Here is a 144179-nt window from a genome sequence, read left to right as displayed (position 1 = left end):
AAGGAGGAGGAGAAAGAAACTCCAGAATTTAAAAACTGAATTTAAAAACTCTGATGAATTAGATGATTGGGAAGCACTGTAGTCCCGCCTCTAGAATCACAGCAAGTCTCCCAGTTTTAAAGCCAATTGATCTAAAATCGCTACCCCTTTTCTAGAATCCCAAAAAGCTTAGGAAGTAGACTTCTAGAAGTCAAAATGTTATGAACCAGGTTCAACTCACAGAGATACAGTGCATCATTTTCAAGAGAGACATAACTTACAAGGCTAGGGCTGCAAGCTGGGCAGTCAGTATTCCCTGACTCATGGACTGCGTGCCTGTAACAGTAGGAGACTCCTGGGTGGGTCAGAAGACTGACATCACCAGCAGCTGAGCTGCTTGGAGATGTGATAATTACCATTGCACCAGGTCAGCTGGTCACAGAAAGGTCTGCTAGTCAGACAGAGAATAAGAGGGTTTACAATCAAAATGGAATTTATTGCACACAGAATACAGCAATGCCTTGTTTTGTATTGAAGTTTCTGAGAAGTTACTGTAGTTTTGTCTTTTAACTTTTCTGTGATACCAGCCTCAGTTTTAAAGCTTCTTAAACCTTTGATTTGCCCCCCCTGGGCTGATGTAATTATTGGCCCATTTAGTTCTTGACAGAAAAGTTCTTGGGCTAATAATTGAGCAAGGATTATTGTGTGTTTTCCATCGCCTCTGAGGGGTTCAAATTAAAACACATGATTTTCCCAATTCTCAAAATTCAATTTAGAGGTGTAATTGTCACTGACCCAGGTGAAGGGGAAATCTGAGAGACTTCTGAGCAGTTCCTTACACGTACCCAAGGTCACACAATTAATGAGTGCCTTTGGGAGCAGTCCTTTCTAAACAGGATGGTTTAAAGGGTTAAACACAACAATACAGACAGGCTCTTGTAGAAAGTGCAATGACTCTAGACGCTTAACGCTAGCATGCATTCCCACACGCTGACATGCCCCAGGCTCTCTCACTCATAGTTGTGCCTCTTGGTTACATCATGCCCAGGGTCTGTATGGGTGAGCAGCACAATCTCTCAGATATGTCTCCCTAAACAGACCACCACTTAGGCTGTGAAGAATCAAGACAGTGTTTGCATTATTCATAGCTTGAAGCATGTAGTCATAAATCACTGTCGCAGACTTTTGTTCAAACGCACAGCCACAGGGCAAGATGCAGTGTTACAGGAGCTTGTTTCTGCACACAGGGAGGTAACATGGAGGACGGCCACAGACATTGCCTGGGTAACCCCATTCATAAACTAGATAACCGAGGTCAAATGTCTTGTGATGAGTACCTGAGTACAAACTTTATTGAAACATAGATAAAAAGAAAAGAATAATAATAGATTTCTGTATTGCAGGAAAGCTCTTGTGTAATGACAACATTTCCATGCAAATATTTCCACTAAAAACCTGCTTAGCAATTATGTGGTTTTAATAATGGTAGGGTGCTTTAATCCTTTAGTAAAGTACATTTTGCTGCCAAGACAATATCCAGCTACTTAAACTACACATGTGTAAAATATTTGCTGGAGTAATTTGCTCGCTTTGCGACTTTATTAGAGCCAGTTGAAACTTGTGCCTTGCTAGACCCCTTTCACTGAAGACTCCTCACTAGAGAAATACTGGGGTTAACTGGATTACAGAGAGATCATTTTGAATAATATTTATTTGTCTGTTCTTTCTATTGGTCTGACAAAAACTGTATGACATACAAATGCGTTTTTTTTTTCTAAATGGTAACACAGTATATACATATTGAATGGAATTCAGGCTTAAAGAGGAAAATGTACTAATTTATTATCTTATTTATTAAAATTATTCACCCAGAGAAATCAGTGATGCGATGGCTGGCCATGTGACCCTGCATTAGCCAATTGGGTTGCACGCTTCAATCTAGGGGTTTAATAATAAAGCACTATCATTTCTGTAAAGAGTATCTTCCCACAGCCTGTCTGCCCCAGAGATGCACGTGTTAATTAGCTCTGATTTCCCCAGCACTGTGCGCTGTCCAGGTACTATACAGGCACATTATCTGTGACTGCATGTTGGAGTTTGTTCTCAGGGGTTCCATCGTCTGTCACAATGAATGGGCCTCATCTTCTTCAGTCTGGTTGAAGTCAGGCAGCTCTTGGCACACACAGTGACACAGGAATGTGAATGTATTCTTCGGGACCCATCTTGCGCATACTTTGCAAACGCCCAGCTGTTCACGGTTGACTGTTTTCTGCTGGACTCCCTGCTGCCCCCCTGGGCTGTGAGGGCCCCACAGAGTATTGTGGCTCCTACACACACTGTATGTCTCAGCTGTGATGTGGGTGGTTACTAACTCTTGATCAGCCATGGGAAAAGTGACAACAGTGTTTAAACACAGGTGCATGTGTCAAGCACTGATCACATAATACTGCAGGTAAATGGAAATAAATATATGGGCACATTCCTGAATCAAAAATAAGAGTGCACCCCAAGCTGGTGTATTCATATTTCAATTGATAATCCATTGAGTATTTACTGTAAGTCAAGCCCCTTTTAATTTCTAATTAAACAATTCAAAATGAAATGTACTGTCTAGAATATTTTATTCATAATCCAAAAGCTTTCTTGGTTCCTCTGTCTTGTCTTGACTACAAATAAGAAAGACAAGACAAGCTTTCTAGAATCCCAGCCATTGATTAATATGAATTGCCAGTTTTGGATGTGTTTTAAAAACACAAATGTTAGCTGGCTTGAATAAGACCTCGTGCCACTGCGTCACAAGGACTTTACCTTTCAGTACAGCTGTTCAAATTCTACTATACTTTAGATTTTAGTATTGAGACCGTAAACAATTGTTAAATATTGAACTATAGAATATTAATAAAAAGTTACCGCTAACAACAACTCAGAAATGTCTTGGGGACAAGCTTGCCTTGCTGATTGAAAAAGCAGTTTTGTGGATATTAACTTTAATACCCTGTCAAGTATTAAACACTGTAATCCATCTTAAATGCAACTGATTATATGTGAAAGTAATAAAAAGAAACAATGGCACTTTCATGGTTTGGTTTAATAGTTAGGAACAAAACCCACGCCTAGAATGCATTACTTCATTGACGGGGGTACAATGGTAGAACCAGTAATACCCTCATTATAATAATTCACTTTAATACCAAGCCTTTTAACTGGATTCATATCCAGAGCTGGATGATTCAAGTGTACTGTTTCCATGGCGACTCAGTATGTCAGCCAGTAACTGTTGTTTTAACATCTCCACTGGATTTACTGGGAAATGTCTCAGTGCCAATTAAAAAGTAGGCTGATTCAATTTCACTTCACAGGCACCAAATGGACTAATAAAACTGTCCCAGCCTGCTACTAAAGTTAAAAATACACACTAAAATGCAGTGTGTGCCTATGCTATTTAAATATATATAGCACCCAAACCAGACTTGAAAAAAGAATTCCTGCCATTTCGAATGTTCACTCAATGGTCATGTTGATGCTTTTCCTCTGTGTTCTGAGTGCAGGACTAATTATTGTTTTGTCAGTAAGTAGGATGGTACAAAAGATAAGAGGATAGAACTACAGTGACAGTACCATACACAACTTCTCTATTTTTTAAATATATATTTTTTTCAATTTTACAGGGGAACCTAATAAACTAACAGAAATAAAAGAAGAGAAATTAGTGATTAAAAGAAATAAGGGAGGAAGGTCACGTGCCACCATTCGACAGAGAATTTTACAACAGTTTCTGTGAACTCTATGGAGTTCGAGAAGTTGCCCTGTTAAAACTTTGAAAAAAAAACTTACTCTATGGAGTTCGAGAAGTTGCCCTGTTAAAACTTTGAAAAAAAAACTTAACGTGGTACAATTAAACACGGAGTGACTGGAGGTGATATATTCTTGTGATTTACAGACTATTTCATAAGGTTTGTCATCATTTCCGATCCGGAAGGGTTAGATACTGTATAAAAAGTCATTCTAATCATACTCATGTCTATGTAGAGACATGGGTGCCAAACACCAATGGTAGTTAAACATTTGCTTCTTCAGCTGTTTTTGTAGTTTTGAATTACACACATCAGTAATCATAAAATACTATATATAATTTTGGAAAACATTACTGCATGCAGGTCGCCACTGAATTACCAGGCTCATGAACTCACAGCCAATAAGACAGCTGAGTAACCACAGAAGAGAATAGACTCATGAGAAATTGAAGAGTAAATTCCATAGCAGTAATCACACCTCACGGTATCTGTGAATGAATAAATAAACTAATGAATGAATAAGAAGCTGTTGTCAGGAGCGAAGTGGCTCACTGGATTGGCAATCTTCCACTACTAGGTCACTCTTACCATATTTATCTGGTGTTCGTTGGGGCCCTAATGACAAACGAGTTGTAGGGGTTTCAGTCCGGTTACAAACAGACTAGACTGCTGCTCTGAAGTAAAGAATCTACAGACAATAACGCTTGTTGAATCCAGCAAGGGCAGGTGTGGCACAGTGTAGTGGGGAATCTGAGTTTTAGAGTCAGTCACACTTAAAGTATGTCTCGACCTTCTGTTCAACATTCCAGCACTTCAAGTTGATGTGACCTGCGTTTATTTTATTAATTTTAAAAGCAGTTCAAATTCTTCATGTGGCAGGTTCCATGGCCGCCACTTCCAGCTTTGATTCCTGTCTGCTTGCAGTGATGTAGACACTATTATGATTGGCTGTAGATGGAAGCATGAGAAAGATGCAGCCTTACATATGCACCTGGAAACTGTATTGTGATTGGGCTGGACTCATGAGTTTTACCCAGTTATTTTTTTATTATTATTATTATTTAGCAGACGCTTTTATCCAAGGTGACTTACAGAGACTCGGGTGTGTGAACTATGCATCAGCTGCAGAGTCACTTACAACTACGTCTCACCCGAAAGACGGAGCACAAGGAGGTTAAGTGACTTGCTCAGGGTCACACAATAGGTCAGTGGCAGAGGTGGTATTTGAACCGGGGACCTCCTCGTTACAAGCCCTTTTCTTTAACTACTGGACCACACAGCCTCCTATTATAAAACAGCAAAGCACATGGTTATAGTAAAATTGTAATTCCTGTTTTAGTAAACCTCTTAGCTTAATAAAGCATTTGTAGACATGTATCTCATCACAAAAATTGACATGACAATGTTGGCCCTAATGGGCCAAGAACTTGATGGGCATGGAGACTGAACTGTCACCTCACTCCCTAGGAGGGCATCAGTGCTACCAATCAAAAAGTACTTGAAAAGTGTCATGAACCAGTACAATCTTTTGTAAACCAGCCTCACATATTTCACTACTTGAAACTGAGCAGATTTTACAAGGACCAATTTCATGCTGAACCCCCCCTTTAAATGGAACAGATGGAACTGGCTTCCATTGACTATTCTGCCCTGGGCTGTAATTGAACTGGCAGTCCGGGGGTGAAATAGTTCCAATCACATTGCAGTTCAACTCTCAGCTTCCCAGCAGCTGGGCTCAGCTGCATGCCTGACAATCAGCTGCTTGGCTTCGAGGTTTGAGTGGCAAGGTTGGAGGAAATGGGGAGCTCCCCCATCTGTCACTCCAGTGTTACTTTCTGAGATGTATAGATTTACTAGAAATCTTTGTACTGCAGATGATGGACACCAGTGTTTACTGGAACGATGTATAGTGGTGCAATATTTACACTGCATAAACCGTGCAGTATCTCTTATGTATTCCCACAGTACATTTGCAAAGTCATTTGCAGTTTTCCCAAGCTTTTCCCATGGTATAATATGCCTTTACCAGTTTACCGTGGTTTGCCATGGTATATGCATTTACCAGCTTACCGTGTTTGCCATGTTTGTTTTTTTTTAACCATGCCCCTCTATGCTTTACGATGCTTTCCTATGCTTTACCATGTTTTCACTATGCTTCATTGTACTTTGCTAAGCTTTTACTATAGGCAACTTTTAAAAAGGAAACTGTACCATCTTTGAATTTTTTTTTAATGTTCTTTTCCTTTCATTGTTTATCCCCTCACCTGCATCTAGAACCAGTGGAAGATATAGGCCATGGAATGACTAATAGACCACCTGCTTGACAAATCAAATCTATCAGTATAGACAGCTCTTAATTAGAGTTCTCCGCCACAAGGCAGGACTACCCCTGGGGTCAGAAGAAAGGGTTTTGAACTCTGAACTGTAACTGACATGTGCCTGACATATAGACCTATAGGTCCTAGACAGGGATTAAGACCATGGGCAGCTCATTTAGCTGTTGTTAATTGACCAATGGGCACCCGAAAATCAGCTCCTCTGAGTATTGGATTCAGTAGCTCCATTGATGTAAACATGCCCAGGGGTGCGCATTTTAAGAGCTTCATCCATAACTTGAAACACTCAAGCACAAGATAAACAGTAATGGTTCTTATAAAATGAGGCAAATGTTTTGTTCAGTACCTGGATGGACAGTGTTACAGAATTTTAATTTCCTGCCTCAAGGCTGCAGGTGGGAGAGAGGGAAAGGGAATTAGGTCTAAACGCTCTAAATAAAAATGTGTTCATGTTTAATTAAATCCTTTCCCCCCCTCAGAAGTTGTTGTAATTAAAACATAGTAATTAGCTGCTCATCTGCTTCTCTGAGAGTCTGCCAACTAAAGCAGTGGTACCAGTCTGTGTTTCTGTAATGTGGTCACCTGTCTACTAAGAACAGGCTTTTTTAATATGAAATAAAACCCCCGGAAGTGAACTGGGGCCTAGTGGTAAACAAGTTATTATTATTATTATTATTATTATTATTTATTTCTTAGCAGACGCCCTTATCCAGGGCGACTTACAATTGTTACAAGGTATCACATTATACATTATTTCACATTATAAAGATATCACATTATTTTTACATACAATTACCCATTTATACAGTTGGGTTTTTACTGGAGCAATCTAGGTAAAATACCTTGCTCAAGGGTACAACAGCAGTGTCCCCCCACTGGGGATTGAACCCACGACCCTCCGGTCAAGAGTCCAGAGCCCTAACCACTACTCCACACTGCTGCCAGTCCACTTAGCCACCAGAACTTGTCAAATGAGTTGAATAGTATGAGTGGGATGGGAATAACATGTAACACTCTCATATGGTTTTCTTGAATTAATTGTTTTTAATCAACATGTCAAATCACAAGGTAAAAATAAAATCATTATTAAATTATCAATGTACATTGAATAATAAATAAACAATATCTGCATACTTCTGTGTTACTATGCAATTAAGCATTAATAAACAATTAAGCATTAATAAACTTCACAATTTGAACCCTCAATATGCAGAATTTCACCAGGATATTAGTTTGCTCCCACACTGATTGCCATATATCATTTGAATACTTTGTGGGTGCCACTGTACTGTTTGTTACACACACTGGATATATTGCTAGATTGAGCAGGTCCAACACATGTCCCTGTGTGTGTATGATCTATTCTGGGCTTTTTTATGAATGTCTTGACATTGAAATTCTTTCATTTTCTTCTTTATAGGCAAGCAGTGCTCAGTAACAACCAGATGAATGTAACTATACATAAAGCATATCGCAGCACAAGGCAAGAAACACAGCTTGTGTCCCTTACAAGAGCATTGTAAACCCTCGGGTCTCTGCTCTCATTGGGGTCTTCAAATACTATAGCCACACAAGGGGAGCTGGTTTTATTGTGTTCAAGTGGATAATTATACTCTGTATATTCCAGTTAGCAACCAACAATCTGTAGCATCCAGATACAGACTTTTTTATTTGAAGTACAATGGCGTTCTTTGCCAACATCAGCAAAGTTCAGTGAACAAAGTTTAAAACTGTAAAAAAAAAAAAAAAGATTGACACATTAAGAGTACATTGTAACTATACATAATAACATTGTAATGATGTGTAAGTATGTATTTACTAAGTAACTACTATGTAAACACAGTAATTAGAGACACTTCATGTAAAGTGTTACCCAATATTTTTATAGATTGATTCCAGCTCTGCATCAGCTTGGATAAAACATTGTGCATTCATTATTACTCTAGTAAAATCCTCGATACAGACGACATGTAATGCTCCTTATCCTGAAGTAGGAGGCATCATGTTAAGGGGGGTGTTCGTGCCGACCCCAGAACAAATCTCAGGCCCATTTGGAATGAAGAATACGAGAGCAAGTTAATCCACAGCTGCTATCCCGTTCTACTTGAATTGCCTTAAACCTCACCACAGACACACTTTTAATAGGATGAAATGTTCTCACCCTCCCATGACTAGGACTGATGTCATTTCCTTCAGAAAATCTCCTTGAAACTGAGACAACCCAATTATAAACAAGAAGAAAGCTGTTTATCTGCACACTGCACTGCTAAAGTAATACATTATTTATCCTGACAAATAGCTGGTTTTGTTATGGTTATGCCAACTCTGTTTGTTTGAGAATGAGAATGTAAAAGCATGTTTGCAAGTATGTAGTGCATTGGTACTGAAATCTGGCCCTCGCGGTCCATTCCAGTCCAGGTCTATTTTATAATTGTACCATGTTGAGTTTCCTATCTATCTATTTTATTATGCATAATGTTTTGTTTTTTTAAGTTTTGGTAGGGCAACTTCTCGAACTCCATAGAGTTCACACAAAAATGTCGTGACCGAAGAGGATATAGGTGATGAGAGATCTCTGCAAATATTCAACAGCATCACAAGTATCACTGTTAGGGACGTGAGTGGCGGGCAATCCAGCCTACTCGTCTGTTAACTCAGTGGCTGCATTGATCAGCATCTCTACCAAGACTCCTGGCCATTCCTGGACTGGTGCGTTCACAAAACCAGCATGCTCAAGTGGGTTGAAGCGGGTCATAGGGTTTGAGTCTGCACACTTTGCAATGTATTGTGACAAGCAACAGACTTGCTGCAGTTGCCCAGTTCACAGAAACCTTCAGCACTCGACTGGAGCACCTGTGCAAGAGCAATGCATTGTGGGCTTTGTAGAAAGTCACTAGAATATTTTTGGTCAACATTTTGTGGGTCTATTTGTAGATCTGGTGTAATTACCAAAACCTTTGATATGTGCGTCCCCAGTGCAAGCTTGATTCACACTCACACAAGTGGCAGATCTTCCACCGATGCAGTTTTCCTAGTTTGTGGCCTCCTATGTCCTTGTGTTGAAGTATATCTCACTCTGAAGCAAACTCAACTGACTAGAAAACAGCAGAATAGCGTTCAAAACACTCAATGAGAATTGTAAGATGAATCTAGAAGTGGTGAAGTAAAACAATGGAGAAGGCACTAGCCTAAACATGTATCTACTTAGTTTTTAATAGTTTTTCCTTGTTCTATTTGAACCTTCTAGGTTTATTCGACCGTGTTACGTACAGTAAAGATTGATTGCTTGAAGCATCTGAATGAACTAATATTCCCCCAGACAAGATTAACTAAATAGTCTTCTTCGTATGCTTCTTGTACAGGCCTAACAGAGTGGAAAATTGCTCCCAATACTGAAGCATTCATTCATTCAGTGCTTCTGGAGGGGGAGCAGACTTTAATTAGATTAACCAGAGAGAGAACTTGGTAAAGGAGTCACCTAAATGTGACTGATTAAAAAAAGAGAGAGAACATTTGCTAAAGACATTTGTCAACAGTCATTTTAAAGATGATCTCCCTTATAAATTGTTTATCTTCAATAGAAAAAAAAAACCTTTTGCATTACTGTTGAAATCCTGCTTTCAAAGAGTTTAAAGGTGCTGATTAAAATATAGGGTACGATCATCAATGTTTATCTTTTAAATGCTCTTGTCTGCACTGTTGATAAAGTTTGTTTGGGAGACAAAAAAAATACTTCTTCACTGCCCTGCTCTGACTTTGATTGGCTTAATGTCACACACTGTAGCAACTACAGTCACCATAGCAACATGTTCCAGACACAGCCTCAGATGATACTGAAGTGTCAAACAAATGGCATCCTATCAGATCAAATTGCTAAGAAAAGGAAGAGTTCAAAAAAACGTTTTTCTCGGCAAGCTGTAGCAATAGCAATGTTGATAGCAAAGTAAACAGCATTTACCTAAACACATTTTTTTACGCTTAAGCGATATAAAAGGCTTTTAAAATCTAGTTTATTTTTAGCAATGCTTATTTAAAAAGAGTATTTTTTGCCATGCATAGGCAAGTCCTTTATTGCAGAAACTATTTATACATGGCTGGATTGTTAAGCCGCTTTTGTAGATTTGATGTACATGACTTTTTAATTATTTATCAACTGTGTTGGGAACTGTAACAGATGAAGCGTGGGCTGGAACACAAGATTACAGAAAACAAGTGAGCTTCATGCTCTGAAGTGCATATTATATAAACAAAAAGCAAAAATAGCACAAAACAATGTGCTATCCACCTAATGTGGGTCCCACAAGAGGAACATGAACTCTGTTTCCTATACAAATTTACTGAATGCTAATCCCAAAGTACTTTCCCAGTGATACTGCAGGGAGATTCTGTTCATACACCCTTCTGCTCCAGAGTTCTGCCAAGCACTGAGCATTTCAGTGTGAATCTGGCAAGGTGTATATACTCACACAAATATATAACTCATATGTTTTCCGTCAGTGTGGAGATTTGTGATAGCCTGCAGTAAATAGATTTCTAACACTATCATCAGTTTGACAAGAGTGTCTAGTGTAGTTATGTCTTTCTAACTGCATTATAACTATGCTGTAACTGCTAAATGACTGTAACCCCAAGAAACATTATTAGAACTGCATGCTAAACTGTGATCTCTGTGTTACAGTGGGTATAATATGCAATCCAGTTGTACTGCAGTGTGGCGTAGTGGTTAGGGCTCTGGACTCTTGACCGGAGGGTTGTGGGTTCAATCCCTGGTAGGGGACACTGCTGCTGTACCCTTGAGCAAGGTACTTTACCTCAATTGCTCCAGTAAAAACCCAGCTGTATAAATGGGTAATTGTATGTAAAAATAATGTGATATCTTGTAACAATTGTAAGTCGCTCTGGATAAGGGCGTCTGCTAAGAAATAAATAATAATAATACTGTGTGGTTATTTGTACCAATGTAAGGTAATTTGCTCTATTTCTTGGTGTAAAGATCTTGATAAATATGACCTTAAGGGTCTTCCATTGGGCTAAATAACCACACAGCACAGCTGGATCGCAGATTATACCCAGTGAAAGAAATATGGAAGTGGTAATGGTACAATATATAACTCATAACAAACAGAGGTAGAAACCCTTTTGAGTCTTTCGTTTGTTACTTGTTTTATAACAGTAACAGCTCTATTGTAGCCTCGGTGTAAGACTGGCCCTTCTCTGCCAGTCTCTCGGAGGAGGTAATGGAGAGCTGATCTGTCATCTGTCCAGACCCACGTGGGGATCAATTTGACTCAATTGAAGGCAGTTGAGTCCCTCCCTCACGATCCTCTGTAACCCCATTCCTGTTTATGCTCTCACCTCGACACCTCTCTGGATTTATAACCCTCTGAAGAGCATTACAATGGAGCACATTTAATGCTGTTGCTGTAAATGTAGGCTTTCTACTTAGAAACCACTGCTGCTGGAAATTTGAATGGATTATCAACAACTGAATTATACTTTGGAGTCTATTTTAATTATTATTTATTTATTTTTTTACCTACTGCTGCCATTTTATTATCAGTGTATGTTTACTATATTTGTACTTTAAAGGGGGTAGTTATTAAAAATAACTACTGGAATTTAATATACTGTTAAAGGGCAGTTGGGTTTAGATTTTACCCCATTGAGCAAAGACGGGAAACTAAATTGAAGGGTAAATGGGTTCTTTTTTTAACTCTATGCCATACACTACAGTAATAAAAACCTTAAATAGGCAATACAAATACATGATCATGACATCACTTTTCATTGTAAGCCTGTCCATCTTGTGCCTTTGGGCAACAAAACACATTCGACAGTGTTGTGTGAGTGTGTTTTGTGACACCTTATATTAATCACATTCTTCTGAGCCCTGATTTGTGACGTGGTGAGCAACGTTGCTGCTTGTTCGGGACTATCAGTGTCTATATACAGGCATATGGTGACATGGAACAGCACCTGCTGCTCCTCATCACTCTTCATGCAGGTGTTTGGTGGTCTATGTCCTCCGATTTGTTGCAAGTTCATCTTGTACAGTGAACACATCCCATAGAGTGGTGCTGTATACAGTGAACACATCCCAGAGAGTGGTGCTGTATACCAATTACTGAATTCAATCCATAAACTGTGACCATATCTCCAAATTGTACAGGGTCCAACCCTAGCATCTGATTGAATTACATCACACCTCCCGTTCCACAGCACATCCTAAACCCATGTTGGATATAGGTGGGGCTCTGCTCTCAGAGTACTGGCTGCTTGTATTATTATTTATTTCTTAGCAGACGCCTTTATCCAGGGCGACTTACAATTGTAACAAGATATCACATTATTTTTACATACAATTACCCATTTATACAGTTGGGTTTTTGCTGGAGCAATCTAGGTAAAGTACCTTGCTCAAGGGTACAGCACGACCTACGGTCATGTGTTCAATCCCCGGTGGGGGACACTGTGTACGTTCCCTTTAAGAAATAGTGTTTTTTTGTAAACATGTACATACTGAGATTGTTGGCAGATCTCATGAAGCAACAGCACAACATTTGATTAAACACGCTGCAAAGCAGCAATTATCTTAAGCAACTCTCAAACAAGCCTGGCTGATGTGCCCTAAATCTTTTATAATCCCTGGCTGGTGTGGACAGCATCAGGGCAGAGAAATCACTATGACTTGTACAGTCTTGTTCGCTGCTGTTATTACAGTTCATGGCTGGTTTGCAATAATGATACAGTGTTGACAAGCACCTTTACCAATGACTGGGAACATTGTCAAAACAGATCCACTTGACTAGCATGGAAATGTGGGGGACTTGAAGAGTCACCTCTATGAGACACCCCCAATGATAAAATAAATCCTAATTACGCAAAGCTGTCTTTCTGCACTAGCCACTCTCAGCATGTGGTATGTAAGTTATATTATTTTCACTGTCGACTAGATTAGAGTGTTGAGATTACGACCTTCTGAAGACAGCAGTATGTAAAGTAGGTGAGTTATTTGTGAATTGGTAAGTGTTGCTTTACATTTTATCTATGACATAAACATTTGTCGCACTGTATTCGCTCTCAGTTAGTTGTATCAGGTTATTGACGATGGTATTTAAAATAAAGTGAAATGAAGCTTTTTAAAAATGAATGACCTTTGTTTATCTAAATGAATGTTCTGAAAAAGAGCCCCCCCCCCCTTTTAATTGCATACTGAGCTATTTCATAGTTATCAGGTCATATAACCTTCTACAGGGAGGGGTTAACCTGTACTAGTAGATGTACAGTAATGCACAGTGCAAGTAATGACGAGGTGGAACACAAAGTGCCTTTAATGATCCTGTGTTCACCTGGGGCATCTCGGGTAGATTCCTGCCCGTCAGCGCTGCACAGAAGCTACAGCTGAGCTACGCACCTCCAGTGATTGCCAAAATACAGGCCAGGGTGCTTGAAAGTCACTAATGGAAAAGGCATTAACCACAGAGGAATGATGGGCTGCAGGATTACATTATTAGCGCCATCACCATTCAGCAGAAATTGTCAAGTATCTGACACCTACTGTACAGGTGCTTTAAGTTGAGCATTAAACTTAAGAGAAGTGATTAAGAAAAGTTTTACATACAAACTGTAAACAATTGCCTTCTGGATGAATGTATTGCTAATTACATACATCTATGCCCAAATGTTTTGCATCACCTAGAATCTTACGATTGAGACATAATCAAAAAAAAATTATATATATGAACGTCATTTAGATATTTTATTTAACATCATGCAATCAAAGAAACTACCAAATGATGTACAGTATTTCAAAATATCAATTTTTGGTTAGATTTTAAATGTCACATTTTTCAATTGTCTGTTTTTTGTTATATGGAAAACTACAAAGCAGTATGTAATCCAATATATTATGTAACATTATTCAACAGGTTTCATTCGAATTTATGAAGTAAAATGAGTCAATTCTATAGGGTGATGTTAAACATGTCAATTCTACAGAGTGATGTTAAACTTACAGTATCTTATCAAATACATACATTATTCTCTTCATCAGACCCTTCAACACGTCTCAGAGACGTTGAACAGGGTTGCACTGGGGAAAGTGTTATTCTCCTTATCAGACCCTTCAACACATCTCAGAGATGTTGAACAGGGTTGCATTGGGGAACGTTACTCCCAGCACTTTTGATGGCTTTACTAATGAATAACAAACTTCATTGGGCTTTGGAGTCCTGGTGTAGCGCGGGATTGTTCTGACCAGTGTAAAGGTTCCCTCGGGATGCATGGAAAAGGGAACTTCCTCAATGTTATGACAAGTGAAACAAAACAGCAGTAAGTGGGAGTCGTGTCAACGATTACCCCTTGTTATCAATGACAGAGTCAGTGTGGTCGAATGGATAGAGCAAAGTAGCCAAAGGATCCTTGGTTTAAATCCCAGCTGCGCTGCTGCATTGTTTATGTAACCTTGGGCAATTCACTTCCTTGTGTTAATCCCAGCCACATGTACAATTGGGTGCCACTACAGTTTGGACTTTCCTAGAAAATTAGGTTGCATTTTAAGTGGGATTGTTCTTAAACTAAAAAGAAACCAGTGCATGGTATTCAGTCTGCCTCAAGCTTTACCCTGCAGTCAAATTATTTAAAAGGTTATAGTTTCCAGCTATGGTTTTTGTTGTGACTATGAAAATGACCTTGCCTGATTTTAACTAGCTTTCAAGTCCTCTCCATGCATTTCACACCAAAATGGATGATCCCATTAATGGCACCAGCCTAATGAAGAGTAGGAACATACAGCAGTTGTAAACTTAACTGTGCAACTAGGAGCAATACGGCTTCAAGGAGTTCCCACCAGGCATGTTTAAAAAATACCCTCAGGCTTTAAATGTTTCTGGCTTTTGTTTACTGTATTTCTAATCTCAAGCTGCCACAGTTCAAAGGCGGCGGGGGATTGTAAATATATCTGTGGTCTTAAATCTTATTTATATCTTAACCCAGATGTGTAGCCAGTCAAAGTCTGAATGTTAAAAATAAGTCAAAAACATGCCATCCACGGCATTAACTCCAACCCATTTTGACCCAACATCATTTCAGATATTTCAATGGCTCATTACTGTCAATGTCCCCAAATGTTTACCAAAGTGGCAGTCATTGACAAGATTGATCAGATAAACAGGTTAAAAGGTGTTAATGAGGTGTTGATGGAGACTGATGAAATGTAATACAGACACTTTCAAAGAGGCAGTAAAACAACTTATTTAAATACCATTAACAATAGGAACAACAATACATAACTATATTAAAAAGCCAACAAGTTAGGTTGGATTAGATGGTAGACAGGCACCAGCTCTGGTCTCCATCTCCCAGCATTCACTGCAGCATGAAGTTCCCTGGACTCCCTGAAACAAGGTTTCGCTGTACAAAAGGTTACTCTCAGTGAAAGAACATTTCAGTTAAGAAAAAATAACCTTGCCAGTGTATCGAGAAAGTGTTTATTTGCTTTCCTGTTGAAGCGTTCAGAGCCGTCTCATGTGAGGGGCAGCCTCTATATTGACAGGTCATGCGTAATGTGTTGCTGTGAATGCTGCACTATGTACAGGAGCATTCCACAGGATCCATAAAGGTCAGCAGGAGAGACTTGAAGTAATGGCATCCTTACAGGCATCAATGTGTCCTCAATAAAACACGCCTTCACACCCACCTGTTTCATCAGGAGCCAGAGCCAACTATCTGAGTTTAACCCTTCATGGGATCAGATTTCAACTGCTTGTACTTCCCTCTTCGAAGTAACCATACTGCAGTGCACTGAAGGAGCAACAATGTGTAAGACACGGGCTACTAGGGAAGTAAAGAAGAGAAAACCACTTCGGGTTTAACAAGCCTATTCCAGCCATTATGTCACACTAAAAACTGAGAAGCTGTAAACCATGTATAAAATAGATTTTTTTTTTTTTGGCAAACTTTTTATTTGATAATTGTTGCATCCCAGCAACAAAGAGGAGAGGTATAATGATAAAGGGTAGAGAGGGGGTGGAAGGGAACTCCCACTTCTACCACCACTCATTTCAGTGCACACTGTCCTACTGAGCTAGGAGCAGGGACATCTCAGCTGAGCCGTCACCCTGCACTGGAGACCAGCGCACGCTGTCCTGCTGAGCTAGGAGCAGGGACATCTCAGCTGAGCCGTCACCCTGCACTGGAGACCAGCGCACGCTGTCCTGCTGAGCTAGGAGCAGGGACGTCTCAGCTGAGCCGTCACCCTGCACTGGAGACCAGCGCACGCTGTCCTGCTGAGCTAGGAGCAGGGATGTCTCAGCGGAGCCATCACCCTGCACTGGAGACCAGCGCACGCTGTCCTGCTGAGCTAGGAGCAGGGACATCTCAGCTGAGCCGTCAGCCTGCACTGGAGACCAGCGCACGCTGTCCTGCTGAGCTAGGAGCAGGGACGTCTCAGCTGAGCCGTCACCCTGCACTGGAGACCAGCGCACGCTGTCCTGCTGAGCTAGGAGCAGGGACGTCTCAGCGGAGCCATCACCCTGCACTGGAGACCAGCGCACGCCATCCTGCTGAGCTAGGAGCAGGGACGTCTCAGCTGAGCCGTCACCCTGCACTGGAGACCAGCGCACGCTGTCCTGCTGAGCTAGGAGCAGGGACATTTCAGCTGCTACTCCCCAACAGGTGTGGATATGAAGAAGCTCCACTAAGGAGCTATTATAGGATAGGTGCCAAACTTTCTATACAGTATATGTATAAATATAAAATACAACATAAATATCATATGTTTACATATAACGTTAATGCAAATAAAATTAATCTTTGCATAAACTTAGCATTCTTAAATTTAAACGTGAATTTTACAGAGGATGAATATTATTGTGAGTGCTCAGTCATAACAAATGTAAGCTTATTGAACCCAGTTCACAGTATTTAAAAACCTGTTCAACAATAAATGAAAACAATACAAAATAAAGCTTTAGATACCATGGTATTAGAATCTGAATCAAGATTTATTCAAGATACAAAAATATATTTCAATGAAAAAAAAACTAAATTAATAAAATTACAATAACCGACTCTATAAAATTACAAATATATTTCTATAAAAAGCTATTTAAATTATATTCAAGCTCCAAGTTTTCAGTAAAACTATAGCACAGCCCCATTAGAACTTGTAGGTCGTGTCAGCTGTAAAATACATGTTGCAGAGTCTTTATTATCACACACAGGAGCACTACTTTTCATATTCACAGAAGAAAAGCATTAGATAAGCATGCGTGCAACACATGCATATCCTCAAGTCCAAAGAGCCTGTATTTCCACCCTTGTCCCTCTTGGATTCTGTGCTTCCTCCTCCCCACTCCCCCTTTCATTCCGTGAACTGGTGCCGACCATCTTCCCTTCACATATCTGTGAACAAATGTGAGAAATGCAACACGATCAGCGTGCAGTTCAGTTCCCAAGGTGTCAATGCTATACTTAGAGGGGATTACATTTTATTAACATCTCATTGACCGGCCATATACAGTATACACCAGCATGTGACCAACAAGGCAGCCGCCAAAAGATTCCTTAGTTCATGCAGGGGTGAGCACTGAAGGGTCAGAGGAATGAAAACAACTAGAGGCCCAGGCCAGCTCGCTGAACCGCTGTCTTCATGAGAGGGACGTTTAACAGTATTTGTAACATTTTAAAAAATAAATAAATAAATCAATCACTGGGCTCCCGAGTGGCACATCCTGTAAAGGCACTCCGGGTGGAGTGCAGGATGCGCTCTATAGCCTGGACATCACCAGTTCGAGTCCAAGCTATTCCACAGCAGACCATGGACAGGAGCTCCCAGGGGGCGGCGCACAACTGGCCGAGCGTCGCCTGGGGGGAGGGAGGGTTAGGTCAGCCAGGGTGTCCTCTGCTCACCGCGCACCAGCGACCCCTGTAGTCTGGCTGGGCACCTGCGGGCTTGCCTGTAAGCTGCCCGAGAGCTGCGTTGTCCTCCGACGCTGTAGCTCTTGGGTGGCTGCATGGTGAGTCCGCAGTGTAAAAAAAAAGCGGTCGGCTGACGGCACACGCTTCGGAGGACAGCATGTGTTCGTCTTCGCCCTCCCGAGTCAGCGCAGGGGTGGTAGCGGTGAGCTGAGCCTAAAAAATAAATTGGCCATTCCAAATTGGGAAAAAATAAATAAATTGGCAATGACTAAAATTTATAAAAAAAAAAAAAGAGAAGAAAAATCACAAAACATAATAATGGACTAGAACACAGACACAGTTATTTTAGTATTGGCCCCAAGATGATGATAACCAGCATTTGCTTAAAGAAAATGAATCAGTAAGTCTGCTGTTTTCTTGGCAGTGTTTCTCCTTTTAAGCAACGGGCCCATTGATAATGGTTGTATTAACTGCCACAAAAATCTACATATATCTGCTTTAGTTGTCGATTAATGATGACTTGAAACATCATGTGTGGCAGGAAGGGAAGGGGTGTTGGGTTTTGTCAGAAGCAGGGCTTTTGCAGCCACCTTTAACCCTCTGTTGACATAGCAGACTGTCCAGACCCAAGAACAACGATCAATCTGCAAAGCTTCTGCTGAAGGGATCAGAAAACTGTTGACAACTCATGAGTAAGGGTGTGTGTCTGTGTCTTACACTGGACTAAATATGAGGTAAAAGAGAACAAAGGCCAACAGGAGAGTTAAGAATGAGTGTATAATACTTCCCCGGACACCAGAGACAAGTGAAACAGTCCGACAGCGTGACTTCAGTGGCAGAATGCAGTGAACAAGTCCGTGGACAGTGCCTGTCACTTACCTGCTAACGTTCTGTCAAGATCGGCAATAAAGTCTTCTAGTTCTTTTGTATCTCCAAGCTTTGCTGAAAGCACATTAGAAAGCAGTTATTACTTCCCATTTGCTAACAGACCTTCCTATTGCAAGTACCGACTGTCACACACAGTTCAAACACTGAAACATAATGACATGCGATCATCAGGGGCACATTAAAGCCGCATGTGCAAATGTTGTAGAAAGGTTGCATTCATTTTGTTTGCATGGAAACATTGTCATCCCCCCCCCCCCCCCATCAAAAAACTAAATCTTTCATTTTAAATGATTTATGTTATTAAAATCCCATCTGAAAACTGTTTTAAAAATGCTTCTTTAATCCCCTTTAGTAAAGTCGAACGCTCAGGGTGCGATTCTATTAATGTGTCAATAATAATCATCTATGTGCAACAAGCAGCCATATAAGAGGATGTTTGTTTCTTAAAATTAATGGCATCTTTATAAGACCAGCGGAGCATAGTAAAGACCTGGCCAAGCACGGACAACCATGGCAAACCACCAAAAAGTAATTAGCAACAGATCAGACACTGTGACTGCATGTGTACAGTAAATGCTGATCATGCTAGTTTAATATGTACCTCTGGGGGATGCGGAGGAGGAGGATGAGGAGGCCAGCGTGGGTGGAAACACAGTCGAGGAGTTCAGCTTTTCATCACTGAAGCTGAAGCTGTTTCTATAAAGGGAGTCTGCACCTGTTGGAAAGCACACAACAGAAAGCTAGCATGTTCTTAACATCTAAAAGGTGTCAATGTAGAGACAACGATTAGAGAGAGCAAGAAGCTTTGTGCCTTAATCTGGGATTCCCAAACGCGAGATGGACAAGATGCCTAGAAGCGGCTTTGAATTCCAAAAGCCAAACACAAACACACACACACACACACACACACACACACACACACTTTGGAAACATGTTCTGTGTTTTCCAGAATAGTTTTTAATCTATGCCAGTGCTGCAGCTGTGTAATCAGTGCATACTCTAATAATGACGTGTTTTTTCCTTACCATGGCATACAACAACCTTTTGCTGTCAACATTGTATCACAAAGTACAGAACCATTTCTGTGTGGTTATTAAAATGGCAGCATCCACTATAACGCGGAATCGAAGTGGCGAGGCAAATATAACACAATGCTGGTTTTACTAACTAAGCAAAATGAGTTAACAGGAGGCAAGGCACAAGATTGACATTTCATGCAGTGTATCCCAATAAGCAGAACATTTAAATGTTGGTTCTGGTTGTCTTTACCAGATATTAACATTTAGCTTGCTTTTCTCCTTCTATTTTTGCTTTTTGAATAACACTGAGTTTTCTATGCCTGACCTGTTACTGCTGAAATAGCACAAACGTAGGATTATCCTTTTTTAAAGTTTGAAATGCTATGAAGAGGAGAGAAAGCCTTTTAAACCAGGTACAGCTGGTGAAGGTGTATCAGGATTGTGAGGTGGAGAAACGTTTCTGTCAGCACAGTACAGCTATTGAGCCGAGGGTGCGAATTATGCCATGTGCTAGTTATGTGGTCAGGACAGGAGTGTACTTTGGCATTGAACTACTAGATCGATAACTGATTTAATTTCCTCTAGCATTTAAAAAAAACGTCTATGAAGTCCCCCCTAAACTTTCCTTCTTTTAGGCTAAACAGATCCAGTCACTCAATCTCCCTTGATTTGTAAACGTTTGGCTCTATGTCCAAGCATCCCCGAAGCCGTTTCATTGCCTCCCCACACCGCCTGGGTGCACTCGGCAACCCCCACGCCGCCTGGGTGCACTCGGCACCCCCCACGCCGCCTGGGTGCACTCGGCACCCCCCACGCCGCCTGGGTGCACTCGGCACCCCCCACGCCGCCTGGGTGCACTCGGCACCCCCCACGCCGCCTGGGTGCACTCGGCACCCCCCACGCCGCCTGGGTGCACTCGGCACCCCCCACGCCGCCTGGGTGCACTCGGCACCCCCCACGCCGCCTGGGTGCACTCGGCACCCACCACGCCGCCTGGGTGCACTCGGCACCCCCCACACTGCCTGGGTGCACTCGGCAGGCAGTGTGTTTTCTACAACCCCAGAATCTTTCTCTTTGCTGCTGTGTTCTGTTTCAGTTCCACCAGGGGGGGCACATTTGGAGTTATGGCGCAGTAGACACGTTTAACTTATTTATTTTTGTTTGTATTCCTAGCAACTGTAGATTATGATAGTTTCTCTTTGGGTCTGGACTACACACATGACCCACCCACACTCATCCACATACACGGAGAGAAGGTTTGGGTTCTGCGGGATGTTCTGAGAGGGGGTTGATTAGGGCAGGGTTTGATCATTTAGCACCAGTAGGATCTCTGTTTAGCATCAGTTTAGCACCAATTTTCAAAACGATTTGCACCCCTGACCGCCCACGACTTGCTGTTTGATCCCTACATGTTTGCGACCGTCATTCAACACTTTACTTTTATCAACATAAAATGTCATTAGAAACGTAGGGATCTAAAACACTGGGAACATTAAAAATGACTAGATTCTGTGTTTTTAAATTAGATCCCCCCAGTAGGGGAGACTGACCTTTTCTCGTTCCCAAACTTTTTTTATGAAAGGTCTGTATGCAGTGTAAATACCTTTGGATTTCCTTCAAACACTGTGATAGCTGCTTCCCCAAGCTCTCTGTCATCTGCAAATGTGACTCATTTGTTAAGAATAATTGGAACATGCAAGGGGACACAATCTTCTTTGTTGTACTCTTCCATCCCTTTGTACCGACTCTGTATGTTGCTCTTGTTTTTCACAACTTCAACTGCAGTCCAGTAAAATGTATGTTTTGCATATTATGTGCATGTTGACAGTACAATAAAAACTGCCCTGAGATTATCCCGTTCCTGCGGGCAGTACGATGGCTGAAAACTAAAGGGCTTAGACTAGAGATGGGTGTGTCTTGGTTTGGTAAACACAGTCTAATCTGTGGTTTGCATTGCAGTCTGCTATTTCAGGGTGGGAAACAACTGCCCAAATCATCATAAACACGACCTCTCATGGATGGTTGAGACCTTCAACACAAGTGAATACAAAGCTGCACGGGATTAGAGACCGAGTTCATTTTTATAAGGCAGCTAAACGCAACCACGTTATTTGCACGCTGAAACATTTGGAAAGAAACTAAATATTATTACTTTAAAAGTACATTTAATAAATACAATTTTTCACAATAATTAAGGTTAAGATTGTTTTTTTTCTATACAGTACCTATCGTGGTGTTTTAAAAACAGATGCGGGACAGCTATTGTACCTGTACCTTTCTTACACGTTGAAGCTGTCAAAGCCTACACTGGGGCATGCCTGATTGCCTCAGAGATACTCTGCATGGAGGTGGCAAGCAGATTTCAAAGTGGGAAGTTTTACACTCCTAAAGCTGGATGTAAACAACCCCAAATGATGTGCTTTCTATTACACTAACCAGCACCAAAGTTTCAAACCACTGGAGTATTTCTTAATCTCTTGTGAAAATCGAAACGGTTTCCTCTCTGGATAGTGTCCCGTGGAACTGTACTGAAGGCAATGCCATCGTACTCTGACTGACTTCCACTGAACACTCAAACAATAGCTTGAACCTACATCTTTATGCTTTGGTCTGTGCTTTGTCTGTGTGTCCCCTGTTTACTGTACCTGTACCTCCTGTTAAAAGCCCTTAGATTCCCACTTTCCAGACTTCTGGTAAATGTTGCTACCACTGTGACCATGAAACTCCTCAGTGTCACCAGTGTGTGTTGTTGAACACAGTCTGGCTCTTGTGCCATAGAGTACCAAGCATGGCCTGGCAATGGTTAACCATGATGGTCTCTCATTTTGACATCCAGCCCCTCACCCCTTATGAAAGTATAAGCAAGGGGGTGCTTGGATTGGAGTAGTTAATACTGTTTATAACTCAATGAAACACAATCTGTTCTCTGCAATCCAGTGGTGTTTCGCCTGCTACACAGTGACTTACTCTCTGAATCGCTGATGCCGCTGTCACTGACGCTGGCGCTACTCCTTCTCTTCATGGTTTTTAAATGTTCATCGTATCTGAAGTGCCTCTTGTGTACAGGGGATGAGAAATCTTCAATAACTGCATCGAACTCGCAAAGAACGGCGCTCAAGTCGTCGTCATCCTCCGGAAAATGTGCTGGAACAACCACAATACAATTTCATTCGTGTTACACGCTAGTGCTTTTCACCGAATACGTTGAATAAGTACACTACTTCATGCGCAAGTGCGCGCAGATTTCACTGATAATTTACCACAACAAACCAGTAATGCGGTACTTTTAACCTAGCTGTAAAATATTGGTTACTGGTTATTTTGCAGTGCAGCTTCTGTGCCCTAACTAAAATTACAGTAATACTGCAGAAAAAAAATATTGACAAATGTTGCAAATGGTAGCTCTTCATTTCAGCCTTAGAAAACTAAAGTGATGAAGTCAAATATTTCTGTAGTAATTTAACAATACAGCAACGTGGTTAAACTGGATACACAAATTGTATCCGTATTGTTGTCAACTGGCACACAACCAAGTCTTCACAATTTTCATAACACGAATCATTCATTTATAATAATAATAATAATAATAATAATAATAATAATAATAATAATCTGCACAAAACCAAAGACCAGCCACACTCCCACAGCCAACATGTACAAATATTACATTCTAAAAAAAGGATTTAGTACTCCGTGCATCTATCCACAACCAAATTCCAAGCAATGCATACAACTAATGTAACTTACATTTCTTCTGCGCGTTCACTTTGGGAGATTTCATTTCGACCCTGTTTCGCTCTTCTTATGCAGTATCCAACACGTACTCAATAAACACGCGTTTCCACCCAATGCAGAACACAATAGTTCCAAAGGTCTCTGTCTGCAGGTTCTTTCCTCTGCGCTTATCTGTTATCCGGAGCAATCCACACTGCTGTGATCGTGCGCGCCGGGCTCTTATACGGACCTCTTTGTATCGCTGAAGGGGGCGTTGACGTCGCTCATTCAAGGGCGGGGGTGCGGGCTGGGGCAACAAGATTGCGTTAGAAAGTGATGAAGGTTCAGGGGGTTACTTACGGGCAAAAAGTAACATATAACTGATCAGCCAGTTACGAATCATCTTGGTAATGTCATTTAAATAGCTGGAAAACATTTGACACACATTTCTTTATCTAGATGTCCTGTTAATACGAGCGAGAGCCTCAGCGCAATAATTGAACCCTGCTTTTATATAACATTACATATTAGATAATATAACATTAGATAGCATAACATTAGATAAGATCTTTCCAGGCAAACTAATTGCTTTATCAAGTTTACTTCGTCCCTCAAATCAAGAGCAGGAGGTTATATACTTTGAATCAGTCATACTCAGGTGTATCTAACCATTATAGATAATTATGATTGAAAAAAGGCACAGCTATATTTGAGGTAAATGTCACCGGGCTATTATTGAAAAAATAGTATATTACTTTGTAAATGTCGTGTAATATTTTGCTTTATGACAAAATAGTAATAATAGTAATAGAATACTACAGTAGTCATAATATGATATTCCATAGGAAACACACGTTCAGGTCTACTGTTTTTCCTAAAATAAAATAGGCGATAAAACCTGAATAGAGCTTATAACTGTAAAACCAAAAAAAAAAAAAAAATCTTAGTGAACTGTTTGCTTACTAAAGTGTTGACAACTGTCTGCGTGTATTTGTTAGTGGTTAGTTAATATTGGTAATTTTCAGGTAAATATTCTCTTTAACTGTATTGTTATGACACCTTACTATAATTTTGTTAACCAAAAAAGTTAAGTCTAAACGTAATGTATCAAATTACATAAATACAGCTTGTGTTCTGATTTTTTTCAAAGAAAAAAAATAATTTGGTTCTTAATTGGTCAACAGTTGTATGCTTACTCCAATCTGAACTCTTGAAAAGCTTAAAGCGCCATCTCGTCCTGCCAATGAAATGTGTTTATACATTTTGTTCATATTTCTCAACACGCAGGACACTTTATACACTGCGTGTGCCTGATTCCAGGCTAAAGAAGGTGGTTTGCTTTCCTCAAGCGGTCTCAATTAGGCCACTCTTTCCCAGCTCAAGGCTGGAATCCTCAACAGCTCCGAACACGACTTCTTTGAGCAGCGGCGTGCAAGACGGATTGGTGCTGCGTGCTCTATTCGTAGTCCGAATGAAATGCATGACGTTACACGTTGCTATTAATGTATAGGTCATAAAGTCCTGGTGTCATAGTTTAAATTATTGAGCAATACAGCGTGAAGCTGTTCACTGATCCCCCTTCCTTTTCCTACCGTATAAGTAACGACTGATTTATGAGTAAAGAGGCACCGAAGTTCTTTATCCCTTTTTAGGATTTGCTGTGCGATGTACAAACAAGAAGTATAGCCCTCATATATAATGGAATTAATGTCAATCTGTCAAACATTTTGACGTACAGAGCTTAAATAACCCTAACCCCATAGAGAAATGATGACACTGTACACAGCACCAGTGTTTGGGATATGTAGTTAGTGTCTTTTTTAAAATTAATTTTATCCATCAGGTTTTCTGGAATAAAGTGATATTCTTTGCACATATAAACTGTAGGCCTATAACATTCTATTCAGGGGGCAATAGTTTATTTGAAAATGTATACAGCTTTATCAATTCAGAAACAATATTCCAAATCTATATATTTTACATATAGATATTTGTTCTATATAACTATGATGTAACCTTCATTCGTTATAAATAGTTAAAGCGTCACCAATACGAGCAATGAGTCTATATTCATTCAAAAGGTATACTTCTATTTTATAGTTACATGTAATTTACCGACTTCTTATACTGACACACACATACACACACACACACACACATACTGTATATATATATATATATATATATATATATATATATATATATATATATATATATATATATATATATATATAGTATAAATCAATTATGTATGATGGCATCTTACATCTATTACATATTTAGTATGTTACAAGACCATTTATTACACAAATGAAGATGACTTACACACCTGTGGCAAAGAGGTTTTTTTTTTTTTACATATTGTAAACATACATGTATCATGCATAGGGTTACGATGTGTTAAATCTGTTTGTAAATACATTGCTGAATTGGCCAGTATTTTTTTAATCTGAGTGCTCCATACAGCCAATAGCAGGTGTGCATGTTACACCGCTCACTTTATTTGAGCTTGAATGGTTGAAATAGCTGCTCTTCAAGTCTTCCAGGGCGAGGAGTGTAATGAAATGCACCCAGCTTTGTTTACAAGCAGTGCTGTCAGCTGCCTCGTGATCCAGGCTGCATGTTCACAATTTCAGATGTTGGGCAGGCCGACTGTACTTTACATCTCCTGGCGACACCCCAGACAATATTTCATTAAACACCGACTGTATGAAGCGTTCAAGAGATGATGACAACCTTCAGTATATCACAGTATATAACAGAATAGAAGACACCCTTAACACATTCAACTTCAATTATAACATAGGTCATGTTTTAACACAGTATATAACAGAAAAGAAGACACCCTTAACACATTCAACTTCAATTAGAACATAGGTCATGTTTTAACACAGTATATAACAGAATAGAAGACACCCTTAACACATTCAACTTCAATTATAACATAGGTCATGTTTTTTTAAGACATCGAAATGCATTCTTACAATGCCTTAAATGTAGGCACATTGGAACATATTGCTGCGCAAAGCAAAATTAATGTATGTGCACACATAAAGCACACAGTGTGCAAAGCCCTCTAGCGGGTCTTTAACGAAGTGCAGGGTGTCGCAGAGTGTATTGTAACTGTTACGCTTAACACCAGCTGCTGTACCTAATACAGCAATAACGTTACCTGACAAAATGAAGCTTTCCACCAATAGAGAAGTGCAGATAAAATGATGCATGTGTGGCACTGTATTTTGATGTACGACTCATAATCATACAACAAAATTGCACAGTAAATATGTATGTTTACTCTGTAATGTAATTATTCTATGCCTTTACTTTTACGAGAAATATGTTTTACTACACGAAATACTTTCTATAACGTATTTTTGTAAGAACAACTCTGGAAATTGCAGTACTCTGTTATCATCTGACAAATCCACTCGCACAGTGGAAGGCATTTTCAAAAGTTATACAGTATATAGCAAATAAACCACATCAACTCCGTCAGTTTAAGTACGGTAACAGCAATACTCTCCTTAGCAGACAAGTATGCTGCAAAAATGCAGAACATAATGATATACGATATATATATGTGTGTGTGTGTGTGTGTGTGTGTGTGTGTGTGTGTGTGTGTGTGTGTGTGTGTGTGTGTGTGTGTTTCAGATAAAAGCCACTAATAGTCTAAGCCCTTGAGCTGCCACGGCAGGGGTGGATAGTTACGGTACCCTCTAGACTGCTCCCAAGACAAACCTGCACAAGCACGCTGTAAGTATCTGCAACAGTGGCGTAAGTAACACCTTGTTTAATACCTTGAATGTTTACCAATCAGCATAGCAGATGGAAAGAACAAGAAATGTGTTTACAGCTGCACGTTTCTGTTTACTTTTGTAACTGCCGCGTTACATTTTAACACGCAGGGTTTCTAGCGAGTGCCAAAAGCAGCACCTTGAAATGGAGAGACTGAGTCCTGCTCTCAGTTCACATGCCCGCTGTATTTGAACATGTGTTTTATGGATATATCTAGTTTACTCTTGCCATGCCAGTGTTTACATTGCAAGATATTCTAGTGGGAAGCATTCGGATAGACACACGTTTTTCTCTTTGTTTTTTTCTTGTAAACAGACAGCTAATCGGTTATACTATACTGCCTGCGGGTCTTTAATTCTCTGTAAATCGCATTACATAAACCGCCCTTTAGTGGGGGTGGAGAACTTGAACAATAAAAAGAGCATATCAAATGTACATAAATGGGTCAGCTACAGCAGTCAATATCATAAACTCATCATGTGTGTTTGTTTTGCTTACTTAACAAGAATAAGAATAGGAATAAAGTGAAAAAATGTAATTTTCATGGCAGTACCCAAACGTTTCTCCCCTACAAACTTTATTCACAGTTGAAACTAAACATCTAAAATCATTTGCTTAATTGGTTTACATGTAGTGTACTCAGTATACACAATACTGAGTATACCACAGTGAGATAATTGTGCGTGCAGTGCTAATTCATTCATATATCTATCTATCTATCTATCTATCTATATAGTAAAGCTGTAACCAGTGCAGGACAGTGAAAGAACAACATGCTTGGTATTGCTTGTATTGAGCTGGTCTCTGTCACTGTGGTTTAGTGCTTGAAGACACTAGTGAAAGGACACTCCATGGTTTGCATATTCTGGAGAACATCCTTCTATTCCAGCACATTGCAACTATGTGTTCATTTGCTTTTGCTTTGTCTGTCAAGATGATCTAATACTATGTTCTAAAGGTCTCATGTCTGGTCTCTATAGACCAGGGCAGTCTCTGTATGGTATTAACTCTGACACTATGTTCTAAAGATCTCATGTCTGGTCTCTACAGTCTCTGTGTGGTATTAACTCTGACACTATGTTCTAAAGGTCTCATGTCTGGTCTCTACAGACCAGGGCAGTCTCTGTATGGTATTAACTCTGACACTATGTTCTAAAGATCTCATGTCTGGTCTCTACAGTCTCTGTATGGTATTAACTCTTTCACTATGTTCTAAAGGTCTCATGTCTGGTCTCTACAGTCTCTGTATGGTATTAACTCTGACACTATGTTCTAAAGGTCTCATGTCTGGTTTCTACAGACCAGGGCAGTCTCTGTATGGTATTAACTCTGACACTGTGTTCTAAGGGTCTCATGTCTGGTCTCTACAGTCTCTGTATGGTATTAACTCTGACACTATGTTCTAAAGGTCTCATGTCTGGTCTCTACAGTCTCTGTATGGTATCAACTCTGATACTATGTTCTAAAGATCTCATGTCTGGTCTCTGCAGTCTCTGGCATGCTTTCAATATGTATATTCTTACTAGCAACATGCTTTCTATAATAACCGATACCCAGATGTGAGGATGGAAACATCCTGATCATATCAATCCTTGCATTTCAGGTGTACTGAATTACTGTTGAAAGGTCATGGTTTTGTACCTGGTCCAAAAACAGTTCATTATTAAACCAAATATTGCAATATAATCCTTTTGATTCTGATGTATGCCACACATCTCTGTATGCTTTCCTTCAATACACATATCCATATACTGTACAGTTCAATTTATTAAACAAATACATACATGTACCTGAATCCTGCAGGATATTTGCCTAATGTGAAAATGATCCTTAGTAAAAACTTAGATCACCCCTCCCCTTCAAAACAATACTACTAACTTAGCATACAAAATATACTAATATATTCATTTAAATAAATAATAACATGCTTTTAAAATGATTGTAACAACATAAGATGTAAGGTACTGATATCTTAAGACTGACTGACTGATTATCTTGAATTTTCTGTAGCAGCACAGAACTCAAACCTCCTCTTGCCAATAGAAGAGAAAGCCAGAGGTTTCAAATCTCCAGGTCTAAGACTATGCCCTTTACACACATCTGCAATAGAAACAATGTGAATCTCTGGATTGAATGTCATTGTATAGCAGGGCAAGAACATGAGTCAGCACTGGATTCTGAGACTGGATTGACCCTCAAGTCAAAACACAGTGCATGACAGTGCTATCACAAGTGTGCAGGAAATGAAAACCTTAGCACAGACAAGGGTTCTGGGCATCTTCTTCCTGAGAAAGATGTACCATACTGCTCTCCCGAGGTAGCTGTTTCAGTCTTAAGGGTTTGTGGTTCTTCAGCTTGTAAGCCAGGGTCATAAAAATGGCATCAACATGCTCTTTTTCAGAGGGGTCCTTTGCAGAAGTCTCAAACAAGGGCAGGTTATAGTTATCTGCCAGCCTCTGGGCACAGGAAGTAGAGATCTGACATGTGTCCGTTAGGTCACACTTGTTGCCAACCATGATCCGTGGCACGGAAGGAGAGACGGAATGTCTGGCACATTCCTCAATCCAGTCTGGCAAGCTCTCAAAGGTAGAGAGCTTTGTGATGTCATACACAAAGACGATGGCGTGAACATTCCTGTAGTAGTGTTCCACCATGCTTTTGCGGAATCTTTCCTGCCCAGCAGTGTCCCATATCTGTATCTGAGAGAAGAACAGAAATGTATCAGAAAGCACTACTGCTTTGTGCTCATTTATATTTTGTATTAGTAGTCGTAGTATTGCTGTTGTTCAACAAGACAGAATAATTATTTGTTATGTGGCATGAGATGTACAATATCAAGTGCTATATTGATTCAATAAGGATAAGTCCTGTACAGTCATCCACATGCACTGTTAGAAAACAGAGCACTGATATTTAATGTAACTGCACTGTTTGGTTTTACATAAACGGGGCTTCAGTAACAGTTAGTAACTGTGGCGCATAACAAAACAAAAAGTACGTTTTGTGCACATTAATGTAGTAACGTACACACATGTAAAACCGTACAATACACATCCAATACAATCAATATTAACGAGAAACAATACAATCTATACGCAATCATGACTGTAATGACTCTCTTTACACAGATGTATACTCCTCTACAAAAACACTGTGTTACACATCTCATATTAACCGAAAACTCAACACTACTGTATTGCTTTGTAGATTATTTAATTTGTATTTATGCTACATATTTTGAATGACTACAGCATCCTTGCATCAGGTAATCGTTATATTGTGCTGTATGATGAGGACCAGGCCAGTAGGTTTCTGATGTAATGCAAATAGCGTCATGTTCTCTCTTGCCTTGTGTCGAAAACAAAATACGTGCTTCTGACATTTTTTATTAGACGGACACTTCATTTTCATCAATAACGGGACTAGTCTACAATTCAATTTACCTTGATCTTCTCTCCATCTATTTCCACAGTGCGTTCCCGAAAATCCACCCCGATAGTGGCTTCTGGATTTTGTAGGAACTTCCCACCACAAAACCGATAACTCAAGCAGGTTTTTCCCACGTTTGAGTCACCAATAACAATTATTTTAAATATTCGCGTTTGCAAGCAGTCATAATCGGGATGCAGTTGTGTGCTGACCCGTGTATGGTATCTTGCTGGAGAGCCGTACACATTTCTGTTGTCATTATGAGCCATTGTAGCGAGAGAGCAAATCCCAGAAAACACCGCGAGAAAAAGATGAAAAACATTTTGCAGCCTGGAAAGCAGAGTGTGATTTTCCAGGCTCCGTATTGGCTGGAATTACAGATAGTCGTAAAAAACAAATAGACCAAAACGATTAAGCATGAACATTGAAAAGACTTCATCAAGTACTACAGGCTAGCATAATGCTTTTGCATGACGCTTATGTTTTTAAAAAACTAAATACATTAAAAAGCTACAAATAATAATAACGAACATTGATAATAACAATAAACATTTTACACCGTACGAAGACATTGATAAAAACGTCTGAACATGTTTGAGTTTCTGTTTAGTACAGAACTTCTATATATTTTGTGATTGAGCGAGTTACGGATAACCCTTTTTACAACAGTTTAAACCTCATGTGGAGAACAAAACAAACCCAATACAGTAGTATTACTACTTGAACTTGTAATTCATCGTTTAAAAAAACAATGATAAAGTATTTAAAAATAATGAAATAACAGCGGCCAATTATTTTACTTTTAAATCTGAACTATATTCGGCGGATGCAGTTCAACGACATCCCCATTCTACTGCTATTCCTGGGTATGATATATTTCATTGGATAGTACACCATGGGTACTGGATGCACTGTTCTTTGCTGCAGTGCTCTGGTCAGTCTCATTAGAAGATGACATGAAGATGGAAGCGAGAGGAAAGAGGTGGTGGCACTTCATCCTGTACTCCTCAGTCTGAGCATTGCAGCTTCCAAAACTCCCAGCATGCAGTGCTTCAAGGACTTCAGTACAAGTCTGCAAAACAAAGCACCCACCGGCTCATTGGAACAACATATTCCCTGAAACAGACCTTCAAGTTCTGCGAAGAGGGCCCTTAATCCTTAAAAAGAAAGGCATGAAAATATTGGATTGTGGAGTCACAAAAGTAACTTATCAAGCTTCTGAATACAGAGCCCTTTCGGTTAGTTAGTCTGCTTGTGTAAACATGTTTTTATTGATTTATTGTAATTGCTCTAGTGCCATTAAAGTGGGTTTTATTAAGTAAAATGAGGAACAAAAAAAAAACTGTCTAGAGAAGTGAATATCTTAATAACAGGCTTTGAAAAAACAACATTCTTTAAACAACCTCATGTTAAAACACAACATGGTAAAGTGGTTTCTCTCTCTCTCGACAGCAGAAACGCCAACATAACTTCAATATCAAGTTCCTGGCAGTGTTTGCATTATCCTGAAGCCAAAACCTCAAGTGATCTCTGTGAGAGGAGTTTTTGGAATAGTGTCGAAGCAGCTGTGTAAAATTAATGCCATAATGGGTTAACTTCCCCCAACATCAAACTTAATCAATAAAACAACTCTCTCAGTAACCCCCCCCCCCCTCATTCAACATTAGAGCCATCAGTATGCTGAAAAACTTAATGACCATGACCTATATCAGCAGCATGTACAGACTAGCATAGAAAATGTGTATTTCCAATGCCTAACACAATTATGAGCAGTTGAATAATTAACATGTATGACCAGTTTTACCTTTACATTTCTGTCTGTCAAGGCACCGTCCAGTCTTGTGGCTATCGCGATTGCTTTCTCTTGTTTTGAATTGTCCAGGAAATACATCATCTTTGCACCTAAAATGTAAATGTTTTCTTGACCAGGAACTAATTCATTGTTGCACAGCAAAACTCCAGACAAGAAAAGGTAAAGTGTAAAAATATCATTCATTAACCAATTCATAACCTTTAAGAAACCTACAATTAGCAGATGAAACGTGCATGCCCTTGAAGAAGTGGTCATGTAAGCTTTCTTACCCTTTACTAGTTAGTTCCATTCCAATGGGCTCCTGCCTCCTCCATGCACATGCTTGTCAGTATTCTGCTTGCTCTATGGAAATTCTGGAGGATTTGCATTGTTTTAACTATTGATTGAATCTCACCTGACAGCAGATGTGTGATTGAATTGCATCTGCTCTTCAAAAGTTCATTATTGAAGCTCTCCAAACTCTTGTTGGCAAATATTTTCTTCATTTCTTGTGACAGCGCTTTGTTCACAGTTTCAGCAAGGGAAAGGTGAAACTTTGGAAATTGCAAACGGCAATATATTGGAGACTTTAGAAACAACACAGACGATTGAAACAAATACGATGTTGAACAGATATAAAGGAACCATATACCCCTACACAACGCGTGTCATAGTGTGAAGGGTATACATCTTCTGTCAGGCTACTGGACTCAGGTCTGCAACCAACTGCCTTTATCATACTTACACTTAACAAATAAAACAGCGTGTGAATATATTCTGACCATTACATTCTGAGGCTTATTTATACTACTGTATGCAAGTTGAATTGTTACATGATGTACTTACCAGATTTAGAGAACCGAATTAGACACTCATGAAGCCACGGGTTACCTGAAGCGATGGCAAAGGCTCTTTTTACAGACTAACATCAAGAGGAACTTTCCTGCCAAACATAGTAAAAACAGAAGACCCATTAAAACAATGTGCCTTGATTGAGTGAAAAAAAAGGCACTTCTATAATATCTTAAAAGATCGGTGATGTAATGCAAACAAATGCATGAAATTCACATAGTATATATTAAAAAAAAACATGGAAGTGACATGCATTATAAGGTATAAGAAACACAGGCCACTTAATTACTGTGCAAGAGATTCGAGGTTTGTTATCCTGCCATTTTGCATTTAGCTTTTCACAGCCATCTTCTGTGTCTGCTTGTTTTAAGCCTCAATCTATTTTGAATGGTATTTTAAAATTGCAAACATAAAGAAAAATACGGTGTATAGAAATAGCAGTAGTTTCTTTTCACCTTTTCTAAAATATATTTCAAATGCTAGAAGGTGTGTGTCTATGCAGTCTGCCACAAGGTTCTTGAGTGGTGTCAGGAACTTGATAGCCTCTTCTAATGGGTTCTGAACCTGCATTCAAACAAGAGAGATCATTCTGAAGTGCACGCCCATAACTGAAACTCTATTAGGACAGCTTCCTGGACGGACTTGCAATTTCAAATCTTAATCAAGTAAGAGTAGACTCCATTACAACAGGTAATGCCACTGAAGCATGAGCGGCTCTGAAGTGCTTTATAGTACAGCAGTGTCAACATGATGGCACACACATACAGTACAGGGACTCTTTTGTAAACACTGGCATTGTATTTGTTTGTGCTTTACTTCAATAGGAACATAACTAGTTTTGTACTGAGCTGTGAAGCGCCTGGGAGCCCTACCCTTTCCAGTCTCTCTGGGGTCAGCTCCTCCTTGGGCCCGCTGGCCTCCTCCTCCTCATCCCTCTTTTTCTTCTGGTTCTGCTGCTGCTCCCGCTCTACACGCTTGTGTTCCTCCTCCAGTTTCGCTTTCTTCTGCGCTCGCCGCTGCTTGCTCAGCATCTTCTTCAGCTCCTTCGCAGACAGGTTCTCTACCAGCAGCACAGGACAGCACAGACTTTCATTAGCACCACGCTCTCCTGTTTCCATTCTCATACTTACACTTACAACTCGCTGATGAGCAAAAACATCAAAACAACAAGGTCTTGTAAACAAATAGGGAAAGCATTTGTTGCTCAAATATAAGGCTGTATGCGTGTCTGAGCACCTTTCAGACTCAGTGCTGGCAGGTGTCACGAGAACGCCCCTCCTGCAGTAACTGTGTGAGCACCATTCAGACACAGTGCTGGCAGGTGTCATGAGAACACCCCTCCTGCAGTAATTGTGTGAGCACCATTCGGTCATGTGGCAAACTGTCAGGTGCTTTTAGTATGTGGACTCATGTCTTTAGTTATTTACCTATTATATACCCAGTATTGGTCTAAAGACAACAAAAATATGAAACATGATAAAGCAGCTCTGATGATGAAAACAATTACGTTTTTTTAATCCTAGAATATATGTACTTAAAGTAAAATCTATTCATCCTAAATATGGTAGTGGTCAGCATGCCTCAAGTATCTTTTTTGATTCCTCTCGCTCAAAGAATTATCTGGTGTTTAACACAAACTACAGGAAAACAAGTGCCATGCTCACCAGAGTCTGCTTCCTGTTCTTTGCTTTGGCTGGTGAGGGGATTATCATGTAGCTGCAGGTAGATTTCAATGGCACAGTAAAACGAGTGCCTTCGGGGGACGTCCTCTAACTTGAGGAGTTCCACGTAGGCATGCAGGGTCGTTTTCCTCATGCAGTATGCGTGGAAATCAAACTGGTCATCTGTAATCTCAAAGAACTGCTGCAAGGCAAGAGAAGAGGTGCATGTTCAAACTGTGTGTCATGACAAAGTTCTGAAGCAAGAATGTTTTTAAGGGTATTGTGGCAAAGTGGTGAATACGTGCAGGTGAGTGCAGTGCAGAGCGGATTAATCACACAGACAATGTTGTACAGGTGCAAGGGTGTTTATTTAAATTATTAAATGTCCAGAGCCTCAAGGCAAAACCTGTAAACAATAATGTTAGAAGTGGTACAGCGGCGTGTAACACTTCTGTTTATAATCCAGCGGGTTTGACCCGTAACCCAAAGTCCAGTTCTTTCACCGACACAAAACACATATACACAGACAGTGCGTGATTTCGTTAGTGGTGCAAAGACGGTTCCTGTAGTGGAAAAGGTGAGCAGTGATGTCCGGTTTTTACGCGGGCCTGCGGCTGCAGCTCCGGATCGTGTGGGTTAGTATTCTTTGAATACAACAAACCCAAGACAAACAGTGTTAACACACAGACTCACAAATAACACTCATGGTATTCAATATACAGTCTCCTTTTCTAGGTTGTTCCTAACCATATACAAAAAAGGAACCGATCACGTACGCTACCCCCCTATTTATATCCTCGCTCATGACCCCTAAGTTAACGAGCGCATCCGCTCCTCCAATCCTCGGATGCCACACCGTTTACCGTCGGGGTCATTGAGTTTGGATACCGTAGCTCCGTTCCTCTCCTAAATGACAGACTTCCACCTACCCTACGGAATAAATTGTCGTGCCATTTAATTAAGGGTACTCTGTTCCTCTTGCACCGTGCCCTCACAGGTCGAGAGGGAGATCTAACACCAAGAATCATTCGATCTCTGTCACAGGTATCCTCTTTCAACTCCAGAGAACTATCCTTATCAAAGTTCACCATGCATTGAAGGAAATAAAACTCCTATTGCTTAGCAGTTTCACCTATTCCAGGTGTTAATTTGCACTTAACTAAAAAATGTTTGGAACCACATACATTGCATCTCATTGAGGTTATCCACTGCAGACACACCTTCCTGAAAGCACAAGCCCAGAACCTCACCAAAACTGAACTGCTAAACACCACACAGGCCTAATCAGAGGCCTCAGTGAATAAGCATGGAGACTGAATTACAGGTGCTCCCTGTTGAGGCACATACAGTAGCTGGAGCCGAGGAGGTGGGGGAGTGACTGTGCCTGGCTGCTGTGCTGTACCTGGCCGGTTAATAGAAACCTTCAATCTCCAGTGCTGATAATTCTTCACCTTTACCAAGCACTAAAATTCATAAAAAATAAATAAAATACAACAGCTTTGATGGCGTTTTATCGTGAATTTTGACAAACCGATCTTTATTTTTTTCACTACAGAAGGAGTGAATTCAATCCTATGCAACGTGTATTACTTGGAAGATTTCTGTTTAGCCCAGCTTTCCTTTAAAAGCATGTGCAGTTTTGTACCTTCAGGGTTATTTTTTTTTATAGTTAAACTTACTAGAAATGAAACGTTGGGCAGGGTAGTCCAGAAGAAAGTGGAGATAATGAAGGGTAATATCTATTTGAAATGACTACACAGTTAAGTTAAACAACCTGCCACATCAGGAGGTGTGATCACTGCAGCCTTCAGAGACAGAACCCCCTTCTTCCCCTAGATCCCACTAGAGCTGATTAAATAATTAGCAATGATTACCTACCTCACTGCACACAGGACACATACCAGGCAGCTAAGAAGAAACTGTAAAATAGTGAAGGTTCCTTTCACCATGCTTTGTTCACAGACAGTGTAATCAAAGCCAGGGACAGGAGACCCCAGCTAAGCCACTGGCTCACCTCCTTGTGCCTCACCCTCTGAGTTGGACTTACGGCCTCAGCGGCAGTTATGCTCATCACAAATATAGCTCTAAATTACTTATTTTGAATAAACACTTACACAAATATCCATATAAAAATGACAATTTTCTTTCCCTGAAATGCATTTAATATATTAAAATGTATAAATAATATTAATACAGAACAAATATACATGTTAAATGTGGAACTTAAAGGGTACACAAACAAGGTTTATATAAAAATAAAAACCTTAACATTCTCACAAGTCCCACAACTTTTTATTTTGCTGTTGAATTTTTTTGTTTTCCAGATTTTACTAGGTCATGGCTTACTCTGTATCCCTCCAGGTCTCTCATTTGTATCTGCAGCAGTGACAGATCCCTCAAGATCTGCAGGTTGTCTTTATCCAGTTTCAGAGCATTGCGATAACATTTAATGGCCTCAACGTACTTTTTATCAGATCTCAGGAGAAGTCCGTAGATGTGCCAACCTAAACACATGAATAGTTAAGGAATAAAAGGATGACGCACTTCCACTGCCATCGTCAAGTGTGGGTTCAAAACTGCCTGAGGTCACAACCTCAACCATTTCATAACTGGCACCGTTGGATTAGATGAGCATGGAGACTTAACAGCTCCTTCACCCTGTAAGACAACTGTCCCTTCAGGGCAGGCTTCATGCACGCCTGGCCTTTGCTCTTTTCAGGTTAGGGAGGGCATTGAGCTGGGGTTGGCCCTCCTCACTGTGCCACAGCGACCCCCCCACTAAGAGCTTTTGAATCTGGGATTTCAACTTGCCAGGCAGAATTAACATCCTGGTATTTCTTTCTTCCAAAAAACAAAAAACAACACAACCTGTTAGCTGCAAAATGGTATTTTAAACAACAATAATAATAGACATGAAGGAAACCCACTTTATGTCCTGTCAGGTAGGTGTTTTTTTTCCTGCTTCAAGTTAAAGTTTTATAAAAGAATGTAATATTTTAGTTTCAAGCACGATTTTATTTAGAAGAAAGCTAATTACTTGTGACGCCTCTGATATAGGTTGTCATTTCGGGTACTGATTTTGATGACAGCCACCCACAATGTTATTGTATGCAATTTAAGATTTTGTTCAGTAAAACTGACAGAAAAAATAAATCCGGATGCATTTCACCAAGTAACTTTTTTTGGTTCTTGAACCAGATCGTACGGTACATCAAGACATGTGTGAAACATATACACAAGCTCGTTTTATTGTGTCAGTCTGTAGATTATTGCTCAGAGTCCTGCTTGTAAATTTACCATTCTCTTAAAGAGGTTACTTTCTTTGTGCGATAGAGGGACTGACGACATGGTACAATAAATGACCACCTCGCAAATGCTAAAAACGAGTACACTGTTGACTTTCCGTCCTTATAGATAACACTAATATAATTCATTTGCCTCCATACTTTTTTTTGTGTACATCTAACTTCTAAAACGTTTGTCTCCGCTCACCAAGATGGCAGCCGACGGGGCAATAGTGAGCGTGCGCAATCATGTTGTTTCTATGCAGTTTGTGTGTTGTAGTTATGGAGAAAATAGCAAGCAAGCATTTAAAGGGCAAGGTAAAATCCAAGAAAATATGCTTATGTTCGCAGGCCACGAATATTGTATAATCTCGCATCCTTTTTAGTCACTCAGGAATCACGTTGTAATATAAAATCAAACACGATTCTGCCCCCTGCCCCCCTATAAATTAAAAACAGTGGAAAGCAACATTACAGTTACATTAAATACTGCACAGAAATAAAGATATGATACTTTACAAGAGGCAACCTAAAGGATTAACATTCTGATTTACACATTGTATTTTTGGGTGTAAAGATGTATTTAATTTTTTAACTTGCAGTTTCGTCTGACACAGTTTGACATAAAATAAGGCTGCTGATCATTGCCTGATCAGTTTACTTTCTTACTAAGTAAACGTTCAAGTATATTTGGTGACTAAGCTTGCTAATAAACATACATATATTAAATATTAGAGTAAAACCATGAAACGTACAGCAATTCATGTTATGAGCGCCCTTTTTTGTATTACCCCTTTAGGTACACAAGGAATTGAGCAGCTATTCAAACGGTTTCATCTTAAAATGCAATTGAGAGAGACTTAACACGAGGAAACTGACCATTTTTATTTGTGGGACACTTATGTACCCTACGCGTTAATGTCTGTCTCGCCCACTGATCTATAAACCCCATTATTATTTATAATAATAATAAAAACAAGTAAAAAAAAACTACAAATCCCATAATGCATTTCACGAGTGGCTGCTATGACGTCATTAGTTCGGGACAAGAAACACGATTTGCCATGTTTCCGGGAGGCACAGTAAACTAAACTGAGTTAAATGGGAACGTTTAAAACGGTATAATGTTAGTTATTTTAGCTTTATCTGAATTACATTGATTTGCGATTTAAGATTAGTGACCCAAGCAGGTCTTTTTGATCATGACCATTGTTGGTGCGTTTGAGTAAAGTTATTTGTATTTATTTGGGGTGAGTGTGTGTTGTTGTGTTAGATGGATAAATTGTGTATTCCATTAGACTTAATAAACAGCTCAGTAACGAGGGACTCGATTTAAGCGTCTTTTAAACGCTTCAGAATTGTGTGATTGTTTTTTTTTTTTTTTTTTAGCAACACCTCCATTGTGATCAACAGAAGAACTATAAACAGAAACTGATTTGACAACCGTTTTGACTGTTGAAGTCTGTATAATATGCTCCTATTTCACATGAAAAAGCATATACCAGTTCGGCTTTTAAGGTGTTTTACAAATACGCCCCATTTTTTGCAGCTTGCCTAAAATTATATATATATAATTTTATTATATATATTTTTATTACAAACTTGTAATCAGAGAAATAAGAGAAATTAATTCTGAAATCCCCTGGCTATTTTTAAATATGAAAGCAAATCTTAGATTTGTTAAAAAATGTAATTTGAAACAACATATTGTGCTCTGGTTGTGTTTTATTGAATCCATGTATGGAATCCTAAGTATTAAAATATAGTATTGTTTTATTTTTCAGGTGGGTGAAAATAAACAGGCCAAGATGAAGAACCGCATCTGTTTCATCGGAAGTCAACTCAGCAAACAGCGCTTTCTTCTGGCAATGGCAGGTGCTGCACACGGGTCCAGACAGTGCGCACTAACGCATCGTTATTATCAGCAATGGACCTGGCGACGGACTCCATGTGGACCTGCTGGTTTATATACACAACAGCTGACAAGAAGACACTGCCAGCATTTCTCCAAGGAATTGTTACAGCAAGAATCTGTTCAAAGATATTTAGAGAAGATGATTGAAGAATACCGACAGGTTACCCAGAGACTGAATAACACAGCGCTCACTGAAAGTGAACGCAGGACCATGAGCAGAAGGCAGATCGAACTGTCACCCATGGCAACAGTATTTCAGCAATCTCAGCGTGCGGTGAAAGACATGAAGGATGTGCAGGCTATTATTGAAAGCAAGTATTGCAGTTGGTTTTTTTTTCAGTTACCTCATTATTAGGTCGGTTTTGTTTTATAGTCTCAGTGTGGCTCCTATTGCCAGCAATGCAAAGTCACCCTCATAATTAAGGTAGCCCCTTTTATCAGTAAGCCACTGACTGCAGACCCAAGAGTAAAGTACTGACAGCCTTGCAAAAATGTAGAGTGCTGGAACTGTTCAACAATGTCTTAACAAAGTCAATTAATTTACTAAAATAAAAATAAAGAAATAAAACCCCTTAAACCCCCAAATCTTCTGAGATACAGCCATAAACACTGTTTCTGGAGTACTGTTAGGTCCCTATGTCAAGCTGGACATTACACAACAGAATTTCAACAATGTGAAACCTGTTGAATTTGTGTTTTGTATTGAAAATGTACTGTGAGACCACAAGGAGTAAAACAACATTAATATCGTGAATCTAGCTTTGTGTTTTGTGTGTTAAAATGATTGAAATACAGGTGCAGAGGCAGGAGAAGACACACAGATGTTGGAGCTTGCTAAAGAAGAACAGAAGGGCATCAGAAAACTCATTGAAACACTGCAAATAAAAGTAAGGCTCAGCAAAAAACACTGTCCAAAAAAAAAAGAAAAAAAGGTTTTGTTTTATTTATACTATATATTCACAGTGTGACTGAGAAACAGTGCATCATACATTTTTCTAGTGTTTATTTTTTTTCAAAAATTGTTTTTTTAGTAGTGCAGCTATATAGCAGACAGTAGTAATGACAAGGCAGAATTAGGACAGCAACGACTCTGGATTGGCAGCACTGGAAACTGATGTCATGTCCCAGGATATCGCATGCTGTGGCACTGTGAGTTTCCCTCCATTGACCCACAGTCTGCTCTCTGGGACCAGGGCCTTAGCCAGATTCAAATCAAAGTCTCCAGAGGTTATGGACTAATCCATTAACCTGCTGTACAACCTAGTACCACTTTTTTTGCATAATCTTATGAAATTGAAGGTGCATTATCGTACCAGTAAGATTTGGATATTCCTCCTGTCAATGTTTGCACTGTTGTAATGTAACCCTGTAGCTGGATGTGGTTCTTAAATGAATGCAGTGTACAATACAGAGTTTTGAAAGACAAAGTGACAGCCAGCAGCACTGAACTCTGCACTTTTATTAATCTGCTTTTTTCTGCTTAGCTGCTTCAGAGTCTGGTGCCTAGTGACAAGCATGATGCTAGCGATGTTATTGTGGAGGTGGCTGCTGGGAGAACAACAGGAGGTTAGTGTGAACCACGCAGGTCCAGAGAGACAGCCGACACTTGTTTGCTTGATTTTGCTGACTAGTAGACAGGGAGGTGCTGCTGTGAAACTACAGTGCAACTGGTTGAATAATTTAGATATTTTATTTAACATCATGTAATCAAAGAAACTACAAACATGTTAAGTACCGGTATATGGAAAACTACAAAGCGGTATGTAATTCAATATGTTAACGTAACATTATTTAACAGATTTCATTTGACTTTATGAAGCAAAATGTGTTAATTCTATAGGGTGATGCAAAGCTTTTGACCATAGCTGTATATCGGATTTTTTTTTTTTCAGGTGACATATGCCAGCAGTTTACAAGAGAAATCTTTGAAATGTATCAGAATTTTGCAAGCTACAAGCAATGGGCTTTTGAAGTTCTCAACTATACTCCTGCTGAGTATGGTATGTGAGTCCAGAGTTAGCGTTCGGCATTCAGCAAACTATTAAAAGCTTGTCCCTCTTGAATTCTGAAACAGCAGTATTCAACAATATCATCTTGTTTTTCTTGTGTTTTTTTTTTCCAATGATCCAGGGGGGTTGCATCATGCAGCTGCCCGCATTGCGGGTGAAAGTGTTTACAGGCATTTCAAATATGAAGGAGGAATGCACAGAGTCCAGAGGATTCCTGAGGTCGGCCTCTCATCCAGAATGCAGCGTATTCACACTGGGACTATGATGGTTATTGTATTGCCACAGCCAGATGAGGTGAAGTAATGTTTAATACCTAATTCAGTGACTTCCCAGTTCATGGTATGGAATGATCAAGATATTAGTAACATTCCTAATTTCGTACATTCTGTCTCTAATTTGTATCCCTTCCTCTCTTCGCATTTTTAAATACAGTCTCAGTAAGAAACGCTAGTGCAGTACTGTTGGGTCAAAATGTTTGTTTCACAAGTTGCTATTTGCACATCTTTTGGTGGAAATGTTTCAGCAACTTGCTCTATTCTTAGCAAGGTGCACAAGGAAGTGGCATGTTTCATTACTTCCCTGTAGAAAATCAATATACTTGCATCATTTTCAGTCTGCAGTACCACGATGACAGTCTGTTCATCCCCCTCTCTCTCTCTCTCTCTCTCTCTCTCTCTCTCTCTCAGGTAGATGTTATTATAGAGCCCAAGGATTTGAGGATTGATACGTTCAGATCGAAGGGAGCAGGTGGACAAAGCGTTAACACAACAGACAGCGCTGTTCGACTGGTTCATATTCCCACAGGCAAGTTTTCTTGAAAGTGCATTTTCTCTACTAGACAGAACTAAGCCTTTTGTAACGTGCTGTATGTCTGTATTGATATGTCACATTTTAGTAAAGGAGCACCCACTCCTAAGTTGTGCTTAAACTGAATCATCAGTGGGTATACTCTACCAGAGTAATAAAACCTACACAGTGCAGGTCTATAGCAGATACATATATATATATATATATATATATATATATATATATATATATATATATATATATATATATGTATAATCTTTTTTTTTTTTTATACTGATTTCAAAGCAAGGGTATGTGATCATAATGATGAAGCTGTCCATTGTCTCCTTGTCTAACACATACAATGTTTTATTAGTTGTGGCTGTGTATTTCTTTTCATTTAACAGGAATAACAGTTGAGTGTCAGCAGGAACGCTCACAGCTGCAAAACAGGGAAACTGCAATGAGGATGCTGAGAGCGAGAATTTACCAACAGCTCATAGAAAAAGAGACGGAGCAGAGGCAAAGTGCCCGGAAACTTCAGGTGCTTCAACTGGAGTCAGATCTCAATATCTGCTTGCTCACCAGCATACGCAACGGCATTGCAGACGTGTAGAAATAAAATGTGCGTGTTACCATCTCTCTCAACTACTGCCAAGGAAAGATAGCTCCACTCAGAACGGAAAACAGCAGTTTAGGGGGGAAAAACACTCAACAATACAGAGCACTGCCACACTGAAATGAGTTATAGAAGGGTTGTGTTTTTGCAAAGTTTCTTAATGCTGGAGTAATTAGCATCAACTTTTAATGCATGATATGTCTGATGTTTTGACGTCGATCTTGTTGCGTACCACAACAGTCAGAATACATATAACAGATTATTAGTGTATTGTATTATAGGTTAGTTACCACTGTAACTCTGGATGTGGGAGCTGTTAGAGAGAGTGTATACATTGCAGTGTATTTCTAGAAAAGCTCCAAGTCCTCCACAGCTCCCTGTGTAATGTCTTTGTTTCACTGCATAGGTAGGAACACGGTCCCAGTCAGAAAGAATTCGAACCTATAACTTCACTCAGGACAGAGTGACTGATCACAGGATTTCATATGTTACTCGAGATATCAAGGTAAAGTACCCAGTGCATTTCCTCAGACAGGCTCTCCCTATATATATTTCATTTCAAATACTGCTGTTCCTTCAAAACCTCCCCAATCAGTTCTCTCGTGTTTTAAATGTACTCTCTAGCTCTATCCATGTTTTACTATGAGCTTTAGAGCCAATCGTGTGTATTGCAGTGGGATGCAAACCTGACCTGTGCACAAGAAACACCTTGCAGGAGCTGAAGGAGAATTTTGAGTTTGGGATTTTGTCTCAACTTCCAGCAAAAATACATTAGGAGGGTTTGGGAAATGGGGAATAAGAATCAGCAAGAAAATAATAATATTAATATTAATAACAATAACAGCGTCTGTGTTTCTGGCAGGAGTTTCTGAGTGGTGGAGAACTGCTGGAGGAGTTGATCAGTGAGCTACTGAAGTCAGCAGAAACGGAGGCTCTTCTTGAACTGGTAGAAAACAGCAGAGACTGAGAAAGTTACCACGGAATGTGACATCCAAATGTCGGTGCCTATTGACACCACCAGGCAACTACTGTACCAGTGTATCTACAACCAGACAATGCAAATACAACGTTCCCCTTTAGAAGGCAGCCCTTTATAATGTGGGATCAGTTATAATGCAGCATTGCAGTGACTCCCATTTGCCCTACAATGCCATTCCACTAGCACGTCCATACTCGCTATAAGAAGGAACACAAATAGCATGGTCTTGTAACTATGACTCCAGGGTATAGCTGTATAAAGAGGATGCACGGTAATAATGCTGCTCGGACTTCCTCCAGTGATTATATTCACTACTGTATTCACAGTTATCATCACTGTCATCATGGGTTAAACTGCAGTTATCTATTTACAATAAATAGTAAAACATACTGTTAATCTGGGTTTGTGGTTATATCAGACATATAGCAATTGGACAGTTTTTGGTTTTACGCTACCCCTGTGTAAATATGGTGTGTGCATGCCCAGGTTTAGGCAGCACAGTCGGAGCATAGCTGCAGGTTTTTGTTTCACAGAGAACTGTTGACAAACAACACTTCGTTTTATTGGAAACTATGTTGTGTTTCTGAAAGGAGAAGCCACCCTCAAATCACACACGTAATCAAACTGTTCCTTTAAATAGCCCTCTTGTCTACGTCTTCATGTCATTTCTTTGTTTGGTCCTCCTCACCCTGCAGCGTGCCTTGTCCTGGCGGAAGGTGGCCCAGAGTGCCACTTGTCCTGCCCGCTGGCATGAGCTGTCATCAGTCAATAGTCATTACATCATAGTCCAGCCCGCGTATAGGGGAGGCTATCGAGCTCCAGTGGACAAGACCATGGGCCAGAGTATATTACGTTTCATCATGGGCATGGTCATATGTCAAATGAGGTAAAGAATCTTTCAATTCAAATCTTTTGTGGCTGTTTTCAGATTGTAGATTGTGTTTCGTTTACTGTGAGAGGGTTCGATATTAGCCAGACACATTAGATACGCAATAAAACAATATCAAGAAACTCTTTTTTTTTAAAGTGAAATTAAAGGCTGCAATTATCATTGGGGTTTGAAAAATGATCTGTTATTAAATGAGTTAAGCTTTACAGGAGGTGTAAAACAGTGGTAATAACATGATAGAACGCTCTTGGAGGTTTTTAAAAAATACATTTTTATAAATGCCTTGAAAATGGCAATCATTTCAGCCATCATTTCAGTAAGTACATTATATAATTTTAGAAAAAAGCAACACCCTGTTTTTCTTAAACGTTTTATAACCGCACCCTTGAATATAGGCGTGTGAGTTTACATCTCCGATAATACGCCATCACAGAGCAGAGCGCACGGATTGGTTGCGAGCCTGTCAGTCAAGTGGTGCTTTGACTGAATTGGTTTATCTGGGCCATGTGCACTGTTTGATGTGTAACGTTAACACAAAAACAAAGAAAAACACCTTGTTTTGTCAACTGACTGTACGTTGATGTTTTAAATTCTTACCTTGGGTCTTAACTTCATAGTACGGCATGATAGGTGTTTTAGTAGGCTTTACGTAAACTGATCGAACAATAAACGCCCCCTGGTGGCGGACTAATCCTTCTCTCTTAGAGTATTGTACCAGGCTACCTGTATTTTTTTTAACAACAATTTGATACTCCAGACATGAACGCAAAGTATATAAGAGCTAAATAAATACGGGTATAAAGAAAGATTTTACCGACTGTAAATGTATTGTCTCTGGAAATTGTAGACTTGTTATTATTATTATTATTATTATTATTATTATTATTATTATTAAATAAGTAATGTAAAATGTTATCTATAAAAAAGGCAATTCTGTTTTAAATCCTCAGCAGCCGTCGCGCTGGAGGTATGCGGAGTAAGTGGCGCATACAGATTCCATACGTGAAGACCGGTGTGACCTTACAGTTACAACTGCCAGTTGTGGGGAATGTAAACAAACTGGACTGCAGTTGGCGTCTGCTTTTTGATAGTTTACAGTGAAATTCATATGTGTGTGTAGTTATGTGTATTTCTGTATTTTATAGTTTTCCGTGATGTGTTTTTGACACAACAAACCACGTGGGGCAAATTCCGTCAACCAAACTCCATGGCGCATCACTCAACAGCACAGCCAATCACAATGTGACAGTATGACCAGATCGGGCACCCGTACAGAGCGGAGAACAACAAGCTAGGGTGCGCGCGCTCGCTGTGCGGAGTGATAAATGTGATTGTGGAGCTTTGGCACTGCAGAGAGAGGCAGGTGACTATGTCGTAAACGTCGGTTTATTATGAGTTAAAAAAAAAAAAAAAAAGGAATTACATTTGAAAACAGACATGTGTTACTTTAACGATACACAGGAGAATGTTTATAAACGTTTGGGAAATAACTATTAGAAATTAGACCGTGTCTAAAGTGCAAAAGTGGATTGTAGCTACATTACAGTCGGAATACAGTATGCGCCTGACGGTCAAACACTAGCGCAATCACCGTCAGATCCAGATATAATTTTTTATTTGTGATCAAAAACGCTTGCCAGTAGTTCACCGGAGGGATTCTTGGATTGTAACCCTCTGTACATCAGTAATACGTATTGCGATTAAGTAACACTGCCGAGACAGACCGGCGTTTTTTTTACACATACAAAAGATGGCCTCTGTTTCCAGTTATTTCACTGGCCCGGAGGAGTTAGAGGACACGAATCACGCTCGCAGTTTACTCCGGGAACTGAAGCTTTTCTATGATTGTAAACTGCTCGTGGACGTGACGATTGAAGTGGAGTCCTCGGAGCTGTATCAGCACGCCTTACCGGGGAACAGCAGCAGCGTCAGCGCGAACGGGATGGGGAAGCTGTTTTCCTGCAACCGGAACGTCCTGGCAGCAGCCAGCCCTTATTTCAAAAGCATGTTTACCGGCGGACTGTATGAAAGCAAGCAAAAGAAAGTGACTATTCACGACGTGGACGCAGAGTCGATGTCCCTAATCATTGATTACTGTTACACGGGCAAGGTAACGATCAGCGAGGGCAATGTCCAGAGACTCTATGCATCAGCTAACATGCTCCAGCTGGAATACGTAAGGCAAGCTTGCTCCAACTTCATGGCCAGGAGGCTTGACCTTTCAAACTGTGCAGGGATCTTGAAGTTTGCAGACGCGTTTGACAATCATGATCTGAAGGAGAAGGCTCGGGCGTTCATTGCCCGGAACTTCCAGCACTTCTGTAAGAAAGGCAGGGAGCTTTGTGAGCTGAGCTTGAGCCAAATGAAGGAAATCCTCGCGTTGGATACACTGGATGTGGACAGTGAGAGGAAAGTGTGCTCGGTAGCCATACAGTGGATAGAGGCAAACTTGACAGAAAAGGTGGGGAACGCATTGGAGGTGCTGAAGTGTATACGATGGCACCACTTTACTGAGAAAGAGAAGGTGTACATAGAGGGGCTGAAGTCTAAACCCTTCATAAAGAAACAGTGCCTGGAAATCCTGGAGGGAGTCACTGGAGCCACATGCAGTGAGGTCACTGCAAGTTCGGAAAACCCTGCAAAGAGGATCGGGATGAGTGCCAAAGAAATGATCATATTCTTTGGACAGCCTAAGGAACCTTTTCTATGTTACGACCCCTATGCGGGAGAAATCTTTACCATGGTCTCCCCTTTGACCAACTTGGCCATTGACACCTTTGCTGTTTGTGTTTCACCTGAAAATGACCTGTATTTGGCCTCGCAGCATTCTAAGCATCTCTGGATTTATAATGCAGTGCAAAACAACTGGACAGAGCTGGAACAAAGACTGCTGGACAGGACGGATATGGACATTGGGTACCTCAATGGGAACATCTACATCCTGGGTGGTCGCGATCCATTGACGAGTGCCAGGTTAAAAGAGGTGGAGTGTTATAATATTCAGAGGAATCAGTGGAGGCTTGTGGCTCCCCTGCCTCATTCCTTAGGTAAAATTGAAATTGTAACAGTGAACGATCACCTGTATGTTGTCAGCAACAAAAGGATGCTTTGCTTGGAGCCCGAAAGGAACCAGTGGCTCAACTGTGCCTCCCTGAAGCGGCCGGAGTTTCAGGAAGCCTGTGTGTTCCAGGAGCAGATTTTCTGTATCTGTGACATCCCTGTCATGAAAGTGTACAGCCCTGCCCGGGGAGAATGGAGACGGATTGGGGACATTCCAGTCGATGGCAACACCAGCAACTACCAGATCGTCAGGCATGGCAACAAGCTGATGCTCATCACAACCACCCTCCCTCACCGGAATAAAAACAGGGTCACCATTCATGAGTATGATCCCACCAGCGACCAGTGGATTAACATGGGGACCATGCTTGGATTACTGCACTATGCCTTTTCTTACGGGTTCATCTGTCTTACAGCACGCATTTACCCCACACGTCTGGAGTCAGGGCAGAACTTTGTCACAGAGGAGGATGATGATCGCAGCGGGTCCAGTGCGGACTGGGACTTTGAAGGACTGAGTGACGCCGACTCTGAGTCGGGCAGCTCCAGCTCGTTTTCAGAGGATGAAAACTGGTAGCACTCTCAGCATCCCCATATACACTGTATTTAGATTCATATAATATTTGTTTGACAGGTGTGCATCAGTAAGTTACAAATACAAGTAATGTAGTGGGGGGTTTGTATTTCATACTTTTACATTTGTTTATTGGGTTTCATTTTTATTATTGCTTGGCTCTTGAGATTTTAAAACCTTGAAACCAGCCATTACCAGTGCTTAAAGATGTGACTTGATTAGCACCCAGACCTCAATGTGGTAGCATGCACTCTGAGAGGCATCTTAACTGCTTTTTGTTTATTTTTTTTTTGGCACGGGGGACGGACAAAATATTTCCTGATTCAGTACAGAACACTCGTGCGGCTTAGCATGAGGTCCTAGCTGCTAACAGGAAGAATGAAACTAGCTGAGAGACAACAGCACATGGACAAGTGCCACCTGGTTCAACTGGATTTAGATACCAAATGGAAAAGAGGTGTCAGGTGCTTTGTTCACACAGCTCTTTGTGTGACTCAGAAGGAGTAGGTGTAATGGTAATGGACTTAAACCAAGGGGAATGTGTATCAGCCTTTAATATTTAACAACATCTACATCAGGGAGGAGGGGGAGGGGGACGGGAGATTTTTTTTATAGTTTTGTATGGAAGGAAATGCTTCAGAATAGCCTACTTGCTTTGAAATTGTTACTTTGCCACAACTCACAGCAGTTTGATAAAAGCCCCTAATATTTTGATAAGGCTTACAAGAATTTTGTGACTAAAAAGTACAAGCCATTTTGTGCTCTCAGTTAATAAACCTTTCATGACACATGTCTGATTCCTCCCAGTTATTTCTTTAGTGGGCCAGAGGGAGGTAGATGCAAGTATTTTCTATACAAGAGCATCAGACTACAAAATACGACCCGTACACATTTACACAATGTATGAAAATAGTTCACTCCTGTGTGTGATTTACAAAAGAAATTCTTCTTGCTCTAACCACTAGAACGATATTCAAGTGATTTACTGAATGTCATCAAAACGGTTGAGTCATTTCTCAGGTACTGTAGATATTTTCTTGCATTCTGTTTTTCATTACTTTTGATGAGGTTGGTGGTAGTCATCATCTTGATTTTAATGTCTGAGGGGGAGGGTGCTGACAGCTTTGTCATTTGACAAGTGACATATCAAAAGAGAAAAAGAATGCAGTGAGGTGAGCACTTTGAATATACTAAACTAAAAAAGAATGCAGTGAGAGGAGCACTTTGAATATACTAAACTAAAAAAGAATGCAGTGAGGTGAGCACTTTGAATATACTAAACTAAAAAAGAATGCAGTGAGGTGAGCACTTTGAATATACTAAACTAAAAAAGAATGCAGTAAGAGGAGCACTTTGAATATACTAAACTGAAAAAGAACACAGTGAAGTGAGCACTTTGAATATACTAAACTAAAAAAGTTCAGTATGTACGTACAATCAAGTAAAACCTTGACCAGGATGGAAGTGTCTTTATATTGAATCTATTTTTATTGGTTTGTTCACAAGCACAATTCTGCGTCAGTTGTATTTTTGCTGTACTGTATATAGTAAACCATTGGCAACAGCTTTACAGCATGCCTGTTACAGCTGGTCGTTGACAAGCCCCCAGTCCTTATCCCAATCTTACGATCTGATTTGTGTAATAATGATCATAGCTGGGAATTATAGTAATCCTGTAATCCTGCAGTAGACGTTGTATTCCTTGACCTGTGCCCCCCCAATCTCCCCCCCCCCCCCCACATGAAACCGGCTTCAAAGATGTAATTATGTGCAATTAATCACCAAACACCCAGGCCTGCATTTTCCACAGTGAAGTCAAATTGTATGGAGAATGTATGGCATGGGCAATTTATACAGAAGTACACATGATTGGATGTTTTCGTTTTTGCACTCTTGAATTTAGTGCAGTGTACCCAGAAAGTAAAGGAGCAGCATTCCAAATGCATTTTGTCCAAAACATAATTAACATTGTGGGTATTTCAAGGGACGACTTTACACCCTGAAATGAACAGATACAGTATATTCATTTTATTATGTGCATAATATCAGGGACACCCAATCAAAGTGCCCATAGGCAGTGCCGCCCACAGGGAGGGTGGGACGACCGGGACTGAAAAAGATGGAAAGCTCTCCCTGGATTAACACGTTGGTTTCACTGTGTGTTCATGGTGTTACTTATGCCATATTTCATCTTTGCTGCTTTCATTTTTTTGAGTAGGGCCCGTTACATGCCCAGGTTATTTAATGCTTGTTTAAAATATGTTAGTAGGGTGTTGTTCCTGATTTACTTAAATGGGAAACAACAGAAAGAGCTCACGTTTAATCACATTTTATAGGTAGTCCTGCAGCCACTGTTCCTGATTACAGCTCTGCACTTGTGTGTAATTAAATTAGCAAAGGCGTGCAAGACAGACGGCTATACGGTGGCTAGCCCATTGTTCACTGAGTCTTGCTTGTTTTTCCTGCTGGTTTCTGGCCTCACATGTTCTATCGTTGCTTTGGTAACCTGCTGAATTCTACAGATATGGGAATCAGCTTGTTTGGGTTTGATCCAGAGTCGACCGGGCCCTGCTTTTGTGGGCTGCGAATGTATGTAAAGCACATGCCATTAAACAGAAAACACAGGCTTAGCTGTCGCACTGAAGTCCAACAAAAATAAGCTCTTGGATCTAACTTTCCCTTTAGCCCTTTAATGAATTTAATGGCTATTGGCTAACCAACAATTAAGTTGACACTACAGTATAACAATATCAGAAAAAAACGACAAAGGGTTAAGAGAAGTACAGTATTAACACCTTATATTTATTAATTGTGCAATTGTAATGTTTATATTTAACCACCAGGTGGCGCCAAAATAACTCTTTCAAAGTTCCGAGTTTAAACAGAACTTTGGGTTAACTTGCAATCCCAAAGGAAAGGAGGCACCTCAGACTGCAGTGTCTTTCAACACCATGGTGGGGCACGAGGAGTGCCCTCTAATCAGCCACCACCAGCACCAGTATTGTTATTAGTGCAAACCTACATAGAAAAGGACAGGGACACTAAACACGTTATTTATTATTTCAACAATGCAGTGTTATTAGCACATTATTTACATTTCCTGATTTTTCAAAAGCATCTGTTGTGTATATGAATTATGTTATTAGCTAATTAAGTAAGTCATGCCTTATCAGTGAAGCACAGAACTGTGTGCTTTCTCGCATTGCCAATAGGCCCTTCTTTATATTGCTCTGAAAGGACAACCTTAGCAGTTTAAGTAAAATAACAGTTTTTTTCTCTCCAATACAACCTGTATAATTACGGTAAATTGTGTGGTGTTTTTGTGAGTGGTTCTATTAGATAAAAAAACAAAAAACAAAAAAAAACATAATTTGCTTGTAGCCTTTAAGCCAGATTCAAACCCAAACCCTATTAGCTTTGCTACTTTCAAACATTTTCTCCAGTGCTAAATCATTGACTTTTTATTTTTTTTTACTTGTTAACATCAATAACTGTTAGAAACTGTGCGCTTCTTATTAAAGACAAAGGGGTCTAATCCATTGATCTGAGGCAAAGCGGTAGCAGATATATTGTAAGTACTGCAGAATGTTGTGACAGCTGACACACTGGGACAAATGGCTGGGGTAGGTGTGCTGATGGTCTTAAGTGTACCTGCGGCTCAGCTCATTGATCTTCTTGAGCCCCTCCCTGGTGTTGATGGTTTTGTGCACAGTGATGAGGAAGAGGAATGCTGAGGGGAGCTCTACTCTGTTGCTGAGTTTCTGGTGGCCCCAGTGCAGGCATTGCAGTTTATCAGCCAGGTCCTTTCGGCCGGCCCGCTCCAGAGCATCCTGCAGAAGTTTGGTTTTGTTCAGTTTGTTCCACGATCTCTCATACCTGGGTGGGGGGTTGAAAAGTAAAATGAAACTAAACTATTTCCAGTAGGCGGTTGCCAGGGAGTAAGGCGTGGCACATGCTATCAGCAGGCTACACACATGTTCTCGTTGTATCAGCAACAAAAAAAGAAAAACAGCATTCACTAATACTGGTGCAAGTGAAGGGAATACTGTAGTTTAAAAGAACTGAATATACACCCAACACAAAATGAAGTACAGCGTGTACGATATGTTAAATATTAAAAGCCTTCTAAGTCTGCATTTAAAATGGACCACACTTTCTTTTTTTTCAGTTTGGCAGCCATTTTAAAATACATTTCAGTATTCAAAACAAGTACTCTTGTGTTCTCTTTACTGAGATAACGTGAGGTTATATATATATATATATATATATATATATACACACACATATATATATATATATATATATATATATATATATAAAATATATATATATATATATATAACAAGAATTTGTTTTTATGTACGACTGCAAACCCTTCTGTTGTATCTTTGTTTCAGTCATGATGTTCACTGAGATGCTTTCACTTATTCATTATGATATGTGTACAGTCTTTTTCCAGAAGGTCCTACATTTTGCAGGAACATTTTACAGAAACTAAGAGATTGATGTCAAAGGTTAAGTAAAGAAACACACAATGGGAGCTGTCAGTGTTTGTGTCCAGTGGTAAAGAATGAGTGATTCAGCAGCACGCTACCAGCATTCCAGCATCTTCTGAGCCTGGGCTTTCTTCTCATGTGCAGCAGCATGGAACTGTCTCACTTCTGCCCTGGTGAGACCCAGCTCATAAGCAATGATGGTCCATTCAAACCCCAGCTGCTTCGCAATGTCTTGTATAGATTTGAGATTAATGACAGCATCCTATGGTACAAAAATGACACACGTATTTGAAATAAATCTTTTTTATAAACATAATGTTGGTTTCTATATGCAATAACCATATTTTGAGGAGTTTAGTCAGTAAGCTCTATTTATTTAATTATACTGAAGTACCTTAACAACAGCATCCCTCCTGTCTTGAACCCAAGCAATGCTGAGCCCCTGTTCAGAGCTCTAACCACAATGTAAAATGTAACTCCCAGCTGTTGTTGGTTTTTTAAATTTTGTGGAGTAAATGTATCCAGAATATAGTTTTACTGTTTATAATGGCTTACCTACCTCTTGTGCTTTCTTTGACATTTCAAATAAATTCTCCAAATTATTACTGTTTCTGGATTTGCTGTTGGAAAGAAAAAACAAGTTAATGTAGAATTGCAAATCTGGTACTAATTTACACTTATTTAAATCCTAGAACTATAGATCATCTGTATAAAGATACTGTGTATGCTGGAATATGATCTCATACAGGCCTCATCTCTGGTGCAGGGAGTGTAATATATAGTGTCAGTCCTGAGCTGGGTTTGCAATACACTAATGCTTATTTCAAAAATGCCCCCCACAATGTATCCTAAAGTTCTCGATGCATCAGATTTAGCCATGTAATATTGCACTTGAAGAGAGGCTTGATAATAATGATTTATTATCATGGATGTTAATTTTGTTAAATCTGATTGTAGTCTAAGGCAGTGGTTTTCAACCTGTTTCCAGCAGAGACCACCAGGTGTACCAGTAACCATGTGCAATCTTAAACAGCTGCTGTAAAACAGAGACCTACCCTGTTATCACCGGTTTTCTCACTGAAAATGTGACGGCATCATCTAATTATTTGACAAAAGGAGTTCACCACAATCAACAACACAGTAACTTTGAAAGTTCACAACAATTACCTCTCATCAGTATTGTGGTTGAGGAGTCATATCGTCATAAAGAACACCTGCCGGTGTGTACCAGTTGCAAGCCTGTCACGTACCAGTACTGGCACACGTACCACAGGTTGAAAACCACTGCTCTAAGAGGTTGGTCATTGTGATCCCCGCAAGGGATTCCCTGGGGCTGTATATAATGATCACAGCTAGGTCGAATTTCAACCCCTAAACCAGGAACTGCAGTCAGCTATAATCAACTAGCAAAAGCATATTGAGATGTTGGCATACTCACAGATGAGGAGCAACTCAGCAAGCACAGCTGTGCAGAATACACTGTCACCATGCTGTAACTACAACAAATATCCGCTCTGTTAACAATTAAGAACATTCATTAAAGTTGCAAGCTAATTTTACATACCCTGTCATGCATGGGTAGCATTTAGAGGCGTACAGCTCCCTAGAAACTGAATTAATGTACTAAACAGTGCCTTGTCCGATCTCTTCCAATCGGCCCAAACAAAACAAAACTCAAGTGAATCAGGTATCTTGCTGTAGCCGTCCTCACATTCATTTTGCTGTGGGATGTGCATAACAAACGAAACATGAAGACTACACATTAAAAAGCTGTGAGGGTGTACAATCGCTCTAGTTCTGGGGCAGGGAAACGTACTCTGTCTGAAAGTCATAATGTAGCCTGCGTACAATCTCTTTTTTTCTTGGGCTTTAAAGCTGAGTAGGTGTGACACAAACTGACCTTGTTCTAGCATGCTGTTAAACAAGGTGGCACCAGCAGTGTGTTCCCATTGAAGTGTGTGGCTGTGAGGTCAGAGGTACTTGAAGCTTTTATAACATGCGGTTGCTGTGGAACTATTTGAAATAAGAGTGTTCTATTGAATAACACGGAGCACTCAGTGACACTCTCGGTCAAACTGACTCTTGTTTTAAATGCTTGTGCTTATAATAACCCCAGTATATTTCAATATAACACACAGAGGGGTGCATTAAGGCTGCAGCAAAAGTTGGCCCAGTTTTATGCAAGCCCGTATTTATCCATTTTCCAACTCTCAAAAGAAAATGATACCAGGTTTCTGACGAGGCCCTGTGGGGACATGAAGCTTGTTAAGCAGAGCATTTAGCTGAGACACTGGAGTTAATCTCTTCCTCTTCAATGACAACTGCTGCGGGATCTTCGATATCCACAGAACACATGGGATTCTGGCTTTGGTATCTTGTCTTTGGTGTGCTGTGTGTAAGAGCACTCCACCCCTCTATCTGTATGACTATGGGCCCGAGTCAGTTTAGGTGTAACCTTCTCTTTCTTACAGCTAAGGCTTTCTTTTACCAAGCCAACAATGGGCTTTGGTGCTTACAAGCCCTGGCAGTATTTTACGAACCAGACAAAGAGTATGCAAACGAGGTTACGCTGTCAGCATCACAATACTGCAGATGCCAGGAGAAACCCTTTTTGTATGTAAACTGTATAATGTGAGTGTAACCACCACTGCCAGAAAGTGCCAAACAGCGGCGTTTACATTTAAATGCAGTACACAGACCACGTAAAACATAACAGAAGAAGTCTGTAGCTCTAAATGACACGAACATAAACCCCAGTTTCACATTGCTTGTGTACCAGGAGTATCATGCTTGGGAACTTCATTAAAATGCCAATCAATGCTCTTTATAACAAGCAGCTGTCTGGACAGTTCACAAGATTATTGAATGAAAAAATGAGCCTGTGCTGTTCAGTAGTTCTGTGTATTTTTTTGTAATACTTCTTTTTAGAATCCTTTTTAGAATTTAAAATCTACTGGTTTCCTTAAAGCTGAGGTGGAACCCTGACTACATCAGTTCCTGGGAAATGTTTCCATAGCAACTGTTGCCAGGAAAAGAAATAATTGCTGATACTGAAAGGTTTGATTTATCTATTGCAAGATCATAGCTATAGAGTGCTGCACCTTACTGGCTTTTTTTTTTTGGATTGGCTGAAAATTAAGTTAGGCGTATGATGGCTTCAAGGAAAATGACACATTTGCTGAGATTTTACTCAACTTCTGGAAGGATGCAAGTAAAAGAACATTGTAAGAGATTAGACTAGACAACCCAGTGGAGTCTTCTTTAAAATGTGTTTCAAAATATCTTAAACTAACATGGAAATATTCAGTAGATCATGTGTGGACAGCTGTATAGGGTAAATATTTGTAATGATATGGTACATCTAGAGGCTAACAATTATATACATGTAGGTCATATTTGTCATTTAATATCAATTACATCATTTAACTTACTATATACAGTGCCTTGCGAAAGTATTCGGCCCCCTTGAACTTTGCGACCTTTTGCCACATTTCAGGCTTCAAACATAAAGATATGAAACTGTAATTTTTTGTGAAGAATCAACAACAAGTGGGACGAAATTTATTGGATATTTCAAACTTTTTTAACAAATAAAAAACTGAAAAATTGGGCGTGCAAAATTATTCAGCCCCCTTAAATTAATACTTTGTAGCGCCACCTTTTGCTGCGATTACAGCTGTAAGTCGCTTGGGGTATGTCTCTATCAGTTTTGCACATCGAGAGACTGAAATTTTTGCCCATTCCTCCTTGCAAAACAGCTCGAGCTCAGTGAGGTTGGATGGAGAGCATTTGTGAACAGCAGTTTTCAGTTCTTTCCACAGATTCTCGATTGGATTCAGGTCTGGACTTTGACTTGGCCATTCTAACACCTGGATATGTTTATTTGTGAACCATTCCATTGTAGATTTTGCTTTATGTTTTGGATCATTGTCTTGTTGGAAGACAAATCTCCATCCCAGTCTCAGGTCTTTTGCAGACTCCATCAGGTTTTCTTCCAGAATGGTCCTGTATTTGGCTCCATCCATCTTCCCATCAATTTTAACCATCTTCCCTGTCCCTGCTGAAGAAAAGCAGGCCCAAACCATGATGCTGCCACCACCATGTTTGACAGTGGGGATGGTGTGTTCAGGGTGATGAGCTGTGTTGCTTTTACGCCAAACATAACGTTTTGCATTGTTGCCAAAAAGTTCGATTTTGGTTTCATCTGACCAGAGCACCTTCTTCCACATGTTTGGTGTGTCTCCCAGGTGGCTTGTGGCAAACTGTAAACGACACTTTTTATGGATATCTTTAAGAAATGGCTTTCTTCTTGCCACTCTTCCATAAAGGCCAGATTTGTGCAGTATACGACTGATTGTTGTCCTATGGACAGAGTCTCCCACCTCAGCTGTAGATCTCTGCAGTTCATCCAGAGTGATCATGGGCCTCTTGGCTGCATCTCTGATCAGTCTTCTCCTTGTATGAGCTGAAAGTTTAGAGGGACGGCCAGGTCTTGGTAGATTTGCAGTGGTCTGATACTCCTTCCATTTCAATATTATCGCTTGCACAGTGCTCCTTGGGATGTTTAAAGCTTGGGAAATCTTTTTGTATCCAAATCCGGCTTTAAACTTCTCCACAACAGTATCTCGGACCTGCCTGTTGTGTTCCTTGTTCTTCATGATGCTCTCTGCGCTTTAAACGGACCTCTGAGACTATCACAGTGCAGGTGCATTTATACGGAGACTTGATTACACACAGGTGGATTCTATTTATCATCATTAGTCATTTAGGTCAACATTGGATCATTCAGAGATCCTCACTGAACTTCTGGAGAGAGTTTGCTGCACTGAAAGTAAAGGGGCTGAATAATTTTGCACGCCCAATTTTTCAGTTTTTTATTTGTTAAAAAAGTTTGAAATATCCAATAAATTTCGTTCCACTTCATGATTGTGTCCCACTTGTTGTTGATTCTTCACAAAAAATTACAGTTTCATATCTTTATGTTTGAAGCCTGAAATGTGGCAAAAGGTCGCAAAGTTCAAGGGGGCCGAATACTTTCGCAAGGCACTGTATATGAACTGTATTTGTGTGCATTGACTGAAAACAAACACGCATAGGTCCCCTGCTAATACATTTTGTTAGTGAGTTTGAGACTACTGGGGACAAAGCACCATACATATTGTGGAATGCATGCTCCTGTTAACTACAATGTGTTGAACTAGCTCTATGTGACGTTTATCTTCAACTTTCAGCTTTGCTTTTAAACCCCCGGACTCTCACCTCCAAAGCTGACTCCAGCAGCCCTGCATGGAGCAATCTATTCTATATCTCATTCGTTGGTTTGTCCTTTGCTGGAGGTATATTTTACGTAAGTAACTGACTGTTGAGAATACTCAGCTATTGTATCACAGACCCTAGTTTTGCTCCAAGGGCTTTGACATATAAAGCCTCTTATTTTTCTGGTTCAAATGCAGTAAAGGTCAGTTGTGGTTAAAACTCATATAAAGGTGTCAATTCAAAAGATGTAACAGGCTGGACAGACCTGCACAACCCCATTTGATAAAACTGTCCCTCCCTGAAAAAGGTTGCATTCCTTTCAGTAAGATAGTAATTCTCTCCTAATCCTCACTTCACCCGCCCCGCTTTATTGATTAATAGGTGTCTAATTTGCTTCGCTCCGACCATGCCAGATATACTGATAGAGTAGCAGAGATCCAGAGTAGACCCAAGACCAAACATACAGCAGGACAAGGTGAGTCAGAGATTCAGACAGTACATCCTTTTAAATGTCATATTTTAAAGTGGTGTTCTGTAGCACTCTTTTAAGATTTTATCTGATGTAATGATCTGGCTCAGGAGAACCTAGTGTCAAGCTGTGCTGCTGGTTAATGAATCGTGTCTATCCTTTAGGCAGAATCAGACTAGTCATATGAACCATTTTAGCTGGCTGTTATCTGTGGACAGTACATATACATTTAATCATTGTGCAACAATGTCCAGGTCCAGATAATACCTTGACATTGCATTTTTCGTGGTACTTTCCAGACAAGAAGAGGGATGCATGAACTAACACCTTAGCTGCTGCGGACACTTAAGAAACTACAACTTCCTACCACTGAGCTCTGTGTAATGTTTTAATTGTCATACCAAGAAGTTCCAATAAAAAAAGAGTTACTGTCAAATGACATCTTTTGCTCCCTTCAATCACTTTTTTTTAAATGTTTTGTGTATAAATTACTTATTTTTCTAATTTCTAAACAGTAATCTGAAGTTGTCTTTACAGACTGCATATATGCTTGACTGGATCATTCTTGTTTTCAACATGTTTCTTATTTATTTATCCATCCACCTACATTATTCACACTACTACAAAAGCAGTACGGTCGTTCTTTTGTGTTCCGAGAGCCGACTTCATTCTAGAAAACCTTCAGTCTGAGGGGAGGGTTAAAAACATATTTAAAAGTGAACAATGCCCAAACCATCAAGTGGGATTATCTTACTAATTATAGCAATGTTGAGGCGTCATCATAGAATGGAAAGGATATAACACATCAGCACATTTAGCATTTTGTGGACACACAATTGCAAAGCAGATACAAGTGGGTTAAATCAAGGAAATGGGGATGGCTTTCCTTCCATTTGTTGTTTCAATGTATTTTTTATGGTTGTTTTTGGTAGTTAAATATTCAGTTTTGCTGGGGCTTTTGAAATCCTAATAAAATCAATATTTTCTCATATTTTGCAACCTACAGTATATGCTTTTATAGCTCCATTTGTCAAAATATGACCTTGTACTAACTTCTCAAGAGAAGGTCAAGGTGAACACTGCAGGACTTGTGCAGTATTGTGACAGAACAGAAGAATGGAACAAACATATCTTCAGTGTACAGATCCTCTTAATATAAAAATGCACTTAAACAAAAACATTAGAATGGATTTTTTAATAATTTTGTGGCTGTGAATTCATATATTTGGTGCCTGTATCAAATTATTTCACAGATGCATATAACATTTACATTTTGACTCCATAAACGTCACACAATCCTAAAATCTGAAAAAACAATTGAAAGATATTGAAGAGAATGTCCAGTACAGAAAGATTTATTTTTTTCTTCCAGACAGTGAACATTTATATACTGGGTAGTTTCACTTGATTGTGTCAAGTAAGCAAGTGAAGCATATCAACAAGAAAAAAAAAACCTGCGGTTGAAGCCTTCAAGCATCACATCATAAAACCACCTAATTAAGCAAATACCCATTTATATTTACAGATCCCATGGAAATGGAAGGAACTCATACAGCAGACCAGCTGTTTACTGCTCAAGCTGACGTGAACCCCCCTTTTTTTTTTTTCTTAAAACACAAAGCTTCTCTCAATTCAGTTAACTGTTGGGAAACTTCCTGCTCAAGTCTCCGGTTTGATGAAAGGAGACTACTCATCCGTTCGTCGCTGCCTGAGGTTTCTAGATTTGCCGTTTTCGAGCTTTCTCTTTTTGAAGACCACTGCTTCCCCGGTCTCGTCTCCCAGGGAGGTGATGGTTCTCTCTTTAAACTTCACTTTGGGCTCCTGAGGAATGTCGGGCCCTGATGGATAGGATTCCACTTGAGGCAGCTGCATGTCCACTTGCTTACTATGGGGAACAGAGAGAAAGGCTGTTAAGGGAAATGACTGCTGTACTGCCAAAAGAGGATACTGTATCACTGCGCTGTAACCAGTCACCAAGCCCCGCTACAGACACATTAGCAGGCCTCACACTGGCATGCTGGTCAGTACACTGCAGGCTATGCCATTGCAGTCAGTTAACTCACTATGGGTCTTCCTCCTCCTCCTGGATTTGTTCCCAGACTCCGTATGGATTGCTCTTCTGCTTTCTCTTGGCCTTGCTCTCCTCCTCTGCGTCAGGGGAGGAGGTCTCTTCCTTGGTTTCCTCCTCGTCCTCCGATTTGCTGTTCTCCTCAGAGAGATTGCTTTTCTCTTCAGCCGGACTTTTCCACTAAAATGAATAGAAGGTATGCACAGATTGCGTATTACACAATCACTCACAGGACTGTGTCACAAATTATGTGATAAGCAATACATTCATTATATTATAAATACAATCGGGCCTAGCATTATTGTATTAAGAGCGCAGCCAGCAGTGACATATTTGGTAATAATATTTGTTTTAGCCTGAAAACTACCCAGCTGATTGTATAATGTGTCATGAATCCGTGGCAACCCAGATGAACCCTCCTCACCACGTTCACAACGAGCAACACATGAAGAGAACTGCTCTCGCATGAAGAACACATAACCTTAAAATGAAAAATAAAACTGAATATTCATTGTAAAGAATAGCTTCTATAACATCCTCATCAGGAACTACAGCAATGGGCAAACGTTTTGCAGCACCCTACAGAATTAACACTGTGCTTCATGAAGACTTCTGAATAATGTTACGTTAACATATTGAATTACATACCGCTTTGTAGTTTCCCATATAAACGAAAAACTGACAATTTGAGAAATTTCATATTTCAGAATCTAATGTGAAATACTGTACTACTATTATGGCTTTTGGTAGACTTCTGCAATATCATTTTGTAGTTTCTTTGATTACATGATGTTAAATAAAATATCCAGATTAAGTTCATGTAGTTTTTTTTGGTTTTTTAAATGATGTCTCAATCCTAAAATTGTAGGTGATGCAAAACTTTTTTGCCATAGCTGTACATACAGGTTTGGCATATTTATCAAAAACAGGTCGACAATGTAATACTTTTGTATTGTCAGGGTAATACTGCCTTTCAGTGTCTGCATTTCCAAACAGAAATTCTACTTCGACACTGAACCATGAAGCTGCTTACTCTGAAGCTGATCTTGTGCTTCTGTGCTTCTCCCAGCGCTGCAGACTCTGCCCCGCCCCCCTCCTCAGTCTTCTGAGCTGCAGGCTCTGCCCCGCCCCCCTCCTCAGTGTTCTGAGCTGCAGGCTCTGCCCCGCCCCCCTCCTCAGTCTTCTGAGCTGCAGGCTCTGCCCCGCCCCCCTCCTCAGTGCTGTGCTCTGCTGATTCAGAGTCTGGCTCCAGGGAGGGAGGCTCCACACTCTCTACACTGGCCCCACTGCCTTCATCCTGGGCTACACCAGGTGGCGAGACAGAGTCCTCAGGATTCTCCCATTTCGACTCTGTGAAAAACAAAGCAATTAGAATACCTCTGCATTTAAATGACGAGAGAATCTAATAACTTGTCAAACTGAAAATCATAATACTTCTGGAATGTTTAGATTAAGTCTGTTAAACTAATAGGACACAAACAGGCTATGTAAGAGTGTCTCATTTAATCCCAGCCTCCATACCGATTACTACTTGGCTACTGTTTTGTTTATTAGTTGATATTTGTACCGGAACACTTCACTTCATGATGGAGGTGTGGTTACATTGATTAAGGAATTGGCAATAAAACTAACATTCTTGGATTTTGATTGTTACCAGCGATCAGATCGAACTCCAGATGTTTTGAAATACAGAATGTTCAAATGTGGCAGGACTGCAAAGTTCCTACATGAAATATTAACAGCCATGTACAGATAAACAACAACCTGCTGTTGTAATTACACCAAAGAGCTTTGGGTTCATACATCGAATTCCCAAAGTGATTTATTATTTCCTTCCTGAACCCGGTTCAGCTGTTTGGTACCTACCTCCTGTTATTGTGTTGTAATAGTAGGTGTAACCCTCTGCAGTGAAAGCTTCAACCCAGGGGCTGCTTGCTGATTTCTAAAGAGAGAATGTCATCTTCATTAATGGATATTTATTAACCACCAAAAGAGTGATTTAGATCATTAATAATATTTATTAACCACCAAAAGAGTGATTTAGATTATGCTTGTACAGTTTCCTATTTCCAGTTCTCCTGCACTAACAACAAAAACATGAACATTCACCCTGGATAAAAAAATGCAAAAAACCCTCTGCTTCATCATACGCATGCAAGGTGCTGTACAGCAGGGAATCATTGGGTCACCTCTCTGCTTCATACACATGCAAGGTGCTGTACAGCAGGGAATCATTGGGTCACCTCTCTGCTTCATACACATGCAAGGTGCTGTACAGCAGGGAATCATTGGGTCACCTCTCTGCTTCATACACATGCAAGGTGCTGTACAGCAGGGAATCATTGGGTCACCTCTCTGCTTCATACACATGCAAGGTGCTGTACAGCAGGGAATCATTGGGTCACCTCTCTGCTTCATACACATGCAAGGTGCTGTACAGCAGGGAATCATTGGGTCACCTCTCTGCTTCATACACATGCAAGGTGCTGTACAGCAGGGAATCATTAGGTCACCTCTCTGCTTCATACACATGCAAGGTGCTGTACAGCAGGGAATCATTGGGTCACCCCTCTGCTTCATACACATGCAAGGTGCTGTACAGCAGGGAATCATTGGGTCACCTCTCTGCTTCATACACATGCAAGGTGCTGTACAGCAGGGAATCATTGGGTCACCTCTCTGCTTCATACACATGCAAGGTGCTGTACAGCAGGGAATCATTGGGTCACCCCTCTGCTTCATACACATGCAAGGTGCTGTACAGCAGGGAATCATTGGGTCACCTCTCTGCTTCATACACATGCAAGGTGCTGTACAGCAGGGAATCATTGGGTCACCTCTCTGCTTCATACACATGCAAGGTGCTGTACAGCAGGGAATCATTGGGTCACCTCTCTGCTTCATACACATGCAAGGTGCTGTACAGCAGGGAATCATTGGGTCACCTCTCTGCTTCATACACATGCAAGGTGCTGTACAGCAGGGAATCATTAGGTCACCTCTCTGCTTCATACACATGCAAGGTGCTGTACAGCAGGGAATCATTAGGTCACCTCTCTGCTTCATACACATGCAAGGTGCTGTACAGCAGGGAATCATTGGGTCACCCCTCTGCTTCATACACATGCAAGGTGCTGTACAGCAGGGAATCATTGGGTCACCTCTTCAGTTTCTCTAGAAGATCTTTCCTGAAACCCATCAGGCTTGTCCCACCGTGATTCTACAATTGAGAGAAACAATAAGTTCTATATTACAGTTTGACACGTCGGCTAATGCAGCAGCCGCAATGCGTTTTGATCGGGTTTTACTTTGTAAAAAGATTTTGCAATCACTATAAAGCATATTTTTCAAAGTGATTTCTGCACTTTAAATCCTGTTTTCTAAATGGAGAACATTCCATATTAATGTCACGAAATGACAAACAAAAAAATGCTGCTTAAGATCTTCAATTGACAGTTGTCGTTTGGTTCTAAAGTTGTAGAAACATACCAGTGTTTTTTCTCCTTTTTAAAAATAGGATCAAGTAAATGCAAATCCAGTCATAGAATTGTAAGTCCACTGGGCATAACCAATATTGAATCCACATCTCGTTAAACAGGGCAGCCTACCTCCAGTTGCTGTGTTGTAGTAGTACGTGTGGCCATCATCAGTGACTCCCTCCACCCAGATGCCTGCTCCCTCACTAACTGCTGCTGAAACTTTCTTTCTTGCCTTTTGTCTTGGAATTGCTGTGGATGCTGGCGTGGATGCTGGCGTGGATGAAGCTAAAATAGAATTTACAATGAAAAGAAATTCATCCACAACAGAAAGTGCTAGGGTAAAGTGGATGACGAACAACTGAAATTCACATGGAAATATTATAAATTGGGTGAATGGTCCTGTATCTGAAGATACAACCGTTTTTTATACATTGAGTTCTTTGTGTTACATTGTGACGCCTGCAAGAAAGAGCAAACCAACCAGCCAGCCTTTAGAATACATTTAAAAACTATAAAAAAAGTCTTGAAAAACAGGACCAGGTAAAGGAATGCGTTTCTTGTTAACACTGGGGGGGGTGTTCTGTAACACCTTTAGGTACTATTACTTACTGGTTGAATAAACTGTTATTATAGGTAGATGTAAAAGATAACGGGGTAAATTCAACAGATCTGAACAGTGGTTCATCTACATTCAGATCATTAAAGTGTGTTTACCACAAGGCTCCGAGAACCAAAAGTAGTTTCTTGAGTATATTTTTGTAATCTATTTTGATGTAAATAACCAGACAGGGCTGGATATTAAATAATGTTTTAAAATGTGACAGTATCCTGCTGTTAATATCGATTGAATAGACTTCAGTATCATGGTAGTTGCATACATGTTTGCAAAATCACTTACAATTACAAGGGTAGTAACATCCAACGTATTTTAAAAGGTTAAAAAAAAATAAAAATACAACACAAGAAACTTCACAAAAAGGATCAATGATACTAAATGTTTTAAATACATGTTCTTCATGCTGTAAATACACAATTTGAGCCATCTGTATTATCAGAGTTTGTTTTTTTTTAAGTGAAATCAACCCTTCACAATATACTTTCCAATATTTCAATACAAGGTAAAGTTTTTCACAACTATCCGTGTCCTTTAATTTAATAATAAGACATTGTAATCCAAGTGCATTTACCTGAATCAACTCCTAATCTCTTAAGATCTTCCTGATAAGCTTTCAGAGCTGCCTCCTCCATCGCTGCAAACTCTTTTGACATGCTCTCCTCCTGCTTAGCTTTGTCAATGCTCTTCTTCTTAATCTGCACACACAGGTGAGAATGTCATGTGCATGAAGAGTGTGTGTGGGTGTGAGAGCGAGTGCCTGCTTATTTATACAAACGGGCGTATTTACAAACTCGTCACCTTATCTCTTCTGAAGTACAAGACCCCATAACAAAAATCAAGTGTGATAACTTTTAATTCTGGAGATAGGGTAAATAAAATGGTCCTTTTGTACAACAGTGCCATCTACAGTAAGGCCATGTTTCCTTTCCATCATTTAGATTTGGCTTTTTTGTTTTTTAAATTATATATATACATTTTTCATACATATCGATGCAGCAGCATAAATGTTTGACCAAATTATTTTTGTTTGTTGAAACTGTGGATGCGTTACATTCCAATCAATGATGGCTTTGTTGTTCTGGATGAGGTAAAGTTTTAGTTATATAAACAGAATTTATATTACAGGTGTCACTCAGTTACATGAAATGTAGATCACAATGACCTGAATCCACCCCTTAGAAAAGTTACCCACAGTAAAAGTGTAGCAAAGTGTAATAAAGCACAGTGAAAGCATGGTAAAGCATAGGCAAGCACTGTAAAGAATGGAGAGGTATGGTAAATCATATTTAAAAAAAACATAGTAAACCATGGTAAATGCATAGTAGAATCATGGGAAAACTACAACAACTATGGTAAACTTTTATGGGACAGCATGTAGAACAGCATTTAATGGCTGGGTATTGTTTAATTAAAATCAAATCTATTTCCCAGTGCCATCGAAAGCTCAGCCAACAACAGGTACCAGCACCCTGAATAAATAGGACATGGCCTGCATTAATAAGTGTTTGGAATTTTATATTCTCTATGCAAAGTTTCATAACGTTTAATGCAAAGTATGTTTAAAACTGGAATCTTGAACGATGCGGTTATGAGATGAGATTGTGTGTAGTTATTCCCTTTGGCATATTGAACGATAGGGTTATGAGATTGTGTGTAGTTATTCCCTTTGGCATATTGAACGATAGGGTTATGAGATTGTGTGTAGTTATTCCCTTTGGCATATTGAACGATAGGGTTATGAGATTGTGTGGGTGTAGTTATTCCCTTTGGCATATTGAACGATAGGGTTATGAGATTGTGTGTGTGTAGTTATTCCCTTTGGCATATTGAACGATAGGGTTATGAGATTGTGTGGGTGTAGTTATTCCCTTTGGCATATTGAACGATAGGGTTATGAGATTGTGTGGGTGTAGTTATTCCCTTTGGCATATTGAACGATAGGGTTATGAGATTGTGTGGGTGTAGTTATTCCCTTTGGCATATTGAACGATAGGGTTATGAGATTGTGTGTAGTTATTCCCTTTGGCATATTGAACGATAGGGTTATGAGATTGTGTGTGTGTAGTTATACCCTTTGGCATATTGAACGATAGGGTTATGAGATTGTGTGGGTGTAGTTATTCCCTTTGGCATATTGAACGATAGGGTTATGAGATTGTGTGTGTGTAGTTATTCCCTTTGGCATATTGAACGATAGGGTTATGAGATTGTGTGTGTGTAGTTATTCCCTTTGGCATATTGAACGATAGGGTTATGAGATTGTGTGTGTGTAGTTATTCCCTTTGGCATATTGAACGATAGGGTTATGAGATTGTGTGGGTGTAGTTATTCCCTTTGGCATATTGAACGATAGGGTTATGAGATTGTGTGGGTGTAGTTATTCCCTTTGGCATATTGAACGATAGGGTTATGAGATTGTGTGTGTGTAGTTATTCCCTTTGGCATATTGAACGATAGGGTTATGAGATTGTGTGTAGTTACTCCCTTTGGCATATTGAACGATAGGGTTATGAGATTGTGTGTGTGTAGTTATTTCCTTTGGCATATTGAACGATAGGGTTATGAGATTGTGTGGGTGTAGTTATTCCCTTTGGCATATTGAACGATAGGGTTATGAGATTGTGTGGGTGTAGTTATTCCCTTTGGCATATTGAACGATAGGGTTATGAGATTGTGTGTGTGTAGTTATTTCCTTTGGCATATTGAACGATAGGGTTATGAGATTGTGTGGGTGTAGTTATTCCCTTTGGCATATTGAACGATAGGGTTATGAGATTGTGTGTGTGTATTTATTCCCTTTGGCATATTGAACGATAGGGTTATGAGATTGTGTGTGTGTAGTTATTCCCTTTGGCATATTGAACGATAGGGTTATGAGATTGTGTGGGTGTAGTTATTCCCTTTGGCTTATTGAACGATAGAGTTATGAGATTGTGTGTGTGTAGTTATTCCCTTTGGCATATTGAACGATAGGGTTATGAGATTGTGTGGGTGTAGTTATTCCCTTTGGCATATTGAACGATAGGGTTATGAGATTGTGTGGGTGTAGTTATTCCCTTTGGCATATTGAACGATAGGGTTATGAGATTGTGTGTGTGTAGTTATTCCCTTTGGCATATTGAACGATAGGGTTATGAGATTGTGTGTGTGTATTTATTCCCTTTGGCATATTGAACGATAGGGTTATGAGATTGTGTGTGTGTAGTTATTCCCTTTGGCATATTGAACGATAGGGTTATGAGATGAGATTGTGTGTAGTTATTCCCTTTGGCATATTGAACGATAGGGTTATGAGATGAGATTGTGTGTAGTTATTCCCTTTGGCATATTGAACGATAGGGTTATGAGATTGTGTGGGTGTAGTTATTCCCTTTGGCTTATTGAACGATAGGGTTATGAGATTGTGTGTGTGTAGTTATTCCCTTTGGCATATTGAACGATAGGGTTATGAGATTGTGTGGGTGTAGTTATTCCCTTTGGCATATTGAACGATAGGGTTATGAGATTGTGTGTAGTTATTCCCTTTGGCATATTGAACGATAGGGTTATGAGATTGTGTGTGTGTAGTTATTCCCTTTGGCACATTGAACGATAGGGTTATGAGATTGTGTGTGTGTAGTTATTCCCTTTGGCATATTGAACGATATGGTTATGAGATTGTGTGTGTGTGTAGTTATTCCCTTTGGCATATTGAACGATAGGGTTATGAGATTGTGTGGGTGTAGTTATTCCCTTTGGCATATTGAACGATAGGGTTATGAGATTGTGTGTATGTAGTTATTCCCTTTGGCATATTGAACGATAGGGTTATGAGATTGTGTGTGTGTAGTTATTCCCTTTGGCATATTGAACGATAGGGTTATGAGATTGTGTGGGTGTAGTTATTCCCTTTGGCATATTGAACGATAGGGTTATGAGATTGTGTGTGTGTAGTTATTCCCTTTGGCATATTGAACGATAGGGTTATGAGATTGTGTGTGTGTAGTTATTCCCTTTGGCATATTGAACGATAGGGTTATGAGATTGTGTGTAGTTACTCCCTTTGGCATATTGAACGACAGGGTTATGAGATTGTGTGTGTGTAGTTATTCCCTTTGGCATATTGAACGATAGGGTTATGAGATTGTGTGTAGTTACTCCCTTTGGCATATTGAACGACAGGGTTATGAGATTGTGTGTGTGTAGTTATTCCCTTTGGCATATTGAACGATAGGGTTATGAGATTGTGTGTAGTTATTCCCTTTGGCATATTGAACGATATGGTTATGAGATTGTGTGTGTGTAGTTATTCCCTTTGGCATATTGAACGATAGGGTTATGAGATTGTGTGTGTGAAGTTATTCCCTTTGGCATATTGAACGATAGGGTTATGAGATTGTGTGGGTGTAGTTATTCCCTTTGGCATATTGAACGATAGGGTTATGAGATTGTGTGTGTGTAGTTATTCCCTTTGGCATATTGAACGATAGGGTTATGAGATTGTGTGGGTGTAGTTATTCCCTTTGGCATATTGAACGATAGGGTTATGAGATTGTGTGTGTGTATTTATTCCCTTTGGCATATTGAACGATAGGGTTATGAGATTGTGTGTGTGTAGTTATTCCCTTTGGCATATTGAACGATAGGGTTATGAGATTGTGTGGGTGTAGTTATTCCCTTTGGCTTATTGAACGATAGAGTTATGAGATTGTGTGTGTGTAGTTATTCCCTTTGGCATATTGAACGATAGGGTTATGAGATTGTGTGGGTGTAGTTATTCCCTTTGGCATATTGAACGATAGGGTTATGAGATTGTGTGGGTGTAGTTATTCCCTTTGGCATATTGAACGATAGGGTTATGAGATTGTGTGTGTGTAGTTATTCCCTTTGGCATATTGAACGATAGGGTTATGAGATTGTGTGTGTGTAGTTATTCCCTTTGGCATATTGAACGATAGGGTTATGAGATTGTGTGTGTGTAGTTATTCCCTTTGGCATATTGAACGATATGGTTATGAGATTGTGTGTGTGTAGTTATTCCCTTTGGCATATTGAACGATAGGGTTATGAGATGAGATTGTGTGTAGTTATTCCCTTTGGCATATTGAACGATAGGGTTATGAGATTGTGTGGGTGTAGTTATTCCCTTTGGCTTATTGAACGATAGGGTTATGAGATTGTGTGTGTGTAGTTATTCCCTTTGGCATATTGAACGATAGGGTTATGAGATTGTGTGGGTGTAGTTATTCCCTTTGGCATATTGAACGATAGGGTTATGAGATTGTGTGTAGTTATTCCCTTTGGCATATTGAACGATAGGGTTATGAGATTGTGTGTGTGTAGTTATTCCCTTTGGCACATTGAACGATAGGGTTATGAGATTGTGTGTGTGTAGTTATTCCCTTTGGCATATTGAACGATAGGGTTATGAGATTGTGTGTAGTTATTCCCTTTGGCATATTGAACGATAGGGTTATGAGATTGTGTGTAGTTATTCCCTTTGGCATATTGAACGATAGGGTTATGAGATTGTGTGGGTGTAGTTATTCCCTTTGGCATATTGAACGATAGGGTTATGAGATTGTGTGTAGTTATTCCCTTTGGCATATTGAACGATAGGGTTATGAGATTGTGTGTGTGTAGTTATTCCCTTTGGCATATTGAACGATAGGGTTATGAGATTGTGTGTAGTTACTCCCTTTGGCATATTGAACGATAGGGTTATGAGATTGTGTGTGTGTAGTTATTCCCTTTGGCATATTGAACGATAGGGTTATGAGATTGTGTGTGTGTAGTTATTCCCTTTGGCATATTGAACGATAGGGTTATGAGATTGTGTGTGTGTAGTTATTCCCTTTGGCATATTGAACGATAGGGTTATGAGATGAGATTGTGTGTAGTTATTCCCTTTGGCATATTGAACGATAGGGTTATGAGATTGTGTGTGTGTAGTTATTCCCTTTGGCATATTGAACGATAGGGTTATGAGATTGTGTGTGTGTAGTTATTCCCTTTGGCATATTGAACGATAGGGTTATGAGATTGTGTGTGTGTAGTTATTCCCTTTGGCATATTGAACGATAGGGTTATGAGATTGTGTGGGTGTAGTTATTCCCTTTGGCATATTGAACGATAGGGTTATGAGATTGTGTGTGTGTAGTTATTCCCTTTGGCATATTGAACGATAGGGTTATGAGATTGTGTGTAGTTACTCCCTTTGGCATATTGAACGATAGGGTTATGAGATTGTGTGTGTGTGTAGTTATTCCCTTTGGCATATTGAACGATAGGGTTATGAGATTGTGTGGGTGTAGTTATTCCCTTTGGCATATTGAACGATAGGGTTATGAGATTGTGTGTGTGTAGTTATTCCCTTTGGCATATTGAACGATAGGGTTATGAGATTGTGTGGGTGTAGTTATTCCCTTTGGCATATTGAACGATAGGGTTATGAGATTGTGTGTGTGTAGTTATTCCCTTTGGCATATTGAACGATAGGGTTATGAGATTGTGTGTGTGTAGTTATTCCCTTTGGCATATTGAACGATAGGGTTATGAGATTGTGTGGGTGTAGTTATTCCCTTTGGCATATTGAACGATAGGGTTATGAGATTGTGTGGGTGTAGTTATTCCCTTTGGCATATTGAACGATAGGGTTATGAGATTGTGTGTGTGTAGTTATTCCCTTTGGCACATTGAACGATAGGGTTATGAGATTGTGTGTGTGTAGTTATTCCCTTTGGCATATTGAACGATATGGTTATGAGATTGTGTGTGTGTAGTTATTCCCTTTGGCATATTGAACGATAGGGTTATGAGATTGTGTGTGTGTAGTTATTCCCTTTGGCATATTGAACGATAGGGTTATGAGATTGTGTGTGTGTAGTTATTCCCTTTGGCATATTGAACGATAGGGTTATGAGATTGTGTGTGTGTAGTTATTCCCTTTGGCATATTGAACGATAGGGTTATGAGATTGTGTGTGTGTAGTTATTCCCTTTGGCATATTGAACGATAGGGTTATGAGATTGTGTGTAGTTACTCCCTTTGGCATATTGAACGACAGGGTTATGAGATTGTGTGTGTGTAGTTATTCCCTTTGGCATATTGAACGATAGGGTTATGAGATTGTGTGTAGTTACTCCCTTTGGCATATTGAACGACAGGGTTATGAGATTGTGTGTGTGTAGTTATTCCCTTTGGCATATTGAACGATAGGGTTATGAGATTGTGTGGGTGTAGTTATTCCCTTTGGCATATTGAACGATAGGGTTATGAGATTGTGTGTGTGTAGTTATTCCCTTTGGCATATTGAACGATAGGGTTATGAGATTGTGTGTGTGTGTAGTTATTCCCTTTGGCATATTGAACGATAGGGTTATGAGATTGTGTGTGTGTAGTTATTCCCTTTGGCATATTGAACGATAGGGTTATGAGATTGTGTGGGTGTAGTTATTCCCTTTGGCATATTGAACGATAGGGTTATGAGATTGTGTGGGTGTAGTTATTCCCTTTGGCATATTGAACGATAGGGTTATGAGATTGTGTGTGTGTAGTTATTCCCTTTGGCATATTGAACGATAGGGTTATGAGATTGTGTGGGTGTAGTTATTCCCTTTGGCATATTGAACGATAGGGTTATGAGATTGTGTGTAGTTATTCCCTTTGGCATATTGAACGATAGGGTTATGAGATTGTGTGTAGTTATTCCCTTTGGCATATTGAACGATAGGGTTATGAGATTGTGTGGGTGTAGTTATTCCCTTTGGCATATTGAACGATAGGGTTATGAGATTGTGTGTGTGTAGTTATTCCCTTTGGCATATTGAACGATAGGGTTATGAGATTGTGTGTGTGTAGTTATTCCCTTTGGCATATTGAACGATAGGGTTATGAGATTGTGTGTGTGTAGTTATTCCCTTTGGCATATTGAACGATAGGGTTATGAGATTGTGTGTGTGTGTAGTTATTCCCTTTGGCATATTGAACGATAGGGTTATGAGATTGTGTGTGTGTAGTTATTCCCTTTGGCATATTGAATGATAGGGTTATGAGATGAGATTGTGTGTAGTTATTCCCTTTGGCATATTGAACGATAGGGTTATGAGATTGTGTGGGTGTAGTTATTCCCTTTGGCATATTGAACGACAGGGTTATGAGATTGTGTGTGTGTAGTTATTCCCTTTGGCATATTGAACGATAGGGTTATGAGATTGTGTGGGTGTAGTTATTCCCTTTGGCATATTGAACGATAGGGTTATGAGATTGTGTGGGTGTAGTTATTCCCTTTGGCATATTGAACGATAGGGTTATGAGATTGTGTGTGTGTAGTTATTCCCTTTGGCATATTGAACGATAGGGTTATGAGATTGTGTGTGTGAAGTTATTCCCTTTGGCATATTGAACGATAGGGTTATGAGATGAGATTGTGTGTAGTTATTCCCTTTGGCATATTGAACGATAGGGTTATGAGATTGTGTGTGTGAAGTTATTCCCTTTGGCATATTGAACGACAGGGTTATGAGATTGTGTGGGTGTAGTTATTCCCTTTGGCATATTGAACGATAGGGTTATGAGATTGTGTGTGTGTAGTTATTCCCTTTGGCATATTGAACGATAGGGTTATGAGATTGTGTGGGTGTAGTTATTCCCTTTGGCATATTGAACGATAGGGTTATGAGATTGTGTGGGTGTAGTTATTCCCTTTGGCATATTGAACGATAGGGTTATGAGATTGTGTGTGTGTGTAGTTATTCCCTTTGGCATATTGAACGATAGGGTTATGAGATTGTGTGTGTGTAGTTATTCCCTTTGGCATATTGAACGATAGGGTTATGAGATTGTGTGTGTGTAGTTATTCCCTTTGGCATATTGAACGATAGGGTTATGAGATTGTGTGGGTGTAGTTATTCCCTTTGGCATATTGAACGATAGGGTTATGAGATTGTGTGGGTGTAGTTATTCCCTTTGGCATATTGAACGATAGGGTTATGAGATTGTGTGTAGTTATTCCCTTTGGCATATTGAACGATAGGGTTATGAGATTGTGTGTGTGTAGTTATTCCCTTTGGCATATTGAACGATAGGGTTATGAGATTGTGTGTGTGAAGTTATTCCCTTTGGCATATTGAACGATAGGGTTATGAGATTGTGTGTGTGTAGTTATTCCCTTTGGCATATTGAACGATAGGGTTATGAGATTGTGTGTGTGTAGTTATTCCCTTTGGCATATTGAACGATAGGGTTATGAGATTGTGTGTGTGTAGTTATTCCCTTTGGCATATTGAACGATAGGGTTATGAGATTGTGTGTGTGTAGTTATTCCCTTTGGCATATTGAACGATAGGGTTATGAGATTGTGTGGGTGTAGTTATTCCCTTTGGCATATTGAACGATAGGGTTATGAGATTGTGTGGGTGTAGTTATTCCCTTTGGCATATTGAACGATAGGGTTATGAGATTGTGTGTGTGTAGTTATTCCCTTTGGCATATTGAACGATAGGGTTATGAGATTGTGTGTGTGTAGTTATTCCCTTTGGCATATTGAACGATAGGGTTATGAGATTGTGTGTGTGTAGTTATTCCCTTTGGCATATTGAACGATATGGTTATGAGATTGTGTGTGTGTAGTTATTCCCTTTGGCATATTGAACGATAGGGTTATGAGATTGTGTGTGTGTAGTTATTCCCTTTGGCATATTGAACGATAGGGTTATGAGATTGTGTGTAGTTATTCCCTTTGGCATATTGAACGATAGGGTTATGAGATTGTGTGTGTGTAGTTATTCCCTTTGGCATATTGAACGATAGGGTTATGAGATGAGATTGTGTGTAGTTATTCCCTTTGGCATATTGAACGATAGGGTTATGAGATTGTGTGGGTGTAGTTATTCCCTTTGGCATATTGAACGATAGGGTTATGAGATTGTGTGGGTGTAGTTATTCCCTTTGGCATATTGAACGATAGGGTTATGAGATTGTGTGTGTGTAGTTATTCCCTTTGGCATATTGAACGATAGGGTTATGAGATTGTGTGTGTGTAGTTATTCCCTTTGGCATATTGAACGATAGGGTTATGAGATTGTGTGGGTGTAGTTATTCCCTTTGGCATATTGAACGATAGGGTTATGAGATTGTGTGTGTGTAGTTATTCCCTTTGGCATATTGAACGATAGGGTTATGAGATTGTGTGGGTGTAGTTATTCCCTTTGGCATATTGAACGATAGGGTTATGAGATTGTGTGTGTGTAGTTATTCCCTTTGGCATATTGAAAGATAGGGTTATGAGATTGTGTGGGTGTAGTTATTCCCTTTGGCATATTGAACGATAGGGTTATGAGATTGTGTGGGTGTAGTTATTCCCTTTGGCATATTGAACGATAGGGTTATGAGATTGTGTGTGTGTAGTTATTCCCTTTGGCATATTGAACGATAGGGTTATGAGATTGTGTGTGTGTGTAGTTATTCCCTTTGGCATATTGAACGATAGGGTTATGAGATTGTGTGTAGTTATTCCCTTTGGCATATTGAACGATAGGGTTATGAGATTGTGTGTGTGTAGTTATTCCCTTTGGCATATTGAACGATAGGGTTATGAGATTGTGTGTGTGTGTAGTTATTCCCTTTGGCATATTGAACGATAGGGTTATGAGATTGTGTGGGTGTAGTTATTCCCTTTGGCATATTGAACGATAGGGTTATGAGATTGTGTGTGTGTAGTTATTCCCTTTGGCATATTGAACGATAGGGTTATGAGATTGTGTGTGTGTAGTTATTCCCTTTGGCATATTGAACGATAGGGTTATGAGATTGTGTGTGTTGGAAAACATGGATCGAGAATTGATTAGCAGTTTGCTACGCATGTGGACTGGCAGAGCTATACTGGTGTTCTTTTCTGAAAAGAAACTAATATTGCAGATAGCAGACTGTTTGGTTCAAATTGCATGTACTGCTAACAATTGATAAGAGACCTTGTTTCTACAAGCTTCTTGTCCAACATTGACTGCAAGCTAACAAGATAACAGTGCTATGGACCAGAAGTGGCCAGGCTCTAAGACTTTTGGGAATACAAAGCATAAAGGAGCTAAAAGGCTCCCAGGGACTGCCGTTGGACCCAAAGGTTCACAGGGAGAGTAAGAGATAATACCACTAGGACTTAAAGGGTCTAAGGCAAAACGGAGAGAAGATGACAAAAACCAGATGTATGGACCTTTTTGGGGCACCAGGGGTTTGAGGAATGCACTGAGTTCAGAGGTCGTCACACTAGATCACACACACACACACATACACACACTCACACTAAATGAAATATATGTTAACAGGATAATGAGTTGTACCTTTTCTATTGGTTAAGTGTCAGAGAAAGAGGAGGAGAGAGACACCTATGCAGAAGGGTATTTAATGTCATGCAACAATTGTAAGAACGAGTATTCTGTGTCCTGTACCTGGGACCAGGCTCCCTGCATATTTCAATAAACCTAACAACTGACTGAAAAAAAAGGACTCTCTGCAGTTTCTTGAATCTACTTACTCACCATCCTCTTTTTTAAGTTACATCAGTGTGGGTGTAGTTATTCCCTTTGGCATATTGAACGATAGGGTTATGAGATTGTGTGTGTGTGTAGTTATTCCCTTTGGCATATTGAACGATAGGGTTATGAGATTGTGTGGGTGTAGTTATTCCCTTTGGCATATTGAACGATAATGTTATGAGATTGTGTGTAGTTATTCCCTTTGGCATATTGAACGATAGGGTTATGAGATTGTGTGTGTGTAGTTATTCCCTTTGGCATATTGAACGATAGGGTTATGAGATTGTGTGTGTGTAGTTATTCCCTTTGGCATATTGAACGATAGGGTTATGAGATTGTGTGGGTGTAGTTATTCCCTTTGGCATATTGAACGATAGGGTTATGAGATTGTGTGGGTGTAGTTATTCCCTTTGGCATATTGAACGATAGGGTTATGAGATTGTGTGGGTGTAGTTATTCCCTTTGGCATATTGAACGATAGAGTTATGAGTTCTACAAATTAAGATTTGGCACTTATCAGTGCAGAAAACCATGGTTACACCCTAGCTTTGAAATATCATGTAGGGCAAGACCCATGTATTTGAATTATGACAAGTATCTGTACAATTGAACCTGCTCCTTAGGTTAGCAAACACATTGGAAGTGTCCCAGATTCTACCAGTGCTGACTAGTACAAAAAACAAGTTGCAGATCTTCTCACTATAGTCGAATTCACTGCATAACTTAGACAGAATACCAGAACAAACAGATCACCCTGGTCCCCGTTTACACCAGAAATAAAAGAAAGGACTTGAAAGAACAAAGATTAAACATACCTCACTGATCTTGGCGTGAACATTCTCCTTGTGGTTCTTGCCTCGTTCGTGAAATTCAATACTCTTTAAAAACAACAACAATATAAACATGAATATATTTATAAACTGTACAAACAAAGCAACGTGAAGAGCCACATATAACATGTTCTGCATACTGGTCTGGTAATGGTAAGGAACACAGCATTACAAAGCACTTGTTACACAGTGCTACCCTTAAGAGGAAAAAAATAAATAACGAAGACAATCCACATCCTGATTTCACTGACACTGCATACTTCACTTTGCATTGCCTACAAGGGTCAGTTAATACCATGGACATTCTTACAGGCTTGTTGTCTGCTATCCAGCACTTGCAGTATTGGCAGAATTTCTTTGGCTGTGATTTCCAGTACTCGGTCCTGTAAAACAGCAGTAATGAGGTGTCGGTTTAATCATAAAGGTACAGACAACCAGGACAACTGTGTCATTACCCAACAATGTATTGTTTTCATTAAGTTGGCATCAGGTTATGTATAAAACGTTACATGAATATTGAGACATATTTAACTTTAACACTGAAAACAACAAATAATAATAATAATAATAATAATAATAATAATAATAATAATAAAGTACAAATTCTGATTGAACGTGCAAGTAATCGTTTCTCCAATACACTGCATGCTATTTCTCTCTTCAATGCCGGTTCCTGTAATTGATTTTCGTTCTAGGGTAGTGCTACAGGTAAAAGAGCTCAGAAATACTTGCGCAAGGAGCAATACGAAAAGTACAGGATGAGGTTTACTGATGATAGAACTATCCAGCTATAAACAGTTTATAAAACTTAATTCAGTCATTATCCTATCTGAAAGGCTTCCACATGTCCTTGAATCACATTGTCCAGCTGGTCATACTGATACTGGTTTAGTAGTTATGAAACCGCAGTCCGAAATGTTCAATCCATTGATTTTGCGTATTGAAAATAGATCAATCGCAATGTATGCGATGCAACTGTAGTTACATTTCGCGTATTCGGGTTTGGGTGATATTCAGTTTGAACAATGACACTACATATAAGTAAACATTATCAAATATGCATTTGCAAGATAATTGATATAACAACATACAGTATTACTACTAAACTACTGCTCATAAGACTGACTTACTAGTCAACAAACCCAAATCGAACCAAACTTACTAGAAAAACCAGAGTGATTAGGCGACCCTAACGGTACAATGTACTTACATTTTCAGCAGGGAGGTTTATACAGATTCACGGGACTTCCAAAGTTTTCAAGCCGTTTATAAACACTAACCAGTAAAATCTCTTTCACAGTTCAACCACGCTCCTCCATCACGCTGTATCCGTAGTACGGAACATACCAAGGGACAAAATAGTACCGTAGACGGCTTTCCCCTGTCTGCAGCAAATTACAATTAACCTGTTATGCGGGTTGTAGAATCGTTATATGCTGAGTCTATTTAATGTAGTTTATTTAAATTAATTACAATTGTTAGAGTATTTTAAAATGAGACACACATATATATATATTTGCAACTATTTTGATTACAGGCTCCCATATGGTCTAGCGGTTAGGATTCCTGGTTTTCACCCAGGCGGCCCGGGTTCGACTCCCGGTATGGGAAGTGACTTTTTTTTTTATTTTATTTGCTTTGTATCATAATAATTAAAGTGTATTTATTATTATGAATAATAATAATAATAATAATAATAATAATAATAATAATAATAATAATAATAAATGTACATTTAAGAACATAAGAAAGTTTACAAACGAGAGGAGGCCATTCGGCCCATCTTGCTCGTTTGATTATTAGTAGCTTATTGATCCCAGAATCCACATTGTCTAGATGAAGACATTTCTGAGTCAACATAAACTCCTAGGTCTTTTTCATAGATTCCTTCTTCACTTTCAGTATCTCCCATATGATATTTATAATGCACATTTTTATTGTCTGAGTGTAGTACCTTACACTTTTCTCTATTAAATGTAATTTGCCATGTGTTTGCCCAGTTCTGAATGTTATCTTATCTTAACCACCTTATCCAGTTATCTTAAAAAAAAAAAAAAAAAATTAGTTCTGAAAATAACTCTTCAAAATAAAATAAATTTTGACAAAAATATCTCCTGTGGGTCTGCAAAATGTTGTAGCCATCAGGATTTGCTCAAATCAAACCATGATCCAAAATAAAACTCTTCAGTTTGTTTATTTGACTTACTGGATTCCAGACTGAACAACCCGGAGAAATCCTAGCCAGTTTAGGCATCAATTATCCACCGTTTGATTGACGTGATCAATCCACCATTCACACGTTTTACAAACGTGAGCCAGACATAGAGACAGTAGGCTGACAGATAGACAGCCTCCATATAACCCTAGATTATGATAGTCAAGAACTTGTTCTGGAGAATATCCTTAGCAAGTTTCATCACAATCGGACAAGCAGTTCTCGAGAAGATACATTACACGCAGAACTCTAAAATGACATACATACATATATATATATATATATATATATATATATATATATATATATATATATATATATATATATATATATATATATATATATAGTTCTTGGTATACTTTGTCATAATTGGACAAGCAGTTCTCTAGATGCTCCACTATGTCCCCCACGGGGGATATAAATGAATGGAAACCATGCACTTCTGTTATCAGTAGGCCCACAGGCACAGTTGTTCAAGGATTCCTGTTACTTTATAAACTAAATGGATTGTTCTCTATAGGTTTAGATGTACTGTCCTACATTCTCTTGAAAACGCTTGCTTTTTTACTTTGTTTTCTCTCTCCTTCAGCAGCCTGGACTCTTTCAGGCAGCGTGTGGGGTGGAGAGTGTAAATGTGTGTTAACCTCTGCAGCACAGCATTAGCTCCTTGTTTACTTCATTATTGTCCCCTGGGCTATACAGTGCCTGAAGTCCATGTTGTTTGGTGTAGAATTGCCTCCCCTTTCCTCTCTCCATACAAGGTGGGGCCAAAAGCTAATGTTCTCTCAGCTCTCTCTGTGTTACTCGCTTTCTGATCACCTGCATAATCTGTGCAGAATCTAAGGCAGTATGGGTGTGCCTCAGTCCTTGGTTCACATACGTATGAGTCATAACATAAAACAACAAGATACCACTTCCCCAGTCTACAGTAGCCATTTTATTCAGCACACACAAAACAACACTGTATCACAACTGTAGCTCTGGGACCCAAACAGATAAGACACAAAAGGCAAGGTAAGTGCTTTCTGCATTTTTTTTGGTTTGCTTTAAGAATATTTGATCCTCCCCCACTTTGTACATTACTTGCATAGTGCTGCATGTAGTTCACGTAGTTTTTGTGAATGTGTGCTATGCATAATCACATGCCACAATGCACTTTATCGTCACATTACTGGAACAGAACACGAGTAGACCGGGGGGAATATTAACTTAATTCAAAACAAGTTGAAAATGGAATGACGGGGCCGCAAATCTGGATTCAGTTTCAGGCTTATCATGTTTTCATTTTTATAACAGTATTTAATTAGAAAATAAGAGAACATGCAATGCGAGAAAATGCTAGTCTCTACTTGAAGGCTTGAAGCTATAACCTCAGAGTAACCTGAGAAGGGAAATGAAGTGTAAACTACATAGGAAATTGTATATCACTGTCAAGGTTGTTGTCCAGTGTTAAGAGAAAACCCCAGAGGGGACCGAGATGGAAGTTAACAATAGAAAAATGCACGGCGTGGTGCTTGAAGCAGATAAGTAAGAAGGGAAGATTCTGTTATTGATGTTCTCAGCCTCCAGGACACAAGAGGTCTGATAATTACCACTGGATTCAGGGCCACTGGTGCAGACCCCAAAGTGTTTTATACACTCCATTTCACACATGCGGTCAATTACAATTACAGTTACAATTACAATGACAGCAGAATTCATTACTGAAATTGCAATTACAATTACAATGCTATTTGTGTTCAATTACATGATGCTGTAGTAATTACAATTATAACTACAATTACACTAAAAAGTAACATGAACAACTACAAACATTAACATGGTTACTCTATTTATTATAAACAACCAAGCAATAAATACATGTACAAATAGAGAAGCATACTTTTTCAAACAAACGGGGTCACTAAAAGTGTTTGATAATACAAGAATAATCATCGTATGACAAATAAATGTGTAACTGAACTGAAATCGATCAATTACATAGTATAATTCCAATTACACAGGTGTGCCAAGGTTCAAGGTTCAACTACAATTCCAGTTCCATTGTAGTTGTAATTACTTACACATTGCACAATTACACTTGTAATTGAAACCAGGGCTACTCCACTTGAAAACACAAGTGCTAGTACTAGATATGTAACAGGAAAAGGGCATTTGAAGATGCTGTCACACTGGGAGTGTCTGTATTACAATATACCTGTATTAGCTTATGAACACAGGAATTCAAGCAAAGGAAACTGCTGAATGTATTCAGGTGGAATTGATTTAAAAACAGCTCATACAGCAGATGCAGGAACATTTTGAAATACTGTACTTTGTCAGTTTACAATTTGCATATTTAAATATTCCCATGAATGGGAACACCCCCTGGATGTTCTCCTTTAACCAGGGGAACTTTACAAACTTGAATATATTCTTTGTGCAAACATGTGACCTGTTTATTTAAAAACAAAACTGCAGGAAGCTCATGAAATTATTCTAGCCAGCGACAAAGCAAATACTGCAGGTTGCTAAAATGGTTTTTGTGAGAATGCAGACTATTGTCTTTATAGGTGGAGGGTGAAAACGATGGATAGGGTGAGTTACAGCAAACAAATCTTTTTCTTATTGTGGCTACGAGCACGAGGGCTGGAAGTAGACTGTTAGTGCAGATATTGACGCTTTAATCTCCACTTGCAAAAACACATGTGAATATATGTAATAGAGCTGGAGACTCTGCATTTTGCAGGGACTCGTATGAGCTCAGCAATGCACTCTGACTGAACTCTACAGTGTATCTTTAAAGGAGAGTGCTGTTGGTGGTTTTGCCAGTAACAATAACAACTCACTGGAAACATCTTGCCAAGGTTTTGTTTCGGAATCTCTGTGTTACTTATTGTGCCAACTGATTCACAGTGCAGCAACTGCAGAATCATTAGGCCTGATGTACTTGGCCTCAATACACTTTGTCCATTTTAAATGAAGATTCAACCTACTGCTCCAATTATGCTGTATTGCCTTATTATAGTGTTTTTTTTTTAAATACAGCTGACTAGAAGGCTCTTCTTTAGGTGTACCTAGCATCTTATTATGAACTTGTATGTACGTGACCTGTCCATCACACAGCTTTAATTCTCTCTGCACATGGGACACGCATTATATATAAAAGCTGCATCTCCTATGCTCATATGCTTTGTATATATTAATTGCCCAAATTATTGATGCTACAGCGATGGGCCATTCTTATGAATATCACTGTTTAATGAAGTCATTAGAGAGGGTATTTATTGAAGAATGATCACGTATCCCTCAGAACAATTTAAACCTCTTGTTACATTGCCGTCTGGGTGGCCCTACATGTTTTTGTCTGACCCTTGTACATTACTCTTCAACAAGTATTGCGACACACATGGTGTATGTTTGAAAGCAGTATGCCTACTCTGACAATTTATGTGTGATGTCAACAGCACCGAGATGAAGGCGATAGAAACCACACTGCCACATGCAAAGTCAACAGAGAACAGCATACCGAAAAGCATCAACCTCGTCAGCACAAAACAACACAACCTGGTGGCCACTTTATTAGAAAAGTTAATGTAAAATAAACCAGAGCAGTGTGCTAGCTACAGGATCCACTGTGCACTATATACAATAAACCAGAGCAGTGTGCTAGCTACAGGATCCACTGTGCACTATTATACAATAAACCAGAGCAGTGTGCTAGCTACAGGATCCACTGTGCACTATATACAATAAACCAGAGCAGTGTGCTAGCTACAGGATCCACTGTGCACTATATACAATAAACCAGAGCAGTGTGCTAGCTACAGGATCCACTGTGCACTATATACAATAAACCAGAGCAGTGTGCTAGCTACAGGATCCACTGTGCACTATTATACAATATACCAGAGCAGTGTGCTAGCTACAGGATCCACTGTGCACTATATACAGTAAACCAGAGCAGTGTGCTAGCTACAGGATCCACTGTGCACTATATAAAATAAACCAGAGCAGTGTGCTAGCTACAGGATCCACTGTGCACTATATACAGTAAACCAGAGCAGTGTGCTAGCTACAGGATCCACTGTGCACTATATACAATAAACCAGAGCAGTGTGCTAGCTACAGGATCCACTATGCACTATATAAAATAAACCAGAGCAGTGTGCTAGCTACAGGATCCACTGTGCACTATATACAGTAAACCAGAGCAGTGTGCTAGCTACAGGATCCACTGTGCACTATATACAATAAACCAGAGCAGTATGCTAGCTACAGGATCCACTATGCACTATATAAAATAAACCAGAGCAGTGTGCTAGCTACAGGATCCACTGTGCACTATATACAGTAAACCAGAGCAGTGTGCTAGCTACAGGATCCACTGTGCACTATATACAATAAACCAGAGCAGTATGCTAGCTACAGGATCCACTATGCACTATATAAAATAAACCAGAGCAGTGTGCTAGCTACAGGATCCACATAGAATTTTGAAAAAAGGTTGATAATGGGTCCAAAGTGTTGCAGCATCTGCACCCAAAACTGCCCACGACAGATCTGCCTACATCTGGGTGTAAAGACACACAAAATGAGAACTAATATATTCTTCAAAACAATTCAAACATTTACCAAAAGACGCATAGTTAGAGTTTAAAATACATTGCTCTGAGTTTTATTAGAATACCACAATTTCAGTGACTCCCTCCAACTGAGAAAGGATATTTCTGAACAGGTAACCTTTTCACTTCCAGTTACTGTCACCCACACACCAATTAACAGCAGCTGTCACTGCACAAAGTGCACTCCTCGACCGGTAAGAATCTGAATATTGTTAGTCTTGCATGCCTATGGAAAATAAGTCAGTTGTTTCTATAAAGCAGATAAATAAGTTCAACTGCTGCCGAGTGTCCTGCCAGCTAGGAGCTACAGCTATAGAAATGTAAGCACTCGCTGGAAAGAATCACAGAACAGAACGCTGACTGATACATGGTCAAAATTGTGTTCTGAATTTGACAGTTTCACAAATGAAGAGACGCCCTTTCTGTCTTGTGGGATTCACTGGTATGCTGTGGTGATGTGCATAGATTAATTGCATACCTTTTATAGTACAAACAGATTATACTTTATTTTTTATAGTACTGTGACTAGTGCTGTGTGAGAGCTTTCTAAACTGTAATTACAGGAACTGCACATGGCAAACAATGTCCTGTCAAAAGGGCCATCAGAACATCTTATTCTGAACTTACAACACTGCTGAATCTGACAGAGCGTTTGCACACTGACTTGTAAAAATGTCTTACCTTGTGCATGAACATGTACTGTTTGCTCAAGAAAAAAACAATACTTTATGAAGTACCACTGCTCACAAAATGCTGTTTATCAGTATGTCGGAGAAAGAAACTTGCAAGTCTGTTAAAGCTCCTAATGTGTGTGGTATAGTGAGGCTGTTACACATGTGACTGCATGTAAGGAACTAAACTGGAAGTACAACGCGTGTCTGCATAGTGTATATACAATACACATGGTGCACAGTACTTATACTATACCCTTAGCATGTACTAACCATTAGGAAAGTTTACAGTGGCATGCGTAGGGAAAGACGGTGGCTTGCTGAGGTCATTGGGGGGGGGGGGCTATCTTGTGATCACAGGATCGAGAAAACGAAAGGGATTTCCTGACATAATTTATCTCTCTCAGGAAAACGGAACTAATGACTTCAGTTTTTCTCGAGATCCTGAGAGAAGTGATCTCGTGATCTCCACTTAACGACGAATAGTTTTATCTTTCCCCGATGGCCTCAACGAGCAGCCGTAGGGGAAAGAGTGAAAGCACAGGTAAGTACTGGAGAAAACACAGCTCAGCTCACCGCAGTGAAGCAAAGTAAATGCATGTTTGGGTATCATTGCAACATGAGGTGCAAATTTAATATGGCTTGTGTTTTTCACAACAAAAAATATAAATATAAATATATATATATATATATATATATATATATATATATATATATATATATATATATACACACACAAACAATAATTCCATGCAGTGTAGCAGTAAAATTGAGCTGTATACAAACAAATTATTCTTTTAACTATACAACCCTAAACTTAAAAATAGATTTTGCAGTACAGGTACATTTACTTTCTGTCCTTATTAAACAGCCTACGTTACAAAGAAGCAAGTAGACAGAAGAGGAGAGAGCATGTTCTCAGCTCTGCTGTTTTACATTTTAAGGATCTTGGGACTTCCATTTCCATTTGGCTGAAGTTAACTCAATTCTTGGAGATGTTTGTTTCAAAATGCCAACATAAAGACTTATAAGCTTTAAACAGTTTGTAGCCCTAACAGTGCAGTGGCCTGTGAGCTGAAAATGTTACCTTTATTTTTTCAAAGTGTTGAGCAACCCTTCCTACTTGAACTGAACACAAAGCAATATGAGCTATTATTATTTATTTCTTAGTAGACGCCCTTATCCAGGGCGACTTACAATTGTTACAAGATATCATATTATTTTTACATACAATTACATTATTTTTTACACACTATTTTTACATACAATTACTCATTTATACAGTTGGGTTTTTACTGGAGCAATCTAGGTAAAGTACCTTGCTCAAGCGTACAGCAGCAGTGTCCCCACGACCCTCCGGTCAAGAGTCCAGAGCCCTAACCACTACTCCATACTGCAGCTATACACACATGGAATGATATGTCTAATGTATACTGTGCACTTAAGTAATAAAGGATGTGATTAATCTACCCACTCAAACCCAAATAACAACATGCCATAGTATTCTCTTGTACTGGTAAAATATGAACATGAAGTATTTTTTCATATGGGATGTAACTATCTTGTTCATGTTACTAGCATGCTCAATGTGTTCTTGATTATGTCATACTGCAACATAAAATGTTAAGAAACTGTCAGCCTGAATACCCCTCAAGTTCAAAAAACAAGTTCATTTAGATTGAGCAGAAGGAAACAAGTAAAAATAACTTCTCACAGATGGGCCTGCAGATGTGAGGCAGGAAGTGTTTCTCTATTTAACTACACCATGCTTCCTGTTTGATAAAACACAACGCACAGAATCGCAGCAGCAGCAGAGGGGTCTTTAAAATACATGCCAAGTGCCTCAGTGTGGAAACCGTATTTCACTGCTATAAAACCATAGTGCTAGTACAAACGTTCACATATATTTACAGTAACAGTTGGGATGCCGCAGGAATTGTCTCTTTCCTTGACTTGATGCCGTTAGATTTCTGTATTATCTGTTATTTGAGACAATACACATATTGGGAGAGTTAAATCTTAAACTTGAAAAGGTTTGCAGCCCTAATGGGTTTTGGCATACAGGGCAGTTCACAGTTTGTATGTGGAAGTAAGATTTTGGGATGCTGCAGGAATTGTCTCTTTGCATGACTTCATAGTATCAGATTTGTGTTTTAATGCAGATTTAACAGCGGGAGATGCTTTTATTTAGTGACAGGAGTGTTTGTAGAAAGATACATTTAAAATAAAAATCCAGAGTCCATCAGCAGCGCTATTGTATGCATTCAGTAGGTTGCTGTTATTGCTAAGTACTTTTCATTTTATCTGGGTTGAGAAGTCAAATCCACTCCAGGTCACCTTGGGAACAGTTACCAGGAGAGTTAGAAAGTAGTGGGCAGGGACAAGATTTACCCAGGTGACATTTGTTATGACAAACACAAAGGGACCTAGTTCAATTTTTATCCCCTCCCAGGATGAAGCCCCCTGAGAAGGGGGTATAGTGGAGGACACATGCACCCTGCACAGGTCATACACATGCACCCTACACCTATCTGGAGAACCACTTACCCAAAAAAAAATAAAAATAGAAAGAACAAAAATTAAAAAAAAAAAAAAAAAATGGCAAAAACCATAAAAAAATAAAGTTAAAAAAAGGGGTCAGAGCACATTGTGCGACACCCAAGATCGGTAACTTATAGGAAACCATAAGGATACCATTCCACAATTTGTCATGCATGAAATATTGAAATACTGAATTTCCCTGGGCAATGCCGGGTACTTCAGCTAGTATATCATATTTACAGAATATTCAAATGCTGATAAATTAAAACAATCCTTAATTCACAACAATTGGAATATCCCTTCCTCGTTCTGCATATTTTGTAATTGTATGTTTGTTTCAGTTTAATGCCTAGTGCTTTACAAAACCAAATGTTGCCTCAGCCAGGAACACACAGTAAGTGGTCTCCCCTGGGTTAATAAAGTGATTGTGAGCCAGAGGGTGGCGGCTGCTGCAGGTATGTGATCTGTGTGGCTAGATGACAAGGTGCTGTCATTGTGCTTGCTCTGTGTAATTCGATACCAAGGCAAGAATGGTGGAGCAGGAAACCATGTGACTGAACTGGATTTTCCAGTCTGGAGGAGTAAGTGCAACTTACCTCCTTCTCTCTCTCTCTCTCTGCTGAGAATTGGGTAGTGTCAGGACACCAGCAAGGGCAGCTGAGTCTGTACCAGCACGGCGTGCTGTCACTGACATGATTACTGCAGACGTGAGTTCATTCTGTTTGTTAAGCGTTCACAAGCGGGCACGGCAGGTTTTGTAATGTACCTGCCTCTACAGAAAGGGTGTATTTAGACACACCGCTTCACATACTTCTCAGATATCAAGCTCTTTACTTTGGGTTATGTAACTGTAACATGTGATTGTTGTTCTCAAGTCTGAGGAAACATCTGCGTATAACCTGACGGTTTTCTGAGGGATGACTGAATGTACAAAAGACTGTGTTTAAGGTTTGAAGCTGATTTCACACTGCACATGTACACTGCATCAGTCATAGCAGGTATGCTTTTTATATAAATTACTTTAAGTATATGTTTGTATAAATGCAATTAAGTTGCAAAATAATCTTATATTACAAAAGGCTGAAACTAATCCAGTAATAATTATTTATTATGCTGACGTCAATATCAACTGCTGAGGTGACAAGTCTGACAGTATAATTCTGTGCCAGATGTTAAACAAGGGTGTATATAGGACTACTGTCTATATTTCAAATTCTAAACATACTGGATTTATCAACTCCAGTAAACAGTTTGCACCACTTTTTGCTCAAAAAGGTTTAAGGTAGGTTTGCTATACAAAGGCATACCAAGGTCTCAACTCAAAGTATCAAAGTAGCACAAAAATGATAACACAGCGAATGTTGGTTTTATCATCCACTTCAAATGAACACACTGTTGCTGCAGAGGGGGCGTGCAGCTGCTTGTTTGCATGTTCTTGTTTGCCGTGACGTGGTCAGTCAAGCTTCCTTCCTGCAGCTTTTCAGCCTCAAGTACAGATAAGGGAACAACCAGAGAGTACAGCGAAATCCTCAACAGACTTGGGAACCACAGCCAGAAATCAGCTCACGTTGTTTTCCAGAACAAAGCTTTTGAGCAGTTGATGGTATTGTTAGAACACCCTCCCCAGACAAAGGGGCCTAATTTGACTGGCAAAATAAACATGTAACTCAAATGCTTTGGCTGAGATGAATAGCAGCTCACATGGTAGGGGAAATCACTTGCACTTTGAACCCAGACTGTAACTGCTATGTATGACTGCTTTTGCTGCAGTGCTAGTGTGCAACTTGACATTGTGTAGTTATTTAATTGAGATCCAAAGGATAATTAACTAAAACTTTTCTTGTTTTTTTTCTTTTCTTTGCAGAACTAAGCTCGACAGCGTTTTGATCTGGTCGTTCTGAACTGAAGATACTGTACTTCGAAAAGGTTTTCCTTGCCTTATCGAATTTTTGTTGCTTCGGATTACACACCACGTTGTCCTGTCTGCTTAGGGTTTTTTTTCTAACTACATTTTGCTGAGTCTTTGCAGCACCCACTACAGCTGCACAAAAGGATTGCCTGCAAGCGTGTTGTCCGATTGGAAAACATATCCAAGCTTTGAGCTGAAGCCGGGCGTTTCAAGGCAGCTTGTTATGTGGTTTTGAACCCAGGGGAATGCATCACTATGGCTGCAGTGGTTCATCAGAGTGAGCTTGTGTTCGAGTATGCCAGCAACTGCATGGAAGATGTGCGAGAGGTAGGTGGTGGAGAAGAGATTCACGAGAGGGTTGCTCAATCTGTTGTCGTCTTCTTAACACTGTCTGCATAAGAGCAACACCAACAAAAAAAAAAGTGCGTGGCTGCTATTACTGTGTACTCGGAAGAAGGCAATTACCAAACCGTTTGTCTACTTCACTCTCTTATAGTTTTACCAAGAAATGACCATCTCTGGTCCTCAAGGGGCACTTCTCTACAGGTTTATTCAGCGTCATTCATACATTAAGCGATACAGAGCCTTGAAAAAGGTTTCATGTGTTAAATTGTATAATATAATAACACACTGCTAGAACAAAGACCTTGGCTGGAGCAGTCATTTTTTTTGCATTTTTGAATGTTGATTTTCTACACGCTTTGTTAGCAACATTAGTATTTTTGAGGGGCTTACAGTCTTCTTCATGATAACATTTGTAATTACAACAATGAACTTTGCAAAGTTTAATTTCTTTGCTGCCTTTATATGCATACAGCCCTGTATAAACATTTCAAACACCTGCATGATGACGTATTCCTTCAAATTTAAGACGCAGCCCAAATTGAGGAATAAATAAAACATCAAATAAAGCTGCACTTTCAAAGATACGTATATAAGAGCCATTTATACAACGGAATACAATTTTTTTTGCAATGAAATGCTACAAACTCGTCTATTAGGCATATTGGTAAAGCATATATTATATTGGTAAATTAACTTGCCTGTAACAACAACGAATCTCGCCTAGTCATCTTTATTACTCGACACCTCCCAGACGTGTGAGTCTTTGAAAATGATTGTATTACTACTTCAACTGATAAATAATACTGTAATTAGTGAAAAAGCAATGTGTCTTATTTTAAATATCCCTCAATGTGGTACTCAGCATTAATTCTGTTTATACTGTCTATACTATGATCATTTATTGGTGTAGTTGTGACTTTCATTGTGCAGGAGTAACCAACCATAAAGAAGTCACCATTATCACTACTCTTGGACTAACTTACATAAAAACAGAAAACTTAAAAAGCTAAAATTAAAAATAACCTGCCACTAGAATATGATGGGGTGAGAGCTTTATCTTGTAAACTCTGAGTAGTTACAGAGCTCAGATCTTTCCTATAGTGTGTGTGTGTGTGGGGGGGGGGGGGGGGGGGGCAGTTCACAGTACTTACCACTCTTTTGTAAAAACCTCTTTCTCATTCCAGATTGATGATCCCTCAGTTTTTCCAGCTGTGATCGTGGAACAGGTCCCCAACGCAGACCATCTGCAGGACTACTCCAGCATTGCCTGTGTGGAGGACTCCAATCAGATGATCCAGGACAGCTCCCTGGATGTAGCGGAGGAACAGATAATAGAACAAGAGAGCAGCACACACACAGGTCTGCACTGTAGAGCTACCGCTCTGTACAATAAACACAGCATAGCTGTATCAACGAAGTTAGGGTTACTGCAGGCTGAGAATCACTAAGCAAAAATAGGGCTAGCCATCAACGTTTCACATGTTCTTAAAGACTGATAATATCTTGGAATTAACAGCGAGCATGACTAGGTTGAAGGCTTGATGGCTAACCTATTTTTCTTTCCAGGTTTTCCAGAGCGTAAAATAAAACTAAACTTTACCGTTAATCATGAATGCTGTCTGAATTATACAATCCGAGATCAGGAAACCACAGACTAAGAAATACTTAATGTACGGAAAGGACAAGGACGTAGCACACTACCATCATCAGTGGGATGAATACAAAGTAAAAGGAAGGGAAAAGCCCAGCAAAGTGCAAAATACCATGCAAACCAGTTCATGATTTGTTTCAGTAACCTGAAACAGAAAGTACAGATACGGAAACAGAAAGAGAAATAAAATGGCCTGTAATGTGGTGTAAAAAAAAGAAAATATCACGAAAGTTTGCTAAACTGAACGTAGCGATCAACAGTCAGCCATGAAAATGGATTTGTTAATTCTTTATCTTTGTGCAAAATCATGACTACAGTTGGTAAGGTTTAATGTAAATACATTACAAAATATCGGCATCTAGCCAGGTTAAGAATGAACGTGTACATGTGGCCTACTACTGTTTAGTCATCTGGATATGTTTTCTTGAATACATTTGACAGACTTTTCCAACCCAACCCATAATTGTTGAACGTTGCTATTTACCAAGTATAAAATGTGCTTACTGTTGAAACCCTAGGTTGTTGCAGTCACATGGGATTAATTGCACTAGGAAAGGAAACATTTTGTATATTCTCAATATTAACGCAATATCACATTTCAAAGAAACACTTTGACCCTTACATGCTGAATGAGAACCATCTGGAATACTCAGGAAAACATGTGTATTCATTGGCAACAAAAACAAGTGCTCCATAAAATCACTAAAACACAAAAACAAACCAAACACAAAAACTTTAAATGTTACTTTTTTTAAAATGTTACTATTTAGTAATAGCAATATAGCCCGTAAGAACACTGTTAATGGCACGAGGTAGGCCTATCAGACGGTAAAGCCCTCTTCTGCTTAACGATATGGCACTACAGTATCGCCACAAAAATGTGTGGTCCTTCGGAAACCCAGCTGCATACGGCTCACTTTTGACTTTATGACACACCTATTTATGTCAGAATTAAAAACTGAAAAAAAGTAAATAACTATAGTGATATTCTGCTGGCCTGGCACTGTGACAAGACTTCTGTGACCCCATGGACACGAACCACACGGTATCACACCCACAACATCAAAGCATGCTCTGTGTGTGGAAGTGAAGCACAAGCTGCTGTCATTGGTCAAACACACCGAAGAGGCGTTCCCGCTTCCCCGTGGAGAATTCAGAATTCCGTACCCCGCCTCTTCAGGAAGCAAGTTTGCTTTGGCTTTTTGCACATGGACCGACCTTTATCCAGGAAGTGTAGCAAAACATTGGCATCGTCCATTTCAGCTGTTTTCATGTGTGGTCTAATTACGCCGAGAGTTATTTCTAAAACGAATATAATTGCGTTTAATGAAAAAAAAAAAGTACACAATGTGTTTGTACAAAATTTAGAAATCGTGCGGGAAGCACCGCCACCCCTGAGGTGTGGAGTACAAAAATAGAGTCCCGGATTTCTTCTTTTTATAACTTTGGAGGAATACTATTTCAGTAATCTAAGTGTTCGAAAAAATGGCGACTGCTCTGTGCCAGGGAAGAAACCAGTTGGATCTGTTAATAAAAGCAGGTACTTTTTTTATGGTTAGGTGTCATAATAACATGTATTATGGATGCCAGATGCATTTCCAAACTGTTGATGTACCGTTATATATGCATACTGAGAGAGGGAGTAGGAGGAAGAATTAAATCACCGCAACCAGGAAGTTCAATTGAAGCAGTCCAGCGAAATAGATACTTAGTAAAGTGCTTCTGGAAACATTAAAAATACACCAGTAGGGTCTATTCTTTGTGTTCCCCGAAGTTTGGTTTACTTGAACAAAAACAAGTCGTATCCCTGTCGGTCAGTGGGTGAAACGAATTAGGAAGCGCTGTGTAATTTCTGATTTAATTAAAGGCACTGTCGTAACAAACATCACCCGAATATAGTGATTTTCTTGACAAGGGCATTCTAATACTGTTAGGAATAGAGCTACACAAAGTATTGATTTCAGTTTTTTCTTTTTCTTTTTTCAGTTGTGTTTGTGTCAATAAGAATATGTCAAACGGTCGGGAGACAAATATTATTATACATATTTGAAAAAAATGTAGAGCCGCAATTTGGAATTGCAGTAATTTAAATCTAGAACTGATTCACTATATATGCAGACAACAACTAAAAAATAATAGGCCTATGTTATGTACAGTACTGCAAAATAGATTAAATTGAAAATAGTCCGTCACGTACATCCATATGGTGTTGACGTTCTTCTAATGTTATTTTGTTTAAAATGTTTTTAAAGCTGCTGTTTATAATAATAATAATAATAATAATAATTATTATTATTATTATTATTATTATTATTATTATTATTATTATTATTACGCACGTTTAAACTTGATATTATTGTAACATCTGCTGCGGCTGTGCGGATTAGACCTAGTTATTTGGTATTAATTATTAACACGGTGGTACTGCAGTACAGTTAGTTTAGCATACGGTACTGGACAGGAGGTACAGTTTTTGATAATATATTGTATTTGTGTTTTACCATTAAACCAGTACACGTTTTTGAAAAGGCTAGTTTGGAAAAACGCTTTCAGGTTTAATTAAGGTAAACAGAACCCCGTGGATGGTGTAGGATTGAACAGGGAATATAATCTAAGTTAAATGACTTGCTTTTCTCTCGAGTCTAGAGGAAGGATCCTGTTCTGCATTCTTCCTCTGCGTCACTGGCAGCTCGTCTCCGTGTATGTACTCCACCAGTGTCAACAGAACCGTTACCAAAGTTAGCACACAGTGTAGTGTTAGCATTCAAAATAACTCATCTGTGTGTGTGTGCGCAGGCAGGGGGCTGGCTGCTCTACACGCAATTGTGTGTAGTATTCATGTTTAAGTGTTAAATGTGTACATGACCAGCAGGCTATAGCGTGAATTTCTGGTTCTGTAAAGGAGCAGTCAATAATCTCTCATCTCATATTTTTCTAGAGCACAGCAGCATCCAGTACTACAATTCGTGTTTTATTTTGCTTCATGTTGTCATTTGAAGGCTGAGAAAATTGCTTAAAGAAACACATATGAAGTTGCAGCTGGTCTTAATTAAAAATAATGATTAGTTCACAGGAAGTCATGTTTAGACTGAAGTAATGTATGTATGTATTTATTTTTTTAAACCGGAATTGTTAAGCTTGGTGTTTATCCTTTCAGTTTGGGAGTAGACCTGTATTAATCATTTTGTTTTATACAGGTAGCCATTTCTAAACAATGTGTACAAGGTGCTGATGTCAAACCAAGAAAGCCAGATGCATGCAATAGTTATGCTCGTGCAAATATAGCTGTGCATATTCACGAAGAAAAATATTATAAGAAAAGCAGTAAACTTAGACACTTCTTGGTTATTTCTGTTATATTTACACTTGTGTGTCAAGCAGAGTTTAACTGAGTACATCTCCTCTCAGCTACCTTTGAACCTTCTTGCATCAAGGCCCCCAGAGTTAGAATGTATTGTGGTTGCAAAACTGTGTAATTCTAGCTTGTTGCTGTTTTGCAAGGCCTGTGTTGTTCGTGGCTGTAAGCCACCGTTATTGCTGCATTATCATTGGCAGCCATCTACTAAAACTGAACAGGGGACAACAGGTTGATGCAAAACAATTTCAGTCACATTTTGACACATTGTTACATGAATTCACAAGAGCTGTTTTTCTGCATTCTCTGAACTACACAGTTTCATTTCCTGACCTCAGGCTGCTCTTCATGCTGTACTGATGCGTGGGGATTTCTTACAAGGCCTGCTCTGTGTTCTTTTCACTCTGCAGTTGAAGCTTCCTGTCAGAATGAAGATGAAACAATGGAAACTATTGAGGCGGCTGAGGCCCTGCTCAACATGGACTCCCCGGGCTGCTTTCTGGATGACAAGCGCATCAGTGAGTGCCTCAAATTACACAAAGTGGTTAAAGCTTCTGGTCTTTTCAGCACATGAAGCTGATTCATACGCTGCGCAGAATGGCATTGTAATTGTCAGTGTGTTTGATTTTCTTATAGTCATTTATAAATGTTATCTTGTTTCACCTGATCAAAGCATTAGGGACAACTAGTAGGATGTATTTGTGGGATGTAATACTTTTACTGGTAGTTTGCCCCTATTTTTTTTTCTTCTATAATATTTAAAAGAGAAACCTCTATTCAGGTATGCTGAAAAATGCCTCTGAGCCATGTTGGCCAAACTGCACCCCCTAAGATTTTTAAATGTTTATTTTTTTATAGCATCTCACCAAATGCTTTACACATCTTAACACAAGCTGTTGTGATGGGAACAGAGGGATCTGTTTGATAGAGCCCGACTCATCTTTCTTCAAACTAGACAATTAATAGAAATAGAGTCTAGGATGCATGAGTAGTTTACGAAATTCAGAAATCTCGCTAACAAGACCAGCCAAGGGAGCAAAACAATTGGAAGAAAACACAAATATAAAGACTTGTACTTTTAGCATGTTTTTGTTGCACAGAGTTTAACAGTCTTAAACTAAATTCATCCCTTTTGTGGCTTTATAACAAAAACAAAAAGTTCTCCTTTGTGGTCGCACAGGTTAGTGCGAAGGTCCAGGAATTTCAAACAGTGTCACAGACTATAAAGTGTTTGCACACGGAAACCATGATGTTATGTTAGAGAAAGACATCAGTCTGACTTCCAAGGGTTTCATTTTTGACACGTGAGGTACACTGACATTTTTTAATTCTTTTAAAGTACCGATGCAAAGATCAGTCCCAACACAGTGTAAAGCCTTTGGTTGTTTTTCCCGGTGGGAAGGTCAGAAGAGCGTGTTCTTACTGCTGTGTGGTTTGTTTTCCTCAGCTCATGTGTTGGTGCCGTCGATGGGTGAGGTAATCTCTACTCCAGTTACAAGTGTATCGGTAACAGCTGATGGAATTCCTGAGGTAGTGGAAGTTCAACAGGGTCGGCACTCCCTGAGCGAATCAGCAGCTGGGCAAACGCCACAAGAGCCCAAGAAGAAGAAAGGCAAGAGTCCATTAAACCAGCAGTGTGCTGTGCCTTCCTCTGCCATTGTACCCCCCGCGTTACCCCAAGTTTGAGTCAGCATTACTGGAGGGAGGGCCAGAGCAGGCAGCAACAGTTGTGGCTCAGCTTTGTTTTGCAAACAGAGCTAGTTTGAAATGTGTAGGTTTTCATTGACTGTGCAGGGATGCCTTTTGAAACCATACGTCCAGGACCTGGAATCCGGTTTATTTAGCTACTTCACACATTGTGTTTAAAAAAGGTTACTTATTAGTGTAACCAAGGGAACCCATATTAAATGCAGCACCTTGCCCATAAGTGGGAGCCTGTTTCTTCCCTGTTTTATTGCCAGTGATGGTAGCACGTCTTGGATCTAAGCTCTTTTTCCTGTAGAGCTCCGGAACTATACAATGCTCTGCCTTCGTTTGTCAGGGAGGCTGGGACCGGTACAGCTTTATAAAATGGCTTTCTTATCTTAGTGGGTTTTAATGCTTTAAAATTGCTGCTTTTTTATTATGTGTATTATCTGTTATTTTAATTGTCAGATTTGTGGTAGTTGTGTGACATGCTATACAAATGTATTGTGCTTTGCAATACTTTTGTATAAAAAGTGCTATAAAAATGCAATAAATAAATAAATAAAATAAATGTTAATAGTGTTCTCAGTGTTGTACACATTTACCTGCTCACAAGGCAATCTTTGTAATGATAGGCATTGTTATGTACTTGGCTGTATTGATGCACAGACATTTATATGAATTAATACACCAAGAAAAAATAGAATGAAAGTATTCAGTGATGCTGTTTTGTGTACTATAGGCAGAAAACCCAAACCGCCGCGACCTGATTCGCCTGTCACACCCAATATCTTAATAAAAAAGAAAGAGAAAGATGGCAAAGGTATGTACTAAATGAGTCCATGGCAATGCACATTAAATGAGTAGCATCTGTTGAACATTTGACTTTCATTAAATGTGTGCTGATGTTTTCTGATATATGGTGGGGTTGAGGGGATGAGTGGCAGGTTGTAAATTGGAGTTTTAAAATGTACCAATTAAAATAATGAAGGTATTTGATGATTTCTGAACAGAGCTGATCTACTGTGACATGGCAATAGAGGTAGAGCAGCTGAAGGCTTGTTTGAAGAGTTAGCCAGGGTAACTGTCTCTTTTTGAATGTAGATTGACAGTGCCATGGTCCACATCACAGCACAGCACAGCACAGCACAACACAGATAAGTCTCATTGAGCTCCACCTGGCTGAATCTGAAGTGGATACATTTTTTTTTTTTCAGGTAATACGTTATATCTTTGGGAGTTCCTAATAGCCTTACTGCAGGACAGATCCACGTGCCCAAGATATATAAAGTGGACACAAAGGGACAAGGGCATCTTTAAACTGGTCGACTCCAAGGCTGTAGCATGTTTGTGGGGAAGACACAAAAACAAGCCAGACATGAATTATGAGACAATGGGCAGAGCTCTCAGGTAAGAGGCATGATGACCTGAGCAGTGCATCCCATAATATTTGCACTACTTACTCTTGCTGGCCCTGTATTTCTGCATTCGTGCTGGATTGAGCTGAATATTCAGATTGAGCTCTCCACAGAAATCAGAGTACTGACAGTCACGTGAGGGTCGTTGGTGCGGATTGGGCTAATTTACAGCTCAAACTGAAGAAGCAGCTGCTTGGATTTGTGAGGATTGCTGCTTTTCTAAGACTGTGGAGAACACCAATCCACATAAGTCCAAGCAGCTGTTTCTTCACTTGTTTCCCTTGGAGTGTAAATTCGCCCCATCGACACAAACAACCCTCCCACGTGGAGAGAACGATCCTCTGTTCTGCATGATTCTTCAGGACTCTTAAACTGTCCGCTGGGGATTGCCCTGCACTCAATTTGGAAGCAGAAGAAAATCAGACTATGTGGTTGAGGGTCTGAGCATCATGTTGCTGTGCATTTTCTCTGAAAACAGTACTTGAGAGTGGCAGTGGAATGGTTTGGTAACAAATATCAAAACAAATTGAATGTGTTGTTTTTTTATATTTAAGACTACCTGGATTTTGTGAGTCAATAATAGTAACACATGCAAATGTTTTCATATTGTTATAACAACAGGTTATTATTAGTCGCATACAGCTATTGTGCCAACAGTCAAAACATTTTCATATTTTCATAAGTTATAACTGATAAAGAGAACGTTATAGAATTAATATAACGTGCTGTACTAAACAATATAAATATTTAAATAGAAATGGAAGTTCTGTATATTGTTTTCTATGACAGTTGTTGATCAGTTATTAAACAGACAAAATATGTATTTTTTTTACTTCTAAACTGTACATTCTCATGTGGCAGGTACGTCCACAGTGAGTAGAATTTCTATGGCGCCTCCTTGACCTGTGATTAAGAGAGATCCAGAGATTTTAACAATGATGTTAACAACACGTGTCTGATTTTCTGCAGGTACTATTACCAGCGAGGTATACTATCTAAGGTAGAAGGACAGAGATTGGTCTACCAGTTTAAGGAGATGCCAAAAAACATTGTGTACGTTGATGACGTGGATCCGTCCTCCAGCACAGAATCCGTAGACATGCCAGAGGCAGACATGTCATCATGCAATGATCGGGCCTTACCCCTCTCCACCAAGAAATCGCTCAGCAGCAGAAGTCCAGCCACAAAGCAGAGGGCCTCTGCACACAGAGTAAGGCGAGGAGCAGCTGCACTGCCTGCCCCCGGTGTGCTGGAGTCTGCAGTGGACACAAAGGCAATCAGGCCAGTCCGGCAGGTGGAGCTCATACAGCAGCAACATTTGCCAGTAGTGTCTGCAGAAATGTTGAGAACTTTGCAGAGCATCCAGTCATTGAAACCAGGACAGCATGGGTCTGTTTTCAGGACAGTCCAACTCATGGAGCATTTTCAGAGTGCCCAGGAGGGGCAGACTGTTTTAACCACAGCAGGTTGTGGCCAGACAGTCAGGTATGTGTCGATGGATGAGTGGTCTTCCGTGTCAACCACTGCACCTACAGAGAGGTAGAGCTTGAACTTTTATTTTGTCCTCTGGCAAAATGCAACCCTTTTGTTGCAGTCATTTCACAATGTTACAGTCTTCGCCACATTATCAGAATTTCATTGACATTATACTGATTCACAATGCAGGGTTATAGAAACACTACACGCCGAATGTTTCAGTGACATGGCGCAAGGTTTATTAGGTACAGTACGCAAGCTATTGAAGGCTACATCTTGAGAAATGTTTGAAATTGTGCATGGCCATTACTTATGAAATGCTATTTTATACAAGCTGTGTAGGTTAGAGGTTTATCATTAAATGCAGGCATTATTGATCGGTGAGAACAATCAAACTTTTGTCTTTCTGTGCCTCAAATAATGCGTCCCCGTCTCTGTTTTGTTGGCAGCAGCGTGAGCAGCCCGCCTCCGGTTCCAGTGGTAGTGTCAGCAGGAGTGCAGCCGGTGGGCACTGTAACACTGCAGACCCTCCCGCTCACAACAGTCCTAGCCAGCAGTGACCCGTCTGGGGCTTCGCCTCGCACCTTCTTCCTGCAAACCATTCCCTCCCCTCAGGTGGCAGCTCCCACATCTCCAGGCACCCTGAGCAGAGTCCCTGGTCAGCGAGTGCTTGCGAGCAGTAACAGGACTGCTTCTGTGCCTTCTTCCCCGACAGTCGGTGCCGCCGCCCCTGTGGTGACATTCTCAACGGACGGCCAGCAGCTGGTGTCCCATCCACCCGGCACGGTGATCGCCTCGGTAACCAAAGCACCCGAAACCAAACACAGCCTGCCTCAGACACAACAGTGGGAGGATATTGAGAGCAGCCAGCGCACTGACCTCAAATCACAGCCACACTTCAGTGTAGTGGTGATCAATGACATGTGGATGGAATCCGAGGCTACAAATGATCAGACGGAAGACATCTGAAAGGACTGCTTTGTCACAGGTTTCGTGTTTGTAAATACAGTATGGTAGCTGGAAATGGTCAAACAAGTAGCAAAAAAAGGAAACGCTTAACCCTTTCATGCTTCGGAGAGACTTGAAGTAAACCAACCTGCAATGGAAAAAAACTACAAAGGTGCAAATCTGTAGCATTTCCATTGCTCTATCACTGTTAAACTGAACTTTGCATTTCTTAAACAGAAAAAAACCATACACAAACAATACATGGATTGTATAAGCATTGTACAGTTTACTGTGGTGTACTTTTATTAAAGAAAACACAGTCAGAGCAGTCCACCCCTCCAGTGGTTTTCTTCTGGAAAGAATTCCTTTCTAGTTAGAACTCAAGTTAACATTTCACACCGTCCTGCTTTACTGAAACTGGTAAAGGTATCTGTGGTGCTGTATGTCTTTGTCCAACTCTGTGTGCCTGAAGGTACAGCATGAGAGGGGTGCTTTTCTTTTTCTTTTTCTTTTCTTTTTCTTTTTTATTTAGTTGTCGCCAATGGATTTGTTTCCCAATTTGGAATCACCAATTGTATGGATGATTTCGGTCCACCGCTGCAACCCCCACGCCGACTTTGTGAAACAGTGGCAGACACGCGCGTCCTCCGAAACGTGCCCTGCCAAGTCGGCTTTTTTTGCACTGCAGGTCCACAGTGAAGCCATCAGACCTATAGTGCCGGAGGACAAAACGGATCTGAATGGCTCCACAGCAGACCCGCAGGCACCCTGCCGGCCACAGGAGTCGCTGGTGCGTAGTGAACCGAGGATTATCCTGCCGATCTGAGCCCTCCATACCCTGGTGGCGTTCGGCCAATTGTGCGCCGCCCCCTAGGAACCCCCGGTCACGGTCGGCAAATGACATAGCCTGGGTACGAACCAGCGATCACCAGGCCAGAGAGGGGTGCTCTTGACATTTGAACCCATGAGAGGTTTTAACAAAATCCAGCTACTCTAATAGAATACAGCCTCCTTTTTTGAATCTTGCTTTCCAGAGAGGGAAGAGTTCAACTTTATTAAATGAAACCTGAACCTAATCCCAGATGTGCTTTCTACATGAATTCTCACAAAACCTTCCAGATGTAATTTGAAATTCAATGAAAAAATATGAAGGAATCTGCAAAGTGCTGTATGTTCATGTATCTGCAATACAAAAAAAGCTTCATTTGAGTTTTACTGCACCTTTCCAGCTTTATAATATGTGATTCTTTGTGGCCTTTTTTAAGATACGTTTTTTGGATGCGGTGGTGTACAAGCACAGCCTATAAAACTACTCTTTGACATATCCAGTAATGTAAATATTGTACATTAAATTTGACTGGTAATGGATACAAATTTCTAACTAATTTTGTGAGCTACATTTTTATACAGGTGCTGTAGGACTACGAATATGTATAACAGTGTTTCTAAACATTTTATATGCGAGTGGTTTTGTATTTATGGAAATAAATTTTAAATTTTGATGTGCATTTTGCTTTTGGTGTGTTTTGGGTCCACGGTGGGGAGGGGGGGAATCCTCAGTATTATGTATGAATGAAGACCAGAGATGGAGTGAAGCTCTTGTAAGTGAGAGTACATTTTGACAGTGTTAGAGCAGTTAGCAAAAGCTCATATTGGTTGGTGTACTGTACAGTAATAACAATTGTCCATACTTATAAAAGGCTGTATGAAGAGAAGGAAAAGAATCCAAGAACATTGTAAGCAAAATGATGAACACAGGTCAACTATGTAATGGTGAGGGCACAGGTGGGGTTATGGGGAGGCAAGGACTGAATATCCAAGTGAGATTTAGGAATAATCCATTAAAATGCATTGTCCATGCCTTCCTTTTAGTAGTGGGGGACTGCTAAATTTGAGGCTATAAAAGGTCCTAAAAAATGAGTGGCTTGACATGTCTGCCGATAGCTCTGTTCTTGAATTGGCAGCCGTGGTGGGGGTGTATGTTACTGCCATACTTGCTTTACTTCTTGAAAAGTTACCTTTGCCCTTTCTTTAAACAGGGACATTTAGTCTGGAAGCTGTTACCTTTATATGATGTATTTAGTTAATGTTTAGTTTGCCATGACATTATGGCTACTGTGGCTGGCTGTTTACCGGCAGGGGGTCAGTCTCACAGAAGCACCCTGCAAGACTCTACCCACAGCGCATACATTAAGGCACTGGCTAAAGCCAAGAGAACACAAAGCCACTTTTTCAGGATCAGTGGATTGAAATCTGGTCCCAGGAGACCTAGTTTAAACAACGTTGCTGTATCTAACCCTTCGTCTCCCATGGTGTGACATGCAGTGGCCTGAAACCTAGTCTCTTAAAAGCAAGTGCCATGCCACAAAGAGGCTTCGTGTTCCCTCAGCCTAAGACTTGCATACTGTACGTGTACATTGTGGGCATGTAATATTCACAAAGCATAAACCCCTAGAAAGAAGGAAATGCGTGCTCGTAATGAATCACCTGGGTTATTTATTTGAAACAGTAACCTCAAGGTAAGCAGAACAGAGGTTTAGAAGTTTAGATCAGCCTTTGATTTGCTCAGACTTCTAGTCTGCAGTTGTCAGATTTATTGTGTTAGCTAATGGGCTGACACTGATTTAGTTCAGACTGATTTAAAAAGGACTTTTATGCACTGCCTCTACAACCTGCAGTCAAGTAGATCTGCCAGTGCGGTCTGTACTGCAGCAGCCGCTGCCTGATATGGGAATGAAATGGAAACTCGTGTACATTTAAACTTGAAACCCAGAGTGATTAAACAGGAGACACGTCTCACGTGTTATTTCTTCAGCAGACTGTATTTTGTCAATATGTGAGTGAGGAGACCTCTGGTGTCGAAAGACATTATTGTAGATCGGAGAAGCTCACCAGAACAGTGCACAATGGGGTGGCAGCTAATAAGGTTTAAACTGCGGCTTCCTGTTGCATGGGGGGTTACAAATATAAAAACACAAAATAGAAAAAAAAACTGTCAGATTTAAACTAAATGTTTTCTTATGAAAATAACAGTCGGTATTGAGTTTCTGCAAGTGATGTAATAAAACTCCAAGCCACTAGAGGTCAGTACAAACCTGTGTTCTCAGTCCTTCCGATTCTGCTGTTTTCGTCTTTGGTGTGTGAAACTCTTCGTCGCAGTTTCTCGTTTCAATCCCAGAATCCTCATCCAGAACTTTCTAAACGGTAGTGGAAAACACAGAAACCAGGCAGTCATGGCAAATGAACCGTAAGTGTACACAATAAAATATAATTAAAATTAAATAAAATATATATAGAACAAAAGTAAATTAATGAGTTTCATGCAAATTCAATACACGGTATAATTTATAATTATTTTATTTCAGAAGTTTCCCCGACAGCGTCATAGACGAGGATCCTAAGAAAGCTTTAGAGGTACAAAATAACTTGTTTTCTCACTATTGTGTTTGAATAGGTACTGGCTGATTTTACAAAGGTTACTTGATCTACATAGTAGACGTGTATAGTTAGAATCTGATAAGATGACAGCTTCGTTAAATCGCTTGTTGGAGGAGGCGTGGTACTACACTTTAATTTCTGGAACAAGATCGCTTGATGATGGTGCATTACTAGAAAGTATTAACAAATACACTTAAATATCTTGTCTTCTATTTTAGCATACTTTAGAATATTGTAAAATACTTTTGAACGTTATTTTTGTTTGCATGATGAAAGTTTTGATTGGGATATCCATCCAAACTACTGTACAGTGTTAATGAAATTTAATATATTTAATTTCTTTTTAATTACTGTGCTACAGTCATTTTTAATGGATCGTAGTGAACGAGGAGTGCTTTTCAATAGCACCTCTTTTTTGCTGGGGGCTGGGACAGTTACTGCTTCCAAATGTCAGTGGCCAGTTCTGAAGCAGCGTTTCTCGCTCGTGTTCTGTTATTTTTCAATAAAAAAAAAAAAATCTAATTGACATTTAAGCTTTTGGAGCAACATTAGCTATTGGGGGGAAACACTGCTATTTACAAAACTTAATGTATTGTAAGAAATCTCGTTGCTGCTACTAGAGCTTCTGTTGTCTCAAATACACTTCAATATGATTTTATAAAACGTCTGAGAAATGAATGCTGTTACTGATCTTTCCTCAGGATCTTAGCAGGGCATTGGAGCAGAAAACCGACAGTGCAGAGTGGTACTGTCAGAGAGCTTATGCTCATATTTTACTAAAGAACTACAGCAGTAAGTATAGCCCGCATGTTTATTATACACCCAAAACACACCAGTGTGAGCATACTTTGAGAGTAAATAGCTTCAGATGCATTTTGTTTTTACCTTCCATTATACTGTATGTGTGTTGTTTGTAGTCGTTCTGTGGCTTTTGAGTTCAGTTCTAGTGTGAAAACTATTGCCCTTAAAGATGCCATTGCCCTTAAAGAAATGTCCCTCCGATGCTTTGATTTTGTTCACAAGACGAACCAAAACATTTCTAGTTTTTAGTTTGGGGAGAAACAAAAAAAGCCCCCATTGTAACCATGACAACTTTGTAGAAGCAGACCAGCAGAATAAGCTCTTCTGTTTCAAAGTGCTTACACCCAGACTCACGTCATTGTTCTATAGATGCTGTTACAGATGCAAAGAAAGCCCTGGAGTTTAAACCAAACTGTGCCACAGCGTTTCTGAGATTAGGGTATGTATGTCCCAGCGCTGGCACTCAAGTGCCTTTGCTTTACCATTGTGTTGAAGTGCTTGTCAACTGGCATCGCTCTTGATATCTATTCACACAATACTGCTACCACCAAATATACCAGACTTGTATATCTGCTAGTGCTACAAGAATGTTGTCTTAAGTAAAGAAAACAAAGACCCAAATGGTTAGAAGCAGGATTTTAAAATATGATGATGGTCACTCTGTTATTGTGTGTTCTAGCTGCTGCTGCATTGTAAGCAATTTCTTCACAGAGTAAAAGATAGCTAGTATTTAATCTGTAAATGTACTGGACTCAATCCAAGATGACAGGTATTCTTGGGTGACTGCTATTCTTTTGTCAAGTGTGGTTCGATAGGTTGACAGTGGTTAAACCTGTAACCTTTTTGTTTTAGAATTGCTGAGTACCATTTGAAAAATTACCAGTCTTCTCGAGAAGCCTTTGAGGAAGGACAGAAGATAGACGGTAAGTGTCTGGTACATTCAAGATTGGAACAGAGAGAATGCCCTTTAGCTCTTTTGGGAAGTGTAAGATGGTTTTCACCACACTGACCTTGTCCTGTGTTTATTGTTCCTAGGTTCAGAGGGCAGCTTCAATGTTTGGATCAAAAGATGTGAAGAAAACATGGATTGTAAGTGTTTCCATAATAATGGTTTCTTTCAGACATTGCTAGGTTTATAAATCCAATATATATTGGATGATTCGTCATGGAATGACCGATATATAACTCACACAGATGGGACTCGTAGTTCCCAGAAACTCTGCATATATATATATATATATATATATATATATATATATATATATATATATATGCATGCCTATAAATACCCCCAATGTTTTTTTTCGAACACACTTTCCCTTGACAAAGGTATGTTAACCATACCAATACGTTGGTAAGTTGGCTCTTTGAGCTAAAAACAAACAAACAAAAATATATATATTTTGTTACTTACTACACTGATATCTTCTATATTCGAATTACAATTATCAGCAAGCCCAGAAAAACTACTTGTCTGACATTGGTGTTGGTGGTTGTACTGGCGTTCCATAACGCCCCTATGTAAATACTGCTTTGCCTTCATCCTCTTAGCTTCTCCATTAATGATATGTTTAAAGAATATCCTTTTCAAAACTAATTTTTACTTTTAATACACGGTATAATTTTTACTTTGAATACACAGTACTTTGTGTCTTGCTGGCTTTATTATTTTACAAGGTTTTAAAGCCAGACTGAAATTGTAGAACATGGAGGTAAACCTGACCTGCTGGTCTACCCTTGATTTTATAAAGGAGTTTGATTTATTTATTTGTCAACAGTGGGAAAGCATGAGGTGACATCTGAGATGGTAAGTACAATGCAAATACAGAGATGACTGATTGTACATACACTGGGAGTCAAAGTAGTTTGCCCCAATTGTCATGTTTTTTTTATTTTTTTATTTAGTAATCGCCAATTGATTTTACCCCATTTTTTTCTCCCAATTTGAAATGCTCAGGCAAAGAGTACATTATTCCTGAAATCATTTGACCCAGAAAAAACCCTCAATGAAGTATATTCTTAGGCTCAGCTCACCGCTACCACCCCTGCGCTGACTCGGGAGCTGCGAAGACGAACACACGCTGTCCCCCGAAGCGTGTGCCATCAGCTGGGCGCTTCTTTACACTCTGCAGGCCCGCCATGCAGCCAACCCAGAGCTACAGCGTCGGAGGACAACGCAGCTCTGGGCAGCTTACAGGCAAGCCTGCAGGTGCTCGGCCAGTCTACAGGGGTCGCTGGTGCGCGGTGAGCCGAGGACACCCTAGTCGACTTAAGAACCCCCCCACCCCCGGGCGGCACTCGGCCAATTGTGCGCCGCCCCCTGGGAGCTCCCATTCACGGTCGGCAGTGGAATAGCCTGGAATCGAACCAGCAAACTCCAGGCTATAGGAGCGCCTATACTGGATGCACCACTCGGGAGCCCTGCCCCTCCAGTTGTCATGTTTAACATTACGTCTCGACAGGGTGACCCTTTTTTGTATATAACTTGGCCCCTTTTGTAGGTATGACATCTTTATATGACTGGTCCCTTTGTTTATTTGGCTGTATTTCTACATTTGGAGTATGTTTTGACAGTATCTCCTCTGTACATACAAACATGCCAGACGCACACACTTACTTCCACAAGGTGGTGCTGTTGTAACATAAGTATGAAAATTCTTGACGTGCTTCAGTGGAGATGAACGTATTCATAATTCTATTAGATGCTAAAATGTAACCTTTACCTTGCAAATACAATGTGACAATGTTAACATTCACATTTCTATTTTTCTGTATTATTACCCAACTCAAATGGACATTGGATTTAGACAACACAGAAGACAGCACCGCAAAAAATAAAGTAAGTTTAGATTTATAAATGCGTACATTTTGTAGCATGCTTGCTGACACATGTAGACCTAGCAGTTCCTGTTGATAAGCACAAGTACAGCACACTGTGTTTTGCAAAGCTGCATACGTTCCCAAGAGCTGTATAGGTGTTTTGTCTGTTTAGACTAGGTAGTTGATGAAATATTATGGGATAAAGAATATTGTGGTGCAACATAAAAACGAATGTTCAAAATGCATATATAAATGAGATATGAAATAAATGGGTAAATATATCACATTATATAAAAATAATAATAATTGCACCCTATGTACTTAACACAGCTTAATATTGCATAACAGCACAGGAATTTACATTGCCACTAGTGTACCTGTATAGAGCAGTCCCGGCAAACATCTGAGAAACCCGAGGCTGAAAAAGTGCTACTTGTACCTGAAATAGACCAGAGCGCCTTGACGGAGGAAACACATCTTGAAATGGACCAGCAGGGAGAGATGCTTCATCTTTATTGAGAAACAATATGCTGAAACAGTCCTGTGTTTATTATCAGATACGATTGGTACCAAACAGAGTCTCAAGTTATTGTCACAATTATGATCAGGAATGCACAGAAGGATGCTGTAAAAGTACAATTTGAAGATAAAAAGGTAAGGTTTTAGTTTTTTTAAAAACTTGTTTCCAATACTGACACATATCCAGTGGTCTAAATGCTGATATCCAATAGTGTCTTGGATCTCGATAAACAGACAATTTATCAAGCGCAATACAAAATACTCCTCAGCTGGTTAGGTGTTTCCTCGCAAATGTATTTGAACCAGTTTTTTTTTTTTCATAGATCTTAGCTCGGCTAAGTAGTGTTTGTGACAGAAGTCAGATTAGTCAAAGAAACATATCAAGCAGATTATGAAGATGCTCATACCCAAAAATCAAAGCTAAACCTGCGTTTGATCTGTTCTATAAACTAATTAAAACTCCAGTCAGTAAAACCAGTGGTGCGCATCAGGTGGTAATGAGATCAAATATTTATTTTATTAACAAGACTGGGAAGTCTTTGGGGCTTCCCAGTCCGGGCTGGCTTCAAACGTAGCCCATATGGCTGTGATAGACTTTATATGAATGTTTTGGCTTGGTTCCTTTTGGGTTAGTTCCGACTCCCTGTGACAGCTGATTTGTGATCCTTGCTGAGGCAGATAATGAGGCTGTTGTAATCCTTGGCTGAAGGCTGCCTCATTAGACTTGTACAAGGATCAAGGTACTTTACAAGCTGCCACTAGCATACAAATATTGCCAGTGTTATTGTGTGGCAGAATTTTTCTTGATTGTTTAAAGTTTCCTACTAAAAAGCTTGCAGTGTGACAATGGAAACTACAGCAGAGGCTGTCCTGTCCAGATCTATTGTTTTTTTTTTTTTTTATAGTTGGAGTTTGTACTTGATTTATTTCAAACATTTTTGTATTTAGATGATCCACTTTTGGTTAAAACAACTTACTACTGGTGCATATGACTTGTTTTAACACCAACGTACATGTTTCTGTTTGTTTGCAAATTAACATATAGGCCGAATTTTATTCACAGCAGTGAAGGAAAGCGCCGTTTTAAAAGTGACACGAAATGAACTGGAAATCAGAAATATAAACGTCTGATATTGCTGAACATCCAACCATGTTGTTCTGGTAAAGAATATTGAAACTACAATAAATAAATAACAGCAGTTTATTTTTTTCTTTAGTTGAATGCAGCTGTGAAACTAGCATCTGAAGATGACTTTAATCTGAACATCGATCTTCTGCACCCCATTGTTCCCTCACAATGCACATTTAAAATTGTTGCATCAAAGGTAAGATGGATTTTATGTACCGGTATGCACATGCATACACTGTTTTCTTCTCATTGTTGTGGAGCAATTTATAATTTGAGTGTGGCACATAAGTGGGACCTGGCTGAATTTGACACAGTATAGAGGTAATTCCTTTCATTTGTGTCTTTGGTGGAAACTCATTATGAAGTACAGGGCTGCTGTGCTAAGCTGCTATTTGTCATAGCTATGCTTTTTATTATCAAAACAAAAAACTTGGCCTATACAATACACATCACATTAAGTTAATGCTTGGTGTTAAACTTCTGAATACAAAAACTACTTTCCAAGTCTGTTTTTTAATGGAATTTACATGCAGTCTGCATTAGCCGAAGGTTAAGTCTGTTACCTACTTTAGATGCCTCTGGAGGGAGACAACTTTCTAGCCAGATAAACAGGTTGAGATTAAATGAAAGCACATGCTCAGTGCTTTATATGTCATCAGTTGCATTTAGTTTTAGTTCGTAAGCAGAAACAGAATCAATGTGGTTCACTGTTCACTGTAGAACTTTAAATTGAACCCAAAAACACTGCTGCTGTGTGGCAGCTCTGAAACCATTATCTCTCTTCCCACCCCCAAACTTTGTTTGGGCACAAGAACAGCAACTCGATGCAAAGAGTACATTATTCCTGAAATCATTCTACCCAGAAAAAACCCTCAATGAAGTATGTTCTTAAACTGGTCAGGAGCCCAGTGTGTGAACAGTGTGGTACCTGTTAAGTAAATTGCTCATCTCCTGTACAAGGGTCCTGATTGCTCATAACCATGGAACTTGGTTATTTAAAAACATATTTTAAAACAAAGGGACTTCTGAAACTCAGGACTGTGTGCAGCAAACAATCTAACTTGATAAATGACAAGACAAAGATCTTACTCCTTACTGAATTGTACTGTTTGTTCTACTTGCAGGATGAGATGTAGAGGAGTTTTGACAGATCCATAACTGTAATTGGTTGATTTCTTATGCATGATTTGGTTTCCCTGCAGCTGTCCAGGCAGATTGCAGTGTATGTAAGCTGTGTTGTCTCAGCACAGTAGCGCGCTTCAGCAGTTGGCTGTCGGGAACACAGGGTCAGCCTTTACAAAGCTCTGCTTGTTCTGAGGGCCGAAGGGTTCTCCAGGTTAGACTGGCTTCAAGACTAAAACATTTCACTGTTCAAGCTAGGAATTCCACACGGAACGTTCTCCCTCTGATTTTTAATACAAACATCAACACAAGGTGTATTGAAGAACAAAAAGCATAGACTGTTTTGTGTTATAGAGCTGACAGATCTGGGGCTGAGCACAGTAATGAAGACCCTATCTGGAGCATTTCTCTGTTTGATTTTGAAGTTATGTTTAAGTTGCAGATGAACACCCACTCCCCTCCTCCCCCTTACAATATATTGTATTAACTTTATTTCCTAACCACTTGCACCCTCTTGCTACTGTTTTCTTATTTTCTTTAAACTCTAGAATCAAAACAGAAGCCACTATTATGATTTACAAAGGAATGTAACATTAAGAAATTGTAGGTTGTTTTTCTACTATAATAGGATATTTACTAACATGGGATTGCCTGCCTCAATACAATGATCAAACCAGTATTTGCACTCAAACTGCAAACAAGCTGTTCTTATGTTAGCACAATCCCTGATCAACAAACTAGACACTTTCTATTACATTAAAAGTAACATTTGCAGATCGCACATATGTATTTCTAGAAGCCCCCACAGCCATTTGCATGTGTGTTTTGGCTATAGTCCAAGCTAGAGTCTCTGATCCCAGAAGACTGAGTTTCAGTCTGAAATATTTTGCACCTCCTAAGCCTTTTCTGTGTTAATATGCAAGAGTTTAACCACTTCAGTACCCTGGCTTGCTGTCCAGTTTTATCTACTTCATTGGAGCGCTCTTTTTGAAAATTAGGTTCCTCTTCAAAGCCCGATTTATGCTGATGTTCATATAGCCGGTTGACTGGAGTCCCGTTACCAGATGAAAGGGTTTTACTGACACAAGCCCCAAAATAGGATTTTTATATTCATCATTCATTTATGTACACAGTCCTTAATGGGAGATTTAATGTTACCAAAATGTTCAATTAAACCTGGGATATTTAACAGTCAACTAACCCTGTTTCAATACCCTTGTTAATAGATTGAGATTAAAATGAAGAAGGCTGAAGCTATCAGATGGGAGAAGCTTGTGGGAGAAGCTGTGGCAGATGTGAAACACTTCACTCCAGGTCAGTGCTGTGTTATAGATAGATTAGATTATCAGTCATTGAAAGACAACACAGTAGTCCTAGAACAGATGCATGAATATCAAACCTTATTCATGAAAACAGACTTCATGCAATATGGCCAGAAAAATTGGTATGGTATCGGCCTTATAACTTGGAATACTAGATTTAATCTAAAGTTAAATATTGATCACCTTGGATGGTGTACTATTGTAAAGTATTTACTGTTTCTTTGTATAGACAAGTATCCTTCCTCTTCACTCCACACAAGAAACTGGGACAAACTAGTTGAAGATATTAAAGAGGAGGAGAAGAATGAGAAGCCAGAAGGAGACGCAGCTCTTAACAAACTGTTTCAGCAGATATACTCGGACGGCACTGATGAAGTCAAACGTGCCATGAACAAGTCATTTGTAAGTAAAGTGCATTGAACTTATTATAACGATTATACAAAAATATAGGTGGAAGTTGTTTGAAATTGTAAACTTGGTTGCTTTTCCGCAACTGTGGCCAATGTGGGGTGCGTTAATCATTTATTATTTTCCATTCATGGTTTTGCGCGGGGAGGTGGCCCATAGCCTCTTCCTATCTGCTGCACTGGGATGCATGTAACTGTTCATGATTTTCCAGCCAGCCTCTCGCAGGTAGCCGTCGAGCACCCAGGGACGAGGCCTCCGGCCAGATTTATCTTTCATGGGCCCTGAGCACCCAGCACAGTTCATTAAATCATCTGTAATTGCAATCATCCATCATTGCGGATTCTCTGAGCTGAATTATTCTGTTTGTTTCAAAACGGTTGGGTGGTCTCTTGCATGTAATTCACCAGCATCTTGGATGTTAGCAGTGATGATTCAGTTCATTCTTTTTATGAGTTGAGTAACATTGGGTTGAGTGTTATGTACAGATGTAGACTATTTAAAGCTGTGAAGCAGTGTTGTCCAAAGGCCCACACATGTGACTATGTAGAATATGTCCTAGTTCAGTTTCTAGTTGGTTAGTCTTATGTTAGGTAGAAGCAAACATTTACATACATTTGAAAGGACCATCGTAAGTGCCCTACAAGTCAGAGCAGGAGAAATCAAGGACAACTCTTGTGCTTCCCTGTGAACATGCAACGGGAAGCAGGCAGGGACTGAATTCTGATGAGCTCTAATGAGAAAGCGCTTCAAAGGAGCACGATTCATCTGTAGCATGTATACTGTGTATTTTTTGTACACCATTTTAGCATTCAACACTGCTTTCATGGGCTAACTTGTATATAAATGATTTTCTTGTAAGAATTTGGAATATTGCAGTGCCATATTGTTTCATAGATACAGCATTGCCCTCTTTAATAGGCTTGGTTTGTTTCAGATGGAGTCTGGAGGAACCGTTCTGAGCACCAATTGGACCGATGTTGGCAAAAGAAAAGTAGACGTGTGCCCTCCAGATGATGCCGAGTATAAAAAGTTCTAGTGCCATTCTAGCAGTCTGCTAATCAGACACAAATCTTTAGCTCTGTACCTCTTTGTTCATAGAATGTAATCTTTCGTTCAAGCACTGACAATGCACGGCTGCTCATTTTGGCATGTGATACAAGTTCTATAGTTTACAACTTTCCTAAAAAAAAAAATGTGCAAAGGAGCGTGGTTTTTTGTTTTTAACACCAATTTCTAAACTTATTTTTTTGTTTTCCAGAAGTGCTTTTTTTCCCCCACCTCTGATTTTAACCATTCGGGTTAATTTCATCCACTTTTGCAGATATAAATAAAACTAATTGTAAATACATTTTTGCTGTCTGATTTGGTTAAAGTTAAGCCACTTTTTTTGTTGTATCATGACACAGCTGTCTGTGGGGTTTTTGTTTCAGTTGGTCATGTTTAACATTCATTAGTGTATAGTAATTAGAGCCACAGTATAGTGGAGAATGTGTTTCCTCTTGGTTTAGTTATATAACAGACCCATATGAAAATAAATACCTACCCCCATTAGGGTCTCGAATAAATCTGCAATAGAAATTCTGGGATGCTCATAAGAGAAAGATTATATTTCCCTACTACTGAAAAATATAAATGAGAACCAGGAGCAAAGTGTTGTTTTATTAACAAGTACATTACAAAGGATGAGAGGAGGGAATAGCGTAACAACTGTGAGAGCTTATCAGCAAACTATAGCTTGTTAAAAAATAAAATAACATTAAGTGTGACATTTCAACCAGTGCAATCTATTGCAACATAAAGTAATGTGAGAAAGGGTGAGTTAATATTCTAGCGTATGGGCATTAAATAATACAAATTTACTAAAAGACATGCTTGCTACGGTCTGCAAAAGTGACGTGATCTGCAATGAGCTTAACACATACATAGTTACAATCTTATTACATTTATTTACATCCAAAAAGAGTGACTATTTTATTGCATTTAAAATACAATTCAGGCCTGGCAGAGTATTTTAAAGGCTGCTTAGGTTTGTGTTAGCTGAATTTCTATATTTTAACACTGTCAACCTCTAGTTTACAGAACACCTAATATGCGTCCGACCCACCAGCTGCATGGCATAATTACTCTGCAGGCAACACGGCATCCCCGATGATCATAAGGCCAGGGCCAGTAGCCACCCAAGGGTTCACATATCCTCTGGCAGTGTGTGTAGCTGCGTCGGCACTCGGCACAACAGATTCCTTGGTGGTCCAGCATAGGGTCGAAGGTCATGGTACCCCCCTCTCCTTCCAGCATTTGCTATGAAATAAATTGAGAGTAATTCAGATGGCAACATTGTCAGTCTAATATCAGGATGAAGGAGCTGGTGGGTTTCCATGTCATGATGGCATTGGCTGGAGGGTTTTGTTTCCATGAAGAAAGGGAAGGCCTCTGTTTACCAAGTGACCTCAGCAGCTGTGGATGAACTTGCAGCTGCTCCAGTCTGATGTGTCAGTTGCTGTCCTTATTTGACAGGCTTTGAAAGAGGCTTGTTATGGGTTTGGGGATAAACGGAGTAAATGAGGTAAGAGTGACCGAAACGCTCATTTATTCAGTCCTTTGGCATTTGTGTGAGAGGCCAGATGTAATTTCTCAGATATTTGCTTATACTAAACTATATTACATAAACAACTGTTGACATTAAGAAATTGGGTATGCTGATGATGCTGAAATGCTTGACTATGGTTCTTAATTAGTTTTACCTTCAAATACAAAAGTCATCTCCAATATTCTGTGTGCTTGAAGTAAACCTTGCAAATATATATATGCCTAGTAAGGGAGGTCAGCAGTGGACACTTACATGGTAGGGGTTTTCTGGATTGAAGTCGGGTTTTTCCTCGGCTGGTTTTGAAGTAACATTGTCACCTTCAACTTTGCCCTCTTCTGCATCGGTTTCAAATTCCTTCTCATCATAATCGTCTGACTGCCGTCTTGCGCGTGGTACTTCTCGTTTCTTCCTCTGACCATCTAGAAGAGAAGAGTGGTGCTTCAGAGTTTCCAACATATGATTGGGATCTTACTAATATGCTTCATACCATCACATTTTCAGAACTGAATTTTGTATGAGAAAAGGGCCATTGACATTGTCTACTCTTTCTATGTAAAGTACAACCCCTAAAGTACCAGATTAATTATAATAAATACAATACCAGGACTTGATATGTATTAACCCTTTCCATGTGAGTAGAGAGCTGCCTTAGACATATGCTTTAATTATTTTCTGGAACTTGATGGCACACAAGAAAAGGCTGATCCAACAAAAACACAATTTCCTTTGGAATAGCTTTTTAGGATTCAGCACACTCATTGAATAATAGTAGGATCTGAAAATCCACAAAAAACATGGTGTTTATTCCATACCTTTGGGATATGTTGGCCTGAGCCAGAAAATGGGAAGATCGCTGCAAAGATCCATGATTTTGGTGCTCAAAAAGCTGCTATCTTTCACTGGCTGGTCTGCAGCCACCCAAATGAGGGACTCCTCATCAAACTTAACTGGCATAATCTCATCCTCCTATCAAAAAAAAATATATATATATTAATTTGATTAACAAAATATTTCTATGCATCAGACTTTCTATTGCTTAAAAGAGTCTGAACATAATTGCTCATATTTAATTAAATTGTTAAGATGGTTTCAATTTCAAAGAAAGAACTGAAAATTAAACTTGGATTTATTTTTCATTAACAGCATTAACAGCCTCTGTAAAGGAAATAGCTGGTGGCTGGGCATGGCACTGCTTCACATATTTGGCACATGTTTAGCGGTTATCCCAATAGGAGTAGATTCCTTCGTCTGGGTGGTGTGGGAAGTGGTTGGCCTGTATGAACAGCCCCAGGCACAAGAGCAGGCTTTGTGACTCAGAAGCCTGCAGCTGCACCTCATCAACTCCCCTGGTAGCAGGCTGTACACAAGTAAGTAATTCATTGGTGATACAAATGAATTACTAAAACAAAGATGTACTCCACACAGATTGGGTGAAAAACGATGGAACTATACAGTAACATTGCTGTGAATGCGTCTGTTATAATACATAGGCTGTACAGTGTTCTTAGCTTGAGTGTTATGGGAAAACTTGTAAAAGACAAAGTCAAGTAGACCAACGCTTTGGCTAGTGTCTCCACTGTAATGCACAGTACCTTACTCTGGTGATGGACTGGTTACAACGCCTGCTTGAGTTTGTCCCATCTAACTTTTATATTGGAATCTATCAAGTGGGTGTTTTAATGGTGTAAATGAATTATCAACAATCCTGCAAGACATTTTGAAGACTTTCATTAATTCATTAATTTAACTCTGGTCCTGGAGAGCTACTGTGACCAGGGTTGGAGACCCCTTATATATAAAGTACATACCAGACCGAAAGACACGGACTCCTTATTAAGACTCTCAACATCTGGAATGTGAGCTTTAGCTTGTGCTTTAATGTAGCATTTCTCTCCTCCAGCAAAACGAATCCCTGTGATTCCCTGGAATAAATACACACCACGTTAAAGCATCAGTCTGATGAATATGATGTGCATTTACGTCACTTCCTACTACAATTAAACCATCAGCTCAAAAATGTAATTAACAATATGTTGACAACCTTAAAATAATAAGATATAACGTGTTACGAATTCCAGTGGACAATCATAAAATAACAACTACTGTATGCTATTTGAATTCATCACGTCACAGAAACGTTATTTTTTTTATTGAATTGATTGATTTTGAAACGGTGTATCGGAAGTTCCTGAGTGTATTTTGGTTGCCATTACTGGCGGTGCCCACTTACAATATGGAAGTCATGGACTTCAACGGCCTCTTCACTCCCACTTCCAGTTTTGAACGTTTCCAAGTTATTTCCGGCATCAATTTCCAAGGACCCCTCCTCCACTTTTCCATTGATGCTCATGCTGTAATGCACATTGTACACCTGTGGAGAATGGCGCACTTTAATTCCTTTCAAACACAAAGCAGCCTGCTTTCTGTTTTGTAAAGTACCTAAGGAGTTGGGTACACTCCCCCCAAAAAGGTTTACATTCACTGGAGTGTGTTTGATCAAAGAGAACTCTTGTTGGGCATATCAACTTAGTCACTGGACTACAAGTTGTGATATTTAAGATGTGTTCATGACAGGCAGTACAGATTCCAATTCCAATAATACACCGTCATACAAATAATGATGATTGCTGACACAATTGTTGCATATTACTAAAAACCCGTATTAGAGCGCATATGAAATACAATTTACTTTCAATTTCTTTTTGATATGTCATTTTTTTTTTTTTTAATAAACAGCTGCCATTAGAAAAAGGTTTTAGAAACCTGAAAAATGTCACCGGGCAGTGGCAGGAGTAACACGTTGTACAATGCAATAAAGCTTATTGTACAGGTAAAACGTTTTTTTTGTTTGTTTTGTTTGTTTTTTTGTGGTAAACCTTTTATCGCCTATATGCCAAATGCGGAGCTCAAAGTAAAAGTTCCGACTGCTAATTAGAATAATAGGTAGGCTATTTGAAAACAACACCAGTACATTAGTTTAATAAATAAAATCGAACCTTTAACTTTTGGTAAAAAAATTTGAGTTGAGAACACATTCTCATTCACAATGAAGACCTGGACGAGAGACTTAAAATAGTGCAGCAGCTTTCAATCCACTGAATTACGTTTTAAATAAAAGAGAGGTAGGCTCGAGTTTTGTAAGATAAAACTATGAAAGGCTCACTCGTATTCACATCATTTGCAAATACATTTTTTATAGTCTAGTTGAACATTTTAATAATTTTTGTTTTTGTGTTTTTTTTTAATGCATTCATATTTGTAAGAAGTCCTGAACGTCATAATTGCCTGGGAAAGTTGAAAAGAAATAGCTCTCCAAAGCACAACTACGATTGCTAGATGAATCCACCTCTCGGTCCCAGGGCAGCCAACAGACCCTCTCAAGCCAAGTACGTTTTCACTGACACCAAACTTCATTATCAACACCCACCAATAACTATTAAACGCTCAATCGCGCTGGATGAAGGAATGTTAAAAGAAAATCCAATGGCAAACGTTTGTCATTCGTTATCAACAACCCAGAGCGAATAGAAAGTGAAAATTCCTACATGCTTGTCGGTGACTTTCCAGAAGTAAAACGCCCCGATCGCTCCAAATAGAAGCAGAGCCGCCCCAGCAATAAGCACAACAGCTCCAATTTTCAGCATCCGACCGTTGCTGGAAGGTTTTACCGTGACTGCAGTGTATGCCTAAATAAAGACAGGGAATAATAACAATACAGTATACACCTTTATAAGCCAATGCATCGGTATATTTAATTTAAGGTTCACGTTGGCATGTATGTAACAGCTTATATATATATATATATATATATATATATATATATATATATATATATATATATATATATATATATAACAAAAAGTACTGATATTAAGTGAACGTCTCACGAAAATAACGCCTTTACCTTTTTCTTTACGCAAGACTTACCTACAGGTGAGCTACGTGCAATACAATATTTTTTGGTATTCCAAAACTATCTTTAACACAATAGTTTGCCTCCCAGGTATTAAATGTCCTGGCCTGTGTGATAAAAGACAATCTTGACCATACTTACTGGTGGAAAACATTGTTCCACATCTTCTGGCCCCGCCAAAGCGATGGGCACTTTCTCCGAGCTCTCTGCCATGCTTGTCTTTGCTCTTGTGAGTGGGATTGCTGCACCTTCCACTCTACAGGCTGCTGCAACGTGACCAGAATTCCAACGCGAGTGTTATATTACCCCTGTGTTCTGGTCAATGGTAGCAGCCCACCAAAGAAAAATACACTACATTATTTTACCCACAACGTCATTTCCTGACAAATACCTTCTTTTTTGTGTATTTTAATGGAAGAGGATTAGCAGACAACAGTGCTTAAGTCTATGCAAAAAAAGACGCCTCACCCAATAGGATAAATTATGCTTAGGTTATATTAGCAACTGAAAACTACCTTATAATTGACAATGTTGTTTGCTTTCTGTACTGTATTTTTGTTAAAACTATATCAGCATAGTCTGTACTGTACAGTCATAATCATTGGACCATAGAAAACTAACTCGATGTGAGCTTAAAGGAGTGGGCAAGATTCACAGAAAAACCGTGTTATTTTTTCAAATTATTTTTTTTGTAACGAATGGATTTTTACAGCGTGAGTATGAAAGCTCTAGGTAAACAACGGACCCCGTTTAGGTTTATGAGATTCGCTCGGAAGATTCATTGCTATATTAGCTTAATAACAATTAACTATTTGCATACTTCAATTGAGTTAGTGTTGGATACTAATTAGGATTTTCCCGAGGAGGAATGATCATACTTAAAAGTTGAAACGGTCTTTTGTTTGCTCATGTTCAAAGCAAAAACTGGCTTGGCAAACGAAAGCCTGTCCTACTTATCAAAAACACACAGGCCTATGGATTCTAGCAGCACGAATTACATGCGTATGCTAATCATTAAGAGAAAATGTATACACATAATATGCGCGCTTTAAATGACCTCGTAACCCAATTAAAACAACTGGCTTGAAAAGGACAATGCAGTCATAAGCACAGATGCCCAAAATATATTTCTTTGTAGACCAACTATTTGGGTCTTAACTTAAGTACATCTGACAAATCTATAAACCCTGTGGCTTATACCATTGCAGGGAATCCATTATTTAATAGATGCCGCTTCCTCGTGTTATTTAACTGGAGGTGTATTTCTTTATTTGTTTATTTTTGTAAATTATCACATTAGATTTCTGACAATATTTGGATAATTGTGCCAATAACTACTTAATTGTATGCATTTGGTTAGAGATACATTTTTTATTATTAATAATACTAAATCAGAATGCTGTCCTATGTGTTATTCATTAATTTCCCCTATAATTAAATGTATGTTTATTTTTTATTATTAAAAAAAGTGTTTATGTATTTATTTAGGTATTTTTTTTATTAAAAAATAAATACATAAATAAATACAGAAACACTTTCACCTCATTTGACCATGGGATACTGAACGATTTGTGACACATAAGTGCAGACTCAACCCAAGATGTGACTCGATTCATTCACTCCAGCTGAGTACACAGACACTGTTTAGAGATCCTCCCTGGGTCAGACACTGCGGGGATTCACCTTTTACTTAAGAAATTCTTTTAAGCAGAGCAAGGCTTTTGTCATTCTGGCAACCCAGCTTCTGAATTTGGAGTGAGAATGCCACCTCACAATGGGTTTGTCTCAAGGACTTGTACCTGAGCTGCCTGTGTGGTGTTAGAATGATAAACCAGGCATTAGATAATACAGCTTTTGTTCATCAATATGAATGAAACATCATATGTGAATTCCATTATTTTCAGACAACTAAAATAAATGCTACATAAGGTTTAGGATTAATTCTTACACGTGTGGTTTTACAGTGCAGTTAACAAACTACTTTGCCTTTGCTGCTTGACTTTGTATGCCCCATTGGTAATGGTTGTGATGCAATTATTCAGAAATGTGAAGGCCTTCAGAACACACAAAAATAATGATCTCATTTATTTTATGAGTTCTAGCCACGGTCACTTATCTTTGGTCTTATCTTTGTACTTCACAGTTTACTGAATGACAACAAAAAGTGGTTAAGTAAATGCCTTCATCAGAAGAACCTCCCTGATTTCTGAGGGGGCCTTCCTTTTAGACGCTTTCTGTCATGTATTTGATTTGCCGCGGTGGTGCAGTGGTACACTGTGTAGCCCATTTGAACTGATCCAATCTACTTGGATGGTGAACCAAAAGTGTAGAGTACATTGCAAGGAACATGGGGTTTATTCAATTGTTGAACAGTGCGGGTATACAAAATTCAAAACAGTAATAAAACATGGTCCCCACTGTTCTTTTCGGGACTAAAGAGCGTCTTACAGAGTATGCATGTGCTGTTTTGAGAGGAGAGCTCGTGACGAAAGCATGTGGTACCATTCCAATAGCAATGCACATTTCAGTCTTACTTTGTCTTAAATGAAACATACACAAAAGACCAGCACTCAGATATCTGATGTATGTTAGTTGAGCTGCTTACTATTTATCGAGTTTGTTATTTACTGACTTAGTTTAGTTTTGCATTAACACGTGTGAGTGGTCAATTTACACTAGGTGTATGATAAACAAACCTTTGTGATAATCATTATATAGGCTACTGTATACTGTATACTATAATATAATTGAAAGTGTATTGCAAGTATTTTTTTTTTTATCCTGGCAACAATAGAAGGCTTTTTGGTGCTGCTTAATGCGGAGTTATTTCAACGTCAGATCAACAGCGACATCTTGTGAAGTTTTTTTTCCCAAAGTACCCATTTTCCTGCAGCAAATCTGATAAGATTTACACATATTTACTTTACAACTTGGAAACTCATATAGCACAAGAATTGACTACCCCCCCCCCCCCAAAAAAAAAAAAAAAAATCAAAAAAAGCTTACATTGGGTGTCGGCTACAAAGTGTCACTGTTTGATATGAGAGCAATAACATAAACTGAAACAAAACTGAAACATTCTATAGATACCCGAAGAGGATAGAAATGCGCAAAGTAAACAAACAGACAGATCATAGTTTTTCATAAAATAAACAGCTTTGAAACATTTATTTAGACACATAATGACATAACCGAATGGATTATTTTCACAGCAGTACATTGTTATCAACTTGATAAAGCAATTTCGAGGTCCAAGAAGGCTGAAGTTATGCGCTGTACAGCGGGGATCAGCGTCACGGCCGGTATATGAGTCAGGCTGAACGCCTCTGTACTGGTCCCAGTGTTTGTTCGGCCCTGTGAGATTCGAGAGTCTTTCAGCTATTACAACAGCCTGCCGCCCATCAGCACCCGAAATATCTTGAAGTTCTCATAATAGTAAAACCGAAGATATGACAGCTTGTGGTTTCAATCTTTTCTTACAAAAATATATACTCTATATGTACAATATCTTGTATAATATACACAGTATGTTTTAACAAAAGTCATACAGGTGACTGAATACAATCAATACAGACTTACGCTGGCATTAAACACAACTAATAAATAAATAATGTGCTTAGCATTTTCTCTAAGCATATATCGCAACTTCCAATTTTTAATAATTAATAAATTAATTAAACTTTTTTTTTTTTTTTTTTTTTAACAAAAAAACATTATTAAACATTATTAGTGTGGCTCGTTGTCGTGGTTGGTGCGTATACAGGCACAGCGGTTTCGTTGATTTCTTGGATTCTCACGGGTCGTGGTGGAGACACCAGTACGTAGTCATAGTCTATATGTAGGACTTTCTCGTATACGCTTTGCAATCCCACTGTTTTGGGTAAGTGTGCTTGGTAGTAATTTTCTCTTCGCAGAGTCTCCCGGGGAAGCGAAGCTGTCTTGGCCAATGAAGAAAGACTTTGTGACGTATGTGAGGAGTTGTTCGCACTGGCTCTCATTGCGGAGGGGCTCCAGCATCTATCTGAGTGCCCGAGGATCTTGCATTCGCTTGTACACGCCCACAGACCTTCACAAGAGAAAAATGAAAATGTTGAAATACAACAAAGAGAATGCATCTCTCAGATGTTGTCGATGACATTGCTCATCACACATCGCGCTGAACTATACAATTATATGCTATTTTTAGATAGCCTACAGCTATGGACAAAAGTTTTGCATCACCTAGAATTTTAGGATTGAGACTTCATTAATATTAATAAACAAATAGAATATCTAAATGATATATATATATATATATATATATATATATATATATATATATATAATTTAGATCTTTTATTTGACATTATGTAATCAAAGAAGAAACTACAACATCGCAAAAGTCTATCGGAAGCCGTAATACTATACAGTATTTAGATTGCGAAACATCACATGTTTTAATTGTTGTCAGTTTCTTCGTTAAGTATATGGAAAACTACAAAGCGGCACGTAATTCAATATGTTAACGTAACATTACTCAGCAGGTTTCATTGGAATTTATGAAGAAAAAAAAACAAAAACAAAAAAACAATAGTTTATCGGTGGTGCAAAGCTCTTTTGGCCATAGCTGTATACTGTAGCAGTGCATTGCAGTACTGCGGTGAGGTGTTGTATAGTGGGTTCAGTTAGCATCTGGTTTAACTTTAATGTAAGGTATTTTGTGGTAGCGTCTAGTGGGTTATGAAAAATCCCTTACCGTTGTGCACGTTTCCTGGCACAACAGCCTTCTTTTGCCCGTCTCCGCTCACGTCCGAGTCGCTATCATTGAAGTCGCTGTCTCCCTTCCCGCTGTCCTTGCCGCTGAACTCGGGGTCCCGAGCTGAGATGGTGCTGAAAGAATTGCCTTTCCAGATCGCAATCGGCCGGACAACCTCCTCGCCGAACCCAGGAAGAGCAGAGTAACACTGTTAAGAAAACCACATATTAAAACATGAACTACTTAAATAAGTGTTTACATTGTCAACCCCCCATTAACGCTTCATCAGACGAGTCTGTCCATACCGTTCTGCAGTGTCTTACCTCAGTATTGGAAACAGGCAGCCTGTTCTCTGCTTCATACATGCAGGCGGTGTCTCTCCCATCTTCACAACTGGAGCACATGTCACTCTCAGTAGTGTGTGAATTTGAGAACGATGATTTGCTACAATAAGGGCGACTGTCGAATGCACTTCCACTGTGGCTGGAGATGAGCGTGTCGCAGTTGTTTCTCCCATTTCCCATCTGCACGTCCACATCACCTTGGAAGCCGGTTGTTTCCTTTTCCTTCTTGCGTCTATTGCATGTTGTTGCAATTAAGATGATGGCAAGTAAAAGCAGAGTACAACTACCAGCCAAAACTATAATGACGATCACTGACATGTCCATGTGAAAGAGCTTGTTGTCTTCGGGGCTCTGTGCCACCACAACATGACCACTATGGGGAGCTGTTGTTGTAATAATGAAGTGAAGAGTTGCAGTCGAGGAGAGCGATGGTCTGCCGTTGTCACTCACAGTGATGGTAATTTTTATTACTTCCCGATATTCATGGCTTATTTCGCGGTTTAAATAGATTTCACCAGTTACTTTGTTGATAGAAAATGCCACATGCTGTTCTTCTCTCCCGATTCTGTAGGTAAGCTCGGAGTTGACACCTTGGTCTGCATCACTAGCTTTAATCTTAGTTATTAGGTAACCTGACGGTGCATCTCTCGGTACCAGTACCTCGGCCGATCCATTTATTAAAACCGGGTGTGTGATGGAAGGAGCGTTATCATTCTGATCTACGATTTTCACGTTGATGACGGCAGTGCTGTGGAGCTGCGGGGAGCCCCCATCACTTGCCTGGATTCGAAGCTGAAGTTGTTTCACGACTTCGTAGTTCAGATTTCTTAGTGCGTAAATAGAACCTGTTGCTGGGTCAACAGATACAAAGGTAGAAACGGGGGACCCCATAATCTCAGAGTCTACGAGTCTGTACATTACTTTGCCATTGTGTCCCAGATCAGGATCCCTTGCTATGACGGTGGTGATATAGGCACCTGGAGAATTGTTTTCTACAACTGAAACCTCATAAACGGTTTTACTAAAAAGAGGCGCGTTGTCATTTTCGTCACTCACTCTGATCGTGTATTGCTTGATGGTTCTAAATGGGGGTGAACCCAAATCTTCAGCAACCACAGTTAGGTTGTATTCAGATATCTTTTCTCTGTCCAGCGATGTGGTGGTTACGATCATGTAGCTGTCTTCATAGGCTTGCTGCAATTTAAAATGATCGTGTCCATACAGAGTACAGTGCACCTTGCCGTTAACTCCGGAATCCCTGTCCGAGGTGCTGATCAGAGCCACAAAGCTGTCCTTCGCCGCAGCTTCTGTGATGTAGGCTACTCCCGCACTAATTGATGTCATGGGAGTAATACTAATTTCAGGAGCATTGTCGTTCACGTCTTGGATGTGGATAATGATTTTACAGATTGCAGGGGTGGGATTGGGGCCCAAGTCGTAAGCTTGCACGTCAAGTTCATACGTTTTCTTAGTCTCGAAGTCGACTGGGTGTTCGAGTGTTAAACGACCGGACTTGCGGTCCACTTGAAACAGCTGTCGGATTTCTGATGTTACTTGATTGACGAATCCATAAACAACTTCACCATTTAACCCTTCGTCTGCATCCACTGCGTTTAGGTCTAGTAAGAGAAACCCAACTGGAGCGTCTTCATTGAGCTCCACAGAGAATGAGCTCTGATCAAAGACAGGGCTATTGTCATTGAAATCCTTTACTTTAATATTTATGTTGGTGGTACCTGATCGTGATGGGCTCCCTCCGTCTGTGGCTACAAGTTCCAGCACATGTGATGACTGGGTTTCCCGGTCAAGTTCTTTCAATAGAACCAGCTCGGCATATTTAACTCCATCTGCTCTGCTCAGGACCTCGATAGTGAAATGACTGTTTACCGAAATCTGGTAGCTCTGAATATAGTTTGAGCCTACGTCTTCATCGACAGCAACCTCTAATGGAATTCGGGTACCTATCGCTGCACTCTCCGAAACGTCAAGCGAGGTTTCCAGATGGGGGAACTCAGGAGAGTTGTCGTTGATGTCTTTTACTTCCACCTCAACATGGATTAGTTTGAACTGCTCCTTGGAAAAGCTTACAACGTCGAAAGCAATGAGACACTGGAGAGACTGCCTGCAGATGCGTTCTCTGTCAATCCGCTCTCCAATCGTCAGTTCTCCATCACTTTCTCTCAGTTTAATGAAAGATGTGTTGAATTGTTTCATCATTCGAAAACTGGTCAGGCCGCCCTGTGTTGCACTTAACTGCAGGTCTTCAGCTAGGTGTCCGATAACTGTTTCAGGCTTCTCTTCTTCATAGGTCTGGTATTTCACGGTCTTGGCTTCAGAAATAGTTGGTAAGAAAAACAACATGTTAAAAAAATAGCACCCGAGCGCCCATTTAAGCGAGACAGGGAAGAAGTCTCGAAGCTTCTTTGAACCCATTTTGGTAGGTTAACTAATTCTTTAAAATCACTTGTTCTATTCTTATCTGTTCAGTTAAAGCACAGCTCTTGTCGTGACCAGATCTCCAAAGCTGGGATGAAAGTCGCAACTACAATGTGTACACTTCTTGAAACCCTTTTAGACAACTGTGCTGCTGCACGGCGAGGTTTATACCAGGGAGCCGCATGCAAATGAGGCTGAGTCTGACCAATCAATCTCTTTGAAACTCTCGAATAGAGCTTGTGCGGCTTCTGTGGAGTCCCTGAACCTATTAGGAACTTCCTTAAATGTGTAAAGAACTTGGCACCGAAATGTAAAACAAAGCATTCCTTCTTTTTTATCTTCTTTTTTTTTTTACATGTAGTATATTAAATAAATAGCTTGGATAAGGGAACAGAAGTATAGCCCTAACAGTCCCGAAGCTCTTAAATCTGTAGTTATATTAGAGTATCGTTTTATTTGTGCTTGTGTCCAGTTAATAATCATAAGGGGATAAATAATAAACAGGACCTGCGGTGTTTTAATCATTGTTTTATTATCGTAGATGGGGTATTCCTATAGGGCCTACTTAAGATTCACTACACCACCCCCATTACCCTGTGTGCCTTGTAATCCAACAACGGTTATACATGTAGTTTCACTTAATGAAACATTTTAGATCAATTTTTAAAATTGATTTTTATTTAAATTAGTGCGCACGAATGTGTTTTACTCGCGTGATCTCGTGTGACCAGAGCTCCAATTTGCTATTGAAATGATAGTATTGTTCGGGAGCTTTAACATGCATGTCGCAGGTAAGACGGCTTTTCTTTAACCTTGCCCGCTAGCAGGTGAAGAAAGCCCGTTTCAAATCGGATTTGTCTGAAACGTGAGGAGATTTAGACGGATTTCAATAGTCACATTATATCAAAGGCTTATGAAACCCCCGATGGCAGTAGAGATATAATGGCATGGTAGGGTATCTCTGGAGGCATCAATGTCTGTATTATTCCAGTGTGGCAGTCTAAAGGAAAGGGACTTGAACACTTTCCACAGGACTGTGGCTAAATTGAATGGAATGAGCGAGCGCCACATGTATCCATTGTGTGTTTTCATTCAGTCCCAGTCATTGCCATAACTCTTTGACTAAACGATGATGGGTGCTGAATTGTAAAGAACTGCAAGCTCGTATTAAAATACATTTACACACTGATCCCTCTTGATGGCACCGTCACGGGTATTTAGAGGACTTTCTCTTTTTGTTTCCTCGGGACCTCTCTGGGAAGCAACACTTGCCTCTTAACAGAAGGACAAAGCAACACTATGAAGCTCAGGCCTGACAGAAACAAGCGGGGAATGAAACCATCTGCCCTCAAAACTGTAGAGACGCTGGAGAGGTGTTTAAATACCTGCGACTGAGAGAGAACAACAAGACAGTCACAGCCACTTCAGTTCTGCATGCTTCATTTATTTAAAACAATATTAAGCATTATATAGATAGATAGATAGATAGATAGATAGATAGATAGATAGATAGATAGATAGATAGATAGATAGATAGATAGATAGATAGATAGATAGATCACGTTGATCTTTAAAGGTAACCCTAGTAGAGCAATAAGATTAGTGGATCTTGAGCTGTGGATTTTGTACAACAGAGGCTCTAAACAGCTCCTGATTTCTTGCTTAAGGTCACTGGCTCCAAAGCGCGCATCTCAGTTCAAATATTTACTCAAGCATTTTACCCAAGGGTAAGATATTAGACTGATTAAGAGAAGCGTGCCGAGTATAGGGAAGTGCTCCTAATTAGCTGTATGTTGTGTTAATAAGTAATTACTAGAATGGTGTGATGGCACGCGAGTTAAGCGCGCTAAAGTTGCTGGGGCTGTCCCAGGTTCTCAAGCCTGCACGCGGGATTATGGAAACGGGATTTAAACTGCACACCGGTTCTCGAATCGATGTGTTTTTTTTTTTTTATCTTTGCCATCGCTTATCTCCCTAACAAAAGCCCAAAGCACCTCGTTATCATACCAAAAAAGGGATTAGCTCACTCAAAAGAGCGCCTCACCACCAATTTAGCTGACTACCGCCTGACTATCCTGAGAACAAATGTGACCACAATGGCAGTCTTTTTCTATTTAAAAAATATGCAAATACCCAGCACGGATAAAAGACGGATTTTCCTGGCAAGGTCTAATTCTAGCATTGTAGAACTCGCGTGCAGACGGCAAGATTGACACACAAATCACGTGATAGAATGGATGGATATTTAAGTTTTTAAGACACTACAATAGGCAGCTCAGTTGCAAAGTCTGTCTAGCATTTTAAAAAGATCTTAACGCACGAGATATACCTCACAAATAGCAGGATTATCTGTCCAGTAGGCATTCTACATTGTGTAATGTGTTTCTAATAGGAATGCGATCCTAAGAAAGGGGCGTTACAATGTTGGTGTTTAAAAGGTGAAGTAATTGACCGGTTTAGAAGCTGTTTGTTATTATATGCAGGGCTATTGGACCGCTTCAAACGCCAGCTTCACATGTTATTCACTAAATCTGTTTGACGGTGTTTACTTAGCATGTTGAGAAATAATCGAAACCAATTACAATAATTCAGAATGTCCTTAATAGGGTGGTGCATTTCGGGGACAATATATGTAGGTAATCAAAGTTTCCTAAGTGTGCATCTTGACCTATTACCTACTCAATAAAGAAAAAGGTAACACAATATTGAGTTTCACCACAACACTAACTTTGATCACTAGTCTAAAACAGAATGGAAAACAAACATTACAATGAAACACGGACGACCTTATTAACACTAAAGGACAGACGCACTTATGTATATAAAAAATATAGCAACTTATTTATGTTATACTTTATAATACAGTTTCTTATGGTGTTGAATTGCACGTCTATACATCTGCTAATTACGCCGCAGGTGTGAAGTGAGTATTTGGTAAAGGTTTTATGACACAAATGAACTAATTGTGCGGTTTTAGATGAGTGTTGTAAGCTAAATAACTCTTTTATCACCCTGCCTGTAGAACCCCGACCCTATACTCTAACCAACCAGAAAATCGAGACCATTTAAGTGTTAAAGTAGACTTCCCAGGCCAAGGTGTGATGCAGCCTAGCCAGGAGGAGGTGTCAGAATCCTGGACAAAGACAGACTCAACTCAACAACAAATGGCCCACCATGTAACATTTGCGTATCGTCAATTGTAAAGGAAAACAGCTCCATCTGTTGTGACCTTAAAACGTTCCCCTAAATTCACAGTACTGTATATTTATTCACCAAATCTATGGTTGTTGGAGTGTAACGTTAATGATTCATAACTTCAAACAGCTTTAAACAGCTTTGGGGAATGGGAAGTATAGAATAGGCAGGCCTATAGTATGCCAATTATATCGGCTACTGTGGAATGACCCATTGCAACCAATTAACCCAAAAGCAATAGGAACTGAACGTCAAAAATACCCGAATTGTAAGAATGCGAGTAGAAACCATGTAGGTCCCCTCAGTCCTTTTTTTGTCTTTTTTTTAACACTTTAAGTAATAACACACGTTTAATCAAACGTTATAGAAATGCCTACAGACAATGTCCAAATGTAGGAGTGGTACTTAATGAACTTTTAAATAGGTTGCACATTTTTAGGCCTTTATTCTAAAGTTATGTATTTAGTGTTCTCAGCTGATAGAAATGAACACGCTTAGGTATGCTCACAATATAGGCTACTCCCATATAATATCAATCCCTAGACATATCGATCATATTGTTAGTCGTTACAGTCATGGAAACATAGACTATAGATTATTAAATAAAAGCATATGGATGGTTTTCTAAAATAAAAGCTCCGCAGTGTACTCGTTGTCAGTCAAGAAAGTAGGCTACTGCTTTTGGGATCTAAATAAGCCTTGCTACGGCCATCTGGCACCCTGAAATTAAGCAGGGCGAGGTCACTAGGATACAACTAATTACAAAACAAAACGGTTAACAAATCATGAATAAAACTTTTAAACAATGTTGAAGGGTAAAAAAGTTTACGAGCTTGGTTTAACCCAAGAAATCTGTCCCAAACCGCACCCCCTTTCTTCCAGTTCATTTCCAGCATTATTCAAAGAGACGGGGGTTTTGTGTTATTTTCCTGCAATCTGTGCTGCCCACCCCGCCAGATTTCTAATGATTTTCAAATGATGATTTAAGAGGCTTTGTACCGCCTGATTCTTTCACTCCTCCGCGCCCCTTTTGAATATCTTCAACTTTTGTCTAATGCTCGCCTCAGCGATCTCATTGCTGGCCTCCTTTAAGTCAAACTTCGAGCGGGGTCAGGAGATCAAACACTGCATTTTAAAGTAAAGCATTTCAGAATTACAATACGTGTGTGAAAAGTATCACCATCAATTTCATTCCAAAGCAACCCAAACGCATGGAGCCGAGTGCAATATAGAATATGAATGGAATAAAACCAACTTTTCTAAAAATACCATAGGTCATAATACTAGTTTACTGAAATGCTTAAAAACACTCGGGTACGTTAATCGCCTTTACAGAATATCATACTTAAATGAACCTAAAGGGTCTCGTGTGATGCATGGGTTAAGCTTGTTTTAAAATGAAGTGCAATGGTTAGGCCTAAATGTAAATGACCCTAAATAACAAAATATAAATAACAAGACCGCCAGCTAATTAATTCAAGACTAAATGCAATTATTTACAATTACTTTGATGATTTGTTTTCTTTTGTTGCTGCAATTTTGGGTTCCCTTCAAATACAAAAAATAAATAAAATAAAATCAAAAGTTAAGAAAAGCCTACAGCTATGGTCAAATATTTTGCATCACCTAGAATTTTAGGATATATATATATGTTAACATAACAGACTATAATAGTACAGTATTTCATGCTAGATTTTGAAATGTCACCTTTGTCAGTTCTTTTAAGTAGGATATGGAAAACTACAAAGTGGTATGTAATTCAGTACGTTAATGTAACATTATTCAGCAAGTTTCATTCCACTTTATGAAGCACAGTAAGCTAATTCTATAGGGTGATACAAAACTTTTGGCTGTACATTATACACAGATCTTGCTTATACATAAATCTTGCAGCAAACTGCAAAGCAAATGCGAGGCTGGGTTGCTTTGTATCGGACCACAGGTTTGTTGTGATACAAAAGGTTTACACACTGAATAAACAATGCTAACAAAAGTGCCCTCGCCAGGGATTCAGGTAGGGTCTTGTACAACTGTAAAGTCTTCGCGTGTCCCCGCTTCCTTAAACCACATTGAGCTTCTTCTGTGCAGTAAATCTCCCCACTGCCCCTGCTGGGATCATGCTAATGTTTAAACGTTTGCACAACGCTAACAAAATGACCCCTCCATCATTTAATTGCCCTGCTACCCCATGTTTCAATGAAATACCAACACACATGTATCCATATTCTTAATAAAGCAAGTCAGACGAGATTAAAGCAGGTAAAGAAAAATCATTATTATTCATGAAGTTAAATACCGAAGCTCTAAACGACTGAACGACTAACATGAACGCCCTGCAAGCTGGGACCTATTAAAATTGAACCGCACCTGATGGTGCGTGGAATCGATTATAGCACACGGGGCACAAAGGCACTTGGTTAAAGTATTCGGTTGTGTATTTTAGAAAATAAGATATAACCGTTTAGAAATACGACAAGCATTGAGTATTTATTAAGTTCTTCAGTTTAAAACCCTAGATTTCATATTAATGAAACCGACTATGCATGTGTACTCCACCTGCATTTGTAACATTTACCGGTCTGTGCAAATGAAAGTATTGGTCAGAGAACGTTTGTGTTTTTAGTGAATAGTGATATTTATAATTTGACCACAGCTTGACTCTCGTGGGCTAAGAATACATCCACATTTCTTAACTTACGTGTGGTATACAGTCCCGGCTCCTGAAGCCTTAGAGTAATTATCTGGTGACTTTTTCCCCCTAAAAGTATGAATGTAATTTTGCAAGTGCAAACTTGATACGAAGTAAAATGCTTTGTAAACGTGGCCCAATGCCTAAAGTTAATACATTACTTTTAAAAAAAACATCCTTCACTCGGGGCGGCAGTGGAAGGCGCTTTAAATCCTGACTGGCTCCAGACAGCGTTTTTATTTCACACAAATGTTCCCTTTTGGAAACATTTAAGCCTGCACATCAAAGACAACAGCCCCCCGTCCTCAACTATGAATGAATAACCCGTATTCTTTCAGTATAGCAGAAGAGTATAATTCTTGTCATTTAGTGGTTAAACAGCCCCAGCCCCAGGCTCTTAGTAGTCTTTAGCATGTAATAGATCCATGTGGTGCTCGCCTATTGTATTGCATTTAGCGAGAACAAAAGCGAGGTCACTTTTACTTAAACAAAGTAGACGCATCGTATATAACAAAGTCTTTATCCCTATCGTTTTGGCTCATTAGCTAATGGAGTTTATACGTACCTCTTGTGGAGTCGACCAATTTACACATTCCATTTCCAAGTCCCCTTTCCCCATGGATAAATCCGTAGCTGCATATAAATGCTTTATATAAATGCGTTTTGCTTTCTCATGATACATTTCCAATTTTTTTTTGCATGATACAGACGTATCAAAGTAGGCCTACATTGTACGAGGATCACATTCAAGTGTATTGTTAGCAAGGATAATGGGTTTATTTAGCAGTTAGCAGCACACATATGCAATTATCCATGCATTAATAACCGCATTAATGAATTGCTTTTATAATGCAACATTGGCACGTAAAAATGTACACTTCAGTTCATCGTGCAGTTGTTGACCTATGTAACCATTTTTTTTTTAAAAATAATAATAATAAAAATAACTAGAGTTGCGAGCAACTTTACGGATTCCAAGCAGTTAGTGTGAAATTTAAGCGCATTGGTTGTTATAGATGAAACGTTATCACAAATCATTTTGGACACAGCTGACTGTGTCAATTTAGGCCAAAAGATTGAAATCACTGGTTAGATGATCAATGCTGAAATCTCATTGGCCCACAGCAGCCATGTTTTGTACAGTAGCAACTTCCCTTGAACAACCCTAAAAGATAATCATACTTAGATCATGTATGCTCATTTTTGCTTCAATCAGAACTCTGCATGTTATATAACAACCATCTGCAGTCAATAAGAAATTATGGGAAGTTTTATAGCCAGCTTTAAATTTGACCTTTAGCAGAACTTAACCATACTATATAAAACTATGTATCCATTACACATTACACTACTTGCATTACCTATAGTGCTCACATAAACACACCAGTTTTGTAAAACAACAAAAGTCACATCTAATAAATTACATACTTTTTTTCTATATCTTGCTATACCTTGCTATATTTTTTCCATACCTTACAGACTTTTCCATGTTAACAGCTGTCCCTAGTGGTGGGAATGTGTCATTTCAGGGTGAAAAATTGCAAAACTGGCAGGTCACCCATATTGATTGGCTAATGGCGGTCATGTTTGTTGATGTAGGAACTTTTCTTTTTTTAGAGGACAGTACAAAGATAACGTATACCCATGATTCATGTCAATCAGCCAAAGGGCTCATGAGCAGTTGTTGTTTAAATGTTTTACGCAAAATCCAACATCGCTGCCACACCATATGACTGATCAATTTTTTCTTAAGTATAACCAATCGTGGACATGAGCGCACTATGTACAAAATTGTTCACAGCTGTACTATTTACCGCTCATGAGAAGAAGACTTTTGAATATTGTCCAACATTTTCATTAAATCCAAGATGGCTGCCACACCATGTGACCAAAGGCCACCATATTGACCAGGACACAACATCCCACAGTCCTCTACATCCGTGTCAAATTTTGTGCATTTTGGTGCAGCCGATAAGAAGTTATACACAGTTTTATAGCTAGTTGCGTATGTTGATGATGTCATGCAGCGTGGACACCATGATTTTCACAGTAGCAACTTCCCTTGAACAAGCGTAACAGATGACCATACTGAGATGTTTTATTCCAATTTTTGTTTCAATCGGATAAGCGGTTTCAGAGAAGAAGATGTTTGAATTTTGATAACTTTATATTTTTATGCTAATTTTATGTCATTAATCAAAATGGTTGCCAAACCACAGAACCAATCAGCTTCATATTAACAACAGTTGATCGTGGACTATCCCTCAACATGTATAGCAATTTTCAGAACTCTGCAGTAAGCGGTTTCCGATACATAGGCGTTTTAACAAATTCTGCAAAATCCAATATGGCTGCCGAACCATGTGACTTGCGCAAATTTGCTGAATATCACCGACTATCATCCATAGGCATCTACCAGTGTACCGAATTTCGTGAGTTTTTGAGCATGTTGGCAGAATAATAATAATAATAATAATAATAATAATAATAATAATAATAATAATAATAATAATAATAATAATAATAACAAAAACAATAGGCTTCCCCAGCCTACGGCTTGGAAGCCTAATAAAGCATACATGCGGATTCCAACTGAACTTGCATTCCTCTTGTGTGAAACAATGCTGAAGCTACTGAATTACGCGTCTATACATTTCCTAATGTATTTTTCACATTATAAAATCAGATGAACATGTGGCCAGGAAAAGGAGACAGATTGCTTAACAGAGGCGATGTGCAGAACTCCCCGAACCGGGGCGCATCAGCAGATGCAGACAGGCTTTTAATAGCTAAATAAAGACAAGTGCATGACAACCTCATTAGGGAAAAGAAAATAGCTTGATGGGACATCTGAAAGGAGACAATTGATCAACGTCCAGTTTGTTGCAGTGTTACAATATCAAATGGAACCCCGTTCTTATCTTTCTCGCATTCTCCATTCTCCTTTTCATAACAATAGCAAACCACCACACGAATTCACTGAGCCTTTCATCTTTCTCACAATTACTCACATAACTCTTTAGCCATAAAGAAAGACGGGACGCGTTAGCAGGGTCAATAAAAAAGCAGTTAGTGGTCCCCCCCATGGATTATTTGGTTACGGTGTATTACAGAATTTCTCCCTTGTGGTCAAATCTCTTTCGCTCGATACACACATCTGCAGGAGGTCAAGAAAGAAAATTACCCGTCGATTTTAAACCATCTGCCCCAAATAAGAAAACAACATTTTAAAACTACGCGACGAATTCCTATTCTTTTAAATGAAAACTATACAGGTCTGTTGTTGAATATGTGAAAATCGCTCAGTGTTGCCAATTATTTTGTATCCATTTGACAGAATCAGTCTCACAGTATATGTACAGACAGGCATATGTGAGGATTACCATGGAAAACACATTCTGCAAGTCAAACTCCAAATCAAACTAGTGGGCCGAAATATAAGAAACCATTTCTTTTCAGCATTTCTTATTTATCACTGGTGTAATTTGCTATGATGCATTTTTTTCTGTTTTAGAAATGATTGTCAGGTAACAAAAAGACCTAATACTGTATTTCTTGATAAGTTTTACTTAATGCGTTGACTATTCTTAAGCCATTAAAAAAAATCCAACTTTCAGAAATAAACATTCCTCCAATGTACATTGTGCTTGATTGACAGTCAGTCAGATATAACAAACTGAACCCCCTTGAGGTGTTATTGATTGCCTTACCTTCTAATCAGAGTGTTATTGTCTCTTAAGTACTGAACATTATTACCTATTGTGAATTAAATAGAAGCGTGGTAATACCGAACAGGCTGCAGTTCTAGAATATTCTTCTGTCTCTAGTTTCAGCAAACTCTTCTTTTACCTTCTTTCCTTGGTTCTGTGTTGAAACACATCTATTCTATTTCCCACACAGATCTCAAGGTTTTAATAGCTCAGTAACCCATACTTGCTCTATCTTGTTAATGCGATGTTACTACTCAATGAACTGAATCTGTAACAACTTTAAAGCAAATACAAACACAAACACATTTCCATTAGGTGTTATGATTTTGAGAATTTTAATGCATTATCAAAAAGTTGATTGTATTGCATGTTACATTTGTTTAGCCCACACATTTATACATAATCTAATAACACACTGAAAACCAAATGTTTAACAATGAAACATCCGAGATTGAAAACATAGTTTCTTTTTTTATATATGTTTGTGTTAATATGTTCCTAATATGTTGCGCCGATATTCGTAATTCTTCATTCATAAACACTTGATTTACAGTCTGTGTGTGTGTGTGTGTGTGTGTGCGCGTGTGTGAGTGTGTGTGTGAGTGTGTGTGTGCGCGCGTGTGTGTGTGAGTGCGTGTGCGTGCGTGTGTGTGAGTGTGTGTGTGAGTGTGCGCGCGTGTGTGTGTGAGTGCGTGTGCGTGCGTGTGTGTGTGTGAGTGTGTGTGTGTGTGTGAGTGTGCGTGTGTGTGAGTGTGTGTGAGTGTGTGTGTGTGTGAGTGTGTGTGTGCGCGCGTGTGTGTGTGAGTGCGTGTGCGTGCGTGTGTGTGTGTGAGTGTGTGTGTGAGTGCGTGTGTGTGTGAGTGTGTGTGTGTGTGTGTGTGAGTGTGCGTGTGCGTGTGCGTGTGTGTGTGTGTGAGTGCGTGTGTGTGTAAGTGTGTGTGTGTGTGTGTGAGTGTGAGTGTGCGTGTGCGTGTGTGTGTGTGTGTGAGTGCGTGTGTGTGTAAGTGTGTGTGTGTGTGTGTGTGAGTGTGCGTGTGCGTGTGCGTGTGCGTGTGTGTGTTATAAGGTATAAGGAGGCTCGTGTCGTGTTGTGGGTTCTGACATCTGAACTTCCGGGATTCAACACAGCGAATGATAACTTTTATCGGGGCCCAAAAGATGAATGTTGGTATATCTGATGATCACCTTTCAAAATATACAGATTTAAAGAAAGTAACTCAATATGCCAGTAACTGTGTGTTTTATAGTTTATGTCATTGTTTTCCACTTCAGTATTTATTTATTTATTTATTTATTTATTTATTTATGTATTTATTGTAGAGAGAGTTGTTAGCCTGCCGTTAATTCTGTAATACGTAGCCTATTCGCTTGTCTGCAGTACATGGCTAATGTCTTATTGAAATTACTTAATATACCTGCAGTGGCAATTGCGAACCTGAAAAGCATTGGCCCTGTTAACGTAAAGGACTACTATAAATTCTGCATTCGTTTCAATTGACACTAACACAATGTAATACAATGTGAATTACCATAACCTCGCTAAAATGTAGCAGATGGGCCCAGTAAACTCTTTCGTTGTTTTCGGTTCTTCGCTTTAAGGGGTTAGAGATGTTCTAATTATCTGTATCTTTCTGCTAAAAGCAATCATGCCATCCAAAGCACGCGAATGCAGGAATGGTAGGTTGATAAAGGATGGGCTGCTTTTTACAAAGAGACAGAAGATTATGTAAATGCTCTATGAATGGTATCCCTGTGTATCGAGTACATTTACCACCTAAGTGTTCAGAACCGCAAACGTGCAATCTCTTCTGCAAATGGGAGTTTGTATTTATTTGTTAGATAAAATATATTTATTTATTTGTGCGTATGCAGGCTGCAGTTAATATGCAGTTAAATCGCAGAAATCACATTGATATAATTATATATATATATATATATATATATATATATATATATATATATATATATATATATAGTAACATTTGTCTGAACATTTATAAGGAAACCACATTCAAATGGTTCATAACAAACTAGGTCGCCAGTGCGGTTGGAAAACTAAGTGATGATAATTGAGCTGCGGTTTTCTGTGTTGTCCTGCCGCTCTGCTCTTTTCAAAACATGTTCAGAGGGTAACCATACTTTGATAATATGATTACTTTTTTGTTTTCTTATCTTTTTAATGCCCCTTTGCTCCAGAGCCACACTAAAGTATTCACAGAAACAGGCTCTGTGCATGCCTTATACTTAACCTAAACTGTCTACCAAAATACGCACAGAAATGTAATTTCAAACGCGCTCCTTGCTTGAGAAAATATGCAGGTATGAAACGGTTTAACTTGTATACGGTGAGGTTAGTGCCCTCGTATTTAATGCAAATGCCACATACTGTATACTAGTTCAACTACAGTAAACGTTTTATTTAGTTGCAGTCAAGGCACGTGAAGGGGCGGGGTTACAAACATTTAGACAGGACAATTTATTGGATGACAGAAGAGCGCTGCAGAACACTTGAGTGACACGTCAGTACCTAAAACGCTTAAAAAGAACACTTTTTTCCACCTCATTCGACCGAAATGAATGGGCTGTCTCCAGTGAAAAGAAAGCACAGAATCAAATACAATGCGCTGCCCATCCATCAGCAGTGAATAGGAAGAGAAAAGCTCAAGGCCCGGGAGTCGCGGGCTAGAGGGTTGCAAACAGAGCACGTTTTGGCGCGCAAACATCAATGTACATTATTTTTTATCCTTTGAACTTCAAAAGCCACTAAATGTAGAATCTGACATATTGCTTTTCCACATGGCCCTTATAGGTGGATGTGATAATAATTTTCAAAAACATTTTTCCTTATATATAATAATAATAATAATAATAATAATAATAATAATAATAATAATAATAATAATAATAATAATAATAATAATAATAATAATAATAATGGTATTGTATAGCCTTCAACAAATAACTTGTGTAACCCAGCATGCACGATAGTGACCACCACAATACAGATTCAGTTCCTAGGACACACAAAGCATTAATGATGATGCACCTTTTTTGTTTAGCTGTTCCATTTCATGTGGCATTCTCCGCAAAACGTGACACTAGGACAGTGAACGAGGATTAACACGCTGTATGCTTAGTATTCTTTATTTTTTCTCACAGACAGTTCCTCAACTGTCTTTCATACAGTTTCATTGTAAGACGCAGATGCTTTTTCAATATTTAGTCTGGCATTTCCACCACAGAAGCTCATCCCATGGGGGTATTGAATGGGTTGGAGATCCAGACATGCCAGGGATTTCACACGGTGTTCTCCCTTCACTGACAGACACATTCATGATATGAGGCAGACATGCACGATTGACATCCTGAGACAATGATTTGCCACGTGGAGTCCAGTGGGTGCTGCTTATTAGCAGGTATATGCTGTATACTGATACTTTTCTTTATTTATGTCTTACTTATGCCATGAACACAAAAGGGCAGCTGTAAGAATCAGAATTTAGAACCAGTTTGAACATAATATGTTCCCTGCTATAATTTGTTATCCCCATTTAAAAAAAAAACAATTGGATGTGAATATCATTTTTGTTAGCAGTTGTTTAGCCTTGCAGATATGGAAAGCTGGGTATAATATTGGTCTTGCTTGATAGACCATGCTTTGCATGCTGTGAATGAATATGCTCTAACATAACGTCCTGTAATTAAAACCAAACTCCCTTATCCTTGTTTTCCTAACCCTATGACTGACAACCACTTTCTACATGCTGTTAACCCTTCTGGAAACTCTCATTTTTAGTGTTTCCAAATGGGATCATCCATAAGGGCTAGATGATGTAAGCCTCTTAGCATCTCCACAGGTACAGTAGAACAAATTAGACCATTTTGTCATAGTGTATGTTATCTACGTTTCAGTAAGCTTTACTGGAACAAATGTGGCACTTTATTTAAACAAAGTAAAATACTATGGAAGTCACTATTTTGATTCAAGATCAGGAAAAACAATTTTGACTGGGTAAAATGATTGTGCTATTAAACACATACAGTAGGAGCGCGTTTTGATTTAATGAATTGAATGCATTTTTGAAAGGTAAACAAACCCTACTACACTAGAACCAAACAGCAAGTGATACTACTCAAGCTCTCTCAATTTGTTTCTTAGTTTCGTAACAAAGTTTTAAACACAAGCAGTTAATCTGACTACATAAATTATACAAACGACCACAGTAATGATAACCTTACAATACATTAAATCTAGTTTTGCCAAATAAATTGACTGTTTAACAGTAAGAAAATAAATACAATCAAATAAAAATCCCTCTCTCTTTAATATTATTAGAAAATGAGAAGATGCAGCGTGACCAATGAGATAAGCAAACACTGCAAATGATATACAGTTCAAGGGTTAGGGTTAGGGTTAGGGTTAGGGTTAGGGTTTGCAATTGCTTGCTTTAAACAGCAATGTGTAGAAAGAATGACATATTCTACTACTTCAATGTATCTGTTTAACAGGGGGTCCAGCATCAAGATTGTTAAAGCACCTTGTCCAATGTTAGTGCAGCACTTACTGAGCAAATACTGTATGTCTTGACAACGTGATGATTATTTTATTTTTCTTTTGAGAGACATTTGTGATTGTTCAGGTGCTGTAGCAACCTGTTATCCAAAGAAAAATCTTAATCTCAGGCTATTTTTTTATTGAGAATTATTTTAAAGCAGCTTGAAGCCTATAATGTGAGTTTTCAGACAACTTTACAATATGCAACACTTTACATATTCATTATTCATTGACCTTCCACAGCCTAACACACAGTGGTTACAAAATAGCACCTCAACAAGTCAAGTTAACAGAAGAGGGGTATGCTGTAAAGTATGCATTGTTTAAAAGCATGTATCATACAATGTCTAGGTAAGAGCTTCAGTCTTTATAGTTTAGGCTTTTGTATGAAACATGAAGATAATTATTTATCCAGGGTACCTTTGGGGTGGTCCACCACCATCGCAGTTACAAATTGTCATGAATCTTATTGAGATGTAAACTGGTTAAGTTTTGCGAGCGTTTCTTACGCCAGGTTGATCTTTTGACCTCGTTAGAATGGTGAAGCACAGTCCCAGAGCAATGGGAGCGATGAGGCGAGAATGGGACAAAGGTGTTCAGAGAAGAGAAGAGTTGAGAGGAAGATAGAGATAAAATGCCAAAAAAATCCTTAAGAGACAGCAGACAACAAACTCTCCTAAATCATCATTGAAAAGTCATTAGAAATCTGGCAAGGAGAGGAGCACAGATTGCCAAGAGGTAGCACAAAAACAGTACTTTCTGTGCACAATGACAGTAATGAACTGGAAGGGATGGGGTGGAGCTGAAAAACAGATTTCCTCTTCACAGCTGAAAGCTGTTTCCAACATTATTTCTAACTCTGTTACAATGTGTTAGAATTGTATTCACGTGTTGTTAACCATTGTTTGGGCTTTGAAACATTTTATCTGTCTGACCCTATCCCCTGCCATATGCTGGAGGTAGACACTTCAAGTGCTTTCCTATAGTGGCACAGAGACATCTGCACGCATTGCACTGAACACTGCTATGTATGGACTCTGTGTTACTCCCTGCTATAAGGTTAGCATCAGTCATTGTTTAATGCTGCCCCAATACTCCAGTTCTTAATGTTTCTAGAAAGCATGTTCCTGCTGCTCAACAGCTATCATCTTGCAATGGGTGCCCCAGATTATTCCTGTAGTGTCCATATATTGCCACTTCTCTTGTAGGAAGGTATTGTCTTCTGGTACTTGATGATGCAATAACTCAATTATTGGTGATTCTGTTTGTCTAGAATTGCAAAACATATTTGACTGACAAAGGGTGGATTTCCACACAGGACCTTATTCCTTAAATGTTAACTATTATGATAAATTGTTTCAAACTGAACTTTAACTGTTCGCCAGTAAACATTTGCAGGACTTTTGGTGTTCTTAGTTTAGGCTTTAAGACAGCAAAGCAAAGGACTGTGGAGGAGGTGAGCTTTTCAGAGCCATTTATCCACTATGTCACCTACCAGCAGTGTGACACACACTACACCTGTGCTGTTGATACTCTTGATGTAAGCCATCTAACAGACCAAGGGTATTAATCTCAGCTGGTGGTGTTGAAAACAGAAAGGGTTAAGAAAGACAGATGGAACTTTGTCAAGGTGGTGTCAAGTACTTTACTGAAAGTATATTCTTAGAGAGATTGTTCTATATGGGCTGATGGACTGACAAAGAACATCTCTATTCGAGTTATACCATGACTGATTCTCTGCAGCTGGGGTTAAAATGGTCTAAATGGTTGATTATCACAAAAATGGAATATACAGAAATCAACAGACATAGTTAGAATGAATGGAGACATGGGGTATTGCTATACAAAGCTAGGCAATATTAATCTATCCATCGAATCCAAACAATAAAATCTATGTTCTTACTTATTAACATTGGCATCTGGATCACAGGCTCTACTTTTTGCGTTGAAGACACATTCTTTACGTGTATTTTTACTTTCATTTTGGATGTACAGGTTCTTCCTGGTATGGTGTCCAAACACTTCCTGTGTAGTAGGTCACATGGCCTGATTGAAGGAAGTATTTTGGTACCAAAGCAGCAGCAACTTAAAAAGCCTTGTGTTTGAAATATAACACAACAAAGAGCCAAAAGAAATAAACATTGCTAATACTTTTAAGAGGTAAGGAATCTATTTCAAGCATTGGAACAGGAACAACAGTAAAATATTGTACAACTTTTCATGTCGTCATCCTGAATTGGGTTATTTTGTTTTAACAGAGTCAGTGGGCCAGACAACCTTATGTTCCATTGTATAGGGATACAGACTTTGAGTGTTACACAACGAAAAATGAAATGCTTTGGTGCACACAGTAATTAACATTCTGAGTCGTTCATTTGTTTGCTACAAGTTTTATTTTCCTTTGTCCAAAAAGAGGTGGCGCAAAAGGTCAGTAAACGTGCCCTGTTGCCCTCTTGGAGAGTCGAGTGGTTTGAATGGATGGCATCTCTGCTGAGCTACCCTGGGTAAATACATTCTTAACATTTTAAAGATAGGGGGCTTCAGAGGAATAAGGGCTCCTTTGTGCTCTTTAAAGAACTCCTTTGTTATTTAAGGGTTCTTTCATTAGTTGTAAAGAAGCAGTGCTGTATCGGGAAAATGAAGGGCTTCTCTGATGCTCTGTCCCAGACCTCCATGATCGGATCATATTATTTTCTCAGCAGAACATGGGCCGGTAACCTTGGATCTTCAACTAAATATTTAAGGAACTGGTTGGAATAAAGTCCAGCAATGGAGAAGAAAGCGGCACGATTCCAGGTTGCTTATCTTTGCTGCAGACCCTTAATAACCTATACCTCCAGTACAATACATACTGTGCCTCAGTTTACACAGCTCAATTTCCATGGGACTGCCAATACAATTGAAGTCAGTGGAAACAACACAGAAATCTTTCTGGAAATGGTACGGATCCACCATCTTTGAAAAAAACCTGGATAGAATCTAATTAGCACGCCTTTGATTTTAATCATGTTCAATCAATAATGTTCGAGCATTCTCACAAAATCAAAAGACACCGTAGATTGTTGTTGTCAGTCAGCAATGAAGTACTCTTGCGATCACGCTTCCACAATAGCTGTAATATTTACCTTCTACAATACATTTGAACACATAAGAGTATCTGTGCTACCAGTTCAAAAACAAAATGTCACACCAGCTTTTTCATCAACATCAAACCTTGTTGTAGTGAAATTAACTTCCATCTATTTGCTTCATACTGGAACAAAATGATTACCACTGTAGATGGAGCCAGAGAACAAAGCTACAGCCATGAACCTTTGCAGTTTCTTTTATTCCCTTTTACTGTCCCTCCACAATGCAATGATAGTATGATAGTATTTTTAAATATCTGTATCTACTGTATATTAACAATGACCAAGGCCATACTGATACCAGATCTAGATACAAACACAGGCCAACGCTTGCTGGCATGCATGGAGGTGAATGGAGAGGAACCCATTGCTGTCATTGACCAAAAAGCTGCTGTCCAGATGTCCCCTTGAGCTTGTATTTTAGTTTGTGCATTTGGCAAAAACAGGGTACAGCCATAGCTTTCACTGAAGTAGGAGTCCTGCTGTAAAAAA

The 144179-nt window shown here is 39.4% G+C and overlaps 9 protein-coding genes, 1 non-coding gene and 1 pseudogene across 22 annotated transcripts; 5 read left to right on the top strand and 6 right to left on the bottom strand.

The window, feature by feature from the left end:
• Nucleotides 1-17093: 17093 nt before the first annotated feature.
• Nucleotides 17094-23882, bottom strand: LOC117405449 (regulator of cell cycle RGCC). The gene is made up of 5 exons (XM_034008515.3): nt 23683-23882; nt 22903-23079; nt 19518-19631; nt 18908-18970; nt 17094-17512 (listed from the first exon to the last, which is right to left on the bottom strand). The coding sequence occupies exons 1-5, from the start codon at nt 23714-23716 to the stop codon at nt 17505-17507; spliced, it is 396 nt and encodes a 131-aa protein (XP_033864406.1). The 5' UTR covers nt 23717-23882; the 3' UTR covers nt 17094-17504.
• A 5275-nt stretch (nt 23883-29157) lies between these two features.
• On the bottom strand, nt 29158-31221 carry LOC131737942 (ras-related protein Rab-33B-like). Its single transcript, XM_059030293.1, has 2 exons — nt 30888-31221; nt 29158-30143 (listed from the first exon to the last, which is right to left on the bottom strand). Exons 1-2 carry the CDS (start codon nt 31140-31142, stop codon nt 29697-29699), a joined length of 702 nt encoding a protein of 233 aa, XP_058886276.1. The 5' UTR covers nt 31143-31221; the 3' UTR covers nt 29158-29696.
• Nucleotides 31222-31336: 115 nt separating this feature from the next.
• Nucleotides 31337-35407, bottom strand: LOC117405753 (N-alpha-acetyltransferase 16, NatA auxiliary subunit-like; annotated as a pseudogene).
• A 2636-nt stretch (nt 35408-38043) lies between these two features.
• Nucleotides 38044-47091, top strand: LOC117406388 (peptide chain release factor 1, mitochondrial-like). Of its 6 annotated transcripts, XM_059030292.1 has the most exons (11): nt 39528-39581; nt 39852-39980; nt 40247-40688; nt 41173-41264; nt 41862-41943; nt 42270-42377; nt 42508-42680; nt 43073-43190; nt 43580-43716; nt 44198-44296; nt 44654-47091. In XM_059030292.1, exons 3-11 carry the CDS (start codon nt 40271-40273, stop codon nt 44756-44758), a joined length of 1332 nt encoding a protein of 443 aa, XP_058886275.1. In that variant the 5' UTR covers nt 39528-39581; nt 39852-39980; nt 40247-40270; the 3' UTR covers nt 44759-47091. The 6 variants fall into 6 exon arrangements, 5 of the variants coding, with proteins under 5 accessions (XP_033866296.3, XP_033866297.3, XP_033866299.3 ...); XR_004544949.3 differs by lacking the exons at nt 39528-39581; nt 39852-39980 and adding an exon at nt 38044-38120 and having other exon boundaries at nt 43580-43797; nt 44654-44676; XM_034010405.3 differs by lacking the exons at nt 39528-39581; nt 39852-39980 and adding an exon at nt 38044-38120.
• Nucleotides 47092-47228: 137 nt separating this feature from the next.
• Nucleotides 47229-50081, top strand: LOC131737941 (kelch repeat and BTB domain-containing protein 7-like). The gene has a single exon (XM_059030291.1). The coding sequence runs from the start codon at nt 47410-47412 to the stop codon at nt 49294-49296; it is 1887 nt and encodes a 628-aa protein (XP_058886274.1). The 5' UTR covers nt 47229-47409; the 3' UTR covers nt 49297-50081.
• Nucleotides 50082-60694: 10613 nt separating this feature from the next.
• On the bottom strand, nt 60695-79425 carry LOC117405754 (WW domain-binding protein 4-like). Its single transcript, XM_059030290.1, has 10 exons — nt 79228-79425; nt 78328-78400; nt 78003-78065; nt 66249-66372; nt 65191-65346; nt 64744-64802; nt 63449-63524; nt 62616-62932; nt 61578-61762; nt 60695-61399 (listed from the first exon to the last, which is right to left on the bottom strand). Coding segments are annotated over exons 1-10 (1254 nt in total). The 5' UTR covers nt 79230-79425; the 3' UTR covers nt 60695-61200.
• Nucleotides 79426-79556: 131 nt separating this feature from the next.
• On the top strand, nt 79557-79628 carry trnae-uuc (transfer RNA glutamic acid (anticodon UUC)). Its single transcript has one exon. It is a non-coding gene; the product is annotated as a tRNA-Glu (tRNA).
• Nucleotides 79629-81093: 1465 nt separating this feature from the next.
• On the top strand, nt 81094-102344 carry LOC117406372 (ETS-related transcription factor Elf-1-like). 8 transcript variants are annotated; one of them, XM_059030286.1, is made up of 9 exons: nt 81094-81246; nt 89913-90284; nt 91487-91661; nt 95719-95826; nt 96756-96920; nt 97737-97817; nt 98212-98404; nt 99382-99897; nt 100341-102344. In XM_059030286.1, the coding sequence occupies exons 2-9, from the start codon at nt 90213-90215 to the stop codon at nt 100855-100857; spliced, it is 1827 nt and encodes a 608-aa protein (XP_058886269.1). In that variant the 5' UTR covers nt 81094-81246; nt 89913-90212; the 3' UTR covers nt 100858-102344. The 8 variants fall into 8 exon arrangements, with proteins under 8 accessions (XP_058886269.1, XP_058886268.1, XP_058886267.1 ...); XM_059030285.1 differs by having other exon boundaries at nt 100338-102344; XM_059030284.1 differs by having other exon boundaries at nt 99382-99951.
• Nucleotides 102345-103944: 1600 nt separating this feature from the next.
• LOC117406375 (protein SGT1 homolog) lies at nt 103945-113743 on the top strand. Its single transcript, XM_059030289.1, has 13 exons — nt 103945-104083; nt 104202-104250; nt 104976-105066; nt 105445-105514; nt 105928-105998; nt 106111-106164; nt 106854-106882; nt 107883-107914; nt 108453-108549; nt 109632-109739; nt 111892-111979; nt 112217-112389; nt 113330-113743. Exons 1-13 carry the CDS (start codon nt 104070-104072, stop codon nt 113429-113431), a joined length of 978 nt encoding a protein of 325 aa, XP_058886272.1. The 5' UTR covers nt 103945-104069; the 3' UTR covers nt 113432-113743.
• Nucleotides 113744-114035: 292 nt separating this feature from the next.
• On the bottom strand, nt 114036-119194 carry LOC117406374 (leukocyte cell-derived chemotaxin 1-like). Its single transcript, XM_059030288.1, has 7 exons — nt 119037-119194; nt 118528-118668; nt 117213-117353; nt 116791-116904; nt 115795-115948; nt 115235-115401; nt 114036-114693 (listed from the first exon to the last, which is right to left on the bottom strand). The coding sequence occupies exons 1-7, from the start codon at nt 119106-119108 to the stop codon at nt 114469-114471; spliced, it is 1014 nt and encodes a 337-aa protein (XP_058886271.1). The 5' UTR covers nt 119109-119194; the 3' UTR covers nt 114036-114468.
• A 2851-nt stretch (nt 119195-122045) lies between these two features.
• On the bottom strand, nt 122046-126524 carry LOC117405109 (protocadherin-8-like). The gene is made up of 3 exons (XM_034007908.3): nt 123954-126524; nt 123631-123838; nt 122046-122961 (listed from the first exon to the last, which is right to left on the bottom strand). The coding sequence occupies exons 1-3, from the start codon at nt 126405-126407 to the stop codon at nt 122612-122614; spliced, it is 3012 nt and encodes a 1003-aa protein (XP_033863799.3). The 5' UTR covers nt 126408-126524; the 3' UTR covers nt 122046-122611.
• Between the last annotated feature and the right edge of the window lie 17655 nt (nt 126525-144179).

This window comes from Acipenser ruthenus, chromosome 9, assembly GCF_902713425.1.
Source record: "Acipenser ruthenus chromosome 9, fAciRut3.2 maternal haplotype, whole genome shotgun sequence".
In the NCBI taxonomy this organism is placed as follows: Eukaryota; Metazoa; Chordata; class Actinopteri; order Acipenseriformes; family Acipenseridae; genus Acipenser; species Acipenser ruthenus.
Note: the sequence above shows the minus strand (reverse complement) of the source record. Positions and strands in the feature narration are given on the sequence as shown.

Bases quoted from the DNA above. Each gene is read 5' to 3' on its own strand.
- LOC117405449 (XM_034008515.3), bottom strand. From the start codon at position 23,716: ATGAAATCTCCCAAAGTGAACGCGCAGAAGAAAT. The intron at 23,080-23,682 runs GTAAGTTACATT...TGGTTGTTCCAG, and splicing joins AGTGAACGCGCAGAAGAAAT to CACATTTTCCGGAGGATGAC. The intron at 18,971-19,517 runs GTACATATTAAA...ATGTGCTTTCAG, and splicing joins CTCCTCCGCATCCCCCAGAG to CAAAGCTTGGAGATACAAAA.
- LOC131737942 (XM_059030293.1), bottom strand. From the start codon at position 31,142: ATGGCTCATAATGACAACAGAAATGTGTACGGCTCTCCAGCAAGATAC. The intron at 30,144-30,887 runs GTAAATTGAATT...TTCTTCTCTCAG, and splicing joins TAGATGGAGAGAAGATCAAG to ATACAGATATGGGACACTGC.
- LOC117406388 (XM_034010405.3), top strand. From the start codon at position 38,091: ATGAAGGAAACCCACTTTATGTCCTGTCAG. The intron at 40,689-41,172 runs GCAAGTATTGCA...ATTGAAATACAG, and splicing joins TGTGCAGGCTATTATTGAAA to GTGCAGAGGCAGGAGAAGAC. The intron at 44,297-44,653 runs GTAAAGTACCCA...TGTTTCTGGCAG, and splicing joins ATGTTACTCGAGATATCAAG to GAGTTTCTGAGTGGTGGAGA.
- LOC131737941 (XM_059030291.1), top strand. From the start codon at position 47,410: ATGGCCTCTGTTTCCAGTTATTTCACTGGCCCGGAGGAGTTAGAGGAC.
- LOC117405754 (XM_059030290.1), bottom strand. The intron at 65,347-66,248 runs GTAAATGCACTT...ATTCTATTTTAG, and splicing joins GAGATTAGGAGTTGATTCAG to CTTCATCCACGCCAGCATCC. The intron at 64,803-65,190 runs GTAGGCTGCCCT...TCTCAATTGTAG, and splicing joins CTACAACACAGCAACTGGAG to AATCACGGTGGGACAAGCCT.
- LOC117406372 (XM_059030280.1), top strand. From the start codon at position 90,213: ATGGCTGCAGTGGTTCATCAGAGTGAGCTTGTGTTCGAGTATGCCAGC. The intron at 90,285-91,486 runs GTAGGTGGTGGA...TTCTCATTCCAG, and splicing joins GCATGGAAGATGTGCGAGAG to ATTGATGATCCCTCAGTTTT. The intron at 91,662-95,718 runs GTCTGCACTGTA...TTCACTCTGCAG, and splicing joins AGAGAGCAGCACACACACAG to TTGAAGCTTCCTGTCAGAAT.
- LOC117406375 (XM_059030289.1), top strand. The intron at 105,999-106,110 runs GTAAGTGTCTGG...TATTGTTCCTAG, and splicing joins GGAAGGACAGAAGATAGACG to GTTCAGAGGGCAGCTTCAAT. The intron at 106,883-107,882 runs GTAAGTACAATG...CATTGGATTTAG, and splicing joins ATGAGGTGACATCTGAGATG to ACAACACAGAAGACAGCACC.
- LOC117406374 (XM_059030288.1), bottom strand. From the start codon at position 119,108: ATGGCAGAGAGCTCGGAGAAAGTGCCCATCGCTTTGGCGGGGCCAGAA. The intron at 117,354-118,527 runs GTAGGAATTTTC...CATTCTCCACAG, and splicing joins GGAAAGTCACCGACAAGCAT to GTGTACAATGTGCATTACAG. The intron at 116,905-117,212 runs GTAAGTGGGCAC...TATTTATTCCAG, and splicing joins AAGTCCATGACTTCCATATT to GGAATCACAGGGATTCGTTT.
- LOC117405109 (XM_034007908.3), bottom strand. From the start codon at position 126,407: ATGGGTTCAAAGAAGCTTCGAGACTTCTTCCCTGTCTCGCTTAAATGG. The intron at 123,839-123,953 runs GTAAGACACTGC...TTTTCTTAACAG, and splicing joins TGCCTGTTTCCAATACTGAG to TGTTACTCTGCTCTTCCTGG. The intron at 122,962-123,630 runs GTAAGGGATTTT...TCTCTTGTGAAG, and splicing joins GCCAGGAAACGTGCACAACG to GTCTGTGGGCGTGTACAAGC.